The sequence below is a fragment of the Podarcis vaucheri genome, assembly GCF_965113315.1.
Source record: "Podarcis vaucheri genome assembly, chromosome: 6".
In the NCBI taxonomy this organism is placed as follows: Eukaryota; Metazoa; Chordata; class Lepidosauria; order Squamata; family Lacertidae; genus Podarcis; species Podarcis vaucheri.
Window position 1 is genome coordinate 7,384,821 of NC_138764.1, and position 126,591 is coordinate 7,511,411.

Genomic DNA, 126,591 nt, shown 5'->3' on the forward strand with positions numbered 1-126,591 from the left:
GAAATTTAAGGACTATTTAAAGAGATTTTGTAAAATTAATGAATGTTAAAATGACGTTGGATTTGAAAATAAGTGGTTATCAGCGGTATTGGATAAGTTAAAGAGAGTAAAATCAAAATTTAAGTCAAAATAAGGGAAGGACTTGCTGAATAGCTGATTAGAAATTGGAATACAGAAAGGGGAGGTATGAGGAAGTCGGGGAAGTAAGGTATAAGAAAATAAGATTTTGAAATTGTACTTGTTATATGTTTGTTGTGTTTATGGTATTGTTTTGTTTTGTCTTTGTTGTTATAAAAATTCCTAATTAAAAAAATCTATTCATATGTGGTGAGTTTGTAGAAGTCTTCAATCCAATCATAGAAGGGAGACACATTTTTATTTTTCCAGCTCACCAGTATCAGTCTTTTTACTGTGGTAAGGGCACAGAGAGTCCACTTGTATTGCCCCTTGGTCAGGTTCCATGTGCTGGGTGTATAATTCGAAAGGATATTTTGCTCGGTAAAGGTACATTTGGCCTCAGCGATGGGAGTCCAGCAAGGAATCATTTAGCCAGTGCAATGGAGGAGGAAGAGGTTGAAAATGCGAGACTTACTGGCACCTGGAGCAGCAGCAGCAGCAGCTGGAGCATGGCCTGCAGTGCCACCTGGTGGCCCACCTCGGAACTTCCATGCCCATCCCAGATTTAAAGCTTTAGGCATGTGTTTTACACACACACACACACACACACACACACACACACACACACAATAATTCACAAGCAGGAAATATCCCAAACAGCTCTTCCCCTGAAATATACTCGGAGTCGAGAGTGGATTTCATGCTCTATATTCAGCTCATAGTAGCGAGGAATGAAAGTTCCCCCACAATATCTGATTTATATACATTATTTACACAATGGGCTGCACGTGATCGGCTAATTCTGGGATTCTCCTGTAGCCCAATCAGGTTGTGGATTCACTTCCACCTGGAGCTGGATTGGGTGGCTCCTGCGGACCAATCAGACTGCTGCATTGTTCTAGGACCAATCAGACTGTAGCATTTTGGATCCTATTCAACTCAGTACATAACATCCCCACAAACCACCCCCAAATCCCCCAGCATAGGAATAGTGTGAGTGGAGGCTGGGTGCACCACATTGGAGACCCCAGGCGGAGTAGTAGGGGAATCTCATCCTTTACTTCCACACAAGGGTGACAGGCCAAATCATCTGTCAGGATAGATATGGTGGCCACGATTTCGCTGAAAACCCGATGTCTTAGGATTCACAACAAAGCAACGGCAAACACCTGCTAAAGACCCCCTGAAATGTTTGGCAGTAAAAACCCCACATTTCATGGCACCCCCAAAAATGAGCCTTTGGCGCCCTAACTCACGGGATCCCAATTTCTCCAAAAGTCAGACGTTGTCCGATTCACTCCAAAGTGGCACTAAACACCCAGAGAATGCCCCCTGCAAGGTTTGGGGCTGAAAGCACTACGTTTCACATCGCCCCACATAATGAGCCCTCGACGCCGCAACCCACATGGTTGTCAGGGGCTGGACTGAGGAGGAATGGTGGGAGGCCTCCCCCACTCTTGAGGACCTGCTCCACAACTCCAATTTATAAAGATTATAATCCAAGTTAACGAGATCTTCTTGCAATTAGAGGTCAAGAGATATGTAAAAGTCAGTGCTTTATATGATTCAGCCACATGGTGGAGCAATAAACAAAAATTAAAGAAGCCATGATAGCCGGCTCTGAAAAGCTGGGGTGGTTTGTGTCTTCAAAGGCATGGCAGTGTGGCTTGAAGTTAATGACTTGTAACACCTCACAGTCATCATCATAATAGAATAATAATAATTTATTATTTATACCCAGCCACTCTGGGCGGCTTCCAACAAAATATTAAAATAAAAAAGTCTGTCAAACATTCAAAGCTTCCTGAAACAGGGCTGCCTTCAGATGTCTTCTAAATGTCAGGTAGCTGTTTATCTCTCTGACATCTGGTGGGAGGGGGTTCCACAGGGCAGGCACCACTACCCTGTAACTTGGCTTCTCGTAGGGAGGGAACCGCCAAAAGGCCCTCAGCGCTGGACCTCAGTGTCCAGGCAGAATGATGGGGGTGGAGGCGCTCCTTCAGGTATACTGGGCCTTTGAGGCCATTTAGGGCTTTAAAGGTCAGCACCAACACTTTGAATTGTGCCCGGAAACATACTGAGAGCCAATGTAGGTCTTGGGGGCCACTCCCAGTCACCAGTCTAGCTGCCACATTCTGGATTAGTTGTAGTTTCCGGGTCACCTTCAAAGGTAGCCCCACGTAGAGTGCATTGCAGTAGTCCAATTAAACATTCATAAAAACTTTCTGACAGTAAGGGCTGTTTGGCATTGGAACAGATTCCCAGGAGAGGTGGTGGACTCTCCTTCCTTGGAGGTTACTAAGCAGAGGTTGGGTGGCCGTCTGCCATGGATGCTTTTGCTGAGATTCCTGAATCCCAGGGGGTTGGACTAGATGACCCTTGGTGTCCCTTCCAGCTATAAGTTTCTATGATTCTATGAAATTGATCTGGATTAATGACAGCCATCCACCAGTTTCATATGCAAAACTGCTTCCCACCCCACCCCCTTACTGATTAATATATATATATAAAATACATTAAAGTAGACAAATAATAACTTACAAAAAGGATCAATAAACGTGTCACCTTTATTATATAAACTGTTATCATAATCACATGTCAAAATTTCTTTTGTGAATGAAATAAAATGGTTTCAATCAGTTTTTAATAACCAACAATCAAATGTAGTGCTTGGGGTACAGCTTAGATCAATTCCCCAGATGTTCAGTGTCCAGGGGTTCAGTGCCTGGCACCCAGAAACTCATGGCAAAGGGGAGTCTGGCACCAAGTAACTCATAACATTTCACTTCCTTGCAAGCTAAGGAAAGCTTTTGATTGGCAGAAGACACTGGGCAGAAACAGAAAGAAACAGGGGGATGAGGGGGTCTAAGGGTGAAGTCCTGCTCCTGTCCATCCTAATACTGGACAGATTATTACAGGATGTTGAGAAGGGTCATTTTTTACTATGAATTGAGAAACAGCAGCCATAGTCTAGGCCAGGAGTGTTTTTCCTTGGTGACACCGCCATGTTGAAAAGTGTGTGTTTGCAAGGTGTTTCCTGTCCTGTCCAGAAATGCACCGTGCTGGATGAAGCCAGCTCTAGAGCGTTCCTAAATAAAAAAAATAAAAACCCACTGGAAGATATATTTGAAAAATTAATGTTAAGGGGAACAATTCACATTGTTAAGCAAGGTAGCTAAAGCAACAGGGTCAGGGCCTCCATTGTGACACGTCCCCCTGCTGAGTGACTTGGCTGAGGACTTTGGGAAGAGCAACTACTTGAGGATAGTTCAGGAGAAAGGAGGTGGTTTGTGAGAAGTAATGATGTTTTCCGGCAAAATAAAGATTTCTTCTTCTTGAGTGTAAGTAGGATGTCTTAATTCTTTCTGCATTCTGCTTCTTTTGCTCTCCCTCAAGATTTAGAAACATAGGGCAGTAAGGCAGATCTGGAAAAAGCCTAGGTAAAGGTACAGGTACCCCTGACCGTTAGGTCCAGTCACGGACGACTCTAGGGTTGCGCGCTCATCTCGCTCTATAGGCTGAGGGAGCCGGCGTACAGCTTCCGGGTCATGTGGCCAGGATGACGAAGCCGCTTCTGGCAAAAGCAGAGCAGTGCACGGAAAGGCTGTTTACCTTCCCGACAGAACGGCACCTACCGTATTTTTCGCTCTATAGGACGCACCGGATCATAGGAGGGGGAGAACGGGGGGGGGGGAAATTCTCTCCCTCTCTGCTCAGTGTCCCTTCAGCGAAGCGGCAGGAGAAACGGAGCCCCTTCGATCTCTCCTCCCGCTTCACTGAAGGGGCGCTGCGCAGAGAGGGAAAACTGTGCAGCGCCTCTCCAGCGAAGCGTAGCCTGGAGAGCAAGAGGGATCGGTGTGCACCGACCCCTCTCGCTCTCCAGGCTTCAGGCGGCTATCCACAATCCTTCGGAGCGCAGCGGGAACTCCTGCTGCGCTTGGAAGGCTTACGGATAGCTGCCTGAAGCCCCCAGAGCGCAGCCTTCGAAGCCTCCGCAGAGCAGCGGGCTGAAGGCACCCCGCTGCCCTGCGGAGGCTTTGTGCAGCCATCCCCAAGCTAGAACAGTGAGACGGAGCACCACGCAGTGAGCTCCGCCTCACTGTTCTGGCTTCGGGGACGGCCTTTGAAGACTCCGCAGGGCGGCAGCGTGCCCTGCGGAGGCTTTGCGCAGCTAACCCCAAGCTAGAACAGCGAGATGGGGCGCTGCGCAGCGATCCTTCTGCCTGCTCTGGCTTTGGGCTTAGCTGCGCAGCCTGCATTCACTCCATAGGGCGCACACAAATTTTCCCTTAATTTTTGTTTTTTTTATACTATATTTTTTATTAGCAAACCAATCAAATCACAATAGTTCCAAATTACAAAACCGAATTTTAAATTTTGGTTGGGGCTACCCATGCTTCGAGCTCAGAAAGGGATCCAATCATCTCTTATTTCTGCTGCTTTGATCATTTTCCCTTAATTTTTGGAGGGGGAAAAGTGCGTCCTATAGAGTGAAAAATACGGTATTTATCTACTTCCATTTTCGAACTGCTAGGTGACTTCAGATGGCTATCCGCAAGCCTTGGAAGTACAGCGGGAACTCCTGCTGCGCTCCGAAAGCTTGCGGATAGCTGCCTGAAGCCAACGGGTGCAGCCTTTGAAGCCTCTGCAGAGCAGCGGGGTGAAGGCACCCCGCTGTCCTGTGGAGGCTTTGCGCAGCCATCCCCAAGCTAGAACAGTGAGACGGAGCGCTGTGCAGCGCTCCGCCTCACTGTTCTGGCTTCGGGGACGGCCTTTGAAGCCTTCGCAGGGCAGCAGGGGGCCTTCACTCTGCTGCCCTGCGGAGGCTTTGCGCAGCTAACCCCAAGCTAGAACAGCGAGACGGAGCGCTGCGCAGCGCTCCTTCTGCCTGCTCTGGCTTTGGGCTTAGCTGCGCAGCCTGCATTCACTCCATAGGGCGCACACAAATTTTCCCTTAATTTTTGTTTTTTTATAATATATTTTTATTAGCAAACCAATCAAATCACATTAGTTCCAAATTACAAAACCGAATTTTAAATTTTGGTTGGGGGTACCCATGCTTTGAGCTCTTAAAGGGATCCAATCATCTCTTATTTCTGCTGCTTTGATCATTTCCCCTTAATATTTGGAGGGGGGAAATTGCGTCCTATAGAGCGAAAAATACGGTATTTATCTACTTCCACTTTGTGCTTTCGAACTGCTAGGTTGGCAGGTGCTGGGACCGAGCAGTGGGAGCTCACCCCGTCGCGGGGATTCGAACTGCCGACCTTCTGATCAGCAAGCCCTAGGCTCTGTGGCCACCCGTGTCCCTACGGAAAAAGCCTATCGCAGACCAAATCCCCCTCCCAAACCTGGTATGTAAGGGCGTCCGGTTTTTCCGCCCTCCATTGTGGATGTGCTTCGCGGGTTCTCCGCGCCTAGCAGCTGTTAGAGGGAACTTTGGGGGGCAACGCGGAGGCTACACGACCCCCAAAAAGGCTCTGGGAGTGGCCCAGGGCTGACATTGTCCGGCAGTGTCAAAAAAGGAGCCCTTCGAAGCCCACGTCCTAACCAGGAGGTGAGTCGACAGAGAGTACCTAGACGCAAGGACACGAGCAATCCTCAGCAGCAAGCCTCAAAGTCCCAAACGGTAAGAACGGCAGCTAACAAGGAGAGCTTGAGGAGAAGAGGGTCTGTGAGACTTATTTATACAAACTGAACTGCTCAGAAAAAGACCCAAAAGACTAGCACATAAAGAGTAAAGAACGGGAGATTTTATCTTAAACATATTGGAAATCTTTCTCATTATACGTAAGCATAAGCAAAGATTTCTCTAACAAGTACCAGTAAGAAAAGGAAGACAGATTCAAATTTCACTCTGCAGCAGCAGTACTAGCCCATTAAAAGAAGCGGAATTCAAGGACTTAACTTGTTTTTTACTTTGAAGTGGCATGAGCCCAGCAAAAGAGACTGAGTTAAAAGACTTGGATTGTCAGCGCTGTTTGGGGTAAAAGAGTGGAAGTTACTGGAAAACAAAGGTAAAAGAGAAGGCAACACTTTTAATATTGAACTTATATTAAACACTAACCTATAAAGAAGAAGAAGAAGAAGAAGAGTTTGGATTTGATATCCCGCCTTTCACTCCCCTTCAGGAGTCTCAAAGCGGCTAACATTCTCCTTGCCCTTCCTCCCCCACAACAAACACTCTGTGAGGTGAGTGGGGCTGAGAGACTTCACAGAAGTGTGACTGGCCCAAGGTCACCCAGCAGCTGCATGTGGAGGAGCGGAGACACGAACCCGGTTTCCCAGATTACGTGACTACCGCTCTTAACCACTACACCACACAGATGGCAAAGATGGACTAACGTGGTCTAGGAGAAACGGCTGGACTAATTGGAGAATCGGGAAGAGAAGAAAAGTGGCGAAAGGAGGGGCAGAACTGCACAAAAGAGGAAAGGGACTATAAAATTAAAGATGAGCATCTTTAGTTTGAGGAGGTAGTTTGTGAGAAAGGAAATATGTTTTCTGGTGTAATGAAGAGACTTTCTTCATATAAAGTATAAGTAGGATTCCTAATTCCTTCTGCATTCTGTTTCTTTTACTATCCCTCAAGATTCAGAAACATAGGGAACCAAGTCATGGTTAGATTAGTTTATAAAGATTGGCTGCGTGAGCTGCTGGTCTCCTGCTGTCATGTGCCAAAGATCCATCCCCTGGTCTGTGAGGAGGAGGAGGAAGAGATATTGGAAGAGAAATGGGAGGATGAAGTGATGGTTATGAAGATCAGAAGGAATCTTTAGTGAAGGTGAAAACAATTTATGTAAGAACAAGCGACCAGGGGATGGATGCCACCGATATATAGATGGGGAGTGTTGATCTTTGTTCTTGAGGAACAGGGAGGCCAGAGAGAATCTGGATCACTGGGATGGGGGGAGGCAGCTCCCTGATTCAAGAAGAGTTCAGGGATGGGATGAGGAAGGGAGGAAGGGAGAATAACGCAAGCCACCTGGAGATCCTTGCAGGAAAGATGAGCCATCAATGTAGTAATCAATGAAAAAATTAAGAATTCTTTCTCTTCATTTCTCTTCATTTCTCTTTATTTCTCTTCATTTCTCTTCATTTCTCTTCATTTCTCTTCAGGCAGCGATAGCAGTGAGGCCAGCAGCTCCAGTACAGCTCTACCCCACTCCAAGACCCAGTTCTCCCTTCGCCCATAACCCAAGTATCTAAATAAATAAATAATAGGGATGCGGGTGGCGTTGTGGGTTAAACCACAGAGCCTAGGACTTGCCTATCAGAAGGCTGGCAGTTCGAATCCCCATGACGGAGTGAACTCCCATTGCTCGGTCCCTGCTGCTGCCAACCTAGCAGTTCGAAAGCACGTCAAAGGGCAAGTAGATAAATAGGTAATGCTCCGGCAGGAAGGTAAAGAGCGTTTCCGTGCGCTGCTCTGGTTCAGAAGCAGCTTAGTCATGCTGGCCATATGACCCGGAAGCTGTTCATGACCGGTCCGCCAATAAAGCAAGATGAGCGCTGCAACCCCAGAGTCGGCCACGACTGGACCTAATGGTCAGGAGTCCCTCTACCTTGATATATTTCAAAAACACTGAGTCTCCAGTGTGGTCTCTCGTCACAAGGAAACAGACTTTATAAAGAGGCAACCTTTCAAACTTCTTATAAATGGAAACTGGGGAAAGCCCCCTCCAAAAGAATAGACTGTGCCCAGTGACTAGCTGATCCACATGCCTGTTCAGTTGACGCTCTAGATGCCTACTCAGTTGTTCTCCAAGGCTGTTGAAAGAGAGAATGGCCAGTGTGGCAGGCTGTGCGAGCTGCTGGCCTCCTGCTGTCGTGCCCCTAAAATCCACCCCCTGGTCTCCGAGGAGGAGGAGGAAGAGATATTGGAAGAGAAATGGAATGAGGAAGTAAATATAATTAAAGAAAGGGAGAATAGCGTAAGCCACCTGGAGATCCTTGAAGGAAAGATGGGTTGTCAACATAATAAGAAATGGAAAGATTAAAAATATTTTCTCTTCTTCTCTCTTCTGGGCAGCGACAGCAGTGAGGCCAGCAACTCCAGCACAGATCTCCCTCCCCACCAAGACCCAGTCCCCCCCTTCCCCACAAACCCAAATAGAAAAATAAAATAAATATCATCATCATCATCATTATTCTAATCAAGTTCCTTTACAAACATGCTATTCTGTGATCATCCTTTTATCCTAGGTGGTGCTTTTTCCTACGTTTGTGAGCATGAGTAGAAATCCTGAGCCTCGCTGCAGGAGTCGACAGTTTGGCTCCTTCCCTTGTTGTTGCTCCTAGATGGAACTGCGCATGTGCGAAGACAAGACAGAGCCTTCCAAACTGGATCAATAAACGTGTCACCCATTGTCTGAAAACCACTGTCCTAATCACATGCCAGATTGTCTTTTGTGAATGAAATAAAATTCTTTCAAATAGTTTTTTAATGTTGGCATTTGTCTGTCTTGAGAAGCAATGGAGTGCGCCTCCAGGGGTGAGGTCAAAAGTCAAGCAACGGTGTCAGCAGTCCCAAAGTGACCTCTCCAGGGAGCAAGACTGGGCAGTGTGTCTGGAGGTCCTGGGCTTGCAGATGTGTCTCCAAGGAAAGCAGAGTTAGGCACCAGTTGGGCTGCAGGAGTTGTCAGAAGGGGTTGTAAATGGCGCCATCCAACCGCCTGAGGGACTCCACTCCAGATTTGTGTAGGCTTTACTCCTTAGCCTTTTCAGCTCCCAAAGATATCCCACAAGGCAAATTAGGATCAGAGTTTTCCTTCTCCTTGATGGGCTATCTTTATAGGGGGATGAGCCCCATCTGCTCCTCACTTCCCTCCACAGCATTGCAGAAACCACCTTCTTGACCACTGGGCCCACGCTTGGTCTTGTCCGCTCAATCTGCTGGAGCCTGTCTTTGCACACAGGGGAAGTTCCTGAGCATTTGAGACTCCTTGGCTGCCCTCACCTGGTTTAGGTGGCCAGTCAAAGCCGTTCCCAGGATGTGGCCTCTGTCGCATGCTGACTGTTTCTAGGAGCAAGAGAACAAACTTTTTATTAAAGAATGGAAATGGTTGAATGAATAGTTACAAACTGTAAACAGATAAGAACATTGGCAGGATTATTGGAATAACCTGCAGTTTAATAAGATTATCTATTTAAAGCAGATGCATAAATGAAGAAATTAAGGTAATTTGGATATGCATAAGATATGAAGAATCAATTTAAAGAACTGCAGAAAGAGGGGGAAGGAAGTCAAGTTTTGAAATGCTAAAATGACTGCAAAATTATTGAAATGTATAAACTTGAAAATCATAATTCAGCTTTCCAGTTATAGCTTTTGCGGTGATGAGGCATGTGAGCCTCAACTGTCCTGCATCTACTCCAGCTGAGGAATCACACACCTCCTCCCCAAGCTAGCGAGCCCCACCAGGGCTGTGGGTCCTTGCCTTCCGTCCCTCCCAACTAACAGTTGTTAGTTCTGGAATCCTGAGCTTGAGGGGGGGGGTACATCCCATTTCGCCCCGTGGGACATTCACCACCCCATAGCCACCTGCCTTTGGCGCTGCAGCAGTGATGGCTTTGGTCCCTGAAAGAGCATGCAAGATCTCTCCCAAATCTCAATACATATTTTGCTCTCCTAGACATCTTACAAGACTTCAATGAGATCTCACAAGATCTTGCAGAAAATCTCCAATCTGTTTACCTGCAAGCACACACCTTTATTTTTTTTTTCTTATTTAGTACAAATTTCTCAATCTAACAGATTTGCACATAGGATTCTGTATCACATGAAATGGCACATTTGTTTTGTTCTATTGTTACATTATTTGTGGCCTTCTAACACTTTGGGAGAAGCCTTCTCTCCCTTTTCCCTTAAAAAAGGAGGATCTATGCTTTACACTCAGCAGGAAGGCCCATTTAAAAGGAAACATGTAGTTGTTTTGCTGCTGCTTTTTTGTGTTCTCAGGTGTCCAAGTTAGCCTCCTGTCCCTGCTCCTCCACTATACCACAGCAACATCCCCACTAGGAATCTCTGCTTGGGCTTTCATTGGCCATCAGCAATATCCGGTGGAGCCAGGTGGAGAGAAATGCCCCATCTTGCCCATCTTTGGGGTTTCAAGAGGTATAGCCTCTGTGCATGTACAGAATTCATGATTCAGCAAATCTATTAGACCACTGAAAGAGTTTATTTCCTCTGATAAATTACCAAAGGAAGAAAGCAGGATTGGCTTATCTCCCCAGGGACACAAGGAAGGGGAAGGTGTACGTTTAAGAAATAAAATTCCCCAAGGGCTGAAACTCTGTGGTATTTTGGAGGAGCAGGGCCAATTAAAAAACCCAAATTCTCTCCGTAGAGTGCTTCATATCTGGCGGGCAGGGCTTGTGTGCTTTGCTCATGATCCCTTGGATGTCCTGAGGCTGTTAGAGCAGCAGCCGTAAGTCTTGGGGCTCTGGGAGTGAGACATTGTCCTCAGAAGGCAAAGAGTAACTGAGGTTCCCTTTTCTCTCCCTTTTTTGGCCCTGAACAAGGAGCTGGCCAGTTCAGGGCCTCCATGGGAGAGAAAAGGGGGGCCAGCACTTGTGCTCAAAGGAGCTTTCATACGCGGTCATCCTGCCCCACACTCACATTCCAAAATATCTGCATGCTCACCTATCCAAGAGGTGGTTGGTCTTGGGCTGGGGGGTCCCAGAAGGCAGAATAAGTTGAGAAGCAAAGCCCAAGAAGTTGGAGGCATCCTCTTCGCATCCACCCAAACCCAATCTAAACAGCTTTGCTCCAGAACCAGCCCCTCCCTTCAGTTCTGTTCAGTTCAGAATGTCAGTTAAGAGGGACCACCTGTATTTTCTTGATTCTTGCCTGAGGTCATAATGGGCATGCACACTGGTATCTGTTTACCTGTAAGCACACACCTTTAGTTTATCTTTTTAAAAATAAAAATAAAATACAAGTTTCTCAGTCTACCAGCTTTGCACAAAACAGCAGCCGTTTTGTGATCCATGGCAGTGAAAACCCCACGTTTTATGGCGCCCCCCCCCAAAAAAAGAGGCTTCAGTGCCCTAACCCACAGGGTCACGATTTCTCCAAAGGTCCAATGTCATCTGATTCACTCCAAAGCAGCACCAAACACCCAGAGAATGCCCCCTGCAACATTGGGGGGGGGGGGGCTTTGAAAACACTACATTTCCCATTGTTAGAGTGGCATACGAAGGATGAACAAGTTAAATCAGTGATGATAGATTGGGCAAGACATGTAGGACATAACATAATGTTTGAGGATTGGGAAAGATTGTGGAAGAAAGGGGTCAAGTTCACTGCATGTACTGTACTAAAGGAAAACATAATGAAAATGATGTATAGATGGTATCCGACCCCAGTTAAATTAGCAAAGATTTATCATAACTGTGATAACCATTGCTGGAAATGTAAAGAAAACGAAGGTACTTTCTATCATATGTGGTGGACCTGCCCCAAGGTGAAAGACTTCTGGGAAAAGATTTATAATGAATTGAAGAAACCAGAGGCCTTTCTTCTTGGAATAACAGGTTTGGAATTGCCCCCAAAAGATGTTAAATTATACACTGGGCAACAATTTTTTACCTTTTTAATGTTGTCTAGATTTCTACAATTGATTTAGGGTCTTTTTGCACTGCTGAATCAGGAAATGGCACCCGTTTCTCTCCATCAGGTCAGGTTTTTGTGCTATTTTGATTTGTAAAAAATCAGATCTTGTGACAAAATCGATTACATTTTGTGGCATTATCAGCTGATTTTTGTCAACACATATCATCCTAAATATGTTTTTAAGAGAAAATAATGTTTTTCCAACAACATATATTGATTACCTGATAGAAACATCAATTACTGTAAACTGAATGGTGGGCATTGATAAAGGTAAGTACCCATAAATTGCACGTTGCTTCACCATTTTTCAAACTTCAGGGCTTGAACTTCCGTTTCTTGGAACTCCTGGAATGCTCAGCGGCAGGGAGTTCTCTCTTCAGAGTCCAACAGTAGTCAGCCATCATGACTGCGTCCCAGCGACCCTGATACCTGGTCTCCATCTCTTTCATGTCCTGATGGAATCTTTCCCCCTGCTCGTCACTCATTGAACCCAGGTTCTCAGGAAACCGGTCCATATGTGAAAATAGGTAGTGCATCTTGACGCTCATGTTGCAGCCCAGGTTTCTGAAAGCAGTCAGCATGTTGTTGACAAGTTCTGCATAGTTTCTGACCTTATTGTTGCTTAGAAAGTTCTTCACTACCAGAACAAATGCCTTCCACGCTTCCAGTTCCATTTCGTTCATTGAGTTTCCGAACTCTGGATCTCTGATGAGCTGACGGATCTGAGGACCGTCAAAGATGCCAGCTTTCAACTTCTCCATGGTCAATCCTGCCACAAGTGAAGTAGTCACCATCCTTGTCCAGAGCCTTTGGTGAACTGCTTGATTAAGCCGAGCTTGATGTGCAGCGGTGGGAAGAGTATTCTGTCTCTGTCCACCAGAGGGTCGTTGATGATGTTCCTTTCTTTGCAAGGCACCAATTCCTCCCGCAGAGGCCAGTCCTTCGTGTAATGCTGAGCACTGTCCCTACTATCCCACATGCACAGAAAACATGGGTACTTGTTGAAGCCAGACTGTTGTCCCAACAAAAAGTTCACCATCTTCAGGTCAACACAAATAAACCACTTATGCTGACCATAACCAATTTTCTCCAGCACATACTTCACTGCTTCATAGTTCTCCTTCAGTGTAGTCGAGTGAGCCAGGGGTATAGAGGCAAACTGGTTGCCGTTGTGTAGCAGAACACATTTCAGTGATCGCTTGCTGCTGTCAATGAACAGTCTCCAATCTTTGGGTTCATACTGTGGCACTCCAAGCTTGAGCAGAAGCTGCGCAATATCTGCACAGTACACCAAGTCCTTGTCTTCTGAGAAAAAACGGAGGTACTCTTGATGCCTGTTGTGGAAGAAGCTGATGTCAGAGAGGAGTTTTTTCCCCTTCATTCTGGATGCCAACAGTTCGGCAGAGTCCTTTGACAAGCTGAGGTCGCGAACTAGATCATTCAACTCCTTTTGGGAAAATGGATGTGGAGCATCATCTTCAAGAACCACTTCTTCTTCATGTCCTTCAGCACTGGAGGCATCTTCGTCACTAATGTCAGGAAGTTCTCCGAAGACAGGCACTGGAATTTCATCACAATGGGGCAGGGCTCTTGAGGAGGAGGAGAAAGGGGAGGGAACTGGGAGGGGAATATATGCTCTGCGCAAATGGCTGTGAACTCATCCTTGTCTTGTGAATCTATCACACTTGCTCCTTCTGCCACCCCGGATGGCAGAATAAAGCTTTTCTCTGAAACTATTCCTTGAGTGTCTGTTGACTCCCATTTCCCCGTCCCGGGCGCAAAGCTCTTCTCACCCGAGGCTAAAAAGGCTACAAGCAGAGTCTGTAACCTGAAGTGTATGTTAACCCGAGGTACCACTGTATCATTGAATTTGTCCATGGCAAGTCTGCGTTTATCTGCAGGTTGTTCAGATGTGGTGAGTTTGTAGAAGTCTTCAGTCCAATCATAGAAGGGAGACGCATTTTTATTTTTCCAGCTCACCAGTATCAGTCTTTTTACTGTGGTAAGGGCACAGAGAGTCCACTTGTATTGCCCCTTGGTCAGGTTCCATGTGCTGGGTGTATAATTCGAAAGGATATTTTGCTCGGTAAAGGTACATTTGGCCTCAGCGATGGGAGTCCAGCAAGGAATCATTTAGCTAGTGCAAAGGAGGAGGAAGAGGTTGAAAATGGGAGACTTACTGGCACCTGTAGCAGCAGCAGCAGCAGCAGCAGCAGCAGCAGCTGGAGCATGGCCTGCAGTGCCACCTGGTGGCCCACCTCGGAACTTCCATGCCCATCCCAGAATTAAACCTTTAGGCATGTGTTTTACACACACACACACACACACACACACACACACACAAACAGACACAAATAATAATTCACAAGCAGGAAATATCCCAAACAGCTCTTCCCCTGAAATATACTCGGAGTCGAGAGTGGATTTCATGCTCTATATTCAGCTCATAGTAGCGAGGAATGAAAGTTCCCCCACAGTATCTGCTTTATATGCATTATTTACACAATGGGCTGCACGTGATTGGCTAATTCTGGGATTCTCCTGTAGCCCAATCAGGTTGTGGATTCACTTCCACCTGGAGCTGGATTGAGTGGCTCCTGCGGACCAATCAGACTGCTGCATGTTGGATCCTATTGTTCTAGGACCAATCAGACTGTAGCATTTTGGATCCTATTCAACTCAGTACATAACATCCCCACAAACCACCCCCAAATCCCCCAGCATAGGAATAGTGTGAGTGGAGGCTGGGTGCACCACATTGGAGACCCCAGGCGGAATAGTAGGGGAATCTCATCCTTTACTTCCACACAAGGGTGACAGGCCAAATCATCTGTCAGGATAGATATGGTGGCCACGATTTCGCTGAAAACCCGATGTCTTAGGATTCACAACAAAGCAACGGCAAACACCTGCTAAAGACCCCCTGAAATGTTTGGCAGTGAAAACCCCACATTTCATGGCACCCCAAAAAATGAGCCTTTGGCACCCTAACTCACGGGATCCCAATTTCTCCAAAAGTCAGAAGTAGTCCAATTCACTCCAAAGTGGCGCCAAACACCCAGAGAATGCCCCCTGCAAGGTTTGGGGGTGAAAACACTACGTTTCACATCGCCCCACAAAATGAGCCCTCGACGCCGTAACCCACATGGTTGTCAGGGGCTGGACTGAGGAGGAATGGTGGGAGCCCCCCCCTCTCGAGGACCTGCTCCACAACTCCAATTTATAAAGATTATAATCCAAGTTAACGAGATCTTCTTGCAATTAGAGGTCAAGAGATATGTAAAAGTCAGTGCTTTATATGATTCAGCCACATGGTGGAGCAATACACAAAGATTAAAGAAGCCATGATAGCCAGCTCTGAAAGCTGGGATGGTTTGTGTCTTCAAAGGCATGGCAGTGTGGCTTGAAGTTAATGACTTGTAACACCTCACAGTCATCATCATCATCATCATCGTCATCATCATAATAATAATTTATTATTTCTACCCAGCCACTCTGTCAAACATTCAAAGCTTCCCAGAACAGGGCTGCCTTCAGATGTCTTCTAAATGTCAGGTAGCTGTAGCACCAACACTTTGAATTGTGCCCGGAAACATACTGAGAGACAATGTAGGTCTTGGGGGCCACTCCCAGTCACCAGTCTAGCTGCCGCATTCTGGATTAGTTGTAGTTTCCGGGTCACCTTCAAAGGTAGCCCCACGTAGAGCGCATTGCAGTAGTCCAAGCGGGAGATAACCAGAGCATGCACCACTCTGGCGAGGCAATCTGCAGGCAGATAGGGTCTCAGCCTGCGTACTAGATGAAGCTGGTCAACAGCTGCCCTGGACACAGAATTGACCTGCGCCTCCATGGACACCATGAACTGAAAGGTCCCGGGGGCGTTACCCTGAGCCTCAGCCACAAGGAATGTGCAGCAGCAGAAAATGGTAACGCTGTTCTAGGTTGCATCTATGGAAGTCCAGGGTCCTGATGAAACGAAGTCCAAGTCCTACTCTCTCCTACCTTGGTCAGGCCACACCTGGAGTCCTGTGTCCAGTTCTAGGCACCATCATTTAAGAAGGGTGTTGACAAGCTGGAATGTGTGCAGAGGAGGGCAACCAAGACAACCAAGGGTCTGGAAACTAAGATTGAATAGAAACACTTGAAGGAGCTGGGGAGGTTTGGCCTGGAAAAGAGGAAACTGAGAGGAGATCTGACAGCCATCTTCCAATATCTTAAGGGCTGTCACATGGAAGAGGGAACAAGCTTCTTTTCTCCTGCTCTAGATGGTAGGACTCGAACCCATGGATTCAAGTTATAAGAAAGGAGATTCCAATTAAACATTCATAAAAACTTTCTGACAGTAAGGGCTGTTTGGCATTGGAACAGATTCCCACGAGAGGTGGTGGACTCTCCTTCCTTGGAGGTTACTAAGTAGAGGTTGGATGGCCGTCTGCCATGGATGCTTTTGCTGAGATTGCTGCATCACAGGGGGTTGGACTAGATGACCCTTGGTGTCCCTTCCAGCTATAAGTTTCTATGATTCTATGAAATTGATCTGGATTAATGACAGCCATCCACCAGTTTCATATGCAAAACTGCTTCCCACCCCACCCCCTTACTGATTAATATATATAAAAAATACATTAAAGTAGACAAATAATAACTTACAAAAAGGATCAATAAACGTGTCACCTTTATTATATAAACTGTTATCATAATCACATGTCAAAATTTCTTTTGTGAATGAAATAAAATGGTTTCAATCAGTTTCTAATAACCAACAATCAAATGTAGTGCTTGGGGTACAGCTTAGATCAATTCCCCCGATGTTCAGTGTCCAGGGGTTCAGTGCCTGGCACCCAGAAACTCATGGCAAAGGGTAGTCTGGCACCAAGTAACTCATAACATTTCACTTCCTTGCAAGCTAAGGCAAGCTGTTGATTGGCAGACGACACTGGGCAGAAACAGAAAGAAACAGGGGGATCAGGGGGTCTAAGGGTGAAGTCCTGCTCCTGTCCATCCTAATACTGGACAGATGATTACAGGATGTTGAGAAGGGTCATTTTTTACTATTAATTGAGAAACAGCATCCATAGTCTAGGCCAGGAGTGTTTTTCCTTGGTGACACCGCCATGTTGAAAAGTGTGTGTTTGCAAGGTGTTTCCTGTCCTGTCCAGAAATGCACTGTGCTGGATGAAGCCAGCTCTAGATCCTTCCTAAATAAAAAAAATAAAAACCCACTGGAAGATATATTTGAAAAAATAATGTTAAGGGGAACAATTCACATTGTTAAGCAAGGTAGCTAAAGCAACAGGGTCAGGGCCTCCATTGTGACACGTCCCCCTGCGGAGTGACTTGGCTGAGGACTTTGGGAAGAGCAACTACTTGAGGATAGTTCAGGAGAAAGGAGGTGGTTTGTGAGAAGTAATGATGTTTTCCGGCAAAATAAAGATTTCTTCTTCTTGAGTGTAAGTAGGATGTCTAATTCTTTCTGCATTCTGCTTCTTTTGCTCTCCCTCAAGATTTAGAAACATAGGGCAGTAAGGCAGATCTGGAAAAAGCCTAGGTAAAGGTACAGGTACCCCTGACCGTTAGGTCGAGTCGCGGACGACTCTAGGGTTGCGCGCTCATCTCGCTCTATAGGCTGAGGGAGCCGGCGTACAGCTTCCGGGTCATGTGGCCAGGATGACGAAGCCGCTTCTGGCAAAAGCAGAGCAGTGCACGGAAAGGCTGTTTACCTTCCCGACAGAACGGCACCTACCGTATTTTTCGCTCTATAGGACGCACCGGACCATAAGACGCACCGGATCATAGGAGGGGGAGAACGGGGGGGGGGATTCTCTCCCTCTCTGCTCAGTGTCCCTTCAGCGAAGCGGCAGGAGAAACGGAGCCCCTTCGATTTCTCCTCCCGCTTCACTGAAGGGGCGCTGCGCAAAGAGGGAAAACTGTGCAGCGCCTCTCCAGCGAAGCGTAGCCTGGAGAGCAAGAGGGATCGGTGTGCACCCACGCCTCTCGCTCTCCAGGTTTCAGGCGGCTATCCGCAAGCCTTCTGAGTGCAGCGGGAACTCCTGCTGCGCTTGGAAGGCTTACGGATAGCTGCCTGAAGCCCCCAGAGCGCAGCCTTTGAAGCCTCCGCAGAGCAGCGGGGTGAAGGCACCCCGCTGCCCTGCGGAGGCTTTGTGCAGCCATCCCCAAGCTAGAACAGTGAGACCGAGCACCGCGCAGTGAGCTCCGCCTCACTGTTCTGGCTTCGGGGACGGCCTTTGAAGACTCCGCAGGGCGGCAGGGTGCCTTCATCCGGCTGCCCTGCGGAGGCTTTGTGCAGCCATCCCCAAGCTAGAACAGCGAGATGGAGCGCTGCGCAGCGCTCCTTCTGCCTGCTCTGGCTTTGGGCTTAGCTGCGCAGCCTGCATTCACTCCATAGGGTGCACACAAATTTTCCCTTAATTTTTTTTTTGGTAATATATTTTTTATTAGCAAACCAATCAAATCACATTAGTTCCAAATTACAAAACCGAATTTTAAATTTTGGTTGGGGGTACCCATGCTTCGAGCTCAGAAAGGGATCCAATCATCTCTTATTTCTGCTGCTTTGATCATTTCCCCTTAATTTTTGGAGGGGAAAAAGTGCGTCCTATAGAGTGAAAAATACGGTATTTATCTACTTCCACTTTCGAACTGCTAGGTGACTTCAGGTGGCTATCCGCAAGCCTTCGAAGTACAGCGGGAACTCCTGCTGCGCTCCAAAAGCTTGCGGATAGCTGTCTGAAGCCAACGGGTGCAGCCTTTGAAGCCTCTGCAGAGCAGCGGGGTGAAGGCACCCCACTGTCCTGCGGAGGCTTTGCGCAGCCATCCCCAAGCTAGAACAGTGAGACGGAGCGCTGCGCAGCGCTCCGCCTCACTGTTCTGGCTTCGGGGACGGCCTTTGAAGCCTTCGCAGGGCAGCAGGGGGCCTTCACCCTGCTGCCCTGCGGAGGCTTTGCGCAGCTAACCCCAAGCTAGAACAGCGAGACGGAGCGCTGCGCAGCGCTCCTTCTGCCTGCTCTTGCTTTGGGCTTAGCTGCGCAGCCTGCATTCACTCCATAGGGCGCACACAAATTTTCCCTTAATTTTTGTTTTTTTTAATAATATATTTTTTATTAGCAAACCAATCAAATCACATTAGTTCCAAATTACAAAACCGAATTTTAAATTTTTGTTGGGGGTACCCATGCTTTGAGCTCTTAAAGGGATCCAATCATTTCTTATTTCTGCTGCTTTGATCATTTCCCCTTAATTTTTGGAGGGGGGAAATTGCATCCTATAGAGCGAAAAATACGGTATTTATCTACTTCCACTTTGTGCTTTCGAACTGCTGGGTTGGCAGGTGCTGGGACCGAGCAGCGGGAGCTCACCCCGTCACGGGGATTCGAACTGCCGACCTTCTGATCAGCAAGCCCTAGGCTCTGTCGCCACCCGGTGTCCCTACGGAAAAAGCCTATCGCAGACCAAATCCCCCTCCCAAACCTGGTATGTAAGGGCTTCCGGTTTTTCCGCCCTCCGTTGTGGATGTGCTTCGCGGGTTCTCAGCGCCTAGCAGCTGTTAGAGGGAACTTTGGGGGGCAACGCGGAGGCTATACGACCCCCAAAAAGGCTCTGGGCGTGGCCCAGGGCTGACATTGTCTGGCAGCGTCAAAAAAGGAACCCTTCGAAGCCCACGTCCTAACCAGGAGGTGAGTCGACAGAGAGTACCTAGACGCAAGGACACGAGCAATCCTCAGCAGCAAGCCTCAAAGTCCCAAAGGGTAAGAACGGCAGCTAAAAAGGAGAGCTTGAGGAGAAGAGGGTCTGTGAGACTTATTTATACAAACTGAACTGCTCAGAAACAGACCCAAAAGACTAGCACATAAAGAGTAAAGAACGGGAGATTTTATCTTAAACATATTGGAAATCTTTCTCATTATACGTAACCATAAGCAAAGATTTCTCTAACAAGTACCAGTAAGAAAAGGAAGACAGATTCAAATTTCACTCTGCAGCAGCAGTACTAGCCCATTAAAAGAAGCGGAATTCAAGGACTTAACTTGTTTTTTACTTTGAAGTGGCATGAGCCCAGCGAAAGTGACTGAGTTAAAAGACTTGGATTGTCAGCACTGTTTGTGGTAAAAGAGTGGTGGAAGTTACTGGAAAACAAAGGTAAAAGAGAAGGCAACACTTTTAATATTGAACTTATATTAAACACTAACCTATAAAGATGGCATAGCGTGGTCTAGGAGAAACGGCTGGACTAATTGGAGAATCGGGAAGAGAAGAAAAGTGGCGAAAGGAGGGGCAGAACTGCACAAAAGAGGAAAGGGACTATAAAATTAAAGATGAGCATCTTTAGTTTGAGGAGGTAGTTTGTGAGAAAGGAAATACGTTTTCTGGTGTAATGAAGAGACTTTCTTCATATAAAGTATAAGTAGGATTCCTAATTCCTTCTGCATTCTGTTTCTTTTACTATCCCTCAAGATTCAGAAACATAGGGAACCAAGTTATGGTTAGATTAGTTTATAAAGATTTCAGGCCCTACAGATCGTGGACAGAGTGGAATGTTTTGGAAAGTGGCAGAAAGATATTTCTAAGTTTATCTGGCAGGGCAAAAAGCCCAGAATAAAATTTAAAATTTTGACCGATGCAAAGGAAAGAGGGGGGTTTGCCCTGCCGGATTTAAGGTTGTATTATGAAGCTGCAGCTTTCTGCTGGATGAAACATTGCTTACTCCTTGAGAACACTGATGTCCTGGATCTGGAGGGGGTTAATAATGCTTTTGGTTGGCATGCTTATTTGTGGTACGACAAGGTAAAGATTCATAAAACTTTCAAGAACCATATTGTCAGGAAAGCAATATTTAATGTCTGGTCAAAATACAAGGATTTGTTAGAAAACAAGACTCCAAGGTGGTTGTCACCTATGGAGGCTAAGGCTCAGAAAAGACTCAATATGGAGGCTGAATGGCCGAAATATTGGGAAATAATTGAAAAGGTCGGAGAAACCTGGAGGTTGCGGAGCTTGGAGAAACTGGAGGGTAAAGTGCGAGATTGGTTACATTATGCCCAGGTTAAGGAGGTTTTCAATATGGATAAAAAGATAGGATTCCAGGTGGAAAAATCGAAATTAGAAACAGAATTGTTAGAACCTAAGACCAAGGTAATTTCAAGAATGTATAATCTGCTGTTGAAATGGAACACACAAGATGAAACAGTTAAATCAGCTATGATAAAATGGGCACAGGATATTGGATATAACATCATGTTTGCTGACTGGGAAAGGTTATGGACCACCGGTGTGAAGTTTACGGCATGTAATGCTTTGAAAGAAAATATTATGAAAATGATATACAGGTGGTACATGACCCCAGTCAAACTTGCAAAAATTTATCATCTGCCCAATAATAAATGTTGGAAATGTAATGAGACTGAAGGTACCTTCTATCACCTTTGGTGGACCTGCCCGAGGATTAAAGCCTACTGGGAAATGATCTATAATGAAATTAAAAAGGTCCTTAAATGGACATTTCCTAAAAAACCAGAGGCTTTTCTCCTGCGCATGGTGGGCCAACTGGTGCCAAGGAAGGACAGAACTTTTTTCATGTATGCTACTACAGCGGCAAGAATTATTCTGGCAAAGTATTGGAAGACGTAGCAGCTACCCACTCTGGAAGAATGGCAAGCGAAGGTGATTGACTATATGGGAATGGCAGAGATGACCGGCAGAATTCGGGACCAGGGGAGTGAGACAGTGGAAGAAGATTGGAAGAAATTTAAAATATATCTTAAAAACTGTTGTAAAATTGAGGAGTGCTGAGATGTTACGGTGTTAAGAAACAGAGAATTGCAGCTGTAAATCATAAGTCTAAGGAAATTATAACAAAAATGAGTCAATTAATGAAATAGAGGGTTGCTGAGAAAGGGTAAATATAAGGATGCAGAAAAAGGGAGGTATGGGGAAGTCCGGGAAGTAAGGTGAAGGAAAATAAGTTTAAGAAATTATATATGTTTATTTGTTTGTATGTTTTGTTTTGTTTTACTGTTTGTTTTTATTACATGTTTGGAAAATTAATAAAAATTATATATATATATATATATATATATATATATATATATATATATATATATATAATTAAAGATGAGCATCTTTAGCTTGAGGAGGTAGTTTGTGAGAAAGGAAATACGTTTTCCGGTGTAATGAAGAGACTTTCTTCATATAAAGTATAAGTAGGATTCCTAATTCCTTCTGCATTCTGTTTCTTTTACTATCCCTCAAGATTCAGAAACATAGGGAACCAAGTCATGGTTAGATTAGTTTATAAAGATTGGCTGCGTGAGCTGCTGGTCTCCTGCTGTCACGTGCCAAAGATCCATCCCCTGGTCTGTGAGGAGGAGGAGGAAGAGATATTGGAAGAGAAATGGGAGGATGAAGTGATGGTTATGAAGATGAGAAGGAATCTTTAGTGAAGGTGAAAACAATTTATGTAAGACCAAGCGACCAGGGGATGGATGCCACCGATATATAGATGGGGAGTATTGATCTTTGTTCAGGAGGAACAGGGAGGCCAGAGAAAATCTGGATCACTGGGATGGGGGGAGGCAGCTCCCTTATTCAAGAAGAGTTCATGGATGGGATGAGGAAGGGAGGAAGGGAGAATAACGCAAGCCACCTGGAGACCCTTGCAGGAAAGATGGGTCATCAATGTAATAATTAATGAAAAAATTAAGAATCTTTTCTCTTCATTTCTCTTCAGGCAGTGATAGCAGTGAGGCCAGCAGCTCCAGTACAGCTCTACCCCACTCCAAGATCCAGTTCTCCCTTCGCCCAAAACCCAAGTATCTAAATAAATAAATGATAGGGATGCGGGTGGCGCTGTGGGTTAAACCACAGAGCCTAGGACTTGCCTATCAGAAGGCTGGCGGTTCGAATCCCCATGACGGAGTGAACTCCCGTTGCTCGGTCCCTGCTCCTGCCAACCTAGCAGTTCGAAAGCACGTCAAAGTGCAAGTAGATAAATAGGTACCACTACGGCGGGAAGGTAAAGGGCGTTTCCGTGCGCTGCTCTGGTTCAGAAGCAGCTTAGTCATGCTGGCCACATGACCTGGAAGCTGTTCATGACCGGTCCGCCAATAAAGCAAGATGAGCGCTGCAACCCCAGAGTCGGCCACGACTGGACCTAATGGTCAGGAGTCCCTCTACCTTGATATATTTCAAAAACACTGAGTCTCCAGTGTGGTCTCTCGTCACAAGGAAACAGACTTTATAAAGAGGCAACCTTTCAAACTTCTTATAAATGGAAACTGGGGAAAGCCCCCTCCAAAAGAATAGACTGTGCCCAGTGACTAGCTGATCCACATGCCTGTTCAGTTGACGCTCTAGATGCCTACTCAGTTGTTCTCCAAGGCTGTTGAAAGAGAGAATGGCCAGTGTGGCAGGCTGTGCGAGCTGCTGGCCTCCTGCTGTCGTGCCCCTAAAATCCACCCCCTGGTCTGCGAGGAGGAGGAGGAAGAGATATTGGAAGAGAAACGGAATGAGGAAGTAAATATAATTAAAGAAAGGGAGAATAGCGTAAGCCACCTGGAGATCCTTGAAGGAAAGATGGGTTGTCAACAGAATAAGAAATGGAAAGATTAAAAATATTTTCTCTTCTTCTCTCTTCTGGGCAGCGACAGCAGTGAGGCCAGCAACTCCAGCACAGATCTCCCTCCCCACCAAGACCCAGTCCCCCCCTTCCCCACAAACCCAAATAGAAAAATAAAATAAAAATCATCATCATCATTATTATTCTAATCAAGTTCCTTTACAAACATGCTATTCTCTGATCATCCTTTTATCCTAGGAGGTCCTTTTTCCTACGTTTGTGAGCATGAGTGGAAATCCTGAGTCTCGCTGCAGGAGTCGACAGTTTGGCTCCTTCCCTTGTTGTTGCTCCTAGATGGAACTGCGCATGTGCGAAGACAAGACAGAGACTTCCAAACTGGATCAATAAACGTGTCACCCGTTGTCTGAAAACCATTGTCCTAATCACATGCCAGATTGTCTTTTTTGAATGAAATAAAATTCTTTCAAATAGTTTTTTAATGTTGGCATTTGTCTGTCTTGAGAAGCAATGGAGTGCGCCTCCGGGGGTGAGGTCAAAAGTCAAGCAATGGTGTCAGCCGTCCCAAAGTGACCTCTCCAGGGAGCAAGACTGGGCAGTGTGTCTGGAGGTCCTGGGCTTCCCAGATGACAAGACTCCCTCTCTTGGCCTTGCAGATGGGTCTCCAAGGAAAGCAGAGTTAGGCACCAGTTGGGCTGCAGGAGATGTCAGAAGGGGTTGTAAACGGCGCCATCCAACCGCCTGAGGGACTCCACTCCAGATTTGTGTAGGCTTTACTCCTTAGCCTTTTCAGCTCCCAAAGATATCCCAGAAGGCAAATTAGGATCAGAGTTTTCCTTCTCCTCGATGGGCTATCTTTATAGGTGGATGAGCCCCATCTGCCACTCACTTCCCTCCACAGCATTGCAGAAACCACCTTCTTGACCACTGGGCCCACGCTTGGTCTTGTCCGCTCAATCTGCTGGAGCCCGTCTTGGCACACAGGGAAAGTTCCTGTGCATTTGAGACTCTTTGGCTGCTCTCACCTGGTTTAGGTGGCCAGTCAAACCGTTCCCAGGATGTGGCCTCTGTCACATGCTGACCGTTTCTAGGAGCAAGAGAACAAACTTTTTATTAAAGAATGGAAATGGTTTAATGAATAGTTACAAACTGTAAACAGATAAGAACATTGGCAGGATTATTGGAATAACCTGCAGTTTAATAAGATTATATATTTAAAGCAGATGCATAAATGAAGAAATTGTATTTTGAAATGTTAAAATGACTGCAAAATTATTGAAATGTATAAACTTGAAACTTATAATTTTTTTTTTAAAAAATATTTCACCAAAAATCAGACGTCACCCGTCTCACTCCCAACTGGAGCCAAAGGACACAGGCCTGGCCAGGACAGCTTTCCAGTGATAGCTTCTGCGGTGATGAGGCATGTGAGCCTCAACTGTCCTGCATCTACTCCAGCTGAGGAATCACACACCTCCTCCCCAAGCTAGCGAGCCCCACCTGGGCTGTGGGTCCTTGCCTTCCGTCCCTCCCAACTGACAGTTGTTAGTTCTGGAATCCTGAGCTTGAGGGGGGGTACATCCCATTTCGCCCCGTGGGACACTCACCACCCCTTAGCCACCTGCCTTTGGCGCTGCAGCAGTGATGGCTTTGGTCCCTGAAAGAGCATGCAAGATCTCTCCCAAATCTCAATACATATTTTGCTCTCCTGGACATCTTGCAAGACTTCAATGAGATCTCACAAGATCTTGCAGAAAATCTCCAATCTGTTTACCTGCAAGCACACACCTTTAATTTTTTTTTCTTATTTAGTACAAATTTCTCAATCTAACAGATTTGCACATAGGATTCTGTATCACATGAAACGGCACATTTGTTTTGTTCTATTGTTACATTATTTGTGGCCTTCTAACACTTTGGGAGAAGCCTTCTCTCCCTTTTCCCTTAAAAAATGAGGATCTATGCTTTACACTCAGCAGGAAGGCCCATTTAAAAGGAAACATGTAGTTGTTTTGCTGCTGCTTTTTTGTGTTCTCAGGTGTCCAAGTTAGCCTCCTGGCCCTGCTCCTCCACTATACCACAGCAACATCCCCCACTAGGAATCCCTACTTGGGCTTTCATTGGCCATCAGCAATATCCGGTGGAGCCAGGTGGAGAGAAATGCCCCATCTTGCCCATCTTTGGGGTTTCAAGAGGTATAGCCTCTGTGCATGTACAGAATTCATGATTCAGCAAATCTATTAGACCATTGAAAGAGTTATTTCCTCTGATTAAATTACCAAAGGAAGAAAGCAGGATTGGTTTTCTCCCCAGGGACACAAGGAAGGGGAAGGTGTATGTTTAAGAAATCAAATTCCCCAACGGCTGAAACTCTGTTCAGCCAGTTAAAAAACCCAAATTCTCTCCATAGAGTGCTTCACATCTGGCGGGCAGGGCTTGTGTGCTTTGCTCATGATCCCTTGGATGTCCTGAGGCTGATAGAGCAGCAGCCGTAAGTCTTGGGGCTCTGGGAGTGAGACATTGTCCTCAGAAGGCAAAGAGTAACTGAGGTTCCCTTTTCTCTCCCTTTTTTGGCCCTGAACAAGGAGCTGGCCAGTTCAGGGCCTCCATGGGAGAGAAAAGGGGGGCCAGCACTTGTTCTAAAATGAGCTTTCATACGCCGTCATCCTGCCCCACACTCACATTCCAAAATATCTGCATGCTCACCTATCCAAGAGGTGGTTGGTCTTGGGCTGGGGGGTCCCAGAAGGCAGAATAAGTTGAGAAGCAAAGCCCAAGAAGTTGGAGGCATCCTCTTCGCATCCACCCAAACCCAATCTAAACAGCTTTGCTCCAGAACCAGCCCCTCCCTTCAGTTCTGTTCAGTTCAGAATGTCAGTTAAGAGGGACCACCTGTATTTTCTTGATTCTTGCCTGAGGTCATAATGGGCATGCACACTGGTATCTGTTTACCTGTAAGCACACACCTTTAGTTTATCTTTTTAAAAATAAGAATAAAATACTAGTTTCTCAGTCTACCAGCTTTGCACAAAACAGCAGCCGTTTTGTGATCCATGGCAGTGAAAACCCCACGTTTTATGGCGCACCCTCCAAAAAAAAGAGGCGTCAGTGCCCTAACCCACAGGGTCACGATTTCTCCAAAGGTCCAATGTCATCTGATTCACTCCAAAGCAGCACCAAACACCCAGAGAATGCCCCCTGCAACATTGGGGGGGGGGGGGCTTTGAAAACACTACATTTCCCATTGTTAGAGTGGCATACGAAGGATGAACAAGTTAAATCAGTGATGATAGATTGGGCAAGACATGTAGGACATAACATAATGTTTGAGGATTGGGAAAGATTGTGGAAGAAAGGGGTCAAGTTCACTGCATGTACTGTACTAAAGGAAAACATAATGAAAATGATGTATAGATGGTATCCGACCCCAGTTAAATTAGCAAAGATTTATCATAACTGTGATAACCATTGCTGGAAATGTAAAGAAAACGAAGGTACTTTCTATCATATGTGGTGGACCTGCCCCAAGGTGAAAGACTTCTGGGAAAAGATTTATAATGAATTGAAAAAAATGTTGAAATATACATTTATAAAGAAACCAGAGGCCTTTCTTCTTGGAATAACAGGTTTGGAATTGCCCCCAAAAGATGTTAAATTATACACTGGGCAACAATTTTTTACCTTTTGAATGTTGTCTAGATTTCTACAATTGATTTAGGGTCTTTTTGCACTGCTGAATCAGGAAATGGCATCCGTTTCTCTCCATCAGGTCAGGTTGTTGTGCTTTGTTGATTTGTAAAAAATCAGATCTTGTGACAAAATCGATTACATTTTGTGGCATTATCAGCTGATTTTTGTCAACACATATCATCCTAAATATGTTTTTAAGAGAAAATAATGTTTTTCCAACAACATCTATTGATTACCTGATAGAAACATTGATTACTGTAAACTGAATGCTGGGCATTGAGAAAGGTAAGTACACATAAGTTGCATGTTGCTTCACCATTTTTCAAACTTCAGGGCTTGAACTTCCGTTTCTTGGAACTCCTGGAATGCTCAGCGGCAGGGAGGTCTCTCTTCAGAGTCCAACAGTAGTCAGCCATCATGACTGCGTCCCAGCGACCCTGATACCTGGTCTCCATCTCTTTCATGTCCTGATGGAATTTCTCCCCCTGCTTGTCACTCATTGAACCCAGGTTCTCAGGAAACCGGTCCATATGTGAAAATAGGTAGTGCATTTCGACGCTCATGTTGCAGCCCAGGTTTCTGAAAGCAGTCAGCATGTTGTTGACAAGTTCTGCATAGTTTCTGACCTTATTGTTGCTTAGAAAGTTCTTCACTACCAGAACAAATGCCTTCCACGCTTCCAGTTCCATTTCGTTCATTGAGTTTCGGAACTCTGGATCTCTGATGAGCTGACGGATCTGAGGACCGTCAAAGATGCCAGCTTTCAACTTCTCCATGGTCAATCCTGCCACAAGTGAAGCAGTCACCATCCTTGTCCAGAGCCTTTGGTGAACTGCTTGATTAAGCCGAGCTTGATGTGCAGCGGTGGGAAGAGTATTCTGTCTCTGTCCACCAGAGGGTCGTTGATGATGTTCCTTTCTTTGCAAGGCACCAATTCCTCCCGCAGAGGCCAGTCCTTCTTCGTGTAATGCTGAGCACTGTCCCTACTATCCCACATGCACAGAAAACATGGGTACTTGTTGAAGCCAGACTGTTGTCCCAACAAAAAGTTCACCATCTTCAGGTCAACACAAATAAACCACTTATGCTGACCATAACCAATTTTCTCCAGCACATACTCCACTGCTTCATAGTTCTTCAGTGTAGTCGAGTGAGCCAGGGGTATAGAGGCAAACTGGTTGCCGTTGTGTAGCAGAACACATTTCAGTGATCGCTTGCTGCTGTCAATGAACAGTCTCCAATCTTTGGGTTCTTAGTTGGAACATCAACGGTGGTAACTCCCCGGAAAAAAGGAGAAGAATATTTCACATATGAAGGAAAGAGCAACGGGACATTATCTGCTTGCAGGAAGCGCATGTGACTAGGCTCCACAGGAAAGTGTTAGTCAACAAGAGATGAGGCCAAGAGTTTATATCATCGGACAGAGTCAAGAAAAGAGGAGTGGTGATTTACGCAAAGGAGAGCCTAGCACCAAAATTTTTATTTAAAGATGAGCAAGGAAGAATCTTGGCAATTGAGATACAAGCACAAGGCGAAAAGGTTTTGATATTGGGAATTTATGCTCCAAATGAGGGGAAGTCAGAATTTTATAAGAAGCTGCATGAGACATTGCTGGATTTTTTGGATTACAATAACATCATCATGATGGGAGATATGAATGGGGTGGTATCTACCAACATGGACAAATCACAAAACCAAAACTTGACAAAAGACAGCAGACTACCTAAAACTTTTTTTGAGCTAACTGACAATCTGGACTTGATTGACATTTGGAGGACAAAGAACCCCCTAGGAAGAGAAGGAACATTCTTCTCTGAAGCTCATCTGTCATGGACAAGAATCGACCAAATATGGATAACTCGAGGACTGGCACCGAAGACTAGAAAAGTGGAAATCTGCCCAAAAACTTGCTCCGACCATAACGCTATGAAAATGGAAATGAGACTAACTCCAACCGGCTCCTTCAGATGGAGAATGAATGACACCTTGTTTAGAGATCAGGAAGTTATTAAGAAGGCCCAAAAGACATTAAGAAGAAGAAGAAGAAGAAGAGTTTGGATTTGATATCCCGCCTTTCACTCCCCTTCAGGAGTCTCAAAGCGGCTAACATTCTCCTTTCCCTTCCTCCCCCACAACAAACACTCTGTGAGGTGAGTGGGGCTGAGAGACTTCACAGAAGTGTGACTGGCCCAAGGTCACCCAGCAGCTGCATGTGGAGGAGCGGAGACGCGAACCCGGTTTCCCAGATTACGTGACTACCACTCTTAACCACTACACCACACAGAGACTATTTTGAAATAAATCTGAACACTACAGTGGAAAAAAGAGTAATCTGGGACGCAAGCAAAGCTGTTATGAGGGGTTTTTTGATACAACAGAACTCCATTAAGAAAAAAGCACAGAAGGAGAGAAAAGATAAGATTTTGGAGAAAATAAGAGAAGGAGAAAAAAAGTTGAGACTGAAACCAAAGTCGCAGGAGATTTTGAGAGAAATTAAATTTCATCAAGCTCAATATACCAAATTGGTAAATCAAGAAGTGGAGTGGAAAATCAAATTAATGAAACAAAAGACATTTGAGTCAGCAAATAAATGTGGGAAGCTGCTAGCATGGCAGCTGAAGAAGAGACAAAAACTGAACACGGTGACAAATTTAGAAAATGAAGGGAGAAATATACAAAACCCCGAAGAGATTAGAAAGTGTTTCCAGAGATACTTTAAACAACTCTATACGCAAGGGCCACAAAAAGAAACAGAGATTGATCAATTTCTAAAGAAGAATGGACTACCAAAATTAACTCAGGAAAAGAGGTCAATCCTAAATTGCAAAATAACACAACAAGAAATTGAAGGTGCCATTCAGAATATGCAACTTGGCAAGTCTCCAGGGCCAGATGGACTTACCTCAAAATATTATAAGACATTGAAAGACTATCTGACACAACCACTTTTGGAGGTTTGTAATGAGATCTTGGAGGGGAAGAAGGCACCGGAATCGTGGAAAGAAGCTTTCATCACATTGATACCTAAATCGGAAGCTGAAAAGACCCAACTTAAGAACTACCGTCCCATTTTGCTCCTGAATGTGGATTACAAAATTTTTGCTGACATTTTGGCAAGTAGATTTTAAAAAGTGCTAAACGAAGTAATTCATAAAGATCAGGCAGGCTTTCTCCCAGGTAGACATTTGTTTGATAACACGAGGAACATTATTGACATTTTGGAACTTTTACAGACGAATATCAATACTAAAGCAGTGTTAATTTTTATAGATGCGGAGAAAGCATTTGATAATATTTCATGGAAGTTTATGAAGAAAAATTTGGAAGGGATGGGAGTGGGACGGGGGTTCGAAAATGGAATAGAGGCAATTTATTCAGAGCAAAAAGCTAAACTGATAGTTAACAATGTGGTGACAGAAGAGTTTATGATTGAAAAAGGAACACGACAAGGTTGCCCTATCTCCCCTCTGTTATTTATCTCGGTTCTGGAGGTTCTTTTGAACATGATTAGAGGGGACCGGTTGGTGGAAGGGATACAGGTCGGAGCCAAACAGTACAAATTAAAGGCGTTTGCAGATGACTTGGTTTTAACATTACAGGAGCCAGAATCTAGTACGAAAAGAGCTTTAGAATTGATTCATGAATTTGGTCGGTTGGCGGGATTTAAATTAAACAAGCAGAAAACTAAGGTGTTGGAAAAAAATTTGACATCCATGGAAACAGAGAGGTTTCAGAAGGAGACTGATTTAAATGTGGTTAAAAAAGTGAAATACCTAGGGGTCAACTTCTCTGCGAAAAATTTGAATTTGTTTAAAGATAACTATGAAAAATGTTGGTCAGAAATTAAAAAAGACTTAGAAATTTGGACAAGATTGAAACTTTCTTTGTTGGGCCGAATAGCCGCTATAAAGATGAATGTGTTGCCAAAAATGTTGTTCTTGTTTCAGGCCCTACAGATCGTGGACAGAGTGGAATGTTTTGGAAAGTGGCAGAAAGATATTTCTAAGTTTATCTGGCAGGGCAAAAAGCCCAGAATAAAATTTAAAATTTTGACCGATGCAAAGGAAAGAGGGGGGTTTGCCCTGCCGGATTTAAGGTTGTATTATGAAGCTGCAGCTTTCTGATGGATAAAAGAGTGGTTACTCCTTGAGAACATTGATGTCCTGGATCTGGAGGGGGTTAATAATGCTTTTGGTTGGCATGCTTATTTGTGGTACGACAAGGTAAAGATTCATAAAACTTTCAAGAACCATATTGTCAGGAAAGCAATATTTAATGTCTGGTCAAAATACAAGGATTTGTTAGAAAACAAGACTCCAAGGTGATTGTCACCTATGGAGGCTAAGGCTCGGAAAAGACTCAATATGGAGGCTGAATGGCCGAAATATTGGGAAATAATTGAAAAGGTCGGAGAAACCTGGAGGTTGCGGAGCTTGGAGAAACTGGAGGGTAAAGTGCGAGATTGGTTACATTATGCCCAGGTTAAGGAGGTTTTCAATATGGATAAAAAGATAGGATTCCAGGTGGAAAAATCGAAATTAGAAACAGAATTGTTAGAACCTAAGACCAAGGTAATTTCAAGAATGTATAATCTGCTGTTGAAATGGAACACACAAGATGAAACAGTTAAATCAGCTATGATAAAATGGGCACAGGATATTGGATATAACATCATGTTTGCTGACTGGGAAAGGTTATGGACCACCGGTGTGAAGTTTACGGCATGTAATGCTTTGAAAGAAAATATTATGAAAATGATATACAGGTGGTACATGACCCCAGTCAAGCTTGCAAAAATATATCACCTGCATGATAACAAATGTTGGAAATGTAAGGAGACTGAAGGAACGTTTTTTCACCTGTGGTGGACCTGCCCGAAAGTGAAGGCCTTCTGGGAAGTGATTTACAATGAGTTAAAAAAGGTATTTAAGTATACCTTCCCTAAGAAGCCAGAGGCCTTCCTTTTGGGTATTGTCGACCAGAAGGTGTTAAAAAAAGACAGAGTTTTTTTAATGTATGCAACAACAGCAGCAAGAATACTCATTGCAAAATACTGGAAGTTACAAGATTTACCCACACTGGAAGAATGGCAAACACAACTGATAGACTACATGGAGCTGGCTGAGATGACTGGCAGAATTCGAGACCTGGGAAAAGAGGAGGTGGAAGAGGACTGGAAGAAGTTTAAAGACTATTTACAAAAATTATATAAATTGCATGAATGTTAAGAAGGTGCATGAAAGGAAAGACTATGGCATCAGAAGTTTAAATGAGATATGGATGAGAATAAGTTGAAATACAAAGATGAGATTTGAAGTAAAGTTATGCCAAAACTAAGCACTTAAATATTTGATGGAAATACTTACTAGAGGCATAATACATTAGAATTAGAACATAAAATTGGAAAGAAGGTAATAATTTGCTAAACATAACTTTTCTATGGAGAATGCAGGAAAGGGAAATGTGAGGAAGTCCAGTTGGTTATGGAAAATATGTATGGAAAACTGTGAGTTTTTTCTTTTCTTCTTTATATATTGTTGATAGCTATGTGTTTTGTGTCTGATATATGTTTTGCTATCTTCTTCTCTTAAAAATTCAATAAAAATATTTTTTTAAAAAACCAATCTGGATGCCAACAGTTCGGCAGAGTCCTTTGACAAGCTGAGGTCGCGAACTAGATCATTCAACTCCTTTTGGGAAAATGGATGTGGAGCATCATCTTCAAGAACCACTTCTTCTTCATGTCCTTCAGCACTGGAGGCATCTTCGTCACTAATGTCAGGAAGTTCTCCGAAGACAGGCACTGGAATTTCATCACAATGGGGCAGGGCTCTTGAGGAGGAGGAGAAAGGGGAGGGAACTGGGAGGGGAATATATGCTGTGCGCAAATGGCTGTGAACTCATGCTTCTTTTGTGAATCTATCACACTTGCTCCTTCTGCCACCCCGGATGGCAGAATAAAGCTTTTCTCTGAAACTATTCCTTGAGTGTCTGTTGACTCCCATTTCCCCGTCCCGGGCGCAAAGCTCTTCTCACCCGAGGCTAAAAAGGCTACCAGCAGAGTCTGTAACCTGAAGTGTATGTTAACCCGAGGTCCCACTGTATCATTGAATTTGTCCATGGCAAGTCTGCGTTTATCTGCAGGTTGTTCATATGTGGTGAGTTTGTAGAAGTCCTCAATCCAATCATAGAAGGGAGACGCATTTTTATTTTTCCAGCTCACCAGTATCAGTCTTTTTACTGTGGTAAGGGCACAGAGAGTCCACTTGTATTGCCCCTTGGTCAGGTTCCATGTGCTGGGTGTATAATTCGAAAGGATATTTTGCTCGGTAAAGGTACATTTGGCCTCAGCGATGGGAGTCCAGCAAGGAATCATTTAGCCAGTGCAATGGAGGAGGAAGAGGTTGAAAATGCGAGACTTACTGGCACCTGTAGCAGCAGCAGCAGCAGCAGCAGCTGGAGCATGGCCTGCAGTGCCACCTGGTGGCCCACCTCGGAACTTCCATGCCCATCCCAGATTTAAAGCTTTAGGCATGTGTTTTACACACACACACACACACACACACACACACACAATAATTCACAAGCAGGAAATATCCCAAACAGCTCTTCCCCTGAAATATACTCGGAGTCGAGAGTGGATTTCAGGCTCTATATTCAGCTCATAGTAGCGAGGAATGAAAGTTCCCCCACAATATCTGATTTATATACATTATTTACACAATGGGCTGCACGTGATTGGCTAATTCTGGGATTCTCCTGTAGGCCAATCAGGTTGTGGATTCACTTCCACCTGGAGCTGGATTGAGTGGCTCCTGCGGACCAATCAGACTGCTGCATGTTGGATCCTATTGTTCTAGGACCAATCAGACTGTAGCATTTTGGATCCTATTCAACTCAGTACATAACATCCCCACAAACCACCCCCAAATCCCCCAGCATAGGAATAGTGTGAGAGGAGGCTGGGTGCACCACATTGGAGACCCCAGGCGGAATAGTAGGGGAATCTCATCCTTTACTTCCACACAAGGGTGACAGGCCAAATCATCTATCAGGATAGATATGGCGGCCACGATTTCGCTGAAAACCCGATGTCTTAGGATTCACAACAAAACAACGGCAAACACCTACTAAAGACCCCCTGAAATGTTTGGCGGTGAAAACCCCACATTTCATGGCACCCCCAAAAATGAGCCTTTGGCGCCCTAACTCACGGGATCCCAATTTCTCCAAAAGTCAGACGTTGTCCGATTCACTCCAAAGTGGCGCCAAACACCCAGAGAATGCCCCCTGCAAGGTTTGGGAGTGAAAACACTACGTTTCACATCGCCCCACAAAATGAGCCCTCGACGCCGTAACCCACATGGTTGTCAGGGGCTGGACTGAGGAGGAATGGTGGGAGCCCCCCCCCCCACTCTCGAGGACCTGCTCCACAACTTCAATTTATAAAGATTATAATCCAAGTTAACGAGATCTTCTTGCAATTAGAGGTCAAGAGATATGTAAAAGTCAGTGCTTTATATGATTCAGCCACATGGTGGAGCAATACACAAAGATTAAAGAAGCCATGATAGCCAGCTCTGAAAAGCTGGGGTGGTTTGTGTCTTCAAAGGCATGGCAGTGTGGCTTGAAGTTAATGACTTGTAACACCTCACAGTCATCATCATAATATAATAATAATAATTTATTATTTATACCCAGCCACTCTGGGCGGCTTCCAACAAAATATTAAAATAAAAAAGATTGTCAAACATTCAAAACTTCCCAGAACAGGGCTGTCCAGGGTCCTGATGAAAGGAAGTCCAAGTCCTACTCTCTCCTACATTGGTCAGGCCACACCTGGAGTCCTGTGTCCAGTTCTGGGCACCATCATTTAAGAAGGATGTTGACAAGCTGGAATGTGTGCAGAGGAGGGCAACCAAGACAACCAAGGGTCTGGAAACTAAGATTGAAGAGAAACACTTGAAGGAGCTGGGGAGGTTTGGCCTGGAAAAGAGGAAACTGAGAGGAGATCTGACAGCCATCTTCAAATATCTTAAGGGCTGTCACATGGAAGAGGGAACAAGCTTCTTTTCTCCTGCTCTAGATGGTAGGACTCGAACCCATGGATTCAAGTTATAAGAAAGGAGATTCCAACTAAACATTCATAAAAACTTTCTGACAGTAAGGGCTGTTTCGCATTGGAACAGATTCCCACGAGAGGTGGTGGACTCTCCTTCCTTGGAGGTTACTAAGCAGAGGTTGGCTGGCCGTCTGCCATGGATGCTTTTGCTGAGATTGCTGCATCACAGGGGGTTGGACTAGATGACCCTTGGTGTCCCTTCCAGCTATAAGTTTCTATGATTCTATGAAATTGATCTGGATTAATGACAGCCATCCACCAGTTTCATATGCAAAACTGCTTCCCACCCCACCCCCTTACTGATTAATATATATAAAAAATACATTAAAGTAGACAAATAATAACTTACAAAAAGGATCAATAAACGTGTCACCTTTATTATATAAACTGTTATCATAATCACATGTCAAAATTTCTTTTGTGAATGAAATAAAATGGTTTCAATCAGTTTCTAATAACCAACAATCAAATGTAGTGCTTGGGGTACAGCTTAGATCAATTCCCCCGATGTTCAGGGTCCAGGGGTTCAGTGCCTGGCACCCAGAAACTCATGGCAAAGGGGAGTCTGGCACCAAGTAACTCATAACATTTCACTTCCTTGCAAGCTAAGGAAAGCTGTTGATTGGCAGAAGACACTGGGCAGAAACAGAAAGAAACAGGGGGATGAGGGGGTCTAAGGGTGAAGTCCTGCTCCTGTCCATCCTAATACTGGACAGATTATTACAGGATGTTGAGAAGGGTCATTTTTTACTATGAATTGAGAAACAGCAGCCATAGTCTAGGCCAGGAGTGTTTTTCCTTGGTGACACCGCCATGTTGAAAAGTGTGTGTTTGCAAGGTGTTTCCTGTCCTGTCCAGAAATGCACCGTGCTGGATGAAGCCAGCTCTAGATCCTTCCTAAATAAATAAAATAAAAACCCACGGGAAGATATATTTGAAAAATTAATGTTAAGGGGAACAATTCACATTGTTAAGCAAGGTAGCTAAAGCAACAGGGTCAGGGCCTCCATTGTGACACGTCCCCCTGCTGAGTGACTTGGCTGAGGACTTTGGGAAGAGCAACTACTTGAGGATAGTTCAGGAGAAAGGAGGTGGTTTGTGAGAAGTAATGATGTTTTCCGGCAAAATAAAGATTTCTTCTTCTTGAGTGTAAGTAGGATGTCTAATTCTTTCTGCATTCTGCTTCTTTTGCTCTCCCTCAAGATTTAGAAACATAGGGCAGTAAGGCAGATCTGGAAAAAGCCTAGGTAAAGGTACAGGGACCCCTGACCGTTAGGTCCAGTCGCGGACGACTCTAGGGTTGCGCGCTCATCTCGCCCTATAGGCTGAGGGAGCCGGCGTACAGCTTCCGGGTCATGTGGCCAGGATGACGAAGCCGCTTCTGGCAAAAGCAGAGCAGTGCACGGAAAGGCTGTTTACCTTCCCGACAGAACGGCACCTACAGTATTTTTGGCTCTATAGGACGCACCGGACCATAAGACGCACCGGATTATAGGAGGGGGAGAACAGGGGGGGGATTCTCTCCCTCTCTGCTCAGTGTCCCTTCAGCGAAGCGGCAGGAGAAATGGAGCCCCTTCCATTTCTCCTCCCGCTTCGCTGAAGGGGCGCTGCGCAGAGAGGGAAAACTGTGCACCGACCCCTCTCGCTCTCCAGGCTTCAGACGGCTATCCGCAAGCCTTCTGAGTGCAGCGGGAACTCCTGCTGCGCTTGGATGGCTTACGGATAGCTGCCTGAAGCCCCCAGAGTGCAGCCTTTGAAGCCTCCGCAGAGCAGCGGGGTGAAGGCACCCCGCTGCCCTGCGGAGGCTTTGTGCAGCCATCCCCAAGCTAGAACAGTGAGCCGGAGCACCGCGCAGCGCTCCTTCTGCCTGCTCTGGCTTTGGGCTTAGCTGCGCAGCCTGCATTCACTCCATAGGGCGCACACAAATTTTCCCTTAATTTTTGTTTTTTTTATAATATATTTTTTATTAGCAAACCAATCAAATCACAATAGTTCCAAATTACAAAACCGAATTTTAAATTTTGGTTGGGGGTACCCATGCTTCGAGCTCAGAAAGAGATCCAATCATCTCTTATTTCTGCTGCTTTGATCATTTTCCCTTAATTTTTGGAGGGGGAAAAGTGTGTCCTATAGAGTGAAAAATACGGTATTTATCTACTTCCACTTTCGAACTGCTAGGTGACTTCAGGTGGCTATCCGCAAGCCTTCGAAGTACAGCGGGAACTCCTGCTGCGCTCCGAAAGCTTGCGGATAGCTGCCTGAAGCCAACGGAGTGCAGCCTTTGAAGCCTCTGCAGAGCAGCGGGGTGAAGCCACCCCGCTGTCCTGCGGAGGCTTTGCGCAGCCATCCCCAAGCTAGAACAGTGAGACCGAGCGCTGTGCAGCGCTCCGCCTCACTGTTCTGGCTTCGGGGACGGCCTTTGAAGCCTTCGCAGGGCAGCAGGGGGCCTTCACTCTGCTGCCCTGCGGAGGCTTTGCGCAGCTAACCCCAAGCTAGAACAGCGAGACGGAGCGCTGCGCAGTGCTCCTTCTGCCTGCTCTGGCTTTGGGCTTAGCTGCGCAGCCTGCATTCACTCCATAGGGCGCACACAAATTTTCCCTTAATTTTTGTTTTTTTTATAATATATTTTTTATTAGCAAACCAATCAAATCACATTAGTTCCAAATTACAAAACCGAATTTTAAATTTTTGTTGGGGGTACCCATGCTTTGAGCTCTTAAAGGGATGCAATCATCTCTTATTTCTGCTGCTTTGATCATTTCCCCTTAATTTTTGGAGGGGGGAAATTGCGTCTTATAGAGCGAAAAATACGGTATTTATCTACTTCCACTTTGTGCTTTCGAACTGCTAGGTTGGCAGGTGCTGGGACCGAGCAGAGGGAGCTCACCCCGTCGCGGGGATTCGAACTGCCGACCTTCTGATCAGCAAGCCCTAGGCTCTGTGGCCACCCGTGTCCCTACGGAAAAAGCCTATCGCAGACCAAATCCCCCTCCCAAACCTGGTATGGAAGGGCTTCCGCTTTTTCCGCCCTCCGTTGTGGATGTGCTTCGCGGGTTCTCCGCGCCTAGCAGCTGTTAGAGGGAACTTTGGGGGGCAACGCGGAGGCTACACGACCCCCAAAAAGGCTCTGGGCGTGGCCCAGGGCTGACATTGTCCGGCAGCGTCAAAAAAGGAACCCTTCAAAGCCCACGTCCTAACCAGGAGGTGAGTCAACAGAGAGTACCTAGACGCAAGGACACGAGCAATCCTCAGCAGCAAGCCTCAAAGTCCCAAACGGTAAGAACGGCAGCTAACAAGGAGAGCTTGAGGAGAAGAGGGTCTGTGAGACTTATTTATACAAACTGAACTGCTCAGAAACAGACCCAAAAGACTAGCACATAAAGAGTAAAGAACGGGAGATTTTATCTTAAACATATTGGAAATCTTTCTCATTATAAGTAAGCATAAGCAAAGATTTCTCTAACAAGTACCAGTAAGAAAAGGAAGACAGATTCAAATTTCACTCTGCAGCAGCAGTACTAGCCCATTAAAAGAAGCGGAATTCAAGGACTTAACTTGTTTTTTACTTTGAAGTGGCATGAGCCCAGCCAAAGAGACTGAGTTAAAAGACTTGGATTGTCAGCGCTGTTTGCGGTAAAAGAGTGGAAGTTACTGGAAAACAAAGGTAAAAGAGAAGGCAACACTTTTAATATTGAACTTATATTAAACACTAACCTATAAAGATGGCAAAGATGGCATAGCGTGGTCTAGGAGAAATGGCTGGACTAATTGGAGAATCGGGAAGAGAAGAAAAGTGGCGAAAGGAGGGGCAGAACTGCACAAAAGAGGAAAGGGACTATAAAATTAAAGATGAGCATCTTTAGCTTGAGGAGGTAGTTTGTGAGAAAGGAAATACGTTTTCTGGTGTAATGAAGAGACTTTCTTCATATAAAGTATAAGTAGGATTCCTAATTCCTTCTGCATTCTGTTTCTTTTACTATCCCTCAAGATTCAGAAACATAGGGAACCTAGTCATGGTTAGATTAGTTTATAAAGATTGGCTGCGTGAGCTGCTGGTCTCCTGCTGTCACGTGCCAAAGATCCATCCCCTGGTCTGTGAGGAGGAGGAGGAAGAGATATTGGAAGAGAAATGGGAGGATGAAGTGATGGTTATGAAGATCAGAAGGAATCTTTAGTGAAGGTGAAAACAATTTATGTAAGACCAAGCGACCAGGGGATGGATGCCACCGATCTATAGATGGGGAGTGTTGATCTTTGTTCTTGAGGAACAGGGAGGCCAGAGAGAATCTGGATCACTGGGATGGGGGGAGGCAGCTCCCTGATTCAAGAAGAGTTCAGGGATGGGATGAGGAAGGGAGGAAGGGAGAATAACGCAAGCCACCTGGTGATCCTTGCAGGAAAGATGGGCCATCAATGTAGTAATCAATGAAAAAATTAAGAATTTTTTCTCTTCATTTCTCTTCATTTCTCTTCATTTCTCTTCATTTCTCTTCCAGGCAGCGATATCAGTGAGGCCAGCAGCTCCAGTACAGCTCTACGCCTCTCCAAGACCCAGTTCTCCCTTCGCTCCAAACCCAAGTATCTAAATAAATAAATAATAGGGATGCGGGTGGCGCTGTGGGTTAAACCACAGAGCCTAGGACTTGCCTATCAGAAGGCTGGCGGTTCGAATCCCCACGACAGAGTGAACTCCCGTTGCTCGGTCCCTGCTCCTGCCAACCTAGCAGTTCAAAAGCACATCAAAGTGCAAGTAGATAAATAGGTACCACTACGGCGGGAAGGTAAAAGGCGTTTCCGTGCGCTGCTCTGGTTCAGAAGCAGCTTAGTCATGCTGGCCACATGACCCGGAAGCTGTTCATGACCGGTCCACCAATAAAGCGAGATGAGCGCTGCAACCCCAGAGTCGGCCACGACTGGACCTAATGGTCAGGAGTCCCTTTACCTTGATATATTTCAAAAACACTGAGTCTCCAGTGTGGTCTCTCGTCACAAGGAAACAGACTTTATAAAGAGGCAACCTTTCAAACTTCTTATAAATGGAAACTGGGGAAAGCCCCCTCCAAAAGAATAGACTGTGCCCAGTGACTAGCTGATCCACATGCCTGTTCAGTTGACGCTCTAGATGCCTACTCAGTTGTTCTCCAAGGCTGTTGAAAGAGAGAATGGCCAGTGTGGCAGGCTGTGCGAGCTGCTGGCCTCCTGCTGTTGTGCCCCTAAAATCCACCCCCTGGTCTGCGAGGAGGAGGAGGAAGAGATATTGGAAGAGAAATGGAATGAGGAAGTAAATGTAATTAAAGAAAGGGAGAATAGCGTAAGCCACCTGGAGATCCTTGAAGGAAAGATGGGTTGTCAACAGAATAAGAAATGGAAAGATTAAAAATATTTTCTCTTCTTCTCTCTTCCGGGCAGCGACAGCAATGAGGCCAGCAACTCCAGCACAGATCTCCCTCCCCACCAAGACCCAGTTCCCCCCTTCCCCACAAACCCAAATAGAAAAATAAAATAAAAATCATCATCATCATTATTATTCTAATCAAGTTCCTTTACAAACATGCTATTCTGTGATCATCCTTTTATCCTAGGCGGTGCTTTTTCCTACGTTTGTGAGCATGAGTGGAAATCCTGAGTCTCGCTGCAGGAGTTGACAGTTTGGCTCCTTCCCTTGTTGTTGCTCCTAGATGGAACTGCGCATGTGCGAAGACAAGACAGAGACTTCCAAACTGGATCAATAAACGTGTCACCCGTTGTCTGAAAACCACTGTCCTAATCACATGCCAGATTGTCTTTTTTGAATGAAATAAAATTCTTTCAAATAGTTTTTTAATGCTGTCTTTTGTCTGTCTTGAGAAGCAATGGAGTGCGCCTCTGGGGGTGAGGTCAAAAGTCAAGCAACGGTGTCAGCAGTCCCAAAGTGACCTCTCCAGGGAGCAAGACTGGGCAGTGTGTCTGCAGGTCCTGGGCTTCCCAGATGACAAGACTCCCTCTCTTGGCTTTGCAGATGTGTCTCCAAGGAAAGCAGAGTTAGGCACCAGTTGGGCTGCAGGAGTTGTCAGAAGGGGTTGTAAACGGCGCCATCCAACCGCCTGAGGGACTCCACTCCAGATTTGTGTAGGCTTTACTCCTTAGCCTTTTCAGCTCCCAAAGATATCCCACAAGGCAAATTAGGATCAGAGTTTTCCTTCTCTTCGATGGGCTATCTTTATAGGTGGATGAGCCCCATCTGCCCCTCACTTCCCTCCACAGCATTGCAGAAACCACCTTCTTGACCACTGGGCCCACGCTTGGTCTTGTCCGCTCAATCTTCTGGAGCCTGTCTTGGCACACAGGGGAAATTCCTGAGCATTTGAGACTCTTTGGCTGCTCTCACCTGGTTTAGGTGGCCAGTCAAACCGTTCCCAGGATGTGGCCTCTGTCACATGCTGACCGTTTCTAGGAGCAAGAGAACAAACTTTTTATTAAAGAATGGAAATGGTTGAATGAATAGTTACAAACTGTAACAAACTGTAAACAGATAAGAACATTGGCAGGATTATTGGAATAACCTGCAGTTGAATAAGATTATCTATTTATAGCAGATGCATAAATGAAGAAATTGAGGTAATTTGGATATGCATAAGATATGGAGAATCAATTTAAAGAACTGCAGAAAGAGGGGGAAGGAAGTCAAGTTTTGAAATGCTAAAATGACTGCAAAATTATTGAAATGTATAAACTTGAAAATCATAATTCAGCTTTCCAGTTATAGCTTTTGCGGTGATGAGGCATGTGAGCCTCAACTGTCCTGCATCTACTCCAGCTGAGGAATCACACACCTCCTCCCCAAGCTAGCGAGCCCCACCTGGGCTGTGGGTCCTTGCCTTCCGTCCCTCCCAACTGACAGTTGTTAGTTCTGGAATCCTGAGCTTGAGGGGGGGGGTACATCCCATTTCGCCCCGTGGGACACTCACCACCCCTTAGCCACCTGCCTTTGGCGCTGCAGCAGTGATGGCTTTGGTCCCTGAAAGAGCATGCAAGATCTCTCCCAAATCTCAATACATATTTTGCTCTCCTAGACATCTTGCAAGACTTCAATGAGATCTCACAAGATCTTGCAGAAAATCTCCAATCTGTTTACCTGCAAGCACACACCTTTAATTTTTTTTTCTTATTTAGTACAAATTTCTCAATCTAACAGATTTGCACATAGGATTCTGTATCACATGAAACGGCACATTTGTTTTGTTCTATTGTTACATTATTTGTGGCCTTCTAACACTTTGGGAGAAGCCTTCTCTCCCCTTTCCCTTAAAAAATGAGGATCTATGCTTTACACTCAGCAGGAAGGCCCATTTAAAAGGAAACATGTAGTTGTTTTGCTGCTGCTTTTTTGTGTTCTCAGGTGTCCAAGTTAGCCTCCTGGCCCTGCTCCTCCACTATACCACAGCAACATCCCCCACTAGGAATCCCTACTTGGGCTTTCATTGGCCATCAGCAATATCCGGTGGAGCCAGGTGGAGAGAAATGCCCCATTGAAAGAGTTATTTCCTCTGATTAAATTACCAAAGGAAGAAAGCAGGATTGGCTTTTCTCCCCAGGGACACAAGGAAGGGGAAGGTGTATGTTTAAGAAATCAAATTCCCCAAGGGCTGAAACTCTGTTCAGCCAGTTAAAAAACCCAAATTCTCTCTGTACAGTGCTTCACATCTGGCGGGCAGGGCTTGTGTGCTTTGCTCATGATCCCTTGGATGTCCTGAGGCTGTTAGAGCAGCATCCGTAAGCCTTGGGGCTCTGGGAGGGAGACAGTGTCCTCAGAAGGCAAACAGTAACTGAGGTTCCCTTTTCTCTCCCTTGGAGGCCCTGAACAAGGAGCTGGCCAGTTCAGGGCCTCCATGGGAGAGAAAAGGGGGGCCAGCACTTGTGCTCAAAGGAGCTTTCATACGCGGTCATCCTGCCCCACACTCACATTCCAAAATATCTGCATGCTCACCTATCCAAGAGGTGGTTGGCTGGGGGGTCCCAGAAGGCAGAATAAGTTGAGAAGCAAAGCCCAAGAAGTTGGAGGCATCCTCTTCGCATCCACCCAAACCCAATCTAAACAGCTTGGCTCCAGAACCAGCCCCTCCCTTCAGTTCTGTTCAGTTCAGAATGTCAGTTAAGAGGGACCAACTGTATTTTCTTGATTCTTGCCTGAGGTCATAATGGGCATGCACACTGGTATCTGTTTACCTGTAAGCACACACCTTTAGTTTATCTTTTTAAAAATAAAAATAAAATACAAGTTTCTCAATCTACCAGCTTTGCACAAAACAGCAGCCGTTTTGTGATCCATGGCAGTGAAAACCCCACGTTTTATGGCGCCCCCCCAAAAATGAGGCTTCAGTGCCCTAACCCACAGGGTCACGATTTCCCCAAAGGTCCAATGTCATCTGATTCACTCCAAAGCAGCACCAAACACCCAGAGAATGCCCCCTGAAACATTGGGGGGGGGGCTTTGAAAACACTACATTTCCCATTGTTAGAGTGGCATACGAAGGATGAACAAGTTAAATCAGTGGTGATAGATTGGGTAAGACATGTAGGACATAACATAATGTTTGAGGATTGGGAAAGATTGTGGAAGAAAGGGGTCAAGTTCACTGCATGTACTGTACTAAAGGAAAACACAATGAAAATGATGTATAGATGGTATCTGACCCCTGTGAAATTATCAAAGATTTATCATAACTGTGATAACCATTGCTGGAAAGGTAAAGAAAAAGAAGGTACCTTCTATCATATGTGGTGGACCTGCCCCAAGGTGAAAGACTTCTGGGAAAAGATTTATAATGAATTGAAAAAAATGTTGAAATATACATTTATAAAGAAACCAGAGGCCTTTCTTCTTGGAATAACAGGTTTGGAATTGCCCCCAAAAGATGTTAAATTATACACTGGGCAACAATTTTTTACCTTTTGAATGTTGTCTAGATTTCTACAATTGATTTAGGGTCTTTTTGCACTGCTGAATCAGGAAATGGCACCCGTTTCTCTCCATCAGGTCAGGTTGTTGTGCTATGTTGATTTGTAAAAAATCAGATCTTGTGACAAAACCGATTACATTTTGTGGCATTATCAGCTGATTTTTGTCAACACATATCATCCTAAATATGTTTTTAAGAGAAAATAATGTTTTTCCAACAACATCTATTGATTACCTGATAGAAACATCGATTACTTTAAACTGAATGGTGGGCATTGATAAAGGTAAGAACACATAAATTGCACGTTGCTTCACCATTTTTCAAACTTCAGGGCTTGAACTTCTGTTTCTTGGAACTCCTGGAATGCTCAGCGGCAGGGAGGTCTCTCTTCAGAGTCCAACAGTAGTCAGCCATCATGACTGCGTCCCAGCGACCCTGATACCTGGTCTCCATCTCTTTCATGTCCTGATGGAATCTCTCCCCCTGCTCGTCACTCATTGAACCCAGGTTCTCAGGAAACCGGTCCATATGTGAAAATAGGCAGTGCATCTTGACGCTCATGTTGCAGCCCAGGTTTCTGAAAGCAGTCAGCATGTTGTTGACAAGTTCTGCATAGTTTCTGACCTTATTGTTGCTTAGAAAGTTCTTCACTACCAGAACAAATGCCTTCCACGCTTCCAGTTCCATTTCGTTCATTGAGTTTCAGAACTCTGGATCTCTGATGAGCTGACGGATCTGAGGACCGTCAAAGATGCCAGCTTTCAACTTCTCCATGGTCAATCCTGCCACAAGTGAAGCAGTCACCATCCTTGTCCAGAGCCTTTGGTGAACTGCTTGATTAAGCCGAGCTTGATGTGCAGCGGTGGGAAGAGTATTCTGTCTCTGTCCACCAGAGGGTCGTTGATGACGGTCCTTTCTTTGCAAGGCACCAATTCCTCCCGCACAGGCCAGTCCTTCTTCGTGTAATGCTGAGCACGGTCCCTACTATCCCACATGCACAGAAAACATGGGTACTTGTTGAAGCCAGACTGTTGTCCCAACAAAAAGTTCACCATCTTCAGGTCAACACAAATAAACCACTTATGCTGACCATAACCAATTTTCTCCAGCACATACTTCACTGCTTCATAGTTCTCCTTCACTGTAGTCGAGTGAGCCAGGGGTATAGAGGCAAACTGGTTGCCGTTGTGTAGCAGAACACATTTCAGTGATCGCTTGCTGCTGTCAATGAACAGTCTCCAATCTTTGGGTTTACTGTGGCACTCCAAGCTTGAGCAGAAGCTGCGCAATATCTGCACAGTACACCAAGTCCTTGTCTTCTGAGAAAAAATGGAGGTACTCTTGATGCCTGTTGCGGAAGAAGCTGATGTCAGAGAGGAGTTTTTTTCCCCTTCAATCTGGATGCCAACAGTTTGGCAGAGTCCTTTGACAAGCTGAGGTCGCGAACTAGATCATTCAACTCCTTTTGGGAAAATGGATGTGGAGCATCATCTTCAAGAACCACTTCTTCTTCGTGTCCTTCAGCACTGGAGGCATCTTCGTCACTAATGTCTGGAAGTTCTCCGAAGACAGGCACTGGAATTTCATCACAATGGGGCAGGGCTCTTGAGGAGGAGGAGAAAGGGGAGGGAACTGGGTGGGGAATATATGCTCTGCGCAAATGGCTGTGAACTCATGCTTGTCTTGTGAATCTATCACACTTGCTCCTTCTGCCACCCCGGATGGCAGAATAAAGCTTTTCTCTGAAACTATTCCTTGAGTGTCTGTTGACTCCCATTTCCCCGTCCCGGGCGCAAAGCTCTTCTCACCCGAGGCTAAAAAGGCTACAAGCAGAGTCTGTAACCTGAAGTGTATGTTAACCCGAGGTACCACTGTATCATTGAATTTGTCCATGGCAAGTCTGCGTTTATCTGCAGGTTGTTCATATGTGGTGAGTTTATACCGACCCATCTCGTTATTAAATGTGGATTATAAAATTTTTGCTGACATTTTAGCAAAGAGATTGAAAAGAGTTTTGATGGAGGAGATTCATGGAGATCAAGCTGGCTTTCTCCTGAAAAGACACTTGTCGGGCAATGTAAGGAATATAATTGACATTTTGGAAAAGTTGGAAGTGGACATTAACACTAAGGCGGTTTTGATATTTGTGGATGCCGAGAAAGCCTTTGACAACATTTCTTGGAATTTTATGATGAAGAATCTCCGGGGGATGGGGGTAGGCCAAGGGTTTGAAAATGGTATAGGTGCAATATACTCTGAACAGAAAGCAAAATTAATTGTAAATAATGTGCTTACAGAAGAGTTCAAGATAGAAAAAGGAACACGTCAGGGGTGCCCAATCTCTCCATTACTTTTTATATCAGTCCTGGAGGTTTTGCTTAACATGATTAGAAGGGACCAGTTGGTAAAAGGGATTCAGGTCGGAGCTAAACAATACAAATTGAGAGCGTTTGCAGATGACCTGGTACTTACATTACAAGAACCGGACGCTAGTACGAAAAGGGTATTGGAATTAATACAAGAATTTGGCCATGTCGCAGGATTTAAATTGAACAAATTAAAAACTAAGGTATTGGAGAAAAATTTAACACCTTTTGAAAAAGAAAGGTTTCAGAATGAGACAGGGTTAAATGTGGTTAAGAAAGTGAAGTATTTGGGCATAAACATGACAGCTAAGAATGTGAATTTATTTAAAGATAACTATGAGAAAGTTTGGACAGAAGTGAAAAAAGATCTAGAAATCTGGTCGAACTTGAAGCTTTCCTTGTTGGGTCGAATTGCGGTTATAAAGATGAATGTATTGCCAAGAATGTTGTTGTTTTTTTTCAAACATTGCAGATTATTGACAAGATGGACTGTTTCAAGAAGTGGCAGAAAGATATATCTAGGTTTGTCTGGCAGGGCAAGAAGCCCAGAATTAAGTTTAAGATTTTAACTGATGCTAAGGAAAGGGGGGGGGGGGTTTGCCCTGCCAGACTTCAAACTTTACTATGAAGCGGCAGCATTCTGCTGGCTGAAGGACTGGCTACTTCTTGAGAATACAGACATTTTGGATTTGGAAGGTTTTAATAACATTTTTGGGTGGCATGCATATCTGTGGTATGACAAGGTTAAAGCTCATAAAGGTTTTAAAAATCATATTGTCAGGAAAGCACTATTTAATGTTTGGACTAGATACAAAGATTTGTTGGAAAATAGAACCCCAAGATGGTTGTCACCAATGGAAGCTAAGGCTGTTAAGAAGCTTAATATGGAATCTAGATGGCCGAGATACTGTGAAATTTTAGAACACGAAGGGGACAGATCAAAATTGCAGAGTTTTGAGAAACTAAAAGGGAAAGTGAGAGATTGGCTTCACTATTACCAAATAATAGAGGTCTTTAAGATGGACAGGAAAATTGGCTTTCAGGTGAAAAAATCAAAATTGGAGTTTGAGTTGTTAGAATCCAGTACTAAAAATTTATCAAAAATGTATAACTTGCTGCTGAAATGGAATACTCAGGATGAAACGGTTAAATCGGCAATGATTAAGTGGGCTCAGGACATTGGTCATAACATTATGTTTGCTGACTGGGAAAAGTTGTGGACCACCAGGATGAAATTTACGGCATGTAATGCCTTAAGAGAAAATGTTATGAAGCTTGCAAAAATCTACCATTTGCCTGATAACAAGTGTTGGAAATGTAAAGAAAATGAAGGTGCATTCTTTCACCTTTGGTGGACATGCCCTAAGATTAAGGCTTTCTGGGAAATGATATATAATGAGTTGAAAAAGGTGTTTAAATATACCTTCCCGAAGAAACCAGAGGCCTTTCTCTTGGGTATTGTCAGCCAGGGGGTGTTAAAGAAGGATATGACTTTCTTTATGTATGCTACAACAGCAGCAAGAATACTCATCGCAAAGTACTGGAAGACACAAGATCTACCCACTTTGGAAGAATGGCAGATGAAGGCGATTGACTACATGGGTCTGGCAGAGATGATGAGCAGAATCCGAAACCAGGGAAGAGAAACGGCGGAAGAAGATTGGAAGAAATTTAAGGACTATTTAAAGAGATTTTGTAAAATTAATGAATGTTAAAATGACGTTGGATTTGAAAATAAGTGGTTATCAGCGGTATTGGATAAGTTAAAGAGAGTAAAATCAAAATTTAAGTCAAAATAAGGGAAGGACTTGCTGAATAGCTGATTAGAAATTGGAATACAGAAAGGGGAGGTATGAGGAAGTCGGGGAAGTAAGGTATAAGAAAATAAGATTTTGAAATTGTACTTGTTATATGTTTGTTGTGTTTATGGTATTGTTTTGTTTTGTCTTTGTTGTTATAAAAATTCCTAATAAAAAAAATCTATTCATATGTGGTGAGTTTGTAGAAGTCTTCAATCCAATCATAGAAGGGAGACACATTTTTATTTTTCCAGCTCACCAGTATCAGTCTTTTTACTGTGGTAAGGGCACAGAGAGTCCACTTGCATTGCCCCTTTGTGAGGTTCCATGTGCTGGGTGTATAATTCGAAAGGATATTTTGCTCGGTAAAGGTACATTTGGCCTCAGCGATGGGAGTCCAGCAAGGAATCATTTAGCCAGTGCAATGGAGGAGGAAGAGGTTGAAAATGGGAGACTTACTGGCTCCTGGAGCAGCAGCAGCAGCAGCTGGAGCATGGCCTGCAGTGCCACCTGGTGGCCCACCTCGGAACCTCCATGCCCATCCCAGATTTAAAGCTTTAGGCATGTGTTTTACACACACACACACACACACACACACACACACACACAGAGAGAGAGAGAGATACAATAATTCACAAGCAGGAAATATCCCAAACAGCTCTTCCCCTGAAATATACTCGGAGTCGAGAGTGGATTTCATGCTCTATATTCAGCTCATAGTAGCGAGGAATGAAAGTTCCCCCACAATATCTGCTTTTTATACATTATTTACACAATGGGCTGCACGTTATTGGCTAATTCTGGGATTCTCCTGTAGGCCAATCAGGTTGTGGATTCACTTCGACCTGCAGCTGGATTGAGTGGCTCCTGCGGACCAATCAGACTGCTGCATGTTGGATCTATTGTTCTAGGACCAATCAGACTGTAGCATTTTGGATCCTATTCAACTCAGTACATAACATCCCCACAAACCACCCCCAAATCCCCCAGCATAGGAATAGTGTGAGTGGAGGCTGGGTGCACCACATTGGAGACCCCAGGCGGAATAGTAGGGGAATCTCATCCTTTACTTCCACACAAGGGTGACAGGCCAAATCATCTATCAGGATAGATATGGCGGCCACGATTTCGCTGAAAACCCGATGTCTTAGGATTCACAACAAAGCAACGGCAAACACCTGCTAAAGACCCCCTGAAATGTTTGGCGGTGAAAACCCCACATTTCATGGCACCCCAAAAAACGAGCCTTTGGTGCCCTTACTCACGGGATCCCAATTTCTCCAAAAGTCAGACGTTGTCCAATTCACTCCAAAGTGGCGCCAAACACCCAGAGAATGCCCCCTGCAAGGTTTGGGGGTGAAAACACTACGTTTCACATCGCCCCACAAAATGAGCCCTCGACGCCGTAACCCACATGGTTGTCAGGGGCTGGACTGAGGAGGAATGGTGGGAGCCCCCCCCCTCGAGGACCTGCTCCACAACTCCAATTTATAAAGATTATAATCCAAGTTAACGAGATCTTCTTGCAATTAGAGGTCAAGAGATATGTAAGAGTCAGTGCTTTATATGATTCAGCCACATGGTGGAGCAATACACAAAGATTAAAGAAGCCATGATAGCCAGCTCTGAAAAGCTGGGGTGGTTTGTGTCTTCAAAGGCATGGCAGTGTGGCTTGAAGTTAATGACTTGTAACACCTTACAGTCATCATCATAAAATAATAATAATAATAATAATAATAATAATAATAATAATAATAATAATAATAATAATTTAATATTTCTACCCAGCCACTCTGGGCGGCTTCCAACAAAATATTAAAATAAAATAGTCTGTCAAACATTCAAAGCTTCCCAGAACAGGGCTGCCTTCAGATGTCTTCTAAATGTCAGGTAGCTGTTGATCTCTTTGACATCTGGTGGGAGGGGGTTCCACAGGGCAGGCACCACTACCCTGTAACTTGGCTTCTCGTAGGGAGGGAACCGCCAAAAGGCCCTCAGCGCTGGACCTCAGTGTCCAGGCAGAATGATGGGGGTGGAGGCGCTCCTTCAGGTATACTGGGCCTTTGAGGCCGTTTAGGGCTTTAAAGGTCAGCACCAACACTTTGAATTGTGCCCGGAAACATACTGAGAGCCAATGTAGGTCTTGGGGGCCACTCCCAGTCACCAGTCTAGCTGCCGCATTCTGGATTAGTTGTAGTTTCCGGGTCACCTTCAAAGGTAGCCCCACGTAGAGCGCATTGCAGTAGTCCAAGCGGGAGATAACCAGAGCATGCACCACTCTGGCGAGGCAATCCGCAGGCAGATAGGGTCTCAGCCTGCGTACTAGATGAAGCTGGTCAACAGCTGCCCTGGACACAGAATTGACCTGCGCCTCCATGGACACCATGAACTGAAAGGTCCCGGGGGCGTTACCCTGAGCCTCAGCCACAGGGAATGTGCAGCAGCAGAAAATGGTAACGCTGTTCTAGATTGCATCTATGGAAGTCCAGGGTCCTGATGAAAGGAAGTCCAAGTCCTACTCTCTCCTACCTTGGTCAGGCCACACCTGGAGTCCTGTGTCCAGTTCTGGGCACCATCCTTTAAGAAGGATGTTGACAAGCTGGAATGTGTGCAGAGGAGGGCAACCAAGACAACCAAGGGTCTGGAAACTAAGCTTGAAGAGAAACACTGGAAGGAGCTGGGGAGGTTTGGCCTGGAAAAGGGGAAACTGAGAGGAGATCTGACAGCCATCTTCCAATATCTTAAGGGCTGTCACATGGAAGAGGGAACAAGCTTCTTTTCTCCTGCTCTAGATGGTAGGACTCGAACCCATGGATTCAAGTTATAAGAAAGGAGATTCCAACTAAACATTCATAAAAACTTTCTGGCAGTAAGGGCTGTTTGGCATTGGAACAGATTCCCACGAGAGGTGGTGGACTCTCCTTCCTTGGAGGTTACTAAGCAGAGGTTGGCTGGCCGTCTGCCATGGATGCTTTTGCTGAGATTGCTGCATCACAGGGGGTTGGACTAGATGACCCTTGGTGTCCCTTCCAGCTATAAGTTTCTATGATTCTATGAAATTGATCTGGATTAATGACAGCCATCCACCAGTTTCATATGCAAAACTGCTTCCCACCCCACCCCCTTACTGATTAATATATATAAAAAATACATTAAAGTAGACAAATAATAACTTACAAAAAGGATCAATAAACGTGTCACCTTTATTATATAAACTGTTATCATAATCACATGTCAAAATTTCTTTTGTGAATGAAATAAAATGGTTTCAATCAGTTTTTAATAACCAACAATCAAATGTAGTGCTTGGGGTACAGCTTAGATCAATTCCCCCGATGTTCAGTGTCCAGGGGTTCAGTGCCTGGCACCCAGAAACTCATGGCAAAGGGGAGTCTGGCACCAAGTAACTCATAACATTTCACTTCCTTGCAAGCTAAGGAAAGCTGTTGATTGGCAGAAGACACTGGGCAGAAACAGAAAGAAACAGGGGGATGAGGGGGTCTAAGGGTGAAGTCCTGCTCCTGTCCATCCTAATACTGGACAGATTATTACAGGATGTTGAGAAGGGTCATTTTTTACTATAAATTGAGAAACAGCAGCCATAGTCTAGGCCAGGAGTGTTTTTCCTTGGTGACACCGCCATGTTGAAAAGTGTGTGTTTGCAAGGTGTTTCCTGTCCTGTCCAGAAATGCACTGTGCTGGATGAAGCCAGCTCTAGATCCTTCCTAAATAAAAAAAATAAAAACCCACTGGAAGATATATTTGAAAAATTAATGTTAAGGGGAACAATTCACATTGTTAAGCAAGGTAGCTAAAGCAACAGGGTCAGGGCCTCCATTGTGACACGTCCCCCTGCTGAGTGACTTGGCTGAGGACTTTGGGAAGAGCAACTACTTGAGGATAGTTCAGGAGAAAGGAGGTGGTTTGTGAGAAGTAATGATGTTTTCCGGCAAAATAAAGATTTCTTCTTCTTGAGCGTAAGTAGGATGTCTAATTCTTTTGCATTCTGCTTCTTTTGCTCTCCCTCAAGATTTAGAAACATAGGGCAGTAAGGCAGATCTGGAAAAAGCCTAGGTAAAGGTACAGGGACCCCTGACCGTTAGGTCCAGTCGCGGACGACTCTAGGGTTGCGCGGTCATCTCGCTCTATAGGCTGAGGGAGCCGGCGTACAGCTTCCGGGTCATGTGGCCAGGATGACGAAGCCGCTTCTGGCAAAAGCAGAGCAGTGCATGGAAAGGCTGTTTACCTTCCCGACAGAACGGCACCTACCGTATTTTTGGCTCTATAGGACGCACCGGACCATAAGACGCACAGGATAATAGGAGGGGGAGAACGGGGGGGGGAATTCTCTCCCTCTCTGCTCAGTGGAGCCCCTTCCATTTCTCCTCCCGCTTCGCTGAAGGGGCGCTGCGCAGAGAGGGAAAACTGTGCACCGACCCCTCTCGCTCTCCAGGCTTCAGACGGCTATCCGCAAGCCTTCTGAGTGCAGCGGGAACTCCTGCTGCGCTTGGATGGCTTACGGATAGCTGCCTGAAGCCCCCAGAGTGCAGCCTTTGAAGCCTCCGCAGAGCAGCGGGCTGAAGGCACCCCGCTGCCCTGCGGAGGCTTTGTGCAGCCATCCCCAAGCTAGAACAGTGAGCCGGAGCACCGCGCAGCGCTCCTTCTGCCTGCTCTGGCTTTGGGCTTAGCTGCGCAGCCTGCATTCACTCCATAGGGCGCACACAAATTTTCCCTTAATTTTTGTTTTTTTTATAATATATTTTTTATTAGCAAACCAATCAAATCACAATAGTTCCAAATTACAAAACCGAATTTTAAATTTTGGTTGGGGGTACCCATGCTTCGAGCTCAGAAAGGGATCCAATCATCTCTTATTTCTGCTGCTTTGATCATTTTCCCTTAATTTTTGGAGGGGGAAAAGTGTGTCCTATAGAGTGAAAAATACGGTATTTATCTACTTCCACTTTCGAACTGCTAGGTGACTTCAGGTGGGTATCCGCAAGCCTTCGAAGTACAGCGGGAACTCCTGCTGCACTCCGAAAGCTTGCGGATAGCTGCCTGAAGCCAACGGAGTGCAGCCTTTGAAGCCTCTGCAGAGCAGTGGGGTGAAGGCACCCCGCTGTCCTGCGGAGGCTTTGCGCAGCCATCCCCAAGCTAGAACAGTGAGACGGAGCGCTGTGCAGCGCTCCGCCTCACTGTTCTGGCTTCGGGGACGGCCTTTGAAGCCTTCGCAGGGCAGCAGGGGACCTTCACTCTGCTGCCCTGCGGAGGCTTTGCGCAGCTAACCCCAAGCTAGAACAGCGAGACGGAGCGCTGTGCCGCGCTCCTTCTGCCTGCTCTGGCTTTGGGCTTAGCTGCGCAGCCTGCATTCACTCCATAGGGCGCACACAAATTTTCCCTTAATTTTTGTTTTTTTAAATATATTTTTTATTAGCAAACCAATCAAATCAAATTAGTTTCAAATTACGAAACCGAATTTTAAATTTTTGTTGGGGGTAAACATGCTTTGAGCTCTTAAAGGGATCCAATCATCTCTTATTTCTGCTGCTTTGATCATTTCCCCTTAATTTTTGGAGGGGGGAAATTGCGTCTTATAGAGCGAAAAATACGGTATTTATCTACTTCCACTTTGTGCTTTCGAACTGCTAGGTTGGCAGGTGCTGGGACCGAGCAGCGGGAGCTCACCCCGTTGTGGGGATTTGAACTGCCGACCTTCTGATCAGCAAGCCCTAGGCTCTGTGGCCACCCGTGTCCCTACGGAAAAAGCCTATCGCAGACCAAATCCCCCTCCCAAACCTGGTATGTAAGGGCTTCCGGTTTTTCCGCCCTCCGTTGTGGATGTGCTTCGCGGGTTCTCCGCGCCTAGCAGCTGTTAGAGGGAACTTTGGGGGGCAACGCGGAGGCTACACGACCCCCAAAAAGGCTCTGGGCGTGGCCCAGGGCTGACATTGTCCGGCAGCGTCAAAAAAGGAACCCTTCGAAGCCCACGTCCTAACCAGGAGGTGAGTCGACAGAGAGTACCTAGACGCAAGGACACGAGCAATCCTCAGCAGCAAGCCTCAAAGTCCCAAAGGGTAAGAACGGCAGCTAACTAGGAGAGCTTGAGGAGAAGAGGGTCTGTGAGACTTATTTATACAAACTGAACTGCTCAGAAACAGACCCAAAAGACTAGCACATAAAGAGTAAAGAACGGGAGATTTTATCTTAAACATATTGGAAATCTTTCTCATTATACGTAAGCATAAGCAAAGATTTCTCTAACAAGAACCAGTAAGAAAAGGAAGACAGATTCAAATTTCACTCTGCAGCAGCAGTACTAGCCCATTAAAAGAAGCGGAATTCAAGGACTTAACTTGTTTTTTACTTTGAAGTGGCGTGAGCCCAGCGAAAGAGACTGAGTTAAAAGACTTGGATTGTCAGCGCTGTTTGGGGTAAAAGAGTGGAAGTTACTGGAAAACAAAGGTAAAAAAGAAGGCAACACTTGTAATATTGAACTTATATTAAACACTAACCTATAAAGATGGCAAAGATGGCATAGCGTGGTCTAGGAGAAACGGCTGGACTCATTGGAGAATCGGGAAGAGAAGAAAAGTGGCGAAATGAGGGGCAGAACTGCACAAAAGAGGAAAGGGACTATAAAATTAAAGATGAGCCTCTTTAGTTTGAGGAGGTAGTTTGTGAGAAAGGAAATATGTTTTCTGGTGTAATGAAGAGACTTTCTTCATATAAAGTATAAGTAGGATTCCTAATTCCTAATTACTTCTGCATTCTGTTTCTTTTACTATCCCTCAAGATTCAGAAACATAGGGAACCAAGTCATGGTTAGATTAGTTTATAAAGATTGGCTGCGTGAGCTGCTGGTCTCCTGCTGTCATGTGCCAAAGATCCATCCCCTGGTCTGTGAGGAGGAGGAGGAAGAGATATTGGAAGAGAAATGGGAGGATGAAGTGATGGTTATGAAGATCAGAAGGAATCTTTAGTGAAGGTGAAAACAATTTATGTAAGACCAAGCGACCAGGGGATGGATGCCACCGATCTATAGATGGGGAGTGTTGATCTTTGTTCTTGAGGAACAGGGAGGCCAGAGAGAATCTGGATCACTGGGATGGGGGGAGGCAGCTCCCTGATTCAAGAAGAGTTCAGGGATGGGATGAGGAAGGGAGGAAGGGAGAATAACGCAAGCCACCTGGAGATCCTTGCAGGAAAGATGGGTCATCAATGTAGTAATCAATGAAAAAATTAAGAATTTTTTCTCTTCATTTCTCTTCCAGGCAGCAATTGCAGTGAGGCCAGCAGCTCCAGTACAGCTCCACCCCACTCCAAGACCCAGTTCTCCCTTCGCTCCAAACCCAAGTATCTAAATAAATAAATAATAGGGATGCGGGTGGCGCTGTGGGTTAAACCACAGAGCCTAGCACTTGCCTATCAGAAGGCTGGCGGTTCGAATCCCCATGATGGACTGAACTCCCGTTGCTCGGTCCCTGCTCCTGCCAACCTAGCAGTTCAAAAGCACGTCAAAGTGCAAGTAGATAAATAGGTACCACTACGGCGGGAAGGTAAAGGGCGTTTCCGTGCGCTGCTCTGGTTCAGAAGCAGCTTAGTCATGCTGGCCACATGACCCGGAAGCTGTTCATGACCGGTCCGCCAATAAAGCAAGATGAGCGCTGCAACCCCAGAGTCGGCCACGACTGGACCTAATGGTCAGGAGTCCCTTTACCTTTATATATTTCAAAAACACGGAGTCTCCAGTGTGGTCTCTCGTCACAGGGAAACAGACTTTATAAAGAGGCAACCTTTCAAACTTCTTATAAATGGAAACTGGGGAAAGCCCCCTCCAAAAGAATAGACTGTGTCCAGTGACTAGCTGATCCACATGCCTGTTCAGTTGACGCTCTAGATGCCTACTCAGTTGTTCTCCAAGGCTGTTGAAAGAGAGAATGGCCAGTGTGGCAGGCTGTGCGAGCTGCTGGCCTCCTGCTGTCGTGCCCCTAAAATCCACCCCCTGGTCTGCAAGGAGGAGGAGAAAGAGATATTGGAAGAGAAATGGAATGAGGAAGTAAATATAATGAAAGAAAGGGAGAATAGCGTAAGCCACCTGGAGATCCTTGAAGGAAAGATGGGTTGTCAACATAATAAGAAATGGAAAGATTAAAAATATTTTCTCTTCTTCTCTCTTCCGGGCAGCGACAGCAGTGAGGCCAGCAACTCCAGCACAGATCTCCCTCCCCACCAAGACCCAGTCCCCCCCTTCCCCACAAACCCAAATAGGAAAAAAAAATAAAAAATCATCATCATCATTATTATTCTAATCAAGTTCCTTTACAAACATGCTATTCTGTGATCATCCTTTTATCCTAGGCGGTGCTTTTTCCTACGTTTGTGAGCATGAGTGGAAATCCTGAGTCTCGCTGCAGGAGTTGACAGTTTGGCTCCTTCCCTTGTTGTTGCTCCTAGATGGAACTGCGCATGTGCGAAGACAAGACAGAGCCTTCCAAACTGGATCAATAAACGTGTCACCCATTGTCTGAAAACCACTGTCCTAATCACATGCCAGATTGTCTTTTGTGAATGAAATAAAATTCTTTCAAATAGTTTTTTAATGTTGGCATTTGTCTGTCTTGAGAAGCAATGGAGTGCGCCTCCAGGGGTGAGGTCAAAAGTCAAGCAACGGTGTCAGCAGTCCCAAAGTGACCTCTCCAGGGAGCAAGAGTGGGCAGTGTGTCTGGAGGTCCTGGGCTTGCAGATGTGTCTCCAAGGAAAGCAGAGTTAGGCACCAGTTGGGCTGCAGGAGATGTCAGAAGGGGTTGTAAACGGCGCCATCCAACCGCCTGAGGGACTCCACTCCAGATTTGTGTAGGCTTTACTCCTTAGCCTTTTCCGCTCCCAAAGATATCCCACAAGGCAAATTAGGATCAGAGTTTTCCTTCTCTTCGATGGGCTATCTTTATAGGTGGATGAGCCCCATCTGCCCCTCACTTCCCTCCACAGCATTGCAGAAACCACCTTCTTGACCACTGGGCGCACGCTTGGTCTTGTCCGCTCAATCTTCTGGAGCCTGTCTTGGCACACAGGGGAGGTTCCTGAGCATTTGAGACTCTTTGGCTGCTCTCACCTGGTTTAGGTGGCCAGTCAAACCGTTCCCAGGATGTGGCCTCTGTCACATGCTGACCGTTTCTAGGAGCAAGAGAACAAACTTTTTATTAAAGAATGGAAATGGTTGAATGAATAGTTACAAACTGTAAACAGATTAGAACATTGGCAGGATTATTGGAATAACCTGCAGTTTAATAAGATTATATATTTAAAGCAGATGCATAAATGAAGAAATTAAGGTAATTTGGATATGCATAAGATATGAAGAATCAATTTAAGGAACTGCAGAAAGAGGGGGAAGGAAGTCAAGTTTTGAAATGTTAAAATGACTGCAAAATTATTGAAATGTATAAACTTGAAAATCATATTTTTTTAAAAAAAATTATTTCGTCAGAAATCAGACATCATCCGTTTCACTCCCAACTGGAGCCAAAGGACACAGGCCTGGCCAGGACAGCTTTCCAGTTATAGCTTCTGCGGTGATGAGGCATGTGAGCCTCAACTGTCCTGCATCTACTCCAGCTGAGGAATCACACACCTCCTCCCCAAGCTAGCGAGCCCCACCTGGGCTGTGGGTCCTTGCCTTCCATCCGTCCCAACTGACAGTTGTTAGTTCTGGAATCCTGAGCTTGAGGGGAGGTACATCCCATTTCGCCCCGTGGGACACTCACCACCCCTTAGCCACCTGCCTTTGGCGCTGCAGCAGTGATGGCTTTGGTCCCTGAAAGAGCATGCAAGATCTCTCCCAAATCTCAATACATATTTTGCTCTCCTAGACATCTTGCAAGACTTCAATGAGATCTCACAAGATCTTGCAGAAAATCTCCAATCTGTTTACCTGCAAGCACACACCTTTAATTTTTTTTTCTTATTTAGTACAAATTTCTCAATCTAACAGATTTGCACATAGGATTCTGTATCACATGAAACGGCACATTTGTTTTGTTCTATTGTTACATTATTTGTGGCCTTCTAACACTTTGGGAGAAGCCTTCTCTCCCTTTTCCCTTAGAAAAGGAGGATCTATGCTTTACACTCAGCAGGAAGGCCCATTTAAAAGGAAACATGTAGTTGTTTTGCTGCTGCTTTTTTGTGTTCTCAGGTGTCCAAGTTAGCCTCCTGGCCCTGCTCCTCCAATATACCACAGCAACACTCCCCACTAGGAATCCCTGCTTGGGCTTTCATTGGCCATCAGCAATATCCGGTGGAGCCAGGTGGAGAGAAATGCCCCATCTTGCCCATCTTTGGGGTTTCAAGAGGTATAGCCTCTGTGCATGTACAGAATTCATGATTCAGCAAATCTATTAGACCATGGAAAGAGTTATTTCCTCTGATTAAATTACCAAAGGAAGAAAGCAGGATTGGCTTTTCTCCCCAGGGACACAAGAAGGGGAAGGTGTATGTTTAAGAAATCAAATTCCCCAAGGGCTGAAACTCTGTTCAGCCAGTTAAAAAACCCAAATTCTCTCTGTACAGTGATTCACATCTGGCGGGCAGGACTTGTGTGCTTTGCTCATGATCCCTTGGATGTCCTGAGGCTGTTAGAGCAGCAGCCGTAGGTCTTGGGGCTCTGGGAGGGAGACATTGTCCTCAGAAGGCAAAGAGTAACTGAGGTTCCCTTTTCTCTCCCTTGGAGGCCCTGAACCAGGAGCTGGCCAGTTCAGGGCCTCCATGGGAGAGAAAAGGGGGGCCAGCACTTGTGCTCAAATGAGCTTTCATACGCGGTCATCCTGCCCCACACTCACATTCCAAAATATCAGCATGCTCACCTATCCAAGAGGTGGTTGATCTTGGGCTGGGGGGTCCCAGAAGGCAGAATAAGTTGAGAAGCAAAGCCCAAGAAGTTGGAGGCATCCTCTTCGCATCCACCCAAACCCAATCTAAACAGCTTGGCTCCAGAACCAGCCCCTCCCTTCAGTTCTGTTCAGTTCAGAATGTCAGTTAAGAGGGACCACCTGTATTTTCTTGATTCTTGCCTGAGGTCATAATGGGCATGCACACTGGTATCTGTTTACCTGTAAGCACACACCTTTAGTTTATCTTTTTAAAAATAAAAATAAAATACTAGTTTCTCAGTCTACCAGCTTTGCACAAAACAGCAGCCGTTTTGTGATCCATGGCAGTGAAAACCCCATGTTTTATGGCGCCCCCTCCAAAAAAATGAGGCGTCAGTGCCCTAACCCACAGGGTCACGATTTCTCCAAAGGTCCAATGTCATCTGATTCACTCCAAAGCAGCACCAAACACCCAGAGAATGCCCCCTGCAACATTGGGGGGGGGGCTTTGAAAACACTACATTTCCCATTGTTAGAGTGGCATACGAAGGATGAACAAGTTAAATCAGTGATGATAGATTGGGCAAGACATGTAGGACATAACATAATGTTTGAGGAATCAGGAAATGGCATCCGTTTCTCTCCATCAGGTCAGGTTGTTGTGCTTTGTTGATTTGTAAAAAATCAGATCTTGTGACAAAATCGATTACATTTTGTGGCATTATCAGCTGATTTTTGTCAACACATATCATCCTAAATATGTTTTTAAGAGAAAATAATGTTTTTCCAACAACATCTATTGATTACCTGATAGAAACATTGATTACTGTAAACTGAATGGTGGGCATTGAGAAAGGTAAGTACACATAAGTTGCATGTTGCTTCACCATTTTTCAAACTTCAGGGCTTGAACTTCCGTTTTTTGGAACTCCTGGAATGCTCAGCGGCAGGGAGGTCTCTCTTCAGAGTCCAACAGTAGTCAGCCATCATGACTGCGTCCCAGCGACCCTGATACCTGGTCTCCATCTCTTTCATGTCCTGATGGAATCTCTCCCCCTGCTCGTCACTCATTGAACCCAGGTTCTCAGGAAACCGGTCCATATGTGAAAATAGGCAGTGCATCTTGACGCTCATGTTGCAGCCCAGGTTTCTGAAAGCAGTCAGCATGTTGTTGACAAGTTCTGCATAGTTTCTGACCTTATTGTTGCTTAGAAAGTTCTTCACTACCAGAACAAATGCCTTCCACGCTTCCAGTTCCATTTCGTTCATTGAGTTTCGGAACTCTGGATCTCTGATGAGCTGACGGATCTGAGGACCGTCAAAGATGCCAGCTTTCAACTTCTCCATGGTCAGTCCTGGCACAAGTGAAGCAGTCACCATCCTTGTCCAGAGCCTTTGGTGAACTGCTTGATTAAGCTGAGCTTGATGTGCAGCGGTGGGAAGAGTATTCTGTCTCTGTCCACCAGAGGGTCATTGATGAAGTTTCTTTCTTTGCAAGGCACCAATTCCTCCCGCAGAGGCCAGTCCTTCTTCGTGTAATGCTGAGCACTGTCCCTACTATCCCACATGCACAGAAAACATGGGTACTTGTTGAAGCCAGACTGTTGTCCCAACAAAAAGTTCACCATCTTCAGGTCAACACAAATAAACCACTTATGCTGACCATAACCAATTTTCTCTAGCACATACTCCACTGCTTCATAGTTCTCCTTCAGTGTAGTCGAGTGAGCCAGGGGTATAGAGGCAAACTGGTTGCCGTTGTGTAGCAGAACACATTTCAGTGATCGCTTGCTGCTGTCAATGAACAGTCTCCAATCTTTGGGTTCTTAGTTGGAACATCAACGGTGGTAACTCCCCGGAAAAAAGGAGAAGAATATTTCCCATATGAAGGAAAGAGCAACGGGACATTATCTGCTTGCAGGAAATGCATGTGACTAGGCTCCACAGGAAAGTGTTAGTCAACCAGAGATGAGGCCAAGAGTTTATATCATCGGACAGAGTCAAGAAAAGAGGAGTGGTGATTTACGCAAAGGAGAGCCTAGCACCAAAATTTTTATTTAAAGATGAGCAAGGAAGAATCTTGGCAATTGAGATACAAGCACAAGGCGAAAAGGTTTTGATATTGGGAATTTATGCTCCAAATGAGGGGAAGTCAGAATTTTATAAGAAGCTGCATGAGACATTGCTGGATTTTTTGGATTACAATAACATCATCATGATGGGAGATATGAATGGGGTGGTATCTACCAACATGGACAAATCACAAAACCAAAACTTGACAAAAGACAGCAGACTACCTAAAACTTTTTTTGAGCTAACTGACAATCTGGACTTGATTGACATTTGGAGGACAAAGAACCCCCTAGGAAGAGAAGGAACATTCTTCTCTGAAGCTCATCTGTCCTGGACAAGAATCGACCAAATATGGATAACTCGAGGACTGGCACCGAAGACTAGAAAAGTGGAAATCTGCCCAAAAACTTGCTCCGACCATAACGCTATGAAAATGGAAATGAGACTAACTCCAACCGGCTCCTTCAGATGGAGAATGAATGACACCTTGTTTAGAGATCAGGAAGTTATTAAGAAGGCCCAAAAGACATTAAGAGACTATTTTGAAATAAATCTGAACACTACAGTGGAAAAAAGAGTAATCTGGGACGCAAGCAAAGCTGTTATGAGGGGTTTTTTGATACAACAGAACTCCATTAAGAAAAAAGCACAGAAGGAGAGAAAAGATAAGATTTTGGAGAAAATAAGAGAAGGAGAAAAAAAGTTGAGACTGAAACCAAAGTCGCAGGAGATTTTGAGAGAAATTAAATTTCATCAAGCTCAATATACCAAATTGGTAAATCAAGAAGTGGAGTGGAAAATCAAATTAATGAAACAAAAGACATTTGAGTCAGCAAATAAATGTGGGAAGCTGCTAGCATGGCAGCTGAAGAAGAGACAAAAACTGAACACGGTGACAAATTTAGAAAATGAAGGGAGAAATATACAAAACCCCGAAGAGATTAGAAAGTGTTTCCAGAGATACTTTAAACAACTCTATACGCAAGGGCCACAAAAAGAAACAGAGATTGATCAATTTCTAAAGAAGAATGGACTACCAAAATTAACTCAGGAAAAGAGGTCAATCCTAAATTGCAAAACAACACAACAAGAAATTGAAGGTGCCATTCAGAATATGCAACTTGGCAAGTCTCCAGGGCCAGATGGACTTACCTCAAAATATTATAAGACATTGAAAGACTATCTGACACAACCACTTTTGGAGGTTTGTAATGAGATCTTGGAGGGGAAGAAGGCACCGGAATCGTGGAAAGAAGCTTTCATCACATTGATACCTAAATCGGAAGCTGAAAAGACCCAACTTAAGAACTACCGTCCCATTTCGCTCCTGAATGTGGATTACAAAATTTTTGCCGGCATTTTGGCAAGTAGATTTTAAAAAGTGCTAAACGAAGTAATTCATAAAGATCAGGCAGGCTTTCTCCCAGGTAGACATTTGTTTGATAACACGAGGAACATTATTGACATTTTGGAACTTTTACAGACGAATATCAATACTAAAGCAGTGTTAATTTTTATAGATGCGGAGAAAGCATTTGATAATATTTCATGGAAGTTTATGAAGAAAAATTTGGAAGGGATGGGAGTGGGACGGGGGTTCGAAAATGGAATAGAGGCAATTTATTCAGAGCAAAAAGCTAAACTGATAGTTAACAATGTGGTGACAGAAGAGTTTATGATTGAAAAAGGAACACGACAAGGTTGCCCTATCTCCCCTCTGTTATTTATCTCGGTTCTGGAGGTTCTTTTGAACATGATTAGAGGGGACCGGTTGGTGGAAGGGATATAGGTCGGAGCCAAACAGTACAAATTAAAGGCGTTTGAGGATGACTTGGTTTTAACATTACAGGAGCCAGAATCTAGTACGAAAAGAGCTTTAGAATTGATTCATGAATTTGGTCGGTTGGCGGGATTTAAATTAAACAAGCAGAAAACTAAGGTGTTGGGAAAAAAATTGACATCCATGGAAACAGAGAGGTTTCAGAAGGAGACTGATTTAAATGTGGTTTAAAAAGTGAAATACCTAGGGGTCAACTTCTCTGCGAAAAATTTGAATTTGTTTAAAGATAACTATGAAAAATGTTGGTCAGAAATTAAAAAAGACTTAGAAATTTGGACAAGATTGAAACCTTCCTTGTTGGGCCGAATAGCCGCTATAAAGATGAATGTGTTGCCAAAAATGTTGTTCTTGTTTCAGGCCCTACAGATCGTGGACAGAGTGGAATGTTTTGGAAAGTGGCAGAAAGATATTTCTAAGTTTATCTGGCAGGGCAAAAAGCCCAGAATAAAATTTAAAATTTTGACCGATGCAAAGGAAAGAGGGGGGTTTGCCCTGCCGGATTTAAGGTTGTATTATGAAGCTGCAGCTTTCTGCTGGATGAAAGATTGGTTACTCCTTGAGAACACTGATGTCCTGGATCTGGAGGGGGTTAATAATGCTTTTGGTTGGCATGCTTATTTGTGGTACGACAAGGTAAAGATTCATAAAACTTTCAAGAACCATATTGTCAGGAAAGCAATATTTAATGTCTGGTCAAAATACAAGGATTTGTTAGAAAACAAGACTCCAAGGTGGTTGTCACCTATGGAGGCTAAGGCTCGGAAAAGACTCAATATGGAGGCTGAATGGCCGAAATATTGGGAAATAATTGAAAAGGTCGGAGAAACCTGGAGGTTGCGGAGCTTGGAGAAACTGGAGGGTAAAGTGCGAGATTGGTTACATTATGCCCAGGTTAAGGAGGTTTTCAATATGGATAAAAAGATAGGATTCCAGGTGGAAAAATCGAAATTAGAAACAGAATTGTTAGAACCTAAGACCAAGGTAATTTCAAGAATGTATAATCTGCTGTTGAAATGGAACACACAAGATGAAACAGTTAAATCAGCTATGATAAAATGGGCACAGGATATTGGATATAACATCATGTTTGCTGACTGGGAAAGGTTATGGACCACCGGTGTGAAGTTTACGGCATGTAATGCTTTGAAAGAAAATATTATGAAAATGATATACAGGTGGTACATGACCCCAGTCAAGCTTGCAAAAATATATCACCTGCATGATAACAAATGTTGGAAATGTAAGGAGACTGAAGGAACGTTTTTTCACCTGTGGTGGACCTGCCCGAAAGTGAAGGCCTTCTGGGAAGTGATTTACAATGAGTTAAAAAAGGTATTTAAGTATACCTTCCCTAAGAAGCCAGAGGCCTTCCTTTTGGGTATTGTCGACCAGAAGGTGTTAAAAAAAGACAGAGTTTTTTTAATGTATGCAACAACAGCAGCAAGAATACTCATTGCAAAATACTGGAAGTTACAAGATTTACCCACACTGGAAGAATGGCAAACGCAACTGATAGACTACATGGAGCTGGCTGAGATGACTGGCAGAATTCGAGACCTGGGAAAAGAGGAGGTGGAAGAGGACTGGAAGAAGTTTAAAGACTATTTACAAAAATTATATAAATTGCATGAATGTTAAGAAGGTGCATGAAAGGAAAGACTATGGCATCAGAAGTTTAAATGAGATATGGATGAGAATAAGTTGAAATACAAAGATGAGATTTGAAGTAAAGTTATGCCAAAACTAAGCACTTAAATATTTGATGGAAATACTTACTAGAGGCATAATACATTAGAATTAGAACATAAAATTGGAAAGAAGGTAATAATTTGCTAAACATAACTTTTCTATGGAGAACGCAGGAAAGGGAAATGTGAGGAAGTCCAGTTGGTTATGGAAAATATGTATGGAAAACTGTGAGTTTTTTCTTTTCTTCTTTATATATTGTTGATAGCTATGTGTTTTGTGTCTGATATATGTTTTGCTATCTTCTTCTCTTAAAAATTCAATAAAAATATTAAAAAAAAAACCAATCTGGATGCCAACAGTTCGGCAGAGTCCTTTGACAAGCTGAGGTCGCGAACTAGATCATTCAACTCCTTTTGGGAAAATGGATGTGGAGCATCATCTTCAAGAACCACTTCTTCTTCGTGTCCTTCAGCACTGGAGGCATCTTCGTCACTAATGTCAGGAAGTTCTCCGAAGACAGGCACTGGAATTTCATCACAATGGGGCAGGGCTCTTGAGGAGGAGGAGAAAGGGGAGGGAACTGGGAGGGGAATATATGCTCTGCGCAAATGGCTGTGAACTCATGCTTGTTTTGTGAATCTATCACACTTGCTCCTTCTGCCACCCCGGATGGCAGAATAAAGCTTTTCTCTGAAACTATTCCTTGAGTGTCTGTTGACTCCCATTTCCCCGTCCCGGGCGCAAAGCTCTTCTCACCCGAGGCTAAAAAGGCTACAAGCAGAGTCTGTAACCTGAAGTGTATGTTAACCCGAGGTACTACTGTATCATTGAATTTGTCCATGGCAAGTCTGCGTTTATCTGCAGGTTGTTCATATGTGGTGAGTTTGTAGAAGTCCTCAATCCAATCATAGAAGGGAGACGCATTTTTATTTTTCCAGCTCACCAGTATCAGTCTTTTTACTGTGGTAAGGGCACAGAGAGTCAACTTGTATTGCCCCTTTGTCAGGTTCCATGTGCTGGGTGTATAATTCGAAAGGATATTTTGCTCGGTAAAGGTACATTTGGCCTCAGCGATGGGAGTCCAGCAAGGAATCATTTAGCTAGTGCAATGGAGGAGGAAGAGGTTGAAAATGCGAGACTTACTGGCACCTGTAGCAGCAGCAGCAGCAGCAGCAGCTGGAGCGTGGCCTGCAGTGCCACCTGGTGGCCCACCTCGGAACTTCCATGCCCATCCCAGATTTAAAGCTTTAGGCATGTGTTTTACACACACACACACACACACACACACAGAAACAAATAATAATTCACAAGCAGGAAATATCCCAAACAGCTCTTCCCCTGAAATATACTCGGAGTCGAGAGTGGATTTCATGCTCTATATTCAGCTCATAGTAGCGAGGAATGAAAGTTCCCCCACAGTATCTGCTTTATATACATTATTTACACAATGGGCTGCACGTGATTGGCTAATTCTGGGATTCTCCTGTAGCCCAATCAGGTTGTGGATTCACTTCCACCTGGAGCTGGATTGAGTGGCTCCTGCGGACCAATCAGACTGCTGCATGTTGGATCCTATTGTTCTAGGACCAATCAGACTGTAGCATTTTGGATCCTATTCAACTCAGTGCATAACATCCCCACAAACCACCCCCAAATCCCCCAGCATAGGAATAGTGTGAGAGGAGGCTGGGTGCACCACATTGGAGACCCCAGGCGGAATAGTAGGGGAATCTCATCCTTTACTTCCACACAAGGGTGACAGGCCAAATCATCTATCAGGATAGATATGGCGGCCACGATTTCGCTGAAAACCCGATGTCTTAGGATTCACAACAAAGCAACGGCAAACACCTGCTAAAGACCCCCTGAAATGTTTGGCGGTGAAAACCCCACATTTCATGGCACCCCCAAAAATGAGCCTTTGGCGCCCTAACTCACGGGATCCCAATTTCTCCAAAAGTCAGACGTTGTCCGATTCACTCCAAAGTGGCGCCAAACACCCAGAGAATGCCCCCTGCAAGGTTTGGGGGTGAAAACACTACGTTTCACATCGCCCCACAAAATGAGCCCTCGACGCCGTAACCCACATGGTTGTCAGGGGCTGGACTGAGGAGGAATGGTGGGAGCCCCCCCCCCAAGGACCTGCTCCACAACTTCAATTTATAAACATTATAATCCAAGTTAACGAGATCTTCTTGCAATTAGAGGTCAAGAGATATGTAAAAGTCAGTGCTTTATATGATTCAGCCACATGGTGGAGCAATACACAAAGATTAAAGAAGCCATGATAGCCAGCTCTGAAAAGCTGGGGTGGTTTGTGTCTTCAAAGGCATGGCAGTGTGGCTTGAAGTTAATGACTTGTAACACCTCACAGTCATCATCATAATATAATAATAATAATTTATTATTTATACCCAGCCACTCTGGGCGGCTTCCAACAAAATATTAAAATAAAAAAGTCTGTCAAACATTCAAAACTTCCCAGAACAGGACTGTCCAGGGTCCTGATGAAAGGAAGTCCAAGTCCTACTCTCTCCTACCTTGGTCAGGCCACACCTGGAGTCCTGTGTCCAGTTCTGGGCACCATCATTTAAGAAGGATGTTGACAAGCTGGAATGTGTGCAGAGGAGGGCAACCAAGACAACCAAGGGTCTGGAAACTAAGATTGAAGAGAAACACTGGAAGGAGCTGGGGAGGTTTGGCCTGGAAAATAGGAAACTGAGAGGAGATCTGACAGCCATCTTCCAATATCTTAAGGGCTGTCACATGGAAGAGGGAACAAGCTTCTTTTCTCCTGCTCTAGATGGTAGGACTCGAACCCATGGATTCAAGTTATAAGAAAGGAGATTCCAACTAAACATTCATAAAAACTTTCTGACAGTAAGGGCTGTTTGGCATTGGAACAGATTCCCACGAGAGGTGGTGGACTCTCCTTCCTTGGAGGTTACTAAGCAGAGGTTGGATGGCCGTCTGCCATGGATGCTTTTGCTGAGATTGCTGCATCCCAGGGGGTTGGACTAGATGACCCTTGGTGTCCCTTCCAGCTATAAGTTTCTATGATTCTATGAAATTGATCTGGATTAATGACAGCCATCCACCAGTTTCATATTCAAAACTGCTTCCCACCCCACCCCCTTACTGATTAATATATATAAAAAATACATTAAAGTAGACAAATAATAACTTACAAAAAGGATCAATAAACGTGTCACCTTTATTATATAAACTGTTATCATAATCACATGTCAAAATTTCTTTTGTGAATGAAATAAAATGGTTTCAATCAGTTTCTAATAACCAACAATCAAATGTAGTGCTTGGGGTACAGCTTAGATCAATTCCCCCGATGTTCAGTGTCCAGGGGTTCAGTGCCTGGCACCCAGAATCTCGTGGCAAAGGGGAGTCTGGCACCAAGTAACTCATAACATTTCACTTCCTTGCAAGCTAAGGAAAGCTGTTGATTGGCAGAAGACACTGGGCAGAAACAGAAAGTAACAGGGGGATGAGGGGGTCTAAGGGTGAAGTCCTGCTCCTGTCCATCCTAATACTGGACAGTTTATTACAGGATGTTGAGAAGGGTCATTTTTTACTATGAATTGAGAAACAGCAGCCATAGTCTCGGCCAGGAGTGTTTTTCCTTGGTGACACCGCCATGTTGAAAAGTGTGTGTTTGCAAGGTGTTTCCTGTCCTGTCCAGAAATGCACCGTACTGGATGAAGCCAGCTCTAGAGCCTTCCTAAATAAATAAAATAAAAACCCACGGGAAGATATATTTGAAAAATTAATGTTAAGGGGAACAATTCACATTGTTAAGCAAGGTAGCTAAAGCAACAGGGTCAGGGCCTCCATTGTGACACGTCCCCCTGCTGAGTGACTTGGCTGAGGACTTTGGGAAGAGCAACTACTTGAGGATAGTTCAGGAGAAAGGAGGTGGTTTGTGAGAAGTAATGATGTTTTCCGGCAAAATAAAGATTTCTTCTTCTTGAGTGTAAGTAGGATGTCTAATTCTTTCTGCATTCTGCTTCTTTTGCTCTCCCTCAAGATTTAGAAACATAGGGCAGTAAGGCAGATCTGGAAAAAGCCTAGGTAAAGGTACAGGGACCCCTGACCGTTAGGTCCAGTCGCGGACGACTCTAGGGTTGCGCGCTCATCTCGCACGATAGGCTGAGGGAGCCGGCGTACAGCTTCCGGGTCATGTGGCCAGGATGACGAAGCCGCTTCTGGCAAAAGCAGAGCAGTGCACGGAAAGGCTGTTTACCTTCCCGACAGAACGGCACCTACCGTATTTTTGGCTCTATAGGACGCACCGGACCATAAGACGCACCGGATTATAGGAGGGAGAGAACAGGGGGGGGGATTCTCTCCCTCTCTGCTCAGTGTCCCTTCAGCGAAGCGGCAGGAGAAATGGAGCCCCTTCCATTTCTCCTCCCGCTTCGCTGAAGGGGCGCTGCGCAGAGAGGGAAAACTGTGCACCGACCCCTCTCGCTCTCCAGGCTTCAGACGGCTATCCGCAAGCCTTCTGAGTGCAGCGGGAACTCCTGCTGCGCTTGGAAGGCTTGCGGATAGCTGCCTGAAGCCCCCAGAGCGCAGCCTTTGAAGCCTCCACAGAGCAGCGGGGTGAAGGCACCCCGCTGCCCTGCGGAGGCTTTGTGCAGCCATCCCCAAGCTAGAACAGTGAGCCGGAGCACCGCGCAGCACTCCTTCTGCCTGCTCTGGCTTTGGGCTTAGCTGCGCAGCCTGCATTCACTCCATAGGGCGCCACAAATTTTCCCTTAATTTTTGTTTTTTTTATAATATATTTTTTATTAGCAAACCAATCAAATCCCAATAGTTCCAAATTACAAAACCGAATTTTAAATTTTGGTTGGGGGTACCCATGCTTTGAGCTCAGAAAGGGATCCAATCATCTCTTATTTCTGCTGCTTTGATCATTTTCCCTTAATTTTTGGAGGGGGAAAAGTGTGTCCTATAGAGTGAAAAATACGGTATTTATCTACTTCCACTTTCGAACTGCTAGGTGACTTCAGGTGGCTATCCGCAAGCCTTCGAAGTACAGCGGGAACTCCTGCCGCGCTCCGAAAGCTTGCGGATAGCTGCCTGAAGCCAACGGAGTGCAGCCTTTGAAGCCTCTGCAGAGCAGCGGGGTGAAGGCACCCCGCTGTCCTGCGGAGGCTTTGCGCAGCCATCCCCAAGCTAGAACAGTGAGACGGAGCGCTGTGCAGCGCTCCGCCTCACTGTTCTGGCTTCAGGGACGGCCTTTGAAGCCTCCACAGGGCAGCAGGGGGCCTTCACTCTGCTGCCCTGCGGAGGCTTTGCGCAGCTAACCCCAAGCTAGAACAGCGAGACGGAGCGCTGTGCAGCGCTCCTTCTGCCTGCTCTGGCTTTGGGCTTAGCTGCGCAGCCTGCATTCACTCCATAGGGCGCACACAAATTTTCCCTTAATTTTTGTTTTTTTTTATAATATATTTTTTATTAGCAAACCAATCAAATCACATTAGTTCCAAATTACAAAACCGAATTTTAAATTTTTGTTGGGGGTACCCATGCTTTGAGCTCTTAAAGGGATCCAATCATCTCTTATTTCTGCTGCTTTGATCATTTCCCCTTAATTTTTGGAGGGGGGAAATTGCGTCTTATAGAGCGAAAAATATGGTATTTATCTACTTCCACTTTGTGCTTTCGAACTGCTAGGTTGGCAGGTGCTGGGACCGAGCCGCAGGAGCTCACCCTGTCGCGGGGATTCGAACTGCCGACCTTCTGATCAGCAAGCCCTAGGCTCTGTGGCCACCTGCGTCCCTACGGAAAAAGCCTATCGCAGACCAAATCCCCCTTCCAAACCTGGTATGTAAGGGCTTCCGGTTTTTCCACCCTCCGTTGTGGATGTGCTTCGCGGGTTCTCCGCGCCTAGCAGCTGTTAGAGGGAACTTTGGGGGGCAACGCGAAGGCTACACAACCCCAAAAAAGGCTCTGGGAGTGGCCCAGGGCTGACATTGTCCGGCAGCGTCAAAAAAGGAACCCTTCGAAGCCCACGTCCTAACCAGGAGGTGAGTCGACAGAGAGTACCTAGACGTAAGGACACGAGCAATCCTCAGCAGCAAGCCTCAAAGTCCCAAAGGGTAAGAACGGCAGCTAACAAGGAGAGCTTGAGGAGAAGAGGGTCTGTGAGACTTATTTATACAAACTGAACTGCTCAGAAACAGACCCAAAAGACTAGCACATAAAGAGTAAAGAACGGGAGATTTTATCTTAAACATATTGGAAATCTTTCTCATTATACGTAAGCATAAGCAAAGATTTCTGTAACAATTTCCAGTAAGAAAAGGAAGACAGATTCAAATTTCACTCTGCAGCTGCAGTACTAGCCCATGAAAAGAAGCGGAATTCAAGGACTTAACTTGTTTTTTACTTTGAAGTGGTGTGAGCCCAGTGAAAGAGACTGAGTTAAAAGACTTGGATTGTCAGCGCTGTTTGCGGTAAAAGAGTGGAAGTTACTGGAAAACAAAGGTAAAAGAGAAGGCAACACTTTTAATATTGAACTTATATTAAACACTAACCTATAAAGATGGCAAAGATGGCATAGCGTGGTCTAGGAGAAACGGCTGGACTAATTGGAGAATCGGGAAGAGAAGAAAAGTGGCGAAAGGAGGGGCAGAACTGCACAAAAGTGGAAAGGGACTATAAAATTAAAGATGAGCATCTTTAGCTTGAGGAGGTAGTTTGTGAGAAAGGAAATACGTTTTCTGGTGTAATGAAGAGACTTTCTTCATATAAAGTATAAGTAGGATTCCTAATTCCTTCTGCATTCTGTTTCTTTTACTATCCCTCAAGATTCAGAAACATAGGGAACCAAGTCATGGTTAGATTAGTTTATAAAGATTGGCTGCGTGAGCTGCTGGTCTCCTGCTGTCACGTGCCAAAGATCCATCCCCTGGTCTGTGAGGAGGAGGAGGAAGAGATATTGGAAGAGAAATGGGAGGATGAAGTGATGGTTATGAAGATCAGAAGGAATCTTTAGTGAAGGTGAAAACAATTTATGTAAGACCAAGCGACCAGGGGATGGATGCCACCGATCTATAGATGGGGAGTGTTGATCTTTGTTCTTGAGGAACAGGGAGGCCAGAGAGAATCTGGATCACTGGGATGGGGGGAGGCAGCTCCCTGATTCAAGAAGAGTTCAGGGATGGGATGAGGAAGGGAGGAAGGGAGAATAACGCAAGCCACCTGGAGATCCTTGCAGGAAAGATGGGCCATCAATGTAGTAATCAATGAAAAAATTAAGAATTTTTTCTCTTCATTTCTCTTCATTTCTCTTCATTTCTCTTCCAGGCAGCGATAGCAGTGAGGCCAGCAGCTCCAGTACAGCTCTACGCCTCTCCAAGACCCAGTTCTCCCTTCGCTCCAAACCCAAGTATCTAAATAAATAAATAATAGGGATGCGGGTGGCGCTGTGGGTTAAACCACAGAGCCTAGGACTTGCCTATCAGAAGGCTGGCGGTTCGAATCCCCACGACAGAGTGAACTCCCGTTGCTCGGTCCCTGCTCCTGCCAACCTAGCAGTTCAAAAGCACGTCAAAGTGCAAGTAGATAAATAGGTACCACTACGGCGGGAAGGTAAAGGGCGTTTCCGTGCGCTGCTCTGGTTCAGAAGCAGCTTAGTCATGCTGGCCACATGACCCGGAAGCTGTTCATGACCGGTCCGCCAATAAAGCGAGATGAGCGCTGCAACCCCAGAGCCGGCCACGACTGGACCTAATGGTCAGGAGTCCCTTTACCTTTATATATTTCAAAAACACTGAGTCTCCAGTGTGGTCTCTCGTCACAAGGAAACAGACTTGATAAAGAGGCAACCTTTCAAACTTCTTATAAATGGAAACTGGGGAAAGCCCCCTCCAAAAGAATAGACTGTGCCCAGTGACTAGCTGATCCACATGCCTGTTCAGTTGACGCTCTAGATGCCTACTCAGTTGTTCTCCAAGGCTGTTGAAAGAGAGAATGGCCAGTGTGGCAGGCTGTGCGAGCTGCTGGCCTCCTGCTGTCGTGCCCCTAAAATCCACCCCCTGGTCTGCGAGGAGGAGGAGTAAGAGATATTGGAAGAGAAATGGAATGAGGAAGTAAATATAATGAAAGAAAGGGAGAATAGCGTAAGCCACCTGGAGATCCTTGAAGGAAAGATGGGTTGTCAACAGAATAAGAAATGGAAAGATTAAAAATATTTTCTCTTCTTCTCTCTTCCGGGCAGCGACAGCAATGAGGCCAGCAACTCCAGCACAGATCTCCCTCCCCACCAAGACCCAGTTCCCCCCTTCCCCACAAACCCAAATAGAAAAATAAAATAAAAATCATCATCATCATTATTATTCTAATCAAGTTCCTTTACAAACATGCTATTCTGTGATCATCCTTTTATCCTAGGCGGTGCTTTTTCCTACGTTTGTGAGCATGAGTGGAAATCCTGAGTCTCGCTGCAGGAGTTGACAGTTTGGCTCCTTCCCTTGTTGTTGCTCCTAGATAGAACTGCGCATGTGCGAAGACAAGACAGAGACTTCCAAACTGGATCAATAAACGTGTCACCCGTTGTCTGAAAACCACTGTCCTAATCACATGCCAGATTGTCTTTTGTGAATGAAATAAAATTCTTTCAAATAGTTTTTTAATGTTGTCATTTGTCTGTCTTGAGAAGCAATAGAGTGCGCCTCTGGGGGTGAGGTCAAAAGTCAAGCAACGGTGTCAGCAGTCCCAAAGGGACCTCTCCAGGGAGCAAGACTGGGCAGTGTGTCTGCAGGTCCTGGGCTTCCCAGATGACAAGACTCCCTCTCTTGGCTTTGCAGATGTGTCTCCAAGGAAAGCAGAGTTAGGCACCAGTTGGGCTGCAGGAGTTGTCAGAAGGGGTTGTAAACGGCGCCATCCAACCGCCTGAGGGACTCCACTCCAGATTTGTGTAGGCTTTACTCCTTAGCCTTTTCAGCTCCCAAAGATATCCCACAAGGCAAATTAGGATCAGAGTTTTCCTTCTCTTCGATGGGCTATCTTTATAGGTGGATGAGCCCCATCTGCCCCTCACTTCCCTCCACAGCATTGCAGAAACCACCTTCTTGACCACTGGGCCCACGCTTGGTCTTGTCCGCTCAATCTTCTGGAGCCTGTCTTTGCACACAGGGGAAGTTCCTGTGCATTTGAGACTCTTTGGCTGCTCTCACCTGGTTTAGGTGGCCAGTCAAACCGTTCCCAGGATGTGGCCTCTGTCACATGCTGACCGTTTCTAGGAGCAAGAGAACAAACTTTTTATTAAAGAATGGAAATGGTTGAATGAATAGTTACAAACTGTAAACAGATAAGAACATTGGCAGGATTATTGGAATAACCTGCAGTTTAATAAGATTATCTATTTATAGCAGATGCAGAAATGAAGAAATTGAGGTAATTTGGATATGCATAAGATATGGAGAATCAATTTAAAGAACTGCAGAAAGAGGGGGAAGGAAGTCAAGTTTTGAAATGCTAAAATGACTGCAAAATTATTGAAATGTATAAACTTGAAAATCATAATTCAGCTTTCCAGTTATAGCTTTTGCGGTGATGAGGCATGTGAGCCTCAACTGTCCTGCATCTACTCCAGCTGAGGAATCACACACCTCCTCCCCAAGCTAGCGAGCCCCACCTGGGCTGTGGGTCCTTGCCTTCCGTCCCTCCCAACTGACAGTTGTTAGTTCTGGAATCCTGAGCTTGAGGGGGGGTACATCCCATTTCGCCCCGTGGGACATTCACCACCCCTTAGCCATCTGCCTTTGGCGCTGCAGCAGTGATGGCTTTGGTCCCTGAAAGAGCATGCAAGATCTCTCCCAAATCTCAATACATATTTTGCTCTCCTGGACATCTTGCAAGACTTCAATGAGATCTCACAAGATCTTGCAGAAAATCTCCAATCTGTTTACCTGCAAGCACACACCTTTATTTTTTCTTATTTAGTACAAATTTCTCAATCTAACAGATTTGCACATAGGATTCTGTATCACATGAAACGGCACATTTGTTTTGTTCTATTGTTACATTATTTGTGGCCTTCTAACACTTTGGGAGAAGCCTTCTCTCCCTTTTCCCTTAAAAAAGGAGGATCTATGCTTTACACTCAGCAGGGAGGCCCATTTAAAAGGAAATATGTAGTTGTTTTGCTGCTGCTTTTTTGTGTTCACAGGTGTCCAAGTTAGCCTCCTGGCCCTGCTCCTCCACTATACCACAGCAACATCCCCCACTAGGAATCCCTACTTGGGCTTTCATTGGCCATCAGCAATATCCGGTGGAGCCAGGTGGAGAGAAATGCCCCATCTTGCCCATCTTTGGGGTTTCAAGAGGTATAGCCTCTGTGCATGAACAGAATTCATGATTCAGCAAATCTATTAGACCACTGAAAGAGTTTATTTCCTCTGATAAAATTACCAAAGGAATAAAGCAGGATTGGCTTTTCTCCCCAGGGACACAAGGAAGGGGAAGGTGTACGTTTAAGAAATCAAAATCCCCAAGGGCTGAAACTCTGTGGTATTTTGGAGGAGCAGGGCCAATTAAAAAACCCAAATTCTCTCAGGAGAGTGCTTCACATCTGGCGGGCAGGGCTTGTGTGCTTTGCTCATGATCCCTTGGATGTCCTGAGGCTGTTAGAGCAGCAGCCGTAAGTCTTGGGGCTCTGGGAGTGAGACATTGTCCTCAGAAGGCAAAGAGTAACTGAGGTTCCCTTTTCTCTCCCTTTTTTGGCCCTGAACAAGGAGCTGGCCAGTTCAGGGCCTCCATGGGAGAGAAAAGGGGGGCCAGCACTTGTGCTCAAATGAGCTTTCATACGCGGTCATCCTGCCCCACACTCACATTCCAAAATATCTGCATGCTCACCTATCCAAGAGGTGGTTGATCTTGGGCTGGGGGGTCCCAGAAGGCAGAATAAGCTGAGAAGCAAAGCCCAAGAAGTTGGAGGCATCCTCTTCGCATCCACCCAAACCCAATCTGAACAGCTTTGCTCCAGAACCAGCCCCTCCCTTCAGTTCTGTTCAGTTCAGAATGTCAGTTAAGAGGGACCACCTGTATTTTCTTGATTCTTGCCTGAGGTCATAATGGGCATGCACACTGGTATCTGTTTACCTTTAGTTTATCTTTTTAAAAATAACAATAAAATACAAGTTTCTCAATCTACCAGCTTTGCACAAAACAGCAGCCGTTTTGTGATCCATGGCAGTGAAAACCTCACGTTTTATGGCGCACCCCCCAAAAAATGAGGCTTCAGTGCCCTAACCCACAGGGTCACGATTTCTCCAAAGGTCCAATGTCATCTGATTCACTCCAAAGCAGCACCAAACACCCAGAGAATGCCCCCTGCAACATTGGGGGGGGGGGGCTTTGAAAACACTACATTTCCCATTGTTAGAGTGCCATACGAAGGATGAACAAGTTAAATCAGTGATGATAGATTGGGCAAGACATGTAGGACATAACATAATGTTTGAGGATTGGGAAAGATTGTCGAAGAAAGGGGTCAAGTTCACTGCATGTAGTGTACTAAAGGAAAACATAATGAAAATGATGTATAGATGGTATCTGACCCCTGTTAAATTAGTAAAGATTTATCATAACTGTGATAACCATTGCTGGAAATGTAAAGAAAACGAAGGTACTTTCTATCATATGTGGTAGACCTGCCCCAAGGTGAAAGACTTCTGGGAAAAGATTTATCATGAATTGAAAAAAATGTTGAAATATACATTTATAAAGAAACCAGAGGCCTTTCTTCTTGGAATAACAGGTTTGGAATTGCCCCCAAAAGATGTTAAATTATACACTGGGCAACAATTTTTTACCTTTTGAATGTTGTCTAGATTTCTACAATTGATTTAGGGTCTTTTTGCATTGCTGAATCAGGAAATGGCATCCGTTTCTCTCCTTCAGGTCAGGTTTTTGTGCTATGTTGATTTGTAAAAAATCAGATCTTGTGACAAAATCGATTACATTTTGTGGCATTATCAGCTGATTTTTGTCAACACATATCATCCTAAATATGTTTTTAAGAGAAAATAATGTTTTTCCAAGAACATATAATGATTACCTGATAGAAACATCGATTACTGTAAACTGAATGGTGGGCATTGAAAAAGTTAAGTACACATAAATTGCATGTTGCTTCACCATTTTTCAAACTTCAGGGCTTGAACTTCCGTTTTTTGGAACTCCTGGAATGCTCAGCGGCAGGGAGGTCTCTCTTCAGAGTCCAACAGTAGTCAGCCATCATGACTGCGTCCCAGCGACCCTGATACCTGGTCTCCATCTCTTTCATGTCCTGATGGAATCTCTCCCCCTGCTCGTCACTCATTGAACCCAGGTTCTCAGGAAACCGGTCCATATGTGAAAATAGGCAGTGCATCTTGACGCTCATGTTGCAGCCAAGGTTTCTGAAAGCAGTCAGCATGTTGTTGACAAGTTCTGCATAGTTTCTGACCTTATTGTTGCTTAGAAAGTTCTTCACTACCAGAACAAATGCCTTCCATGCTTCCAGTTCCATTTCCTTCATTGAGTTTCCGAACTCTGGATCTCTGATGAGCTGACGGATCTGAGGACCGTCAAAGATGCCAGCTTTCAACTTCTCCATGGTCAATCCTGCCACAAGTGAAGCAGTCACCATCCTTGTCCAGAGCCTTTGGTGAACTGCTTGATTAAGCCGAGCTTGATGTGCAGCGGTGGGAAGAGTATTCTGTCTCTGTCCACCAGAGGGTCGTTGATGACGGTCCTTTCTTTGCAAGGCACCAATTCCTCCCGCACAGGCCAGTCCTTCTTCGTGTAATGCTGAGCACGGTCCCTACTATCCCACATGCACAGAAAACATGGGTACTTGTTGAAGCCAGACTGTAGTCCCAAAAAAAGTTCACCATCTTCAGGTCAACACAAATAAACCACTTATGCTGACCATAACCAATTTTCTCCAGCACATACTTCACTGCTTCATAGTTCTCCTTCAGTGTAGTCGAGTGAGCCAGGGGTATAGAGGCAAACTGGTTGCCGTTGTGTAGCAGAACACATTTCAGTGATCGCTTGCTGCTGTCAATGAACAGTCTCCAATCTTTGGGTTCGTACTGTGGCACTCCAAGCTTGAGCAGAAGCTGCGCAATATCTGCACAGTACACCAAGTCCTTCTCTTCTGATAAAAAACGGAGGTACTCTTGATGCCTGTTGCGGAAGAAGCTGATGTCAGAGAGGAGTTTTTTCCCCTTCAATCTGGATGCCAACAGTTTGGCAGAGTCCTTTGACAAGCTGAGGTCGTGAACTAGATCATTCAACTCCTTTTGGGAAAATGGATGTGGAGCATCATCTTCAAGAACCACTTCTTCTTCGTGTCCTTCAGCACTGGAGGCATCTTCGTCACTAATGTCAGGAAGTTCTCCGAAGACAGGCACTGGAATTTCATCACAATGGGGCAGGGCTCTTGAGGAGGAGGAGAAAGGGGAGGGAACTGGGAGGGGAATATATGCTCTGCGCAAATGGCTGTGAACTCATGCTTCTTTTGTGAATCTATCACACTTGCTCCTTCTGCCACCCCGGATGGCAGAATAAAGCTTTTCTCTGAAACTATTCCTTGAGTGTCTGTTGACTCCCATTTCCCCGTCCCGGGCGCAAAGCTCTTCTCACCCGAGGCTAAAAAGGCTACAAGCAGAGTCTGTAACCTGAAGTGTATGTTAACCCGAGGTACCACTGTATCATTGAATTTGTCCATGGCAAGTCTGCGTTTATCTGCAGGTTGTTCATATGTGGTGAGTTTGTAGAAGTCCTCAATCCAATCATAGAAGGGAGACGCATTTTTATTTTTCCAGCTCACCAGTATCAGTCTTTTTACTGTGGTAAGGGCACAGAGAGTCCACTTGTATTGCCCCTTTGTCAGGATCCATGTGCTGGGTGTATAATTCGAAAGGATATTTTGCTCGGTAAAGGTACATTTGGCCTCAGCGATGGGAGTCCAGCAAGGAATCATTTAGCTAGTGCAAAGGAGGAGGAAGAGGTTGAAAATGCGAGACTTACTGGCACCTGTAGCAGCAGCAGCAGCAGCTGGAGCATGGCCTGCAGTGCCACCTGGTGGCCCACCTCGGAACTTCCATGCCCATCCCAGATTTAAAGCTTTAGGCATGTGTTTCACACACACACACACACACACACACACACACACACACACACAGACACAAATAATAATTCACAAGCAGGAAATATCCCAAACAGCTCTTCCCCTGAAATATACTCGGAGTCGAGAGTGGATTTCATGCTCTATATTCAGCTCATAGTAGCGAGGAATGAAAGTTCCCCCACAATATCTGCTTTTTATACATTATTTACACAATGGGCTGCACGTGATTGGCTAATTCTGGGATTCTCCTGTAGGCCAATCAGGTTGTGGATTCACTTCCACCTGGAGCTGGATTGAGTGGCTCCTGCGGACCAATCAGACTGCTGCATGTTGGATCCTATTGTTCTAGGACCAATCAGACTGTAGCATTTTGGATCCTATTCAACTCAGTACATAACATCCCCACAAACCACCCCCAAATTTCCCAACATAGGAATAGTGTGAGTGGAGTCTGGGTGCACCACATTGGAGACCCCAGGCGGAATAGTAGGGGAATCTCATCCTTTACTTCCACACAAGGGTGACAGGCCAAATCATCTGTCAGGATAGATATGGTGGCCACGATTTCGCTGAAAACCCAATGTCTTAGGATTCACAACAAAGCAACGGCAAACACCAGCTAAAGACCCCCTGAAATGTTTGGCGGTGAAAACCCCACATTTCATGGCACCCCCAAAAATGAGCCTTTGGCGCCCTAACTCATTGGATCCCAATTTCTCCAAAAGTCAGACGTTGTCCGATTCACTCCAAAGTGGCGCCAAACACCCAGAGAATGCCCCCTGCAAGGTTTGGGGGTGAAAACACTACGTTTCACATCGCCCCACAAAATGAGCCCTCGACGCCGTAACCCACATGGTTGTCAGGGGCTGGACTGAGGAGGAATGGTGGGAGGCCCCCCCCCACTCTCGAGGACCAGTTCCACAACTCCAATTTATAAAGATTATAATCCAAGTTAACGAGATCTTCTTGCAATTAGAGGTCAAGAGATATGTAAAAGTCAGTGCTTTATATGATTCAGCCACATGGTGGAGCAATACACAAAGATTAAAGAAGCCATGATAGCCAGCTCTGAAAAGCTGGGGTGGTTTGTGTCTTCAAAGGCATGGCAGTGTGGCTTGAAGTTAATGACTTGTAACACCTCACAGTCATCATCATAATATAATAATAAGAATTTATTATTTATACCCAGCCACTCTGGGCGGCTTCCAACAAAATATTAAAATAAAAAAGTCTCTCAAACATTCAAAGCTTCCCAGAACAGGGCTGCCTTCAGATGTCTTCTAAATGTCAGGTAGCTGTTGATCTCTTTGACATCTGGTGGGAGGGGGTTCCACAGGGCAGGCACCACTACCCTGTAACTTGGCTTCTCGTAGGGAGGGAACCGCCAGAAGGCCCTCAGCGCTGGACCTCAGTGTCCAGGCAGAACGATGGGGGTGGAGGCGCTCCTTCAGGTATACTGGGCCTTTGAGGCCGTTTAGGGCTTTAAAGGTCAGCACCAACACTTTGAATTGTGCCCGGAAACATACTGAGAGCCAATGTAGGTCTTGGGGGCCACTCCCAGTCACCAGTCTAGCTGCCGCATTCTGGATTAGTTGTAGTTTCCGGGTCACCTTCAAAGGTAGCCCCACGTAGAGCGCATTGCAGTAGTCCAAGCGGGAGATAACCAGAGCATGCACCACTCTGGCGAGGCAATCCGCAGGCAGATAGGGTCTCAGCCTGCGTACTAGATGAAGCTGGTCAACAGCTGCCCTGGACACAGAATTGACCTGCGCCTCAATGGACACCATGAACTGAAAGGTCCCGGGGGCGTTACCCTGAGCCTCAGCCACAAGGAATGTGCAGCAGCAGAAAATGGTAACGCTGTTCTAGATTGCATCTATGGAAGTCCAGGGTCCCGATGAAAGGAAGTCCAAGTCCTACTCTCTCTACCTTGGTCAGGCCACACCTGGAGTCCTGTGTCCAGTTCTGGGCACCATCATTTAAGAAGGATGTTGACAAGCTGGAATGTGTGCAGAGGAGGGCAACCAAGACAACCAAGGGTCTGGAAACTAAGATTGAAGAGAAACACTTGAAGGAGCTGGGGAGGTTTGGCCTGGAAAAGAGGAAACTGAGAGGAGATCTGACAGCCATCTTCCAATATCTTAAGGGCTGTCACATGGAAGAGGGAACAAGCTTGTTTTCTCCTGCTCTAGATGGTAGGACTCGAACCCATGGATTCAAGTTATAAGAAAGGAGATTCCAGCTAAACATTCATAAAAACTTTCTGACAGTAAGGGCTGTTTGGCATTGGAACAGATTCCCACGAGAGGTGGTGGACTCTCCTTCCTTGGAGGTTACTAAGCAGAGGTTGGATGGCCGTCTGCCATGGATGCTTTTGCTGAGATTCCTGCATCCCAGGGGGTTGGACTAGATGACCCTTGGTGTCCCTTCCTGCTATAAGTTTCTATGATTCTATGAAATTGATCTGGATTAATGACAGCCATCCACCAGTTTCATATGCAAAACTGCTTCCCACCCCACCCCCTTACTGATTAATATATATATATAAAATACATTAAAGTAGACAAATAATAACTTACAAAAAGGATCAATAAACGTGTCACCTTTATTATATAAACTGTTATCATAATCACATGTCAAAATTTCTTTTGTGAATGAAATAAAATGGTTTCAAACAGTTTTTAATAACCAACAATCAAATGTAGTGCTTGGGGTACAGCTTAGATCAATTCCCCCGATGTTCAGTGTCCAGGGGTTCAGTGCCTGGCACCCAGAAACTCATGGCAAAGGGGAGTCTGGCACCAAGTAACTCATAACATTTCACTTCCTTGCAAGCTAAGGAAAGCTTTTGATTGGCAGAAGACACTGGGCAGAAACAGAAAGAAACAGGGGGATGAGGGGGTCTGAGGGTGAAGTCCTGCTCCTGTCCATCCTAATACTGGACAGATTATTACAGGATGTTGAGAAGGGTCATTTTTTACTATGAATTGAGAAACAGCAGCCATAGTCTAGGCCAGGAGTGTTTTTCCTTGGTGACACCGCCATGTTGAAAAGTGTGTGTTTGCAAGGTGTTTCCTGTCCTGTCCAGAAATGCACTGTGCTGGATGAAGCCAGCTCTAGATCCTTCCTAAATAAAAAAAATAAAAACCCACTGGAAGATATATTTGAAAAATTAATGTTAAGGGGAACAATTCACATTGTTAAGCAAGGTAGCTAAAGCAACAGGGTCAGGGCCTCCATTGTGACACGTCCCCCTGCTGAGTGACTTGGCTGAGGACTTTGGGAAGAGCAACTACTTGAGGATAGTTCAGGAGAAAGGAGGTGGTTTGTGAGAAGTAATGATGTTTTCCGGCAAAATAAAGATTTCTTCTTCTTGAGTGTAAGTAGGATGTCTAATTCTTTCTGCATTCTGCTTCTTTTGCTCTCCCTCAAGATTTAGAAACATAGGGCAGTAAGGCAGATCTGGAAAAAGCCTAGGTAAAGGTACAGGGACCCCTGACCGTTAGGTCCAGTCGCGGACGACTCTAGGGTTGCGCGCTCATCTCGCTCTATAGGCTGAGGGAGCCGGCGTACAGCTTCCGGGTCATGTGGCCAGGATGACGAAGCCGCTTCTGGCAAAAGCAGAGCAGTGCACGGAAAGGCTGTTTACCTTCCCGACAGAACGGCACCTACCGTATTTTTGGCTCTATAGGACGCACCGGACCATATGACGCACCGGATTATAGGAGGGGGAGAACAGGGGGGGGATTCTCTCCCTCTCTGCTCAGTGTCCCTTCAGCGAAGCGGCAGGAGAAATGGAGCCCCTTCCATTTCTCCTCCCGCTTCGCTGAAGGGGCGCTGCGCAGAGAGGGAAAACTGTGCACCGACCCCTCTCGCTCTCCAGGCTTCAGACGGCTATCCGCAAGCCTTCTGAGTGCAGCGGGAACTCCTGCTGCGCTTGGAAGGCTTGCGGATAGCTGCCTGAAGCCCCCAGAGCGCAGCCTTTGAAGCCTCCACAGAGCAGCGGGGTGAAGGCACCCCGCTGCCCTGCGGAGGCTTTGTGCAGCCATCCCCAAGCTAGAACAGTGAGCCGGAGCACCGCGCAGCACTCCTTCTGCCTGCTCTGGCTTTGGGCTTAGCTGCGCAGCCTGCATTCACTCCATAGGGCGCCACAAATTTTCCCTTAATTTTTGTTTTTTTTATAATATATTTTTTATTAGCAAACCAATCAAATCCCAATAGTTCCAAATTACAAAACCGAATTTTAAATTTTGGTTGGGGGTACCCATGCTTTGAGCTCAGAAAGGGATCCAATCATCTCTTATTTCTGCTGCTTTGATCATTTTCCCTTAATTTTTGGAGGGGGAAAAGTGTGTCCTATAGAGTGAAAAATACGGTATTTATCTACTTCCACTTTCGAACTGCTAGGTGACTTCAGGTGGCTATCCGCAAGCCTTCGAAGTACAGCGGGAACTCCTGCCGCGCTCCGAAAGCTTGCGGATAGCTGCCTGAAGCCAACGGAGTGCAGCCTTTGAAGCCTCTGCAGAGCAGCGGGGTGAAGGCACCCCGCTGTCCTGCGGAGGCTTTGCGCAGCCATCCCCAAGCTAGAACAGTGAGACGGAGCGCTGTGCAGCGCTCCGCCTCACTGTTCTGGCTTCAGGGACGGCCTTTGAAGCCTCCACAGGGCAGCAGGGGGCCTTCACTGTGCTGTCCTGCGGAGGCTTTGCGCAGCTAACCCCAAGCTAGAACAGCGAGACGGAGCGCTGTGCAGCGCTCCTTCTGCCTGCTCTGGCTTTGGGCTTAGCTGCGCAGCCTGCATTCACTCCATAGGGCGCACACAAATTTTCCCTTAATTTTTGTTTTTTTTTATAATATATTTTTTATTAGCAAACCAATCAAATCACATTAGTTCCAAATTACAAAACCGAATTTTAAATTTTTGTTGGGGGTACCCATGCTTTGAGCTCTTAAAGGGATCCAATCATCTCTTATTTCTGCTGCTTTGATCATTTCCCCTTAATTTTTGGAGGGGGGAAATTGCGTCTTATAGAGCGAAAAATATGGTATTTATCTACTTCCACTTTGTGCTTTCGAACTGCTAGGTTGGCAGGTGCTGGGACCGAGCAGCGGGAGCTCACCCCGTCGTGGGGATTCAAACTGCCGACCTTCTGATCAGCAAGCCCTAGACTCTGTGGCCACCCGTGTCCCTACGGAAAAAGCCTATCGCAGACAAAATCCCCCTTCCAAACCTGGTATGTAAGGGCTTCCGGTTTTTCCACCCTCCGTTGTGGATGTGCTTCGCGGGTTCTCCGCGCCTAGCAGCTGTTAGAGGGAACTTTGGGGGGCAACGCGAAGGCTACACAACCCCAAAAAAGGCTCTGGGAGTGGCCCAGGGCTGACATTGTCCGGCAGCGTCAAAAAAGGAACCCTTCGAAGCCCACGTCCTAACCAGGAGGTGAGTCGACAGAGAGTACCTAGACGTAAGGACACGAGCAATCCTCAGCAGCAAGCCTCAAAGTCCCAAAGGGTAATGTCAGGGAACTGACATCAGAGGGAAAGGAGGTGATAGGGCTCCCAGAGACTGGGAGAGACTCAACAGCCAAAGCAGGGACCAGCAGGGGGAGCGCGGGGTCTCGGGAGGAGGATCTCAGGGATACTGAGAGAGATGCAGCAACGCAGGCAGGAAGCAGGGGGGAGAAAGGGGTGAGAGACACGTCCAGTGAAAATAGTGGGGAGGTGTCAGAAGCAATTGCAGGGAGACCCATGCTTCGTCGGAAGCTGTCACGTCGTGAGTCCAGGAGACGTGTTTCCGTTAAGGAACTTCTTTGTTGGAGGCGTTTCCGCAAACAGCCACTGTCGGACTCTAACAGTGACTAGAGCAGACATGTCTGAGGAGCTCTGTCACACACAGAGGTTTGTGGGGCCGCACAAACTCTGAAGGGGCACCCTTTTAAGCACAAGCAGCTAATCATCCCCTGATAGCAGTCCGACAGTCTTTGTACGCTGCCTGTGCAGGAGAAAGCATCATGAGCGACCCAGCCGGAGCAGGGGGAGGAGCTGATCCAAGCTTGGAAGAAAGATGCCGAGCATTGGAGGTCCAACTGGCGCTGCAGACGGCGAGGCTCGAGGAGAGGAGGGCTCAAGATGCAGACAAGAAGGGGAGAACCACTCAGTTCCCCAGAAAGGTACCAGGATTGGTGCAGAAGTTTGGGGGGGACCCCAAGGATTACCATGCCTTTAGGACTGAAATGCAATATGCCCTGAATGTCCAGTTTGATGAGTTCCCTGATGAGGAATCTCGAGTTGCTTTTGTAATTGGGCATCTTGAGAAGGGCGCGCGGGACTGGGTTCGACCCCTGATGGCAACGCACAACGATATCCTAAAGGACACTATGAAATTTTTTCGTGCAATGGATATCATGTTTTCCAGCGACGTTGAGGAAAGGTGCCACCACAGTATGCTGATCTCAGCGACGTGTTCAGCGAGAAGGAAGCTGACCAACTACCTCCGCATAGACCCTTTGATTGCCAGATCAATTTACTCCCTGGAGCACAGCTTCCTGTAGGCAAGTTGTATGCCATGTCAGACAGGGAAATGCAGGAGTTGCGAGCGTTCATTGACAAGAACCTGAAGAGGGGCTTCATCAGAGAGTCCAAAGCAGCGGGGGGTAGCCCAGTGTTTTTTGTGGATAAAAAAAACACGGACAAGCCGAGACTGGTATGTGACTTTCGGGCCCTAAATGCAGTGACAGAGCCGGCGGCTTTTCCTATGCCCAGGATTGATGATATTTTGACCAGGGTGCGGAAGGGAAAGATTTTTACAAAGCTGGACCTAAGGGGGGCGTACAACCTGATACGTATAAGGAAAGGGGATGAATGGAAGACCACCATGTTCACCCCTTTGGGGGCATTTGAATACTTAGTTATGCCTTTTGGATTACAAACAGGCTCCGCGTGTTTTCAAGCTTTCATGAACCACGTACTGGGGCCTTTGCTCTACAAGAATTGCGTGGCCTTCTTAGATGACGTGTTGGTGTATTCGGAGAATGAGGAGCAACATGTGAGAGACGTTAGAGAAGTGTTGAGCAGGCTGCAAGCCAACAGACTGTGGGTGAAACTGGAGAAGTGTCAGTTTCATACCAAGGAGGTGGAATTCCTGGGGTACCGCTTGTCAGATAAGGGGTTGGCCATGGATCCCGGCAAGGTTCAAGCGGTGCTGGAATGGAAAACACCCAAGACCAAGAAGGATGTGCAGAGGTTCCTAGGGTTTGGAAACTTTTATCGTAAGTTCATCCGCAACTTCGCCCACCTGACGGCGCCCATCACGGACTGTCTCAGCAGCAAAAAGAAGTTTGTTTGGACGGGGGAGGCGGAGCGAGCGTTTGAGGAACTGAAAAGGGCCTTTGCCTCTGGCGAACAACTTCTACATGTGGATTTACAAAAAAAGCTGAGGGTCGAAACAGACGCGTCGGACAGAGCTATAGGGGCGGTGCTTCTTCTGCAGCCGGGGAAGGAGGGGTCTGAGTGGCGACCGTGTGCCTTCTTTTCGCGGGAGCTGAACAAGTCTGAGAGGAACTACACGGTGTACGACCGGGAACTTCTTGCAATTTATGAGGCCTTCCGGAGATGGAGGCACCTACTAATTGGTGCACAACAGAAGGTGCAAGTGTGCACGGACCATAAGAATCTAGAGTATTGGAGAACTGCGCGAGTGCTCAACCAACGGCAGTTGAGATGGGCCCAGGAGTTCTCCAAATTTAACTTTGAGATTTGTTACGTACCAGGCCCGGAGAACGTTAGGGCGGACGCTCTCTCACGCAAACCTGAATATTTGGAGGGAGAGGGTGTACCCGAAGAGACCCATGTCATTCCCGAGGACCGCTGGGTGTGTGGGGCGGCATTGGTGGGGCAAAGGGAACTGGTAGAGGGAACGGGGCAGGATGAATACGCCCAGGACAAACTCAGGAGTCTTAGGAGGGAGGGAGACAAACCCGGGGGTTTTGAGGAGAGAAATGGGGCGTTGTACTACAAGGGAGCGTTATACATACCTGAAGGGGAATTGAGGGAAAAGGTACTCAAGCAACTGCACGATAACCCCACAGCAGGGCATTTTGGGCAACACAAAACCATGTGGCTGGTTACCAGGGAATTCTGGTGGCCCAAGGTCAGGGAAGATGTGCGTGAATATGTGAGAGGGTGTGACCGATGCCAACGAGCCAAGGGGGAGAGGCGGGCACCGGCAGGTTTATTAGAACCACTACCCACGCCGGAAAGACCGTGGGAGGCAGTGGCAATAGATTTTATGACTGATCTGCCCAGGTCCAAAGGGAAAACAGCCATTATGGTGGTGGTAGATCTGTTAACCAAGATGGCCCACTTTATAGCCTGCTCACATGCGGTCACAGCAGAAGAAACCGCCAAATTGTTTGTGGAAAATGTGTTTAGGTTGCATGGCGCCCCCTTGAGGGTGGTTTCGGACCGAGGGAAACAATTTACTTCCAGGTTCTGGAGGAAGCTCATGAGCTTACTGCAGGTAGAGGTTAATTTCTCTACTGCCCGTCATCCAGAAACCAACGGGCAGGCGGAAAGAGCTAATGGTGTCCTCCAGCAATATTTGAGGTGTTATGTTAATGACAGAGAGAATGATTGGGTGGAGAAGCTGGCGTTGGCAGAATTTGCTTACAACAATGCAGAGAACGTGTCCACGGGGATGAGCCCTTTTTTGGCCAATCACGGGTGTCATCCCCGAGCCTTCCCAGGGGGGGAGGGGGAGAACTGGAGCGTTCCAGCAGCAGAACAGTTCGTTGAAGAAATGGAAGCGATCCATCGCCAACTCCAACTTAATTTAAACCGGGCGAAGGAGGAATATAAGAGGCAGGCAGACAAAACCAGAAGGGAAGGGGAAAGCATTAGGGTGGGAGACCAGGTGTGGCTGTCCACCCAAGGGTTACCATTTAAAGGAGGTTGTAAGAAGTTAAGACCCAAAAGACTGGGCCCATTTGAAGTCACGCAACAGGTCAACCCAGTGGCTTTCAGACTCCGGTTACCGAACCACATGAAGTTGCACCCAGTGTTCCACAGATCGTTGCTGTCACCGTATATAGGGGACAGAGAGGGGAGGGTCAATAGGGGACCAGCGATGGAGGAAAAAGAACACAGCTACCATGCAGCGGAGATCCTAGATTCCAGGTGGAGGGGAGAGCAAGTAGAGTATTTGGTAATGTGGGAAGGGGAACCGGAGTCGGAAAACACCTGGGTCAGGGCAGAGGATGTAGATGACGAGGTTCTAATTGAAACTTTTCATCAGAGATTCCCTCGAAAACCCCAGCCAGTGGCGAGGTTCCGGAGGGAATACTTCGCCACCACAGACGAAGAAGAGGAGTTGGAGGGGTTCTCTGATTCCGAGGTGGAGGAGGATTCAGCGAGTCGGAACAAAGACCGATGGAGGGAGATGTTCGAGACGTCGGAAGATGAAGAGGATTCGTTTCGGGGTTTCAGATCCTCACCGCCCAGAGGAGAGGGAGGGGGCGGGGGGGAAGGGGGCCCTGGAGGGGAGGTGGATGTCAGGGAACTGACATCAGAGGGAAAGGAGGTGATAGGGCTCCCAGAGACTGGGAGAGACTCAACAGCCAAAGCAGGGACCAGCAGGGGGAGCGCGGGGTCTCGGGAGGAGGATCTCAGGGATACTGAGAGAGATGCAGCAACGCAGGCAGGAAGCAGGGGGGAGAAAGGGGTGAGAGACACGTCCAGTGAAAATAGTGGGGAGGTGTCAGAAGCAATTGCAGGGAGACCCATGCTTCGTCGGAAGCTGTCACGTCGTGAGTCCAGGAGACGTGTTTCCGTTAAGGAACTTCTTTGTTGGAGGCGTTTCCGCAAACAGCCACTGTCGGACTCTAACAGTGACTAGAGCAGACATGTCTGAGGAGCTCTGTCACACACAGAGGTTTGTGGGGCCGCACAAACTCTGAAGGGGCACCCTTTTAAGCACAAGCAGCTAATCATCCCCTGATAGGTAAGAACGGCAGCTAACAAGGAGAGCTTGAGGAGAAGAGGGTCTGTGAGACTTATTAATACAAACTGAACTGCTCAGAAACAGACCCAAAAGACTAGCACATAAAGAGTAAAGAACGGGAGATTTTATCTTAAACATATTGGAAATCTTTCTCATTATACGTAACCATAAGCAAAGATTTCTCTAACAATTTCCAGTAAGAAAAGGAAGACAGATTCAAATTTCACTCTGCAGCTGCAGTACTAGCCCATGAAAAGAAGCGGAATTCAAGGACTTAACTTGTTTTTTACTTTGAAGTGGTGTGAGCCCAGTGAAAGAGACTGAGTTAAAAGACTTGGATTGTCAGCGCTGTTTGCGGTAAAAGAGTGGAAGTTACTGGAAAACAAAGGTAAAAGAGAAGGCAACACTTTTAATATTGAACTTATATTAAACACTAACCTATAAAGATGGCAAAGATGGCATAGCGTGGTCTAGGAGAAACGGCTGGACTAATTGGAGAATCGGGAAGAGAAGAAAAGTGGCGAAAGGAGGGGCAGAACTGCACAAAAGTGGAAAGGGACTATAAAATTAAAGATGAGCATCTTTAGCTTGAGGAGGTAGTTTGGGAGAAAGGTAATACGTTTTCTGGTGTAATGAAGAGACTTTCTTCATATAAAGTATAAGTAGGATTCCTAATTCCTTCTGCATTCTGTTTCTTTTACTATCCCTCAAGATTCAGAAACATAGGGAACCTAGTCATGGTTAGATTAGTTTATAAAGATTGGCTGCGTGAGCTGCTGGTCTCCTGCTGTCACGTGCCAAAGATCCATCCCCTGGTCTGTGAGGAGGAGGAGGAAGAGATATTGGAAGAGAAATGGGAGGATGAAGTGATGGTTATGAAGATCAGAAGGAATCTTTAGTGAAGGTGAAAACAATTTATGTAAGACCAAGCGACCAGGGGATGGATGCCACCGATCTATAGATGGGGAGTGTTGATCTTTGTTCTTGAGGAACAGGGAGGCCAGAGAGAATCTGGATCACTGGGATGGGGGGAGGCAGCTCCCTGATTCAAGAAGAGTTCAGGGATGGGATGAGGAAGGGAGGAAGGGAGAATAACGCAAGCCACCTGGAGATCCTTGCAGGAAAGATGGGCCATCAATGTAGTAATCAATGAAAAAATTAAGAATTTTTTCTCTTCATTTCTCTTCATTTCTCTTCATTTCTCTTCCAGGCAGCGATAGCAGTGAGGCCAGCAGCTCCAGTACAGCTCTACGCCTCTCCAAGACCCAGTTCTCCCTTCGCTCCAAACCCAAGTATCTAAATAAATAAATAATAGGGATGCGGGTGGTGCTGTGGGTTAAACCACAGAGCCTAGGACTTGCCTATCAGAAGGATGGCGGTTCGAATCCCCACGACAGAGTGAACTCCCGTTGCTCGGTCCCTGCTCCTGCCAACCTAGCAGTTCAAAAGCACATCAAAGTGCAAGTAGATAAATAGGTACCACTACGGCGGGAAGGTAAAGGGCGTTTCCGTGCGCTGCTCTGGTTCAGAAGCAGCTTAGTCATGCTGGCCACATGACCCGGAAGCTGTTCATGACCGGTCCGCCAATAAAGCAAGATGAGCGCTGCAACCCCAGAGTCGGCCACGACTGGACCTAATGGTCAGGAGTCCCTTTACCTTGATATATTTCAAAAACACTGAGTCTCCAGTGTGGTCTCTCGTCACAAGGAAACAGACTTTATAAAGAGGCAACCTTTCAAACTTCTTATAAATGGAAACTGGGGAAAGCCCCCTCCAAAAGAATAGACTGTGCCCAGTGACTAGCTGATCCACATGCCTGTTCAGTTGACGCTCTAGATGCCTACTCAGTTGTTCTCCAAGGCTGTTGAAAGAGAGAATGGCCAGTGTGGCAGGCTGTGCGAGCTGCTGGCCTCCTGCTGTCGTGCCCCTAAAATCCACCCCCTGGTCTGCGAGGAGGAGGAGGAGGAAGAGATATTGGAAGAGAAATGGAATGAGGAAGTAAATATAATTAAAGAAAGGGAGAATAGCGTAAGCCACCTGGAGATCCTTGAAGGAAAGATGGGTTGTCAACAGAATAAGAAATGGAAAGATTAAAAATATTTTCTCTTCTTCTCTCTTCCGGGCAGCGACAGCAATGAGGCCAGCAACTCCAGCACAGATCTCCCTCCCCACCAAGACCCAGTTCCCCCCTTCCCCACAAACCCAAATAGAAAAATAAAATAAAAATCATCATCATCATTATTATTCTAATCAAGTTCCTTTACAAACATGCTATTCTGTGATCATCCTTTTATCCTAGGCGGTGCTTTTTCCTACGTTTGTGAGCATGAGTGGAAATCCTGAGTCTCGCTGCAGGAGTTGACAGTTTGGCTCCTTCCCTTGTTGTTGCTCCTAGATGGAACTGCGCATGTGCGAAGACAAGACAGAGACTTCCAAACTGGATCAATAAACGTGTCACCCGTTGTCTGAAAACCACTGTCCTAATCACATGCCAGATTGTCTTTTTTGAATGAAATAAAATTCTTTCAAATAGTTTTTTAATGCTGTCTTTTGTCTGTCTTGAGAAGCAATGGAGTGCGCCTCTGGGGGTGAGGTCAAAAGTCAAGCAAGGGTGTCATCAGTCCCAAAGTGACCTCTCCAGGGAGCAAGACTGGGCAGTGTGTCTGCAGGTCCTGGGCTTCCCAGATGACAAGACTCCCTCTCTTGGCTTTGCAGATGTGTCTCCAAGGAAAGCAGAGTTAGGCACCAGTTGGGCTGCAGGAGTTGTCAGAAGGGGTTGTAAACGGCGCCATCCAACCGCCTGAGGGACTCCACTCCAGATTTGTGTAGGCTTTACTCCTTAGCCTTTTCAGCTCCCAAAGATATCCCACAAGGCAAATTAGGATCAGAGTTTTCCTTCTCTTCGATGGGCTATCTTTATAGGTGGATGAGCCCCATCTGCCCCTCACTTCCCTCCACAGCATTGCAGAAACCACCTTCTTGACCACTGGGCCCACGCTTGGTCTTGTCCGCTCAATCTTCTGGAGCCTGTCTTGGCACACAGGGGAAATTCCTGAGCATTTGAGACTCTTTGGCTGCTCTCACCTGGTTTAGGTGGCCAGTCAAACCGTTCCCAGGATGTGGCCTCTGTCACATGCTGACCGTTTCTAGGAGCAAGAGAACAAACTTTTTATTAAAGAATGGAAATGGTTGAATGAATAGTTACAAACTGTAAACAGATAAGAACATTGGCAGGATTATTGGAATAACCTGCAGTTTAATAAGATTATCTATTTAAAGCAGATGCATAAATGAAGAAATTGAGGTAATTTGGATATGCATAAGATATGGAGAATCAATTTAAAGAACTGCAGAAAGAGGGGGAAGGAAGTCAAGTTTTGAAATGCTAAAATGACTGCAAAATTATTGAAATGTGTAAACTTGAAAATCATAATTTTTTTTAAAAAAATATTTCGCCAAAAATCAGACGTCATCCGTCTCACTCCCAACTGGAGCCAAAGGACACAGGCCTGGCCAGGACAGCTTTCCAGTTATAGCTTTTGCGGTGATGAGGCATGTGAGCCTCAACTGTCCTGCATCTACTCCAGCTGAGGAATCACACACCTCCTCCCCAAGCTAGCGAGCCCCACCTGGGCTGTGGGTCCTTGCCTTCCGTCCCTCCCAACTGACAGTTGTTAGTTCTGGAATCCTGAGCTTGAGGGGGGGTACATCCCATTTCGCCCCGTGGGACACTCACCACCCCTTAGCCACCTGCCTTTGGCGCTGCAGCAGTGATGGCTTTGGTCCCTGAAAGAGCATGCAAGATCTCTCCCAAATCTCAATACATATTTTGCTCTCCTAGACATCTTGCAAGACTTCAATGAGATCTCACAAGATCTTGCAGAAAATCTCCAATCTGTTTACCTGCAAGCACACACCTTTAATTTTTTTTTCTTATTTAGTACAAATTTCTCAATCTAACAGATTTGCACATAGGATTCTGTATCACATGAAACGGCACATTTGTTTTGTTCTATTGTTACATTATTTGTGGCCTTCTAACACTTTGGGAGGGACGCGGGTGGCGCTGTGGGTTAAAGCCTCAGCGCCTAGGGCTTGCCGATCGAAAGGTCGGCGGTTCGAATCCCCGCGGCGGGGTGCGCTCCCGCTGTTCGGTCCCAGCGCCTGCCCACCTAGCAGTTCGAAAGCACCCCCGGGGGCAAGTAGATAAATAGGTACCGCTTACCAGCGGGAAGGTAAACGGCGTTCCGTGTGCGGCTCTGGCTCGCCAGAGCAGCGATGTCACGCTGGCCACGTGACCCGGAAGTGTCCCCGGACAGCGCTGGCCCCCGGCCAATAAATGTGAGATGGGCGCACAAACCCCAGAGTCTGTCAAGACTGGCCCGTTCGGGCAGGGGTACCTTTACCTTTACCTTTACCTAACACTTTGGGAGAAGCCTTCTCTCCCCTTTCCCTTAAAAAATGAGGATCTATGCTTTACACTCAGCAGGAAGGCCCATTTAAAAGGAAACATGTAGTTGTTTTGCTGCTGCTTTTTTGTGTTCTCAGGTGTCCAAGTTAGCCTCCTGGCCCTGCTCCTCCACTATACCACAGCAACATCCCCCACTAGGAATCCCTACTTGGGCTTTCATTGGCCATCAGCAATATCCGGTGGAGCCAGGTGGAGCGAAATGCCCCATCTTGCCCATCTTTGGGGTTTCAAGAGGTATAGCTTCTGTGCATGTACAGAATTCATGATTCAGCAAATCTTTTAGACCATGGAAAGAGTTATTTCCTCTGATTAAATTACCAAAGGAAGAAAGCAGGATTGGCTTTTCTCACCAGGGACACAAGGAAGGGGAAGGTGTATGCTTAAGAAATCAAATTCCCCAAGGGCTGAAACTCTGTTCAGCCAGTTAAAAAACCCAAATTCTCTCTGTACAGTGCTTCACATCTGGCGGGCAGGGCTTGTGTGCTTTGCTCATGATCCCTTGGATGTCCTGAGGCTGTTAGAGCAGCAGCCGTAAGTCTTGGGGCTCTGGGAGGGAGACATTTTCCTCAGAAGGCAAAGAGTAACTGAGGTTCCCTTTTCTCTCCCTTGGAGGCCCTGAACCAGGAGCTGGCCAGTTCAGGGCCTCCATGGGAGAGAAAAGGGGGGCCAGCACTTGTGCTCAAATGAGCTTTCATACGCGGTCATCCTGCCCCACACTCACATTCCAAAATATCTGCATGCTCACCTATCCAAGAGGTGGTTGGTCTTGGGCTGGGGGGTCCCAGAAGGCAGAATAAGTTGAGAAGCAAAGCCCAAGAAGTTGGAGGCATCCTCTTCGCATCCACCCAAACCCAATCTAAACAGCTTTGCTCCAGAACCAGCCCCTCCCTTCAGTTCTGTTCAGTTCAGAATGTCAGTTAAGAGGGACCACCTGTATTTTCTTGATTCTTGCCTGAGGTCATAATGGGCATGCACAATGGTATCTGTTTACCTGTAAGCACACACCTTTAGTTTATCTTTTTAAAAATAAAAATAAAATACAAGTTTCTCAATCTACCAGCTTTGCACAAAACAGCAGCTGTTTTGTGATCCATGGCAGTGAAAACCCCACGTTTTATGGCACCCCCCCCAAATGAGGCTTCAGTGCCCTAACCCACAGGGTCACGATTTCTCCAAAGGTCCAATGTCATCTGATTCACTCCAAAGCAGCACCAAACACCCAGAGAATGCCCCCTGAAACATTGGGGGGGGGGCTTTGAAAACACTACATTTCCCATTGTTAGAGTGGCATACGAAGGATGAACAAGTTAAATCAGTGATGATAGATTGGGCAAGACATGTAGGACATAACATAATGTTTGAGGATTGGGAAAGATTGTGGAAGAAAGGGGTCAAGTTCACTGCATGTACTGTACTAAAGGAAAACATAATTAAAATGATGTATAGATGGTATCCGACCCCAGTTAAATTAGCAAAGATTTATCATAACTGTGATAACCATTGCTGGAAATGTAAAGAAAACGAAGGTACCTTCTATCATATGTGGTGGACCTGCCCCAAGGTGAAAGACTTCTGGGAAAAGATTTATAATGAATTGAAAAAAATTTTGAAATATACATTTATAAAGAAACCAGAGGCCTTTCTTCTTGGAATAACAGGTTTGGAATTGCCCCCAAAAGATGTTAAATTATACACTGGGCAACAATTTTTTACCTTTTGAATGTTGCCTAGATTTCTACAATTGATTTAGGGTCTTTTTGCATTGCTGAATCAGGAAATGGCATCCGTTTCTCTCCATCAGGTCAGGTTGTTGTGCTTTGTTGATTTGTAAAAAATCAGATCTTGTGACAAAATCGATTACATTTTGTGGCATTGTCAGCTGATTTTTGTCAACACATATCATCCTAAATATGTTTTTAAGAGAAAATAATGTTTTTCCAACAACATCTATTGATTACCTGATAGAAACATTGATTACTGTAAACTGAATGCTGGGCATTGAGAAAGGTAAGTACACATAAGTTGCATGTTGCTTCACCATTTTTCAAACTTCAGGGCTTGAACTTCCGTTTTTTGGAACTCCTGGAATGCTCAGCGGCAGGGAGGTCTCTCTTCAGAGTCCAACAGTAGTCAGCCATCATGACTGCGTCCCAGCGACCCTGATACCTGGTCTCCATCTCTTTCATGTCCTGATGGAATCTCTCCCCCTGCTCGTCACTCATTGAACCCAGGTTCTCAGGAAACGGTCCATATGTGAAAATAGGTAGTGCATCTCGACGCTCATGTTGCAGCCCAGGTTTCTGAAAGCAGTCAGCATGTTGTTGACAAGTTCTGCATAGTTTCTGACCTTATTGTTGCTTAGAAAGTTCTTCACTACCAGAACAAATGCCTTCCACGCTTCCAGTTCCATTTCGTTCATTGAGTTTCGGAACTCTGGATCTCTGATGAGCTGACGGATCTGAGGACCGTCAAAGATGCCAGCTTTCAACTTCTCCATGGTCAATCCTGCCACAAGTGAAGCAGTCACCATCCTTGTCCAGAGCCTTTGGTGAACTGCTTGATTAAGCCGAGCTTGATGTGCAGCGGTGGGAAGAGTATTCTGTCTCTGTCCACCAGAGGGTCGTTGATGATGTTACTTTCTTTGCAAGGCACCAATTCCTCCCGCACAGGCCAGTCCTTCTTCGTGTAATGCTGAGCACGGTCCCTACTATCCCACATGCACAGAAAACATGGGTACTTGTTGAAGCCAGACTGTTGTCCCAACAAAAAGTTCACCATCTTCAGGTCAACACAAATAAACCACTTATGCTGACCATAACCAATTTTCTCCAGCACATACTTCACTGCTTCATAGTTCTCCTTCAGTGTAGTCGAGTGAGCCAGGGGTATAGAGGCAAACTGGTTGCCGTTGTGTAGCAGAACACATTTCAGTGATCGCTTGCTGCTGTCAATGAACAGTCTCCAATCTTTGGGTTCGTACTGTGGCACTCCAAGCTTGAGCAGAAGCTGCGCAATATCTGCACAGTACACCAAGTCCTTCTCTTCTGAGAAAAAACGGAGGTACTCTTGATGCCTGTTGCGGAAGAAGCTGATGTCAGAGAGGAGTTTTTTCCCCTTCAATCTGGATGCCAACAGTTTGGCAGAGTCCTTTGACAAGCTGAGGTCGCGAACTAGATCATTCAACTCCTTTTGGGAAAATGGATGTGGAGCATCATCTTCAAGAACCACTTCTTCTTCGTGTCCTTCAGCACTGGAGGCATCTTCGTCACTAATGTCAGGAAGTTCTCCGAAGACAGGCACTGGAATTTCATCACAATGGGGCAGGGCTCTTGAGGAGGAGGAGAAAGGGGAGGGAACTGGGAGGGGAATATATGCTCTGCGCAAATGGCTGTGAACTCATGCTTGTCTTGTGAATCTATCACACTTGCTCCTTCTGCCACCCCGGATGGCAGAATAAAGCTTTTCTCTGAAACTATTCCTTGAGTGTCTGTTGACTCCCATTTCCCCGTCCCGGGCGCAAAGCTCTTCTCACCCGAGGCTAAAAAGGCTACCAGCAGAGTCTGTAACCTGAAGTGTATGTTAACCCGAGGTACCACTGTATCATTGAATTTGTCCATGGCAAGTCTGCGTTTATCTGCAGGTTGTTCAGATGTGGTGAGTTTGTAGAAGTCCTCAATCCAATCATAGAAGGGAGACGCATTTTTATTTTTCCAGCTCACCAGTATCAGTCTTTTTACTGTGGTAAGGGCACAGAGAGTCCACTTGTATTGCCCCTTTGTCAGGTTCCATGTGCTGGGTGTATAATTCGAAAGGATATTTTGCTCGGTAAAGGTACATTTGGCCTCAGCGATGGGAGTCCAGCAAGGAATCATTTAGCCAGTGCAATGGAGGAGGAAGAGGTTGAAAATGGGAGACTTACTGGCACCTGGAGCAGCAGCAGCAGCAGCTGGAGCATGGCCTGCAGTGCCACCTGGTGGCCCACCTCGGAACTTCCATGCCCATCCCAGATTTAAAGCTTTAGGCATGTGTTTTACACACACACACACACACACACACACACACACACAGACACAAATAATAATTCACAAGCAGGAAATATCCCAAACAGCTCTTCCCCTGAAATATACTCGGAGTCGAGAGTGGATTTCATGCTCTATATTCAGCTCATAGTAGCGAGGAATGAAAGTTCCCCCACAATATCTGCTTTATATACATTATTTACACAATGGGTTGCACGTGATTGGCTAATTCTGGGATTCTCCTGTAGCCCAATCAGGTTGTGGATTCACTTCCCCCTGGAGCTGGATTGAGTGGCTCCTGCGGACCAATCAGACTGCTGCATGTTGGATCCTATTGTTCTAGGACCAATCAGACTGTAGCATTTTGGATCCTATTCAACTCAGTACATAACATCCCCACAAACCACCCCCAAATCCCCCAGCATAGGAATAGTGTGAGTGGAGGCTGGGTGCACCACATTGGAGACCCCAGGCGGAATAGTAGGGGAATCTCATCCTTTACTTCCACACAAGGGTGACAGGCGAAATCATCTATCAGGATAGATATGGCGGCCACGATTTCGCTGAAAACCCGATGTCTTAGGATTCACAACAAAGCAACGGCAAACACCTGCTAAAGACCCCCTGAAATGTTTGGCGGTGAAAACCCCACATTTCATGGCACCCCCAAAAATGAGCCTTTGGCGCCCTAACTCACGGGATCCCAATTTCTCCAAAAGTCAGACGTTGTCCGATTAACTCCAAAGTGGCGCCAAACACCCAGAGAATGCCCCCTGCAAGGTTTGGGGGTGAAAACACTACGTTTCACATCGCCCCACAAAATGAGCCCTCGACGCCGTAACCCATATGGTTGTCAGGGGCTGGACTGAGGAGGAATGGTGGGAGCCCCCACCCCAAAGACCTGCTCCACAACTTCAATTTATAAAGATTATAATCCAAGTTAACGAGATCTTCTTGCAATTAGAGGTCAAGAGATATGTAAAAGTGAGTGCTTTATATGATTCAGCCACATGGTGGAGCAATACACAAAGATTAAAGAAGCCATGATAGCCAGCTCTGAAAAGCTGGGGTGGTTTGTGTCTTCAAAGGCATGGCAGTGTGGCTTGAAGTTAATGACTTGTAACACCTCACAGTCATCATCATAATATAATAATAATAATTTATTATTTATACCCAGCCACTCTGGGCGGCTTCCAACAAAATATTAAAATAAAAAAGTCTGTCAAACATTCAAAACTTCCCAGAACAGGGCTGTCCAGGGTCCTGATGAAAGGAAGTCCAAGTCCTACTCTCTCCTACCTTGGTCAGGCCACACCTGGAGTCCTGTGTCCAGTTCTGGGCACCATCCTTTAAGAAGGATGTTGACAAGCTGGAATGTGTGCAGAGGAGGGCAACCAAGACAACCAAGGGTCTGGAAACTAAGATTGAAGAGAAACACTTGAAGGAGCTGGGGAGGTTTGGCCTGGAAAAGAGGAAACTGAGAGGAGATCTGACAGCCATCTTCCAATATCTTAAGGGCTGTGACATGGAAGAGGGAACAAGCTTGTTTTCTCCTGCTCTAGATGGTAGGACTCGAACCCATGGATTCAAGTTGTAAGGAAGGAGATTCCAACTAAACATTGATAAAAACTTTATGACAGTAAGGGCTGTTTGGCATTGGAACAGATTCCCAGGAGAGGTGGTGGACTCTCCTTCCTTGGAGGTTACTAAGCAGAGGTTGGATGGCCGTCTGCCATGGGTGCTTTTGCTGAGATTGCTGCATCACAGGGGGTTGGACTAGATGACCCTTGGTGTCCCTTCCAGCTATAAGTTTCTATGATTCTATGAAATTGATCTGGATTAATGACAGCCATCCACCAGTTTCATATGCAAAACTGCTTCCCACCCCACCCCCTTACTGATTAATATATATAAAAAATACATTAAAGTAGACAAATAATAACTTACAAAAAGGATCAATAAACGTGTCACCTTTATTATATAAACTGTTATCATAATCACATGTCAAAATTTCTTTTGTGAATGAAATAAAATGGTTTCAATCAGTTTTTAATAACCAACAATCAAATGTAGTGCTTGGGGTACAGCTTAGATCAATTCCCCCGATGTTCAGTGTCCAGGGGTTCAGTGCCTGGCACCCAGAAACTCATGGCAAAGGGGAGTCTGGCACCAAGTAACTCATAACATTTCACTTCCTTGCAAGCTAAGGAAAGCTGTTGATTGGCAGAAGACACTGGGCAGAAACAGAAAGAAACAGGGGGATGAGGGGGTCTAAGGGTGAAGTCCTGCTCCTGTCCATCCTAATACTGGACAGTTTATTACAGGATGTTGAGAAGGGTCATTTTTTACTATGAATTGAGAAACAGCAGCCATAGTCTAGGCCAGGAGTGTTTTTCCTTGGTGACACCGCCATGTTGAAAAGGGTGTGTTTGCAAGGTGTTTCCTGTCCTGTCCAGAAATGCACCGTGCTGGATGAAGCCAGCTCTAGATCCTTCCTAAATAAAAAAAATAAAAACCCACGGGAAGATATATTTGAAAAATTAATGTTAAGGGGAACAATTCACATTGTTAAGCAAGGTAGCTAAAGCAACAGGGTCAGGGCCTCCATTGTGACACGTCCCCCTGCTGAGTGACTTGGCTGAGGACTTTGGGAAGAGCAACTACTTGAGGATAGTTCAGGAGAAAGGAGGTGGTTTGTGAGAAGTAATGATGTTTTCCGGCAAAATAAAGATTTCTTCTTCTTGAGTGTAAGTAGGATGTCTAATTCTTTCTGCATTCTGCTTCTTTTGCTCTCCCTCAAGATTTAGAAACATAGGGCAGTAAGGCCGATCTGGAAAAAGCCTAGGTAAAGGTACAGGGACCCCTGACCGTTAGGTCCAGTCGCGGACGACTCTAGGGTTGCGCGCTCATCTCACCCTATAGGCTGAGGGAGCCGGCGTACAGCTTCCGGGTCATGTGGCCAGGATGACGAAGCCGCTTCTGGCAAAAGCAGAGCAGTGCACGGAAAGGCTGTTTACCTTCCCGACAGAACGGCACCTACCGTATTTTTGGCTCTATAGGACGCACCGGACCATAAGACGCACCGGATTATAGGAGGGAGAGAACAGGGGGGGGGATTCTCTCCCTCTCTGCTCAGTGTCCCTTCAGCGAAGCGGCAGGAGAAATGGAGCCCCTTCCATTTCTCCTCCCGCTTCGCTGAAGGGGCGCTGCGCAGAGAGGGAAAACTGTGCACCGACCCCTCTCGCTCTCCAGGCTTCAGACGGCTATCCGCAAGCCTTCTGAGTGCAGCGGGAACTCCTGCTGCGCTTGGAAGGCTTGCGGATAGCTGCCTGAAGCCCCCAGAGTGCAGCCTTTGAAGCCTCCACAGAGCAGCGGGGTGAAGGCACCCCGCTGCCCTGCGGAGGCTTTGCGCAGCTGACTCCAAGCTAGAACAGTGAGCCGGAGCACCGCGCAGCGCTCCTTCTGCCTGCTCTGGCTTTGGGCTTAGCTGCGCAGCCTGCATTCACTCCATAGGGCGCACACAAATTTTCCCTTAATTTTTGTTTTTTTATAATATATTTTTTATTAGCAAACCAATCAAATCACAATAGTTCCAAATTACAAAACCGAATTTTAAATTTTGGTTGGGGGTACCCATGCTTCGAGCTCAGAAAGGGATCCAATCATCTCTTATTTCTGCTGCTTTGATCATTTCCCCTTAATTTTTGGAGGGGGAAAAGTGTGTCCTATAGAGTGAAAAATACGGTATTTATCTACTTCCACTTTCGAACTGCTAGGTGACTTCAGGTGGCTATCCGCAAGCCTTCGAAGTACAGCGGGAACTCCTGCTGCGCTCCGAAAGCTTGCGGATAGCTGCCTGAAGCCAACGGATGGCAGCCTTTGAAGCCTCTGCAGAGCAGCGGGGTGAAGGCACCCCGCTGTCCTGCGGAGGCTTTGCGCAGCCATCCCCAAGCTAGAACAGTGAGACGGAGCGCTGCGCAGCGCTCCGCCTCACTGTTCTGGCTTCGGGGACGGCCTTTGAAGCCTTCGCAGGACAGCAGGGGGCCTTCACGGAGGCTTTGCGCAGCTAACCCCAAGCTAGAACAGCGAGACGGAGCGCTGCGCAGCGCTCCTTCTGCCTGCTCTGGCTTTGGGCTTAGCTGTGCAGCCTGCATTCATTCCATAGGGCGCACACAAATTTTCCCTTAATTTTTGTTTTTTTTATAATATATTTTTTATTAGCAAACCAATCAAATCACATTAGTTCCAAATTACAAAACCGAATTTTAAATTTTTGTTGGGGGTACCCATGCTTTGAGCTCTTAAAGGGATCCAATCATCTCTTATTTCTGCTGCTTTGATCATTTCCTCCATGTGAGAGAAAAGGGGGGCAGGCACTTGTGCTCAAATGAGCTTTCATACGCGGTCATCCTGCCCCACACTCACATTCCAAAATATCTGCATGCTCACCTATCCAAGAGGTGGTTGATCTTGGGCTAGGGGGTCCCAGAAGGCAGAATAAGTTGAGAAGCAAAGCCCAAGAAGTTGGAGGCATCCTCTTCGCATCCACCCAAACCCAATCTAAACAGCTTTGCTCCAGAACCAGCCCCTCCCTTCAGTTCTGTTCAGTTCAGAATGTCAGTTAAGAGGGACCACCTGTATTTTCTTGATTCTTGCCTGAGGTCATAATGGGCATGCACACTGGTATCTGTTTACCTGTAAGCACACACCTTTAGTTTATCTTTTTAAAAATAAAAATAAAATACAAGTTTCTCAGTCTACCAGCTTTGCACAAAACAGCAGCCGTTTTGTGATCCATGGCAGTGAAAACCCCACGTTTTATGGCGCCCCCTCCAAAAAAATGAGGCGTCAGTGCCCTAACCCACAGGGTCACGATTTCTCCAAAGGTCCAATGTCATCTGATTCACTCCAAAGCAGCACCAAAAACCCAGAGAATGCCCCCTGAAACATTGGGGGGGCTTTGAAAACACTACATTTCCCATTGTTAGAGTGGCATACGAAGGATGAACAAGTTAAATCAGTGATGATAGATTGGGCAAGACATGTAGGACATAACATAATGTTTGAGGATTGGGAAAGATTGTGGAAGAAAGGGGTCAAGTTCACTGCATGTACTGTACTAAAGGAAAACATAATAAAAATGATGTATAGATGGTATCCGACCCCAGTTAAATTAGCAAAGATTTATCATAACTGTGATAACCATTGCTGGAAATGTAAAGAAAACGAAGGTACTTTCTATCATATGTGGTGGACCTGCCCCAAGGTGAAAGACTTCTGGGAAAAGATTTATAATGAATTGAATAAAATGTTGAAATATACATTTACAAAGAAACCAGAGGCCTTTCTTCTTGGAATAACAGGTTTGGAATTGCCCCCAAAAGATGTTCAATTATACACTGGGCAACAATTTTTTACCTTTTGAATGTTGTCTAGATTTCTACAATTGATTTAGGGTCTTTTTGCACTGCTGAATCAGGAAATGGCATCCGTTTCTCTCCATCAGGTCAGGTTGTTGTGCTTTGTTGATTTGTAAAAAATCAGATCTTGTGACAAAATCGATTACATTTTGTGGCATTATCAGCTGATTTTTGTCAACACATATCATCCTAAATATGTTTTTAAGAGAAAATAATGTTTTTCCAACAACATCTATTGATTACCTGATAGAAACATTGATTACTGTAAACTGAATGCTGGGCATTGAGAAAGGTAAGTACACATAAGTTGCATGTTGCTTCACCATTTTTCAAACTTCAGGGCTTGAACTTCCGTTTTTTGGAACTCCTGGAATGCTCAGCGGCAGGGAGGTCTCTCTTCAGAGTCCAACAGTAGTCAGCCATCATGACTGCGTCCCAGCGACCCTGATACCTGGTCTCCATCTCTTTCATGTCCTGATGGAATCTCTCCCCCTGCTCGTCACTCATTGAACCCAGGTTCTCAGGAAACCAGTCCATATGTGAAAATAGGTAGTGCATTTCGACGCTCATGTTGCAGCCCAGGTTTCTGAAAGCAGTGAGCATGTTGTTGACAAGTTCTGCATAGTTTCTGACCTTATTGTTGCTTAGAAAGTTCTTCACTACCAGAACAAATGCCTTCCACGCTTCCAGTTCCATTTCGTTCATTGAGTTTCGGAACTCTGGATCTCTGATGAGCTGACGGATCTGAGGACCGTCAAAGATGCCAGCTTTCAACTTCTCCATGGTCAATCCTGCCACAAGTGAAGCAGTCACCATCCTTGTCCAGAGCCTTTGGTGAACTGCTTGATTAAGCCGAGCTTGATGTGCAGCGGTGGGAAGAGTATTCTGTCTCTGTCCACCAGAGGGTCGTTGATGATGTTACTTTCTTTGCAAGGCACCAATTCCTCCCGCACAGGCCAGTCCTTCTTCGTGTAATGCTGAGCACTGTCCCTACTATCCCACATGCACAGAAAACATGGGTACTTGTTGAAGCCAGACTGTTGTCCCAACAAAAAGTTCACCATCTTCAGGTCAACACAAATAAACCACTTATGCTGACCATAACCAATTTTCTCCAGCACATACTCCACTGCTTCATAGTTCTCCTTCAGTGTAGTCGAGTGAGCCAGGGGTATAGAGGCAAACTGGTTGCCGTTGTGTAGCAGAACACATTTCAGTGATCGCTTGCTGCTGTCAATGAACAGTCTCCAATCTTTGGGTTCTTAGTTGGAACATCAACGGTGGTAACTCCCCGGAAAAAAGGAGAAGAATATTTCCCATATTCAGGAAAGAGCAATGGGACATTATCTGCTTGCAGGAAATGCATGTGACTAGGCTCCACAGGAAAGTGTTAGTCAACCAGAGATGAGGCCAAGAGTTTATATCATCGGACAGAGTCAAGAAAAGAGGAGTGGTGATTTACGCAAAGGAGAGCCTAGCACCAAAATTTTTATTTAAAGATGAGCAAGGAAGAATCTTGGCAATTGAGATACAAGCACAAGGCGAAAAGGTTTTGATATTGGGAATTTATGCTCCAAATGAGGGGAAGTCAGAATTTTATAAGAAGCTGCATGAGACATTGCTGGATTTTTTGGATTATAATAACATCATCATGATGGGAGATATGAATGGGGTGGTATCTACCAACATGGACAAATCACAAAACCAAAACTTGACAAAAGACAGCAGACTACCTAAAACTTTTTTTGAGCTAACTGACAATCTGGACTTGATTGACATTTGGAGGACAAAGAACCCCCTAGGAAGAGAAGGAACATTCTTCTCTGAAGCTCATCTGTCATGGACAAGAATCGACCAAATATGGATAACTCGAGGACTGGCACCGAAGACTAGAAAAGTGGAAATCTGCCCAAAAACTTGCTCCGACCATAACGCTATGAAAATGGAAATGAGACTAACTCCAACCGGCTCCTTCAGATGGAGAATGAATGACACCTTGTTTAGAGATCAGGAAGTTATTAAGAAGGCCCAAAAGACATTAAGAGACTATTTTGAAATAAATCTGAACACTACAGTGGAAAAAAGAGTAATCTGGGACGCTAGCAAAGCTATTATGAGTGGTTTTTTGATACAACAGAACTCCATTAAGAAAAAAGCACAGAATGAGAGAAAAGATAAGATTTTGGAGAAAATAAGAGAAGGAGAAAAAAAGTTGAGACTGAAACCAAAGTCGCAGGAGATTTTGAGATAAATTAAATTTCACCAAGCTCAATATACCAAATTGGTAAATCAAGAAGTGGAGTGGAAAATCAAATCAATGAAACAAAAGACATTTGAGTCAGCAAATAAATGTGGGAAGCTGCTAGCATGGCAGCTGAAGAAGAGACAAAAACTGAACACGGTGACAAATTTAGAAAATGAAGGGAGAAATATACAAAACCCCGAAGAGATTAGAAAGTGTTTCCAGAGATACTTTAAACAACTCTATACGCAAGGGCCACAAAAAGAAACAGAGATTGATCAATTTCTAAAGAAGAATGGACTACCAAAATTAACTCAGGAAAAGAGGTCAATCCTAAATTGCAAAACAACACAACAAGAAATTGAAGGTGCCATTCAGAATATGCAACTTGGCAAGTCTCCAGGGCCAGATGGACTTACCTCAAAATATTATAAGACATTGAAAGACTATCTGACACAACCACTTTTGGAGGTTTGTAATGAGATCTTGGAGGGGAAGAAGGCACCGGAATCGTGGAAAGAAGCTTTCATCACATTGATACCTAAATCGGAAGCTGAAAAGACCCAACTTAAGAACTACCGTCCATTTCGCTCCTGAATGTGGATTACAAAATTTTTGCTGACATTTTGGCAAGTAGATTTAAAAATAGTGCTAAACGAAGTAATTCATAAAGATCAGGCAGGCTTTCTCCCAGGTAGACATTTGTTTGATAACACGAGGAACATTATTGACATTTTGGAACTTTTACAGACGAATATCAATACTAAAGCAGTGTTAATTTTTATAGATGCGGAGAAAGCATTTGATAATATTTCATGGAAGTTTATGAAGAAAAATTTGGAAGGGATGGGAGTGGGATGGGGGTTCGAAAATGGAATAGAGGCAATTTATTCAGAGCAAAAAGCTAAACTGATAGTTAACAATGTGGTGACAGAAGAGTTTATGATTGAAAAAGGAACACGACAAGGTTGCCCTATCTCCCCTCTGTTATTTATCTCGGTTCTGGAGGTTCTTTTGAACATGATTAGAGGGGACCGGTTGGTGGAAGGGATACAGGTCGGAGCCAAACAGTACAAATTAAAGGCGTTTGCAGATGACTTGGTTTTAACATTACAGGAGCCAGAATCTAGTACGAAAAGAGCTTTAGAATTGATTCATGAATTTGGTCGGTTGGCGGGATTTAAATTAAACAAGCAGAAAACTAAGGTGTTGGAAAAAAATTTGACATCCATGGAAACAGAGAGGTTTCAGAAGGAGACTGATTTAAATGTGGTTAAAAAAGTGAAATACCTAGGGGTCAACTTCTCTGCGAAAAATTTGAATTTGTTTAAAGATAACTATGAAAAATGTTGGTCAGAAATTAAAAAAGACTTAGAAATTTGGACAAGATTGAAACTTTCCTTGTTGGGCCGAATAGCCGCTATAAAGATGAATGTGTTGCCAAAAATGTTGTTCTTGTTTCAGGCCCTACAGATCGTGGACAGAATGGAATGTTTTGGAAAGTGGCAGAAAGATATTTCTAAGTTTATCTGGCAGCACAAAAAGCCCAGAATAAAATTTAAAATTTTGACCGATGCAAAGGAAAGAGGGGGGTTTGCCCTGCCGGATTTAAGGTTGCATTATGAAGCTGCAGCTTTCTGCTGGATAAAAGAGTGGTTACTCCTTGAGAACACTGATGTCCTGGATCTGGAGGGGGTTAATAATGCTTTTGGTTGGCATGCTTATTTGTGGTAGGACAAGGTAAAGATTCATAAAACTTTCAAGAACCATATTGTCAGGAAAGCAATATTTAATGTCTGGTCAAAATACAAGGATTTGTTAGAAAACAAGACTCCAAGGTGGTTGTCACCTATGGAGGCTAAGGCTCGGAAAAGACTCAATATGGAGGCTGAATGGCCGAAATATTGGGAAATAATTGAAAAGGTCGGAGAAACCTGGAGGTTGCGGAGCTTGGAGAAACTGGAGGGTAAAGTGCGAGATTGGTTACATTATGCCCAGGTTAAGGAGGTTTTCAATATGGATAAAAAGATAGGATTCCAGGTGGAAAAATCGAAATTAGAAACAGAATTGTTAGAACCTAAGACCAAGGTAATTTCAAGAATGTATAATCTGCTGTTGAAATGGAACACACAAGATGAAACAGTTAAATCAGCTATGATAAAATGGGCACAGGATATTGGATATAACATCATGTTTGCTGACTGGGAAAGGTTATGGACCACCGGTGTGAAGTTTACGGCATGTAATGCTTTGAAAGAAAATATTATGAAAATGATATACAGGTGGTACATGACCCCAGTCAAGCTTGCAAAAATATATCACCTGCATGATAACAAATGTTGGAAATGTAAGGAGACTGAAGGAACGTTTTTTCACCTGTGGTGGACCTGCCCGAAAGTGAAGGCCTTCTGGGAAGTGATTTACAATGAGTTAAAAAAGGTATTTAAGTATACCTTCCCTAAGAAGCCAGCGGCCTTCCTTTTGGGTATTGTCGACCAGAAGGTGTTAAAAAAAGACAGAGTTTTTTTAATGTATGCAACAACAGCAGCAAGAATACTCATTGCAAAATACTGGAAGTTACAAGATTTACCCACACTGGAAGAATGGCAAACGCAACTGATAGACTACATGGAGCTGGCTGAGATGACTGGCAGAATTCGAGACCTGGGAAAAGAGGAGGTGGAAGAGGACTGGAAGAAGTTTAAAGACTATTTACAAAAATTATATAAATTGCATGAATGTTAAGAAGGTGCATGAAAGGAAAGACTATGGCATCAGAAGTTTAAATGAGATATGGATGAGAATAAGTTGAAATACAAAGATGAGATATGAAGTAAAGTTATGCCAAAACTAAGCACTTAAATATTTGATGGAAATACTTACTAGAGGCATAATACATTAGAATTAGAACATAAAATTGGAAAGAAGGTAATAATTTGCTAAACATAACTTTTCTATGGAGAATCCAGGAAAGGGAAATGTGAGGAAGTCCAGTTGGTTATGGAAAATATGTATGGAAAACTGTGAGTTTTTTCTTTTCTTCTTTATATATTGTTGATAGCTATGTGTTTTGTGTCTGATATATGTTTTGCTATCTTCTTCTCTTAAAAATTCAATAAAAATATTTTTTAAAAAAACCAATCTGGATGCCAACAGTTCGGCAGAGTCCTTTGACAAGCTGAGGTCGCGAACTAGATCATTCAACTCCTTTTGGGAAAATGGATGTGGAGCATCATCTTCAAGAACCACTTCTTCTTCGTGTCCTTCAGCACTGGAGGCATCTTCGTCACTAATGTCAGGAAGTTCTCCGAAGACAGGCACTGGAATTTCATCACAATGGGGCAGGGCTCTTGAGGAGGAGGAGAAAGGGGAGGGAACTGGGAGGGGAATATATGCTCTGCGCAAATGGCTGTGAACTCATGCTTGTTTTGTGAATCTATCACAGTTGCTCCTTCTGCCACCCCGGATGGCAGAATAAAGCTTTTCTCTGAAACTATTCCTTGAGTGTCTGTTGACTCCCATTTCCCCGTCCCGGGCGCAAAGCTCTTCTCACCCGAGGCTAAAAAGGCTACCAGCAGAGTCTGTAACCTGAAGTGTATGTTAACCCGAGGTACCACTGTATCATTGAATTTGTCCATGGCAAGTCTGCGTTTATCTGCAGGTTGTTCATATGTGGTGAGTTTGTAGAAGTCCTCAATCCAATCATAGAAGGGAGACGCATTTTTATTTTTCCAGCTCACCAGTATCAGTCTTTTTACTGTGGTAAGGGCACAGAGAGTCCACTTGTATTGCCCCTTTGTCAGGTTCCATGTGTTGGGTGTATAATTCGAAAGGATATTTTGCTCGGTAAAGGTACATTTGGCCTCAGCGATGGGAGTCCAGCAAGGAATCATTTAGCCAGTGCAATGGAGGAGGAAGAGGTTGAAAATGGGAGACTTACTGGCACCTGTAGCAGCAGCAGCAGCAGCTGGAGCATGGCCTGCAGTGCCACCTGGTGGCCCACCTCGGAACTTCCATGCCCATCCCAGATTTAAAGCTTTAGGCATGTGTTTTACACACACACACACACACACACACACACACACACACACACACACACAAATAGTAATTCACAAGCAGGAAATATCCCAAACAGCTCTTCCCCTGAAATATACTCGGAGTCGAGAGTGGATTTCAGGCTCTATATTCAGCTCATAGTAGCGAGGAATGAAAGTTCCCCCACAGTATCTGCTTTATATACATTATTTACACAATGGGCTGCACGTGATTGGCTAATTCTGGGATTCTCCTGTAGCCCAATCAGGTTGTGGATTCACTTCCACCTGGAGCTGGATTGGGTGGCTCCTGCGGACCAATCAGACTGCTGCATGTTGGATCCTATTGTTCTAGGACCAATCAGACTGTAGCATTTTGGATCCTATTCAACTCAGTACATAACATCCCCACAAACCACCCCCAAATCCCCCAGCATAGGAATAGTGTGAGTGGAGGCTGGGTGCACCACATTGGAGACCCCAGGCGGAGTAGTAGGGGAATCTCATCCTTTACTTCCACACAAGGGTGACAGGCCAAATCATCTGTCAGGATAGATATGGTGGCCACGATTTCGCTGAAAACCCAATGTCTTAGGATTCACAACAAAGCAACGGCAAACACCTGCTAAAGACCCCCTGAAATGTTTGGCAGTGAAAACCCCACATTTCATGGCACCCCCAAAAATGAGCCTTTGGCGCCCTAACTCACGGGATCCCAATTTCTCCAAAAGTCAGACGTTGTCCGATTCACTCCAAAGTGGCACCAAACACCCAGAGAATGCCCCCTGCAAGGTTTGGGGGTGAAAACACTACGTTTCACATCGCCCCACAAAATGAGCCCTCGACGCCGTAACCCACATGGTTGTCAGGGGCTGGACTGAGGAGGAATGGTGGGAGCCCCCCCCCCAAGGACCTGCTCCACAACTCCAATTTATAAAGATTATAATCCAAGTTAACGAGATCTTCTTGCAATTAGAGTTCAAGAGAAACGTAAAAGTCAGTGCTTTATATGATTCAGCCACATGGTGGAGCAATACACAAAGATTAAAGAAGCCATGATAGCCAGCTCTGAAAAGCTGGGGTGGTTTGTGTCTTCAAAGGCATGGCAGTGTGGCTTGAAGTTAATGACTTGCAACACCTCACAGTCATCATCATAATATAATAATAATAATTTATTATTTATACCCAGCCACTCTGGGCGGCTTCCAACAAAATATTAAAATAAAAAAGTCTGTCAAACATTCAAAACTTCCCAGAACAGGGCTGTCCAGGGTCCTGATGAAAGGAAGTCCAAGTCCTACTCTCTCCTACCTTGGTCAGGCCACACCTGGAGTCCTGTGTCCAGTTCTGGGCACCATCATTTAAGAAGGATGTTGACAAGCTGGAATGTGTGCAGAGGAGGGCAACCAAGACAACCAAGGGTCTTGCAATTAGAGGTTAAGAGATATGTAAAAGTCTGTGCTTTATATGATTCAGCCACATGGTGGAGCAATACACAAAGATTAAAGAAGCCATGATAGCCAGCTCTGAAAAGCTGGGATGGTTTGTGTCTTCAAAGGCATGGCAGTGTGGCTTGAAGTTAATGACTTGTAACACCTCACAGTCATCATCATCATCATCATCGTCATCATCATAATAATAATTTATTATTTCTACCCAGCCGCTCTGGGCGGCTTCCAACAAAATATTAAAATAAAATAGTCTGTCAAACATTCAAAGCTTCCCAGAACAGGGCTGCCTTCAGATGTCTTCTAAATGTCAGGTAGCTGTAGCACCAACACTTTGAATTGTGCCCGGAAACATACTGAGAGCCAATGTAGGTCTTGGGGGCCACTCCCAGTCACCAGTCTAGCTGCCGCATTCTGGATTAGTTGTAGTTTCCGGGTCACCTTCAAAGGTAGCCCCACGTAGAGCGCATTGCAGTAGTCCAAGCGGGAGATAACCAGAGCATGCACCACTCTGGCGAGGCAATCCGCAGGCAGATAAGGTCTCAGCCTGCGTACTAGATGAAGCTGGTCAACAGCTGCCCTGGAGACAGAATTGACCTGCGCCTCCATGGACACCATGAACTGAAAGGTCCCGGGGGCGTTACCCTGAGCCTCAGCCACAAGGAATGTGCAGCAGCAGAAAATGGTAACGCTGTTCTAGATTGCATCTATGGAAGTTCAGGGCCCTGATGAAACGAAGTCCAAGTCCTACTCTCTCCTACCTTGGTCAGGCCACACCTGGAGTCCTGTGTCCAGTTCTGGGCAGCATCATTCAAGAAGGATGTTGACAAGCTGGAATGTGTGTAGAGGAGGGCAACCAAGACAACCAAGGGTCTGGAAACTAAGATGGAAGAGAAACACTTGAAGGAGCTGGGGAGGTTTGGCCTGGAAAAGAGGAAACTGAGAGGAGATCTGACAGCCATCTTCCAATATCTTAAGGGCTGTCACATGGAAGAGGGAACAAGCTTCTTTTCTCCTGCTCTAGATGGTAGGACTCGAACCCATGGATTCAAGTTATAAGAAAGGAGATTCCAACTAAACATTCATAAAAACTTTCTGACAGTAAGGGCTGTTTGGCATTGGAACAGATTCCCACGAGAGGTGGTGGACTCTCCTTCCTTGGAGGTTACTAAGCAGAGGTTGGAAGGCCGTCTGCCATGGATGCTTTTGCTGAGATTGCTGCATCACAGGGGGTTGGACTAGATGACCCTTGGTGTCCCTTCCAGCTATAAGTTTCTATGATTCTATGAAATTGATCTGGATTAATGACAGCCATCCACCAGTTTCATATGCAAAACTGCTTCCCACCCCACCCCCTTACTGATTAATATATATAAAAAATACATTAAAGTAGACAAATAATAACTTACAAAAAGGATCAATAAACGTGTCACCTTTATTATATAAAATGTTATCATAATCACATGTCAAAATTTCTTTTGTGAATGAAATAAAATGGTTTCAATCAGTATTTAATAACCAACAATCAAATGTAGCGCTTGGGGTACAGCTTAGATCAATTTCCCTGATGTTCAGGGTCCAGGGGTTCAGTGCCTGGCACCCAGAAACTCATGGCAAAGGGGAGTCTGGCACCAAGTAACTCATAACATTTCACTTCCTTGCAAGCTAAGGAAAGCTGTTGATTGGCAGAAGACACTGGGCAGAAACAGAAAGAAACAGGGGGATGAGGGGGTCTAAGGGTGAAGTCCTGCTCCTGTCCATCCTAATACTGGACAGATGATTACAGGATGTTGAGAAGGGTCATTTTTTACTATGAATTGAGAAACAGCAGCCATAGTCTAGGCCAGGAGTGTTTTTCCTTGGTGACACCGCCATGTTGAAAAGTGTGTGTTTGCAAGGTGTTTCCTGTCCTGTCCAGAAATGCACCGTGCTGGATGAAGCCAGCTCTAGATCCTTCCTAAATAAATAAAATAAAAACCCACTGGAAGATATATTTGAAAAATTAATGTTAAGGGGAACAATTCACATTGTTAAGCAAGGTAGCTAAAGCAACAGGGTCAGGGCCTCCATTGTGACACGTCCCCCTGCTGAGTGACTTGGCTGAGGACTTTGGGAAGAGCAACTACTTGAGGATAGTTCAGGAGAAAGGAGGTGGTTTGTGAGAAGTAATGATGTTTTCCGGCAAAATAAAGATTTCTTCTTCTTGAGTGTAAGTAGGATGTCTAATTCTTTCTGCATTCTGCTTCTTTTGCTCTCCCTCAAGATTTAGAAACATAGGGCAGTAAGGCAGATCTGGAAAAAGCCTAGGTAAAGGTACAGGTACCCCTGACCGTTAGGTCCAGTCGCGGACGACTCTAGGGTTGCGCGCTCATCTCGCTCTATAGAGCTTCCGGATCATGTGGCCAGGATGACGAAGCCGCTTCTGGCAAAAGCAGAGCAGTGCACGGAAAGGCTGTTTACCTTCCCGACAGAACGGCACCTACCGTATTTTTCACTCTATAGGACGCACCGGACCATAAGACGCACCGGATCATAGGAGGGGGAGAACGGGGGGGAGGAATTCTCTCCCTCTCTGCTCAGTGTCCCTTCAGCGAAGCGGCAGGAGAAACGGAGCCCCTTCCATTTCTCCTCCCGCTTCGCTGAAGGGGCGCTGCGCAGAGAGGGAAAACTGTGCAGCGCCTCTCCAGCAAAGCGTAGCCTGGAGAGCAAGAGGGATCGGTGTGCACCGACCCCTCTCACTCTCCAGGCTTCAGGCGGCTATCTGCAAGCCTTCTGAGTGCAGCGGGAACTCCTGCTGTGCTTGGAAGGCTTGCGGATAGCTGCCTTAAGCCCCCAGAGCGCAGCCTTTGAGGCCTCCGCAGAGCAGCGGGGTGAAGGCACCCCGCTGTCCTGCGGAGGCTTTGCGCAGCCATCCCCAAGCTAGAACAGTGAGACGGAGCGCTGCGCAGTGCTCCTTCTGCCTGCTCTGGCTTTGGGCTTAGCTGCACAGCCTGCATTCACTCCATAGGGCACACACAAATTTTCCCTTAATTTTTGTTTTTTTTATAAAATATTTTTTATTAGCAAACCAATCAAATCACATTAGTTCCAAATTACAAAACAGAATTTTAAATTTTTTTGGGGGGTACCCATGCTTCGAGCTCTTAAAGGGATCCAATCATCTCCTATTTCTGCCTCTTTGATCATTTCCCCTTAATTTTTGGAGGGGGGAAATTGCGTCTTATAGAGCGAAAAATACGGTATTTATCTACTTCCACTTTGTGCTTTCGAACTGCTAGGTTGGCAGGTGCTGGGACCGAGCCGCAGGAGCTCACCCTGTCGCGGGGATTCGAACTGCCGACCTTCTGATCAGCAAGCCCTAGGCTCTGTGGCCACCTGCGTCCCTACGGAAAAAGCCTATCGCAGACCAAATCCCCCTCCCAAACCTGGTATGTAAGGGCTTCCGGTTTTTCCGCCCTCCGTTGTGGATGTGCTTCGAGGGTTCTCCGCGCCTAGCAGCTGTTAGAGGGAACTTTGGGGGGCAACGCGGAGGCTACACGACCCCCAAAAAGGCTCTGGGCGTGGCCCAGGGCTGACATTGTCCGGCAGCGTCAAAAAAGGAACCCTTTGAAGCCCACGTCCTAACCAGGAGGTGAGTCGACAGAGAGTACCTAGACGCAAGGACACGAGCAATCCTCAGCAGCAAGCCTCCAAGTCCCAAAGGGTAAGAACGGCAGCTAACAAGGAGAGCTTGAGGAGAAGAGGGTCTGTGAGACTTATTTATACAAACTGAACTGCTCAGAAACAGACCCAAAAGACTAGCACATAAAGAGTAAAGAACGGGAGATTTTATCTTAAACATATTGGAAATCTTTCTCATTATACGTAACCATAAGCAAAGATTTCTCTAACAAGTACCAGTAAGAAAAGGAAGACAGATTCAAATTTCACTCTGCAGCAGCAGTACTAGCCCATTAAAAGAAGCTGAATTCAAGGACTTAACTTGTTTTTTACTTTGAAGTGGCTTGAGCCCAGCGAAAGCGACTGAGTTAAAAGACTTGGATTGTCAGCGCTGTTTGGGGTAAAAGAGTGGAAGTTACTGGAAAACAAAGGTAAAAAAGAAGGCAACACTTGTAATATTGAACTTATATTAAACACTAACCTATAAAGATGGCAAAGATGGCATAGCGTGGTCTAGGAGAAACGGCTGGACTAATTGGAGAATCGGGAAGAGAAGAAAAGTGGCGAAAGGAGGGGCAGAACTGCACAAAAGAGGAAAGAGACTATAAAATTAAAGATGAGCCTCTTTAGTTTGAGGAGGTAGTTTGTGAGAAAGGAAATATGTTTTCTGGTGTAATGAAGAGACTTTCTTCATATAAAGTATAAGTAGGATTCCTAATTCCTAATTCCTTCTGCATTCTGTTTCTTTTACTATCCCTCAAGATTCAGAAACATAGGGAACCAAGTCATGGTTAGATTAGTTTATAAAGATTGGCTGCGTGAGCTGCTGGTCTCCTGCTGTCATGTGCCAAAGATCCATCCCCTGGTCTGTGAGGAGGAGGAGGAAGAGATATTGGAAGAGAAATGGGAGGATGAAGTGATGGTTATGAAGATCAGAAGGAATCTTTAGTGAAGGTGAAAACAATTTATGTAAGACCAAGCGACCAGGGGATGGATGCCACCGATATATAGATGGGGAGTGTTGATCTTTGTTCTTGAGGAACAGGGAGGCCAGAGAGAATCTGGATCACTGGGATGGGGGGAGGCAGCTCCCTGATTCAAGAAGAGTTCAGGGATGGGATGAGGAAGGGAGGAAGGGAGAATAACGCAAGCCACCTGGAGATCCTTGCAGGAAAGATGGGTCATCAATGTAGTAATCAATGAAAAAATTAAGAATTTTTTCTCTTCATTTCTCTTCCAGGCAGCAATTGCAGTGAGACCAGCAGCTCCAGTACAGCTCCACCCCACTCCAAGACCCAGTTCTCCCTTCGCTCCAAACCCAAGTATCTAAATAATTAAATAATAGGGATGCGGGTGGCGCTGTGGGTTAAACCACAGAGCCTAGGACTTGCCTATCAGAAGGCTGGCGGTTCGAATCCCCACGACGGAGTGAACTCCCGTTGCTCGGTCCCTGCTCCTGCCAACCTAGCAGTTCAAAAGCACGTCAAAGTGCAAGTAGATAAATAGGTACCGCTACGGCGGGAAGGTAAAGGGCGTTTCCGTGCGCTGCTCTGGTTCAGAAGCAGCTTAGTCATGCTGGCCACATGACCCGGAAGCTGTTCATGACCGGTCTGCCAATAAAGCGAGATGAGCGCTGCAACCCCAGAGTCGGCCATGACTGGACCTAATGGTCAGGAGTCCCTTTACCTTGATATATTTCAAAAACACAGAGTCTCCAGTGTGGTCTCTCGTCACAAGGAAACAGACTTTATAAAGAGGCAACCTTTCAAACTTCTTATAAATGGAAACTGGGGAAAGCCCCCTCCAAAAGAATAGACTGTGCCCAGTGACTAGCTGATCCACATGCCTGTTCAGTTGACGCTCTAGATGCCTACTCAGTTGTTCTCCAAGGCTGTTGAAAGAGAGAATGGCCAGTGTGGCAGGCTGTGCGAGCTGCTGGCCTCCTGCTGTCGTGCCCCTAAAATCCACCCCCTGGTCTGCAAGGAGGAGGAGGAAGAGATATTGGAAGAGAAATGGAATGAGGAAGTAAATATAATGAAAGAAAGGGAGAATAGCGTAAGCCACCTGGAGATCCTTGAAGGAAAGATGGGTTGTCAACATAATAAGAAATGGAAAGATTAAAAATATTTTCTCTTCTTCTCTCTTCCGGGCAGCGACAGCAGTGAGGCCAGCAACTCCAGCACAGATCTCCCTCCCCACCAAGACCCAGTTCCCCCCTTCCCCACAAACCCAAATAGAAAAATAAAATAAAAAATCATCATCATCATTATTATTCTAATCAAGTTCCTTTACAAACATGCTATTCTGTGATCATCCTTTTATCCTAGGCGGTGCTTTTTCCTACGTTTGTGAGCATGAGTGGAAATCCTGAGTCTCGCTGCAGGAGTCGACAGTTTGGCTCCTTCCCTTGTTGTTGCTCCTAGATGGAACTGCGCATGTGCGAAGACAAGACAGAGACTTCCAAACTGGATCAATAAACGTGTCACCCGTTGTCTGAAAACCACTGTCCTAATCACATGCCAGATTGTCTTTTGTGAATGAAATAAAAATCTTTCAAATAGTTTTTTAATGTTGGCATTTGTCTGTCTTGAGAAGCAATGGAGTGCGCCTCCAGGGGTGAGGTCAAAAGTCAAGCAACAGTGTCAGCAGTCCCAAAGTGACCTCTCCAGGGAGCAAGACTGGGCAGTGTGTCTGCAGGTCCTGGGCTTCCCAGATGACAAGACTCCCTCTCTTGGCTTTGCAGATGTGTCTCCAAGGAAAGCAGAGTTAGGCACCAGTTGGGCTGCAGGAGTTGTCAGAAGGGGTTGTAAACGGCGCCATCCAACCGCCTGAGGGACTCCACTCCAGATTTGTGTAGGCTTTACTCCTTAGCCTTTTAAGCTCCCAAAGATATCCCACAAGGCAAATTAGGATCAGAGTTTTCCTTCTCCTCGATGGGCTATCTTTATAGGTGGATGAGCCCCATCTGCCCCTCACTTCCCTCCACAGCATTGCAGAAACCACCTTCTTGACCACTGGGCCCACGCTTGGTCTTGTCCGCTCAATCTGCTGGAGCCTGTCTTTGCACACAGGGGAAGTTCCTGAGCATTTGAGACTCTTTGGCTGCTCTCACCTGGTTTAGGTGGCCAGTCAAACCGTTCCCAGGATGTGGCCTCTGTCACATGCTGACCGTTTCTAGGAGCAAGAGAACAAACTTTTTATTAAAGAATGGAAATGGTTGAATGAATAGTTACAAACTGTAAACAGATTAGAACATTGGCAGGATTATTGGAATAACCTGCAGTTTAATAAGATTATATATTTAAAGCAGATGCATAAATGAAGAAATTAAGGTAATTTGGATATGCATAAGATATGAAGAATCAATTTAAGGAACTGCAGAAAGAGGGGGAAGGAAGTCAAGTTTTGAAATGTTAAAATGACTGCAAAATTATTGAAATGTATAAACTTGAAAATCATAATTTTTTTAAAAAAAATTATTTCGTCAAAAATCAGACATCATCCGTTTCACTCCCAACTGGAGCCAAAGGACACAGGCCTGGCCAGGACAGCTTTCCAGTGATAGCTTCTGCGGTGATGAGGCATGTGAGCCTCAACTGTCCTGCATCTACTCCAGCTGAGGAATCACACACCTCCTCCCCAAGCTAGTGAGCCCCACCTGGGCTGTGGGTCCTTGCCTTCCATCCCTCCCAACTGACAGTTGTTAGTTCTGGAATCCTGAGCTTGAGGGGGGGGGGGGTACATCCCATTTCGCCCCGTGGGACACTCACCACCCCTTAGCCACCTGCCTTTGGCGCTGCAGCAGTGATGGCTTTGGTCCCTGAAAGAGCATGCAAGATCTCTCCCAAATCTCAATACATATTTTGCTCTCCTAGACATCTTGCAAGACTTCAATGAGATCTCACAAGATCTTGCAGAAAATCTCCAATCTGTTTACCTGCAAGCACACACCTTTAATTTTTTTTTCTTATTTAGTACAAATTTCTCAATCTAACAGATTTGCACATAGGATTCTGTATCACATGAAACGGCACATTTGTTTTGTTCTATTGTTACATTATTTGTGGCCTTCTAACACTTTGGGAGAAGCCTTCTCTCCCTTTTCCCTTAGAAAAGGAGGATCTATGCTTTACACTCAGCAGGAAGGCCCATTTAAAAGGAAACATGTAGTTGTTTTGCTGCTGCTTTTTTGTGTTCTCAGGTGTCCAAGTTAGCCTCCTGGCCCTGCTCCTCCACTATACCACAGCAACATCCCCCACTAGGAATCCCTACTTGCGCTTTCATTGGCCATCAGCAATATCCGGTGGAGCCAGGTGGAGAGAAATGCCCCATCTTGCCCATCTTTGGGGTTTCAAGAGGTATAGCCTCTGTGCATGTACAGAATTCATGATTCAGCAAATCTATTAGACCACTGAAAGAGTTTATTTCCTCTGATAAAATTACCAAAGGAATAAAGCAGGATTGGCTTTTCTCCCCAGGGACACAAGGAAGGGGAAGGCCTATGTTTAAGAAATCAAATTCCCCAAGGGCTGAAACTCTGTTCAGCCAGTTAAAAAACTCTCTCAGGAGAGTGCTTCACATCTGGCGGGCAGGGCTTGTGTGCTTTGCTCATGATCCCTTGGATGTCCTGAGGCTGTTAGAGCAGCAGCTGTAAGTCTTGGGGCTCTGGGAGTGAGACATTGTCCTCAGAAGGCAAAGAGTAACTGAGGTTCCCTTTTCTCTCCCTTTTTTGGCCCTGAACAAGGAGCTGGCCAGTTCAGGGCCTCCATGGGAGAGAAAAGGGGGGCCAGCACTTGTGCTCAAAGGAGCTTTCATACGCGGTTATCCTGCCCCACACTCACATTCCAAAATATCTGCATGCTCACCTATCCAAGAGGTGGTTGGTCTTGGGCTGGGGGGTCCCAGAAGGCAGAATAAGTTGAGAAGCAAAGCCCAAGAAGTTGAAGGCATCCTCTTCGCATCCACCCAAACCCAATCTAAACAGCTTTGCTCCAGAACCAGCCCCTCCCTTCAGTTCTGTTCAGTTCAGAATGTCAGTTAAGAGGGACCACCTGTATTTTCTTGATTCTTGCCTGAGGTCATAATGGGCATGCACACTGGTATCTGTTTACCTGTAAGCACACACCTTTAGTTTATCTTTTTAAAAATAACAATAAAATACTAGTTTCTCAGTCTTCCAACTTTGCACAAAACAGCAGCCATTTTGTGATCCATGGCAGTGAAAACCCCACGTTTTATGGCGCCCCCCCAAATGAGGCTTCAGTGCCCTAACCCACAGGGTCACAATTTCTCCAAAGGTCCAATGTCATCTGATTCACTCCAAAGCAGCACCAAACACCCAGAGAATGCCCCCTGAAACATTGGGGGGGGGGCTTTGAAAACACTACATTTCCCATTGTTAGAGTGGCATACGAAGGATGAACAAGTTAAATCAGTGATGATAGATTGGGCAAGACATGTAGGACATAACATAATGTTTGAGGATTGGGAAAGATTGTCGAAGAAAGGGGTCAAGTTCACTGCATTTTTATTTCAGTTCTGGAGGTGTTGCTGAATATGATTAGAAGTGACCAGCAGGTTAAAGGAGTGCAGGTCGGAGCCAAACAGTATAAGTTAAGAGCATTCGCATATGACCTAGTATTGACTTTGCAAGAGCCAATCGCTAGTACGAAAAAGGTTCTGGATATAATCCAACAGTTTGGCCAGGTAGCTGGATTTAAGTTGAATAAACAAAAAACCAAAGTTTTAGGGAAAAATTTAACAGATATGGAAAAGGAGAAATTCCAAGAGGAGACAGGGTTGACGGTGGTTAAGAAGGTGAAATACCTAGGGGTTTATTTGACATCTAAAAATGTGAATTTATATAAGGATAACTATGAAAAATGTTGGTCAGAAATTAAAAAAGATCTAGAAATATGGTCAAATTTGAAACTATCAATGTTAGGCTGAATTGCAGTGATTAAAATGAATGTATTCCCTAGGATGTTATTTTTGTTTCAGACCTTGCAGATTCTTGACAAGATGGAATGTTTCAAGAGGTGGCAGAAAGATATTTCGAAATTTGTCTGGCAGGGCAAAAAGCCCAGAATTAAATTTAAAATACTGACAGATGCCAAGGAAAGAGGGGGTTTTGCCCTGCCGGACTTAAAATTGTATTATGAGGCAGCAGTGTTTTGCTGGCTGAAAGAATGGATGCTCCTCGAGAATACAGACATTTTGGATCTGGAAGGCTTCAATAACGCATTTGGTTGGCATGCATATCTATGGTATGATAAAATTAAGCTGCATAGTGCCTTTAAAAACCATATTGTCAGAAAAGCATTGTTTAATGTCTGGATAAGATATAAAGATCTATTGGAAAACAAAACCCCTAGATAGGTGTCACCAGTGGAGGCCAAGACAGTGAAGAAACTCAATATGGAGGTCGGATGGCCGAAGTATTGGGAAATCTTGGAACAGGAGGGAGATAAATGGAAATTACAAAGTTACGAGAAAATGAAACATAAAATACAAAATTGGCTTCAATATCACCAAATAATGGAGTGTTTCAAACAGGATAGGAAAATTGGCTTTCAGGTGGAAAAATCAAAACTAGAGACTGAACTGTTAGAACCCAATACTAAGAATTTATCAAGAATGTATAACTTGCTGCTGAAATGGCATACACAGGATGAAACAGTTAAATCGGTCATGATTAAGTGGGCACAGGATGTTGGTCATAACATTATGTCAGCTGACTGGGAATGGTTATGGAACACCGGTATTAAATTTACGGCATGTAATGCCTTAAAGGAAAACATTATGAAAATGGTCTATAGGTGGTACATGACCCCAGTCAAGCTGGCAAAAATTTATCATTTGCCCGATAATAAATGTTGGAAATGTAAAGAGACTGAAGGTACCTTCTATCACCTTTGGTGGACATGCCCGAAGATTAAGGCCTTCTGGGAAATGATCTATAATGAGGTACTTAAATGTACTTTTCCTAAAAAACCAGAGGCCTTCCTCTTGGGCATTGTCGGCCAATTGGTGCCAAAGAGGGATAGAACTTTTTTTATGTATGCTACAACAGCAGCAAGAATACTCATCGCAAAGTATTGGAAGACACAAGATCTACCCACTCTGGAAGAATGGCAGATGAAAGTGATGGACTATATGACATTGGCCGAGATGACAGGCAGAATCCGTGACCAAAGAAAAGAGACGGTGGAAGAAGAATGGAGAAAATTTAAAAGCTATCTTAAGGACTATTATAAACTTGAAGAATGTTAGAGTGTTGTGGTTTTTAGGAATAAAGGGATTCAGCGATATAAGGTTAGAATACAGAAATGACTAAGATGACAGAGGTTGGAAAGCCATAATTGGGAGTTGCTATAAAAATTATGGACATTGGGATGCAGAAAGGGAGGGGTACGGGGGAGTCCCACAAAAGAGGTGTATGAAAATATGTTATGAAAATATACGTGTTTGTATGTCTTTTTAAGTGTTTGTTTTCTTCTTTAAAAATTTTGTAAAACCAATAAAAATTTTATATATAAAAAAAAGTTCACTGCATGTAGTGTACTAAAGGAAAACATAATGAAAATGATGTATAGATGGTATCTGACCCCTGTTAAATTATCAAAGATTTATCATAACTGTGATAACCATTGCTGGAAAGGTAAAGAAAAAGAAGGTACCTTCTATCATATGTGGTGGACCTGCCCCAAGGTGAAAGACTTCTGGGAAAAGATTTATAATGAATTGAAAAAAATGTTGAAATATACATTTATAAAGAAACCAGAGGCCTTTCTTCTTGGAATAACAGGTTTGGAATTGCCCCCAAAAGATGTTAAATTATACACTGGGCAACAATTTTTTACCTTTTGAATGTTGTCTAGATTTCTACAATTGATTTAGGGTCTTTTTGCATTGCTGAATCAGGAAATGGCATCCGTTTCTCTCCTTCAGGTCAGGTTTTTGTGCTATGTTGATTTGTAAAAAATCAGATCTTGTGACAAAATCGATTACATTTTGTGGCATTATCAGCTGATTTTTGTCAACACATATCATCCTAAATATGTTTTTAAGAGAAAATAATGTTTTTCCAACAACATCTATTGATTACCTGATAGAAACATCGATTACTGTAAACTGAATGGTGGGCATTGAAAAAGGTAAGTACACATAAATTGCATGTTGCTTCACCATTTTTCAAACTTCAGGGCTTGAACTTCCGTTTTTTGGAACTCCTGGAATGCTCAGCGGCAGGGAGGTCTCTCTTCAGAGTCCAACAGTAGTCAGCCATCATGACTGCGTCCCAGCGACCCTGATACCTGGTCTCCATCTCTTTCATGTCCTGATGGAATCTCTCCCCCTGCTCGTCACTCATTGAACCCAGGTTCTCAGGAAACCGGTCCATATGTGAAAATAGGCAGTGCATCTTGACGCTCATGTTGCAGCCAAGGTTTCTGAAAGCAGTCAGCATGTTGTTGACAAGTTCTGCATAGTTTCTGACCTTATTGTTGCTTAGAAAGTTCTTCACTACCAGAACAAATGCCTTCCACGCTTCCAGTTCCATTTCGTTCATTGAGTTTCCGAACTCTGGATCTCTGATGAGCTGACGGATCTGAGGACCGTCAAAGATGCCAGCTTTCAACTTCTCCATGGTCAATCCTGCCACAAGTGAAGCAGTCACCATCCTTGTCCAGAGCCTTTGGTGAACTGCTTGATTAAGCCGAGCTTGATGTGCAGCGGTGGGAAGAGTATTCTGTCTCTGTCCACCAGAGGGTCGTTGATGACGTTCCTTTCTTTGCAAGGCACCAATTCCTCCCGCACAGGCCAGTCCTTCTTCGTGTAATGCTGAGCACGGTCCCTACTATCCCACATGCACAGAAAACATGGGTACTTGTTGAAGCCAGACTGTTGTCCCAACAAAAAGTTCACCATCTTCAGGTCAACACAAATAAACCACTTATGCTGACCATAACCAATTTTCTCCAGCACATACTCCACTGCTTCATAGTTCTCCTTCAGTGTAGTCGAGTGAGCCAGGGGTATAGAGGCAAACTGGTTGTCGTTGTGTAGCAGAACACATTTCAGTGATCGCTTGCTGCTGTCAATGAACAGTCTCCAATCTTTGGTTTCGTACTGTGGCACTCCAAGCTTGAGCAGAAGCTGCGCAATATCTGCACAGTACACCAAGTCCTTCTCTTCTGAGAAAAAACGGAGGTACTCTTGATGCCTGTTGCGGAAGAAGCTGATGTCAGAGAGGAGTTTCCCCCCCTTCAATCTGGATGCCAACAGTTCGGCAGAGTCCTTTGACAAGCTGAGGTCGCGAACTAGATCATTCAACTCCTTTTGGGAAAATGGATGTGGAGCATCATCTTCAAGAACCACTTCTTCTTCATGTCCTTCAGCACTGGAGGCATCTTCGTCACTAATGTCAGGAAGTTCTCCGAAGACAGGCACTGGAATTTCATCACAATGGGGCAGGGCTCTTGAGGAGGAGGAGAAAGGGGAGGGAACTGGAAGGGGAATATATGCTCTGCGCAAATGGCTGTGAACTCATGCTTGTCTTGTGAATCTATCACACTTGCTCCTTCTGCCACCCCGGATGGCAGAATAAAGCTTTTCTCTGAAACTATTCCTTGAGTGTCTGTTGACTCCCATTTCCCCGTCCCGGGCGCAAAGCTCTTTTCACCCGAGGCTAAAAAGGCTACAAGCAGAGTCTGTAACCTGAAGTGTATGTTAACCCGAGGTACCACTGTATCATTGAATTTGTCCATGGCAAGTCTGCGTTTATCTGCAGGTTGTTCATATGTGGTGAGTTTATACCGACCCATCTCGTTATTAAATGTGGATTATAAAATTTTTGCTGACATTTTAGCAAAGAGATTGAAAAGAGTTTTGATGGAGGAGATTCATGGAGATCAAGCTGGCTTTCTCCCGAAAAGACACTTGTCGGGCAATGTAAGGAATATAATTGACATTTTGGAAAAGTTGGAAGTGGACATTAACACTAAGGCGGTTTTGATATTTGTGGATGCCGAGAAAGCCTTTGACAACATTTCTTGGAATTTTATGATGAAGAATCTCCGGGGGATGGGGGTAGGCCAAGGGTTTGAAAATGGTATAGGTGCAATATACTCTGAACAGAAAGCAAAATTAATTGTAAATAATGTGCTTACAGAAGAGTTCAAGATAGAAAAAGGAACACGTCAGGGGTGCCCAATCTCTCCATTACTTTTTATATCAGTCCTGGAGGTTTTGCTTAACATGATTAGAAGGGACCAGTTGGTAAAAGGGATTCAGGTCGGAGCTAAACAATACAAATTGAGAGCGTTTGCAGATGACCTGGTACTTACATTACAAGAACCGGACGCTAGTACGAAAAGGGTATTGGAATTAATACAAGAATTTGGCCATGTCGCAGGATTTAAATTGAACAAATTAAAAACTAAGGTATTGGAGAAAAATTTAACACCTTTTGAAAAAGAAAGGTTTCAGAATGAGACAGGGTTAAATGTGGTTAAGAAAGTGAAGTATTTGGGCATAAACATGACAGCTAAGAATGTGAATTTATTTAAAGATAACTATGAGAAAGTTTGGACAGAAGTGAAAAAAGATCTAGAAATCTGGTCGAACTTGAAGCTTTCCTTGTTGGGTCGAATTGCGGTTATAAAGATGAATGTATTGCCAAGAATGTTTTTGTTTTTTTTCCAAACATTGCAGATTATTGACAAGATGGACTGTTTCAAGAAGTGGCAGAAAGATATATCTAGGTTTGTCTGGCAGGGCAAGAAGCCCAGAATTAAGTTTAAGATTTTAACTGATGCTAAGGAAAGGGGGGGGGTTTGCCCTGCCAGACTTCAAACTTTACTATGAAGCGGCAGCATTCTGCTGGCTGAAGGACTGGCTACTTCTTGAGAATACAGACATTTTGGATTTGGAAGGTTTTAATAACATTTTTGGGTGGCGTGCATATCTGTGGTATGACAAGGTTAAAGCTCATAAAGGTTTTAAAAATCATATTGTCAGGAAAGCACTATTTAATGTTTGGACTAGATACAAAGATTTGTTGGAAAATAGAACCCCAAGATGGTTGTCACCAATGGAAGCTAAGGCTGTTAAGAAGCTTAATATGGAATCTAGATGGCCGAGATACTGTGAAATTTTAGAACACGAAGGGGACAGATCAAAATTGCAGAGTTTTGAGAAACTAAAAGGGAAAGTGAGAGATTGGCTTCACTATTACCAAATAATAGAGGTCTTTAAGATGGACAGGAAAATTGGCTTTCAGGTGAAAAAATCAAAATTGGAGTTTGAGTTGTTAGAATCCAGTACTAAAAATTTATCAAAAATGTATAACTTGCTGCTGAAATGGAATACTCAGGATGAAACGGTTAAATCGGCAATGATTAAGTGGGCTCAGGACATTGGTCATAACATTATGTTTGCTGACTGGGAAAAGTTGTGGACCACCGGGATGAAATTTACGGCATGTAATGCCTTAAGAGAAAATGTTATGAAAATGATTTATAGGTGGTACATGACCCCAGTCAAGCTTGCAAAAATCTACCATTTGCCTGATAACAAGTGTTGGAAATGTAAAGAAAATGAAGGTGCATTCTTTCACCTTTGGTGGACATGCCCTAAGATTAAGGCTTTCTGGGAAATGATATATAATGAGTTGAAAAAGGTGTTTAAATATACCTTCCCGAAGAAACCAGAGGCCTTTCTCTTGGGTATTGTCAGCCAGGGGGTGTTAAAGAAGGATATGACTTTCTTTATGTATGCTACAACAGCAGCAAGAATACTCATCGCAAAGTACTGGAAGACACAAGATCTACCCACCTTGGAAGAATGGCAGATGAAGGTGATTGACTACATGGGTCTGGCAGAGATGACGAGCAGAATCCGAAACCAGGGAAGAGAAACGGCGGAAGAAGATTGGAAGAAATTTAAGGACTATTTAAAGAGATTTTGTAAAATTAATGAATGTTAAAATGACGTTGGATTTGAAAATAAGTGGTTATCAGCGGTATTGGATAAGTTAAAGAGAGTAAAATCAAAATTTAAGTCAAAATAAGGGAAGGACTTGCTGAATAGCTGATTAGAAATTGGAATACAGAAAGGGGAGGTATGAGGAAGTCGGGGAAGTAAGGTATAAGAAAATAAGATTTTGAAATTGTACTTGTTATATGTTTGTTGTGTTTATGGTATTGTTTTGTTTTGTCTTTGTTGTTATAAAAATTCCTAATAAAAAAAATCTATTCATATGTGGTGAGTTTGTAGAAGTCTTCAATCCAATCATAGAAGGGAGACACATTTTTATTTTTCCAGCTCACCAGTATCAGTCTTTTTACTGTGGTAAGGGCACAGAGAGTCCACTTGTATTGCCCCTTTGTGAGGTTCCATGTGCTGGGTGTATAATTCGAAAGGATATTTTGCTCGGTAAAGGTACATTTGGCC

At 45.2% G+C, this 126,591-nt stretch overlaps 1 long non-coding RNA gene across 1 annotated transcript; it reads left to right on the top strand.

The window, feature by feature from the left end:
• Window positions 1–7,224: 7,224 nt before the first annotated feature.
• On the top strand, window positions 7,225–117,326 carry LOC309535738. The gene is made up of 3 exons (XR_014221364.1): window positions 7,225–7,521; window positions 22,770–23,858; window positions 116,760–117,326. It is a non-coding gene; the product is annotated as an uncharacterized lncRNA (long non-coding RNA).
• Window positions 117,327–126,591: the final 9,265 nt, after the last annotated feature.